A 121,896-nucleotide genomic window follows, 5' to 3' on the forward strand; every position below is an offset into this window, starting at 1 on the left:
GCCGCCCTCATGCCAAAGTCTCATCAGCCAGGAGCCAAGGATGGAAAAAGGGAGCGGGGGAGGCGCAAGCCAGCTGTGCTGTGGAGTCCTGCGTCAGTTCTGATTTGAGATCCCTCTCTGAGATTTTGGTTGATTTTTTAATTTTTTTTTTTTTCCTTCCCCTTTTATTTTCTGCCCCTGCCCCAGCGGAGAGGCTCAGCCAGCATTGATTTCTCTCCTTTCCCTGAAGTGTTTTCTCTGTATTCTTTGTAATTTTTAATTAATGTATGTATTCTTTGTGTCCTATTGTAAATAAATCCGCCATTGTCCTGTTGTCCTGCTTTCCTGGGTTCTCCTCAGCCACCTCTCGGGATTTTCTTTTCATAACACTTGGCCTGTTGGACACCCACGTGGGCTTCGACGTGTGGCTTTGGTCATGAAGCAGAGCTTGGAATACACCGCGCTTTTTCTTTGTAGTATTTTTCTCCTGGTGAAGTTGACTGAGCAGGACCTTTCTCCCAGCGTGGCACGTCCCGCGTGCTGCAAACGCCGCCGGTCGAGGCGTTTGGGTCTGCCCCTCACCGTACCGCTCGCCTGGGCCGCAGGGTAAGAACGCTGAACAGCTCGTCTGTCGTGCGCGGAACACGGTGCGTGACGTGCGTAGGGCTGTCGGTGGCCGAGGGGCTGCGAGCGTTTGGGCGAGCACACGGTGCTTCAGAGCAGCAGAGGTGGGGGGAAACGGGGAAGGGAGCTGCCCTTTCCTTCCTCTGAGTCGTGTTTTGGAGGTTGCTGGTGCCGTGGGAGCCAGACCTCCCCTGTCAGCTTCCCGCCCGACGCCTTCCCCGGCGGTTGTGGGTTTCTGGGGGGGGTGTGCGTTTGTGTGTTTCTGAGGGGGGTGTGCGTGGCAGGAGGGCGACAAGCGGCCGTTGAAGAGGGGAGGGAGGGATGGTGACTTGGCCTCTCCTGGGATGTTTTGCCCAGCAGAGCCGTGGAGGTGCAGAGCCGTGGAGGTGCGCAGCCGGGGCCGGTGACAGATCACGGGGGGGGGGGGGGGGGGTCGGTGTTGGGGGCTGCTGATTGTTGGTGACCCTGATCAGCTGCCGAGGCCGGAGCAGGCAAAGATTTTAATTAAAACTCGGGAATGGTGGGAATAGTCCCTTCTCCCCTTAGAAAAGGCAGAGGGAGGCTTCAGCTCCACCAGCAGACGATCCGTGCTGAACTTGGCGGTTTTGGGCAGAGCAGAGCAGCGGCGCTGCCGCCGTTGGGTCCTGTCGGAGCCCTCGGGGGGGAGGGCACCAAGAAATCAGATCCCACCCAGAAAAGTACCTGAGCACTGGAAAGGGCTGTCGGCTTTCAAAGCCTGTTCTGAAAGGGAATTCCCGGGAGGGCAGGATCCCCTTCGCCCTCTTTGATCCGTCAAAACGCTTCTGCGGCTGCTGTCGGCCGGGTTTGGTTCTGGTCGTGCTGGCGGGGGGAGCGGGCTGCGCTCCTCCGAAATGCTTCCAGGCAGAATGGTGGGGGCAGCGAAACCAAGCGACCAGAACCTTCCCTCTGCCAAACATCATCCTCCTTGAGCAGGGAGAACGGTGTCGGCTGTCGCTACATCCCCAGCAGGGTGCTGGGTCTTTGTCTGGAGGGGGGGTGGGTGTCTAATTCTTTGCTTGAAAGAAACTTAAAAGCCTCTGTAGATTCACGTAGGGAACTGGGTCTTTGACTCGCCTCATGATTCTGTCCTAACCCGAAAAGCCCGTTCCCTTCCCAAAAGACACCTGGGGCAGATAATTCAAATGCTTTTAATACACAACTTCATTATAAAAAAAATGCTTTCAATTTGAACTTCATTTTGCAAGACATTTTGAAAGAGCTAATTTTAGTGAACCTTACCTTTCCTAATGGCACTTAATATCTTTGCAATTTAAAAACCTTGTTTACGGCCCCCCAAATACTCCAGTAAAAGAGGTTATTCACTGTGTGTAAAAGTGCTAGAAAAAGGGGTTTTAGGCAAACGGTTGAGCTTTAACAATGGGAAGCTTCTGGCTTCGGCCGCGGTAGCTGCAGGGCGGAGGTCAGGCCCCGGGCCTGTCGCGATCCAGCGCAAAAAGAGCCGCCGCGTCTCTCCCGCCGGCTCCCGGGGCCGAGAAAGCCCAAACCCCCTCCCTGCAACGGGGCGTTTGCGGGCTCGGGTCGAGCATCACCCCCGGGGCAGACGCGCCCGCGGCCGAGCTCTGCCCGCTCCAGGCTTTGCAGCGCGACTCGGGGGCTGCAGAGGCCCCGCAGCAGCTTTTCCTCCGGCAGCAGTTTCAGAGCTTGGCCGATTCCGGGGGTGAGTCTCCAGGGCTTCGCAGGATCCCCCTGCCAGCCCTCCTGCCACCGCCCCGTTGTCGGAGCACCTTGCAGGCAGGCGCCTCTGCTCAGTAGCCTCGTTTAAGGAAAACGGCGGTACAAATGTTACAAAACCACCTTCCTAAAAATAGCTTCCAGATCTTGGGGATCACTCGTGGGGGGGGGGGGGGTGGAACGCACAAAGCAGGCAAGGCCGAGGCACTCGGTGGGGCGAGGAGAAGTGCTAGACTCAAGGCAGGCTTCTCGCGGGAGTTACGGAATCTGCCGGCTCTCGGCTCCAGCCCGCGGGCTCGCGCGCCGCTTTCACCCGCGTCTCGAAGCCGGGGGGGGCCAGCAAGTGTCGCCGTCCGGTGTGGGGAGCTGAACCGCGGAGGGGAAGGGGCTGCCGGGCCGGGGCCCTGCACTGAGCGGCTGAGGCCGGGCTGCCCCCGGCTGCCTCTGGCCCCCGGCAGCCCCCCGGCTGCCCCCCGGCCCCTGGCTGCCCTCCAGCTGCCCCCCGGCTGCCCCCCAGCCCCTGGCTGCCCCCCGGCTGCCCCCCGGCTGCCCCCGGCCCCCGGCTGCCCCCCGGCAGCCCCCCGGCTGCCCGGCTGCCCCCTGGCTGCCCCCCGGCTGCCCCCGGCTGCCCCCCGGCTGCCCCCCAGCTGCCCCCCGGCTGCCCCCCAGCCCGCTCGGCCAGAGCTGGTCGTCCGCTCACCAAGTCGCTTCAGGGGGAGCCGCCGTACGTGAGCAGGGGTGGGGAGCGGAGGGGAAGGCGGCTGTTGAAGTGAGGGGTGGTTTTCAACCAGATGCTTGAACGTTGAGGATTTTTCCCCGAACTGAAAATGAAAAGCTGACCTACTTAATAGTGATTTTTTAAAAAATGGCTTCTGAATTCCCTGTTATCTTTTGTGGTGCCTCTAACTCCCCTTGTCGCTGCGCCCTCCCGGCACGGAGCAGCCACCTCCACGTCCTCTACGTTCTCCGTGCGTGCCGGTACTCAGGCACTGGTGGAAGCGACGCCCGTGGGCGCAGCTGTGGCTGCGAGCACACAGTGGGGAAGATGCTTCACTCTCTTCCCTCAAGCCTGCCTGTGCGCCTAGGAGAGAAAACGTACTTTTGGTAGGAAAGCGAGGCTGATCTCGTGTAGACTTGTGAGAGGCAGAAGGGGGGCTGTTTGCCGGGGTATGATCGTGCAGTCACCAGCTGGATTTTCGCTCGCCCCGTCCCTGTGGCAGGCTGAAGCGCTTCTTCGCGGCGAGGGTGTGCAACGGCGCGCGGTGGCTCCGGGTGCAGCTCGCGCAGGAGCCTGCGGGGGGACGTGCTCTGGGAGCAAACTCCTTACCCGGGGCCACAGCCCGGCTGCGACGCGCGGGGAGATTCCTCGAGGATCCCGGTTGCAGCCCAGATGGAAGCGAGGACGTCGGGGCCGTGGGGCGAGCGCGGTGCCGGCGGCAGGGCCGGCGCAGCCCCGGAGGAGACGTGCTGGCGGGGGGAGCGGGCGAGGGCTGGGGGCTGCCGGGCTCGTGGCGCGGGTCCCTGGGCAGCTCTCGGCTGCTCCGCAAGGGAAAAGAGAGTCCGGGGTTCCCCAGGTCCTGGCCCAGGTCAGGCTAAACCAAACCCCCTGCTCCAGCCCGGCGGGCAGCAGGCGGGATGGCGTTCCGAGCTTCAGAGGGCAGCTCCCATCTCTGAGAACTGGGAGAAATACAAGAAATAAGTTATGAAAAAGAAGCAGATTTCGGATAAAGATGGAACCCCAGAAAGTTTTAATGAAGTGCTTCTGCTCAAGCCATTCGTCCACTTCACTCTTCGGTGGCAGAGAATCTGCAAGGCTTGGGCAGGCAATTAACTAAAAATAGGCACCCGAGGGAGAATTCAGTGAGCCCAAGTACCCGGGATTAGAGAGGATAAGCAAGAAGGTAGAGCGATGGGGAGAGCATCTTTGAAGATTTCTTTGTAAAAACTGGAATTGTAGGCAGTAGAAAATGCCTCTGCGGGGCTATTCTTCCCAGATAGCAAAGGTGATGCAATGGTGGAGAAAGGAAATGGGGATTTTTCAGTGAACTGCAGGAAATCTTCCAAGCGGCTGCTATTCACCTGTCAGCAAGGAAGGAATTAAAGAACAAAGAGCTGAGCTCCCAACAAAAGTACTGAAATCCTCAATCTACCAGAGGAAAAAAAGGGATTCCCATTGAAGTGACAGCATTTTTCAACAGTGAGGCTAAAGAGCAGGCACTGTTGTGAGACAGCTGAACAGGGTCTGTCAAAATGCCGTACGTGGATATTCTGTCAAGTGAAATCCAGTGGAAGCAAATGCAAGTTAACACGTTGTTCCTTCACACGGATGGGTTTTGAGCGACCCGTAATCCCATGGGGAAAAAGATCTTCAGACTTTCACACAGCTCTGGAAATCCGAGCCTGGGCAGGGCTGGCTAGGTGAGTTAACCCTCTGCTGCCGTGGCAATGGCTCACCTTGTGTATTTTCGAACGAGCGAGCTGGAGTCATTTCTAGTGGGACTTTATGAGAAGTTGGGGTCTGACTGGTGATGGCTGGCGTGTCCATGTCCTGTCCTTCCACAGCTCTGAGCTCTATGATTTTATATCTTTGTTGTTCGCCCTGTTCCGATTGGTCTTGAATGCCCCCCAGATCAGCCACACTTTAAGATATTTCCTTACTTAACTAAACCCTCCTGACCAATTATCTGCTGTAGTTGCTCCTCTCGGGCTCGGTCCGATGCCGCCTTTCTGACACAGCTCTGCCTGGACTAAACGTGTCCTAGCAGGGTGGTTCGCCGGGCTCTGCCGCTGGCGAAGTCCTTCAGTCAGCACTTACAATGCTCTGCAGCTTCGGCGCCTGCCTCGCTCACTGCTCGCGGGACAAGAGGCTGAGATTTCGTCTGGCACAACGTTTGCTACCGGCGTCTTCCATCAGCCCTGCCAGGCTCAGCCTCCCTTGGCGTCTCACATCCCAGCGCCTCTCCGCTGCCCTGCCTCGCTGTGAAGTCCGGCCTTGCCTCCTGTCTCCTGTATTTATTGAGCCGCTGGGAAAACACTGCTTTAAAAAACCCCCTCTCTTCCACCAAAAGCATTTTGTGCCTCCCGAGATGCCCCGGTTTGGTGTTTGCCCTGGCTGACTCGCCGCGGCGTCCCCGTACCCTGAGCCCTGCCCTCGCTGCCCCCGGCGATCGGCCGATGAACGCCCCTGTGCTCACACACACCGATGGCCCGAGCCGCTGTTTCACATTCCCCACCCTCCCCTGCAGGCTCCTATTTCCTGCATTAATAATGAATTTGGGAGAGAAAGTAGCACGTTGACTTAAATATCCCTAAACCTCGATTTAACAAAAAAAAAAAAACCAAAACCCAAACCCCACATCAAAACCAAATCCTTTGTGGGATGACACTCCTTGGGTTTTTTTCTTTATCAATCCCCTAGCTAGCCTCACGGCTGCCGTTCCCCACCCCTCAGGGTCCTGCCCCCCCCTGCCCAGGAGGTTTTCCAGGCTCTGCCGCAGCACCCCCCGCCCCGTGCGGCGAGCTAGCGGGGGGCTTCACCCACAGCCGCGCGAGCAGGAGCTCGTCTCAGCCGACCCCCACCGATTTTCAGACCGGCCTGCTACGTCCTTCCTACTGAACTCAGACTCCCGAGTGGCGTGGCTCAGATGCTCAAATGTTTTCCTTAGGACCAGGGAAAAGTGGTTCGCCAACCGGCCGCAGGAAATAACTGCTCTCGTGAATTGCGTACCCAGCATTTCAAATGGAATCAGCCCCACTAGGTTCAGACTGGCTGACAACCATCCTTGCAGATCAGAAACTCTGCTGTGGAACGGGAACTTGGAGCCCACTTTCCAGGGCAGGCACCCGGCACTGGCTCCAGCGTGCCGCCTCCGAACACGCTCCCTGTGCTGGCTTGGGCTCTCCCTTCACCGACAAACGTTACTGCGATTCTGCTTGTTAGAACAGCTGCGGGAAGCAAATCACACGTGCAAATAATAGCAAAATTCCATTTATTCTTTGACAGACTAGTGGTAGGAAAAAGATGCCTGGCTCTAAGTTTAGCTACCACTGCTAAAGGAATTCCAGTGATGGCATCTGTTCAGAGTACAATGCAGGCAAAAAGCAAGAAAGCTGAATGTTCTGAAACGGAGGAAGGTGTGTGATGGCATTGCATAAATCTGATAATCCTCACTTGCAGTAAGTGGTCAGTTCTGACCATTTATTTCTCAAAAAAAAAAAAAAAAAAAAAATCCTCTCAACTGAAGACAGGGATAAGGCTTGCATAAAATTGGTAACAGTGTGAAACTTTAATTCGCAAAAAGAAAAGCAATAGAAGACAGGCCTGAGGTATTCAGTGACGGTAAACAGAAGACTAGCTGAAATGCCCTATTTACCTTTGCTATGTTAGAGAACAAGAAGGCACTCGTCGAACTTCGAAAGGCAACATTTTACAGTGGAAAAAAGGAAGTACTGCATTTAACTCGGGGAGATCATTGCCACAGGATATTGCTGAGGTAAATAAATCTTATATTACATTTTGATACAAAAGTATTATTTGCAGCATCGCTGGCTAACCTAAAACAACTGATCTATGTTTTGGAGAATCAGTGGATCACTAAACAGTCATTCTGGGAAAAATTACTAAGCTAAATTAAAAATAAAATTCTTGAGTAAAACGGAAGAGGGACAAGCCTATGAACAAATGAGGCGCGGCTAATGTCACGCTGGGGGGGTCAATGGCTCAGCAGAAAGTAAAATGCATGGACTGAACTGGGCGCACTCTGGGGAGAGGCGGGAGGACAGCACCTGGCTTCACTGAAGGAGCTGAGATAAGCGAGTAGAGGTAGATTTTGCATTTTCTAGACTTATGGAGAATGGTATCGACGGGCTTCCTGGCTTACAGTGGCCTACAGCGGTTCCTCCGTGCCGAGGTGCGAAGATCCGCGGGGCTCCCCTGAACGCACACCACCGCAGAGCGGGCCGGAGCTCCACGCGCCAGCACCCGCAGCGCGAGCGCGCGGGGGAACCGGAGCCGAGGCGGCCCCGACGCTCGGGGGGAGCGGGAGCCGGCCGCCCTCGGCGGGGGGGCACTCCAGGGAAGAAATCCAGAGGTGGGGCGGGGAGCAAGGGAAGCAGGACGCAAACTGCAGGAGGCCAGGCTCCGGAAGGAGAGAACGGGAAGGCCAGAGGAACCAAATCCTAAGTGAAAGGGTGACTGCAGACCCAAAACCTCAGCGTTTGTTGGAACTCTTAGTGTTGGGGAAAACACTTCAGATACACCGACAGAGCATACGTGAAGCTGGGACCAATTTTTCCTCCCGATTCCTGGATGTTCTCACCCTCGGGCTGAGGTGAAAATGCCTCTCTTGAGATTGCTTCACGGATAAGCCAAAAGGGTACTGACCTCACTGAGCTGTTGTGGTGAAAACCCCTAGAACCTCGTACTCTGTTCCTCGTCTCCAAGGAATCTCTGGAGCGGGGCCCGTTCCCATCCGCGCCTGCTGCGGCAGCGCTCAGAGCTCCCAGCCCGGCCGCCTCACGCGCTTTGGTTTCCAGAACAGACGCAGGATCTGTTTGCCCGGGGCAGATAATTCAAAGAGCTCTATCCATGCACCACAAAACAAGCTAAGCTGCGCGAGCTGCTCCATCCGTCCCCTTGACCTGTGGAAAGCCAGAGAGAAAACGTGGGAAGCTGCTGCCTACAGTGGCAGAGGCTGAAGTGGTCCAACAAGCAGTGTATTTCCCCATGGGGGAAGAACATGATAAGTGAAGAGAAATCAGTGCAACCTGACTTCATTGTGTAAACAGTGTTCTAGCTACACCAGACATAAACCCAGTGTATTCTGGTGCCTCCTAATTTTTTGTAATGGCGGAAACAGATTTGCGTTGTGTAAACAATGTTCACTGTAATGAGTTTAACCTAACGGTTCCGCAAAGAAGAATGAGGTGACATCTCTGAATTCACTATGTAAACGGTCTTGTTGCTTAACACTGATGTGGAGTAAGCTGTGTTCGGTGGAGTAAGCTGTATTAGGTGAGGGGAGAGGTAGTGGGGAAGGACAGCCTCTTCCCTGTTGGCTTCATACAGAGCGGGTATCCTGACTTCTCCTCCTTCTCCGTGTGGAGGTGTTGGCTGTTCTGCCAGAATTGCAGTGTGATCACATGAAATGGAAGCTGGACTCTTCAAAAGTTTAGCCCAAGATGAAAGAGTCTCAACTCCTTCTCAGGGACAGTCCCTTCCCAAAGAGGAACATAGCTCCGGGATCTCAGGGAAGGTCAGTGCTAAGCGCGGCTCCTGATTCACAGATTAAAAATTAGATAAAATATATCCAGTCTATTAGCTGACATCTTTTCGCTGTACAGGACTGGGACTTGCATGGGGATAGCTGCTGTTCCAGTCTACAAGTGCTCCCTCCAGAGATCAGAAACCTCCTGTCTGAAACGACTTTGCAAAGCTTTCACACCCCAAAGGGAAGTAAGAGTTGTGCGTTTTTAAGGCTCTCCACAAAAGGGTGACTGAAAGATCTGTTCTCCAGTGCTATTTTCAGCTTATTGGAATGCCTGGTGGAAACGTGGCAGCGTGGTTGTGCTCAAGCTGGAGGTGAAGACAGGGGGCAATGAATGAAGGGGCCCAAAGTTCAGCGAGGCCCCAGCTCCAGGAGATTCTTGAGGTTGATGTTGCAAAGTGGTAAGCAGTGGCTGTGTCTCCCCCTGTGAGTAGCCCATGACCAATCCCCCCGATGATACGGGCGGATTGCAAGGAGGAAGATTTAGGGGGAGGAAGCCAAGAAGGTGAGAAAAGTCCATGTTAGCAGCACAGAGAGCCTCTGAAAGGTTAGCAGGGCTCTTGGAAAGCAAAGGCTCATCCAGGGGGGGTGGCTGAGGCGAAGAGGACTGAGGCTCACCAGACGAGAGAGACAGGCTGCCAGGGAAGTCTGACAAAAAGCTGTCCACCTCTACTTTGGGTAGTTTCTCAGGCAAATATGAGGTAGATCCAAGCTGATACTTTGGAGGAGGTTGCGGTGGGGAGGAGATGGGAGAAGAAGACTCCAGAGGATAGCTCATCCCCATTGGAAGAGAATTAGGAACCAAAGAATGGGGCATCCCTGAGCTTGGCATGGTTTGGAGATGCGTGCTGTACATGCCCACAGGCAACATGCCAGGGAAGCTCTTACCACCTATCATGTCTCTGGATGCCATACACAGGACGGGACTCAGCTCTTCTTTCACTGCGACAGACGAGCTGCAGCTTAGGAGACCCAGCATGTCGACTGGCTCCGTCTTAATCTTCAGCAGTTCCTGGGAGTGGCTTTTCTTCATGTGCCTGGTCAGATGATCTTTCCGCCCAAACCTCTGAGCACAGTACTGGCACAAGAAGTCCTTCCGCCCCGTGTGCACCACCAAGTGCCTCCGCACGTCTTTCCGGGTGTAGAAGCGCCTGTCACAGTGGTCACACGGATGCTTCTTCTCCTTCGCTCCGCCAGAAGCCCGCCTGGAATGGGCTTTGAGGTGCTCCAGCAGGACCTGGGTACTTTCAAACGTCTGGAGGCACACCTTGCAGCTGAGATCGCCGCTGGCAGCCGCGTGCATGGCCAGGTGTCGCCTGAAGCCGAGTTTCGTGTTGTAGTTCTTGCCGCACTCGGGGCAGTGGAGGGCCTCCTTGTTGGGATCGTGGGTCTGGAGGTGGTTGCGAAGGTGATCTTTCCGGTGAAACATCTTCTCGCAGTACATGCACTGATGAGGCTTCTGAGCAGAGTGCGTGGCCATATGCCTTTTGGGAGAAAAGCGGGAAAGTTTAGACCAGGCTACAACTCCTAAGAGAACACACGCTACTTTCTCAAAATTTGCCTTGGGTTCTACACTTCCTGCCACAGAAATCCCAGATGGCATTTTACCGCCACTGCAGGACGCGGCCCTGACAGCCCGGGCAGCAGGGCCTCTCCAGGCACAGCACGACACTTCAAGCAACAGCTACGGAGTCTGTCTCAGCAGTGCCCGTCCTGCCTAGAATGCACCACCTCTGCACAGGGGCGCTTTAGTCGTCTACTCAGCTCCTGTCCTCTCTGCTGAGGCTATCAAAGGGGGAAATGGCAAAGGAACCCTTGGTAATTCAGGACAAGCAACGCTCATCTGCTGGGGAGACGGCTTCGTTTCATCAGGAGGCACCAGAGTGTGGCAATGTCTGTTGACAGCCACTGTGGACTCATTTCACCTTGGTCTCTTACACTCTCTGACACTGTGGTTCATCTAGTTTCAAGTTCCCAGTGATCATACAGCTTAATTATTCTATGCTGTGTTTCAGTACGTAACCGGGAACTCTACTTCTTCATGCTAGAAGAATAGCTGCCATGGAAATATTCCTGTGATTAAAGTTAGAGGTAGACCTTATGAAATGTGAATGCTATTCTTGCTTTTCATTTTGTTTTTTAATCTCTGAACTTCACTTTCTGCTTCAATTTCCTCCTTAGTAAAACAGAAAACAGCTTGAGCTCAGGATAAAGCATTATCCGAGGTTGTCTGGAAGGTGCTTAAAGAGATGCCAAGTGTGGTAACGTCTGGGACTCAACTGCTTTGCAAGGTAACAAGGGCATTCCCCCTCCTCCACCTTCTCAGAAATTCAAGCAAAAAAAGAACACGGTGGAGGGGTTTTCCCCTCTCTTCTGGCAGGGGAGCACTGTTCAGCAGAGGCACTCAGCAGTTACCTACCTATACAGCTTGTACTTAGAAGCAAAGGCTTTGCCACAGTGCAGCTGAGGGCAGTTGTACGGTTTCTGCTCAGTATGAGAAAGAGCGTGAGTTCTCAGCTTGTCCACATTAGTGAAGGAAGTCTCTGATATTTCACATTGGCATTTTCCCTGACTTTCGGTCTCTTCACCTCTTGGTCTGGGGACTAATTTCCAGCCTGTCTCTTCCTCCTCCTGCTTTGCATCTTGAATCCAGTTGGGAACACTGGGAAAAAATGCCGTCATGGCAGGTCTAGTAGAACATGGCCATGTCAAGCAGAACTCGAGCCTGCAGGCGCCTTGCCGTGCTGTTGTCCCGGTGCAGTTTTCTGTTGGAGCCCTCTGTGACCAAACTGCTTTAGTAGCAAAACGTCTTCATCTGAAATCACAGAAGGGTTGGCGTTAAGACACTGCGTCTTCCACCCGTGCGCACAAACACGCGTGAGCATCCACCAAGCATTACAAACATGTGAAGAAGCATGTTCACAGGCATGGGAAACTCCCACCTCCAGCTTGCATTTTGTTCTTTTCTCCCTTAGCCCCTGTTACATTAATAAAATGATGTTAAACTTTTTCTGAATTACATTTTTGCAACTATTAAGAGCGAGCGTTACCCGTTACATGCATTTTCTCCTGAAATATTGTAGGTAGGTGTCTCTTTGCAGCTCTAAATACCTCACCTTTCCCCGTGCGTTTTGTGGATCACTTCTCATCCCCTTTTTTGATGTTCTTCACAGCCTATTCTCACTTGCTCTTGATCTTTGCTCACATGGAATTCCCTTCGAGAGCTTCTCAGAGGAACTACGGTTCTCTTGTATTTTTTTTTTTTTTTCATCCACTGCTACCAACCTGGTGCGCTAGCAGGACCAACTCCTAGCAAACCGATTTGAATTACCACACATGGGTCAACAGGGCTGGGGAAGAAAACCTGCTATTATCAGCAACATTATACCTTTTTCAGGAAGGCAACAGATGCTGCGTCTCTTCAGGGTGTGATTAGTCATTGTATTTTCACTTTTCTACTGTAGGGCAGATTCTGCCTCTCTGGATTAGCAAGTTTTCCACAGTAATAAGCAATTTTTTTTTTTTTTTCTCACCCATTGGTAATGGAAGCTCAAACTGTTTCCTGTTCAACAAAATATACCTCCTGTATGCTCTGCTAGCTTTCATATTGATGAAAATCTGCATTAATCTCTCTTAGCAGGTTGTTCACGAGTTGTGTTTGTCCCGGTGGCAAAGCACTGCATTTTCATATGGTTCTACCAACACCTAAACTGGTAAACGGTTAGCTGAAATGTAAACCCCAGAAAAGCTCTCTTTCACTGAATTTAGCTGCCTGAGAAACTCTTCTTAAAATAGCACCAAACCCTCAAGCTCTTTCTTACTCCATGATTGCCTCAGAGGGAGGAACTTCCTGCCTGCACATCAATACCAGTGCCAGTTGTGGGCAGGATGTGCAACTACGAGGGAACTAACCAACCCCCATTAAGAAAGTGCACCACTGAACGTTATGAATAGCTGAAATAACAATAACTGTAACTACACCATCACCCACAATGCCATGAATGGATCTCTCAGGATGGAAAACACTGGGAATAGGACGACTCCAAGAAAATGTGTCACTAGGAGGTTTGGGAATGCCCACTAAGGACAGATTTCAGTTTTGTGCAGGCTAAATCTAGTTGGCCAGAGCAGAACAATAAGGGACTAGAACTGCTGAGGTGCCACTTTGGCACAACCCAGTGCGAGGTGACGGCTGCTCCCAGCCCTCGGGGTGCAGGAGCCCTGGGGCTCAGAGCAGAGCTCCTCTGCAGATGTCTGGGACCGTGATTATTTCACCTCTGCAGGAGATGTGTGCCGGAAAAGAGAAACGTTCTCTACCTCCTGCTTCAGAGCTGTGCAGGCGTTCTGGGAGCCTCTGCCACTTTCACCAGGTAGTTGCTTCTTTCCCTCTGAACAAGCTCAGCCATCTGTACCAGTTTCAAAGCTACCTGAAAGAAAACAAGAGTTTGGATTTTGCTGTCTGAAATAGTAAGGCACATAAACTATCACCTTAGAGCAGAAACCCAAATACAAAGGAGTTAAGATACGGTAATCTCTGAAACTGATTATTGTAAAATTTCATCAACTTTCTTTTAAAATTGGAAGGGTCTAGCAAGAAAAAAGGACTCTACCTATTTGGGTCTGTTCCTAAATCTAAATGCATGTCCTAGGACGCTGATAGCTCTGGAGTAAGAAAGAGAAACCAAGATGAGGGTCCTGCATAGTATCAGTGAAATACAGTAGCCGTGGAAGTTTAACAACATAATTGATGCTTGGCTAGCAAACTGTTTGTGTGACCCAGTTGTTTACATTTCTTTAAAAAACTCAATTAGTTTTCTTAGTAACAGTTCCAGTGTGCTCCCTGTTCACTCTAAGTCTGTAGCCACCAGAGAGAAAGTCACCGCTGTGTGGAAACATTCCACCTACACTTGTACAGAGAACATCTTGTACACCAGTGTTTGTACCAGCACTGGGAAATTTGGTTATCTTAGAAAGTTTTGTATTAGTCCTGGAAAAATATGTCTAGCCTATGCAGCTCCAGAAATCTCAGGGAAGTTGGTTACAGAAAACTCCCCTCAACAGACAAATATTCCTTTGCTTCAGTTCTGCACAGGTTAAGAGACTGGTTAAGAGCTGGAAAAAAATACAATCCACCTGAGAGCTGGATTCCCACTGGCTGCCAACCGAGAGGAAATATTTGATTACTGCAGTCATCAGGTTTGTGCAAATTCAAGCTAGAAGAGCTCATACGCTAGATATAAGATTCCAGCCACTTGTCATTGCGCAGAAAACAATGAGGTTGGTACATGGTACAAAAAAGCTCTCGGGCTTCACAGAAAGTCCCTGGGGTAGAGTCTGCTACCTGCTTTGACAGTTTGTCCCATTATTTAATCCTTCTCAAAATACGGTCCGAAGTACCAATCCAGCATTTCTGCACAGTTTCTGCCCCTCGAAGTCACCCCTGTGACACAGAGCACCATTCCTCGGCTGTGACCTAGGCTGGGAACCAGATCAGGGAACTGCCCAGGTTAAATCTAATCAGGAAAAAAAACAAAAAGGAGCCTGGCCGAGTTCTCTGACCAGATCACCAGCAAAGCTGTGCTGCTCGGGCCTGAGCGGGCGTGCAGCAGGCGCGGGAGGCCGGGACACGGGGCCTGGCAGGCTGCCTGACCAGCCCCTGGATTGTGGAGCTGCAGTTTTTCTTTTCTAAAGGGCATCTCTTGTTCCTGGTTTGTATTTGGCCGTCCTTGGCTTCTACCTGCTGAGTCCCACTGTGAGGAGCTGCTCCTGCACTGCCACTTTTCTTTCTGCAGGGACAGAGAAGTTGGCCCAGGGACTCCTGCGTCCCCACAGGCCGCACCGCTCTGCACTGCACTGGCCTGGCTGTTCTACAGCTGCACAGCGGCGTGGCTGGAGGGACTTACTTAGCCAAAAAGTGATTTCTTCTTAATTTTTTCCCCCCCCCAGACAGATCAGTCCCCCCGCCTCAGGTTTGCTAAGCTATTTTAAGCTGTTACACTTAAACTTGCTCCAGCAGAAGGTGCCAGCTAGGTGGTGGAAAGCAGAGGCCAGAATCCACAGTGGGCGTCGCGCTCCGACCCCCGCTCCTGCCACCATCCCAGCTCAGCCTCAGGCCTGGCACCGGCCCGGCGGGGACACGGCAGCACTCCTGCACTTACTGACTTTCCTACACGACAACCAGCACCCAGAAAACCTCAAACTGCCGCAGCAACGTCCCTCGGAGCAGGTCTGTCAAAGTCCCTCCCTCCCCCAGCATGACAAAATCACACCCTACGTGCCTTTACGGTGTTCTCATCGAGTCCAGCTCTGACCCCTGACTGCAAGACTCTGCTTCTGGACCTCAGATCACTTTGTGACTTTTTGACATCCTCTGCCATTATTCCATATAGGTTTTTTTAAATGTAAGGGAGGAAAAGCGGTACCAGGCCTAGATGCACAGTACCAGCCTTGCCAATGCCACACCTAGATGTAAAAATCATCTCCTGCCTCCCTACACATCTCACATTCACCCTTTTTTTACAGTTTTCCTACAGTCACAAACACCAACTCACACGTCATCATGATTCCCTGCTTCCCCCTATGAAAACCATTATTTTCCTGCAGTGACACTGGCTGTTTCCAGATACGGAGGTTTTTACATCCAAACAGGCTCATTTTTCCAGTTGAGCTGCTCAAGCCTCAGTATCAGTTTCGCCCAGCTGATCACTCACAGGTTTTGGAAAAGCTCTGTGTAAAGTTTGCGTTTGCTTTTAAAGCCCGGGAAGAAGCTGCCGCACCTTCCCCATAGGATGGAACCGGACACGCCACCCCCGCAGGAGGATTTTCCCACCTGACCGAGCTCCTCTTTCACCCTCCGCTCCCCTGACATGACAAGCTGGAGCCGAAAAGCCCGAACCCCTTCCCCGCACTACCAGGAAAGCCCCAAACGCCAACGCGGCTGCGGGGGGTGATTTATTTCTGCTACAAAAACCCGCTTTTTACATTCACTGAACCCCAAAGAGGCTGCAAAGCCCCCAGGACACAGTGCGGCCGTGCTGGCGGCACCCAGCGGGGGGGGGGGCAGGGCCCAATCCGGGGTACCGGGGTAACTCGGGGCCCTCCCCGGCAGCCCCGCCGGGTGCCCCGGGAGGGAAACGGCGCCAGGACCTGGCCCGGTGGTGGCGGCCGGTGCCACACGTGCCGCCCCCGCCCGTTACCATGGCGCAGCCCTGAGGGGCGGGAGGCGGGCCCGGCCTACGCCCCCCCCCTCCCCTGAGGCGACCCCGCCGCCGAGGGGAGGGGGCCGCCGTGACACCGCCCCTCACCCCCCCCCCTCCCCCGGTGCCGCCCCTCTCCCCCCCCCCCCCCGCACTCACCCCGTTCCCCCGGGCCCCGCCGGGCGCGGCTCCGGCCCAGGCCGCGGCGGCCCCATTGTGCGGGGCATTGTGGGAGTGACGTCGCTCTCCCGCTTCCGCCTCGATGGTGTCCGCTTCCCGCTAGAGCGGCCGTTCCGGCGGGCCCCGGGGCATGCCGGGACGGGGCCGCCTCCCGTTGACCTCCGCCGAGCCGCCATGGCGGCGTCGCCGGTCCCGGTTCTCCTCCTCTTCCTCCTCTTCTCGTTGCGGGGAGGCGGCGCGGCCCCCGCCTGGGACGCGGCCGGTTACCTGCTCTACTGTCCCTGCATGGGTGAGGCGTCCCCGCCGCGGCGCGGAGCCCCCGCCGCGGAGCACCCCCCCCCCCGGTGGAGGCCCCGGCTGAGGCCCCGCTCTCGCCCCTCTCGCAGGCCGATTCGGGAACCAGGCCGAGCACTTCCTGGGAGCCCTGGCCTTCGCCCGCGCCCTCAACCGGACCCTGGCCGTGCCGCCGTGGATCGAGTACCGTCACCACCGCCCGCCCTACACCAACGTGAGCCCGGGGAGGGGGCGCGGGCGGCGGGCGGGGCGGGGGGGGCTCTCCCCCGGGGGTGAGGTGCGGGCCCCGGGGCCGCGAGTCAGGCGGTCGCTGTCGTCCCCAGCTGCACGTTCCCTACGCGGAGCACTTCAAGCTGGAGCCGCTCCTGCGCTACCACCGGGTGATCGCCCTAGAGGACTTCATGGAGACGCTGGCGCCCGTTCACTGGCCGCCGGGCGAGCGAGTGGCTTACTGCTTCGAGGCGGCGGCTCAGAGAAGTGCTGACAAAAGCACTTGCCCCATGAAGGTGAGTTCCTGCTCCGTCCCCGTGGGGCGCAGTTTAACTCGGCTGCTGTTCCAGAGGGAATTACAGACTCATTGAGGTCACCACCGAGCGGCAAACTCAGGAGTGACCCACCCCACAGCAGCCTGCGTGGCGTTCCTTTACCCCGTCGGTGGGGCTGGCTGTGCCTTCACACTTTCCTTTGTCAGCAGATGCTTGGGGTTCAGGAGGATGGCGCATGTAAGCAGGTTTTGTCCCTTCAGACTTGATCACAACAGTAAGGAGAGCAGATCTGTTACCAAGCGTAGTGGTCTCAGCCTGGTTTGCAGCTGTGGTACTGTTGTGCCCTTGGTTTTAAAGCAACCTCTTAAATACAAGTTTGAGAGCCGTGCTGTTCTTGTTCTTTTAATACAGCCTTTACCTAAGCTCTCAGGTGACTTTCTTAGATGTGCTTCCCTCTTTCTCTGTGCTTCACTCTGATGTGGAGCTAAATGTGACAAACAGGCTCTTGTACTCCATCTGCATTTCTCCTGTAACAGAAAACCTCTCCAGCTTTGTGCCCCAGGATCTTGCTAGGCGTGCCTTTCAGGCTCTGCGTGTTCACTGAATGAACATATCGCTTTGCTTTGCAGGATGGAAATCCGTTTGGTCCCTTCTGGGATCAGTTCCAAGTGAATTTTGATAAGTCTGAGCTCTTCAAGGGAATCTCCTTCAGTTCTGCTTACAAGGACCATTGGATCCAAAGGTAGCAAGAAGATGGGAAAGTGCTGGCGTGCCACTATAGAATAACAAAACCAGCTGTGCTAGTCACTGTGTAAAGCCTTTGTCTTTTGGGGGAGAGACTGAAGTGGCTAGTTAGCAATGTAATTAAAAATCTTAACGCCTTTTCCATTTAATATTTGTTGAGTGTGCTTTTCCTGTGGGCAGTATTAGGTGTGAACTCTTAGGCTGATTGACTTCTGAGCCAGGAACGTTTAGTTATTTGATTACATATGTAATTATTCTGCAAAAATAGTTTGATTTGCAGTTGCTGATCATGAACTGTATTTAGCTGGCTACCTCGCATCTTCGGAGCCACTTTAGTCATATCAGTAAGTTTGAGTGACAAAATTGCTCTAGTCTGGGGTGAAGATGTAAGCTCTCATTGCTAGGTAGCTCATCGTTCTGCATATGAAATTCTTATCTTTCATCTGTCAGATAATACTGATTCATCTGTTACCAGGTCTAGAGGTGAAACGTGCTACCTGAGTTTTGCTTCAGTCTTCTGTTCACATGGCAAAACACTTAGGATTCATCCTGGGTGAACTTGGAGCAATAGGTGCTGTGTATTGTTGGGTGTTCATAGTTTCCATTCCAGCCTTCACAACATGCATGCACAGTAGCCTTTGCAAGACGATGTCATGTTTCAGTCTGTTGGGTTTTTTTTCTGTAGATTTCCACCCTCTGAGCACCCTGTACTCGCCCTACCTGGAGCTCCGGCCCAGTTTCCAGTCTTAGAGGAGCACCGACCCCTCCATAAATACATCGTGTGGTCTGATGAAATGGTGAAGAAAGGAGAAGCCTATATTCATTCGCTGCTGGTCAGGCCCTATGTAGGAATTCATCTGAGGATCGGCTCAGACTGGGTATGGTTCCTGTGTGAGGCTGGCTGCTCTAGCCCGTGCAGTCGCCCCAGGCTGGTGGCTAACGCTCTGTGGAAGAAGTTGCCCAAAGAGGAGTCAGCCTGGGGTGACAGCCCGAACCTGCTGGCGTTCAGCAGCTCACTGTGTGTTAGCAATGCCGTCGGGATTCCTCTTTCAAATGGGCTGTAATGCTGCTGGTGGAGGTGGGGGCCGTGGTAGTGTTTTCTCCCACTGTTGCCATTCAAACGTGGTATTTTCTCTTTTTTTTTTCCTTCCAATAGAAAAATGCTTGCAATATGTTAAAGGATGGGACGGCCGGGCCACACTTCATGGCTTCACCTCAGTGTGTGGGCTACGACCGAAGCGCTGCGGTCCCTCTTACCATGGACATGTGCCTGCCAGACCTCAAAGAGATCAAGCGTGCTCTCCAGCTCTGGGTGAAAAACACAGAAGCTAAATCTGTTTATATCGCTACTGATTCTGAGCCCTACACGACGGAAATACAGCAGTTCTTCCAAGGAAAGGTGAGTCTTTCAGAAACTCATTCTGACAGGAATGTTTTAATAAAAACCTTCCTTGGATTCTGGCCCGTTGATGCCATGGACAGCAGGCAGGCCGTTGTGTGATATGTTGTTCACAGACAAATATTGGCATCTCAAAGTAAATTTTGCTCATGCCAATAAAAATTACACTGTAAAACTCTTTCTAGACGTTGAAGAGCATTATCCTTCATGGTAGTAAATTCCTCCTTGAAAAATACTTCGATTAAATAAACCTAAAATGATTTTCAAGCTGTTTTGGCATTTATCTATTCATAAATGAGTTTTAAGGTGACTTAAGACAGAATCCACTCCCTTTTTTTTGTATATTCCCATTTCTGATATTATGCCAAGGCATTTGGATTAGAATAACGGATTACTGGGTTTGCTTGTGTTCCTTGTTTCCCTGCAGATCAAGGTTGTCAGCCTGCAGCCAGAAGTGCCTCAGATCGATTTGTACATTCTTGGCCAGTCTGATCATTTTATTGGGAACTGCGTCTCTTCGTTCACTGCCTTTGTGAAAAGGGAGCGCGACGTGCGTGGAAAACCTTCTTCCTTCTTTGGCATGGACCACCCGCCGAGATTACGGGATGAATTCTGACCCAAAGAGGAACAGGCTCCGAAGTTCTCAGGGCTCTGAGCTTGGTCCCCGCCGAGGGACCGCTCGGTGCTGACGGCTCTCCCCGCCTGCAGAGTGCGCTGCCAGGCTGGCGCAGCCCTGCCTCAGCCCTCTGATACTCCTCAGAGCCGCTTCCAGACCGGTCTGTCTGACTTCTCTGGTATTTCCAGTGTGAGGCCAGACAGAAAAGAAACTTTAAATCGTGTAGTTTATAGGAAACTATAAACTGTATGTAGTTTTTAAGCTGTAGTTTATATAGTTCTCCATTCTCACTATTTGGGGTTCACCAGCAATCATGAAGAAGCTGCTCAGATTTCTTCTTCTAATTTTTTTTTTTTTTTTTTTTTTTCCTCGTTTCAATTTAAACTTTACCTGGAGATGTTGTGAAGCTTCTTGTCCAAAACTGACACTAAGTTCTTTTTAGGTGCCAAGTATCATCAGGAATATCACAGTCCCTGGAAAGGGAGTGCAAGATAAAGCTCAGGATTGGAAATCAGCTCTGGGTTTTATCGAGAGCCGCTGTTGCCTTCCTTAGAGCCATGTCACCTCAGTGCCTGGGTTTCCATTGCCCTGCCAAAAGAGATCTCCTGCGCAGCGGTGCCGTGGGGCACCCGGGTCTCTCCAGGGGTGCTAGAGAATTGCGACGGGGCCGTGTCTGAATGTGGCATCTGCCGCTTCAGCCCATCCTTAGACTGGAGAGAAGGCGCGTGCGGGGACCCCGGCGGGAGTTGGAGGTTTAGGGCTTGTAGCTGTTGAGGTCAGGTGGCGATCCGTGGTAGAAATGAAACTGGTTTTGAGGTGAGACTTTTAAAGTAGCTGTAGTACGGGTTGGTTTATGTCGTACCTAGGTCTGTGGTAATGGTTTCTGTTTTCTTGTTTGTTTTTGTACTTTGCAAAATAACCCCTCTGACAGCAGAACCTTTGTCTGGGGAGGAAGTTGCCAGTGGAGGTAACTTCGGGAAGTGTTCACTGATGGTGAAACAGCCCCAAACCCCTTCCTTTGGCCCAGTACATCTTAGTTCTGGGAACACCGATAATCCCGATGTGGTGAGACTCGCCTTGACCACTGCCTTTTGGTAGGTACTCCCGTGACTAATTTTATTTTTTGGTCCAAAGCCTGAGTACAGAACTTTAATGTTGTTTTAAAAATGCCACTGAGGTGATTGTGTGGTACCAGGGCTGGCTGCCTCTAGCGCACTACTGCGGCCTGAACAGCGCTGTCGTGGCATTGACGGGGGTTTAACTCAATGTCTTGATTTTTGGTGGTGGGTTTTTTCTTTCTTGGAAACATTCCTGAGCTTTGAAGGAGTTTGAAGGCTCAAGGGAGTGAGCAGAAAGTACTCTGAGTGTCGGGGTGGCAGAGCCTTTTCTCTTTGTTTCCTCAGGGCTGGATCCTTCCAGCGCTTATGGGATTTGGTGGTTTTGGGGCCCCCGCCTGCTCCCCGGCGTCACACCTGGCTTGGGGATCCCGGCTGATGCCATCAGGGCTGCCTTGCCTCCTTCTTAGGAAGACATTGTATTAAAATATTTTTTTTCTTAAGAGAAAAAAAAAAAAAAAAAAAAGGTATTTTTTGTAATAATAAACTCCTGATTTTGTATTCACTCATGAGGCGCTTTGTTCCTTCCTCCCTCGGGGGTGCCCGGTGCAGCGGGTGCCTTTCCCTGCCCGGGTGCAGCAGCTCCGCGGCCCCTTCCCTGGCTCGGCTTGGGGCAAAAAACGGCCCTTTTGGGTCTTTGTGGAGGGCGAGGCTGCCGGGGGGGAGGGGCGGGGCGGTGGCCCCTTTGTCCCGGCTCCATCCGGGGCCGGTCGCTACGGAAATGGCGGCGTGGGGGCGGGCGCGCGCGTTGCCAAGGAAGTGCGTCAGGGGTGGGGGGGGCGGGGCCACCCCGCCGCTTCCGGGGCCGAGGGAGCTCCATGGTGACCCGCGGGTGCGTGGGCCCCGCCGCCCCTTCGCACGCGTGGGCACGGCCTCGCCGGCCGGGCTGGGGGTGGGTATCCCCCCCGCCAGCCCTTTCCTGCCGCGCGGGGGAACCCGTAACCCAGAGACGAACGCGGGGGTCGCGCACCCGCCGGCTTCCCGCGGGAAGGGGACACGCGTGGGGCGCCGCGCTGCTGCAGAGGGAGGTGGCCGCCGGCGGTAAGTGACCTCGGGGCGCGGCGTGCCCCGGCGGCAGGGGACACGCTGGGGCAGAGGCGAGAGGAGAACGGTGATGGAGGGGGCGGTTGGCTTCGGGAGGAGCAAAGGACACGAGCAGCTAAGCCAAGGCACTGCGAACCCGCAAATATGTGAAAGGTTTACGCTGCAGGAGAGCGATGGAATGTGTTAGGCGGTAGCTGGGGACGTGCGGAGAGATGCAAGGAAAGGGGTTCAGGCGGCACCAAGAAAATCTCCCTGAGGTCTTCAAAGCCAAGGCAGGAGGCGGCGAGGCCTGGGGACCGCGGGCAGTGGGGGCGAGCGTAGCGTTCCCCGGGCTGCCCCGGCGCCGGCACGCTTCTGGGGAGAAGTGGCAACCCCCGCGGACATTCAGGTTGTGGCGTTGCTTATTTTTTTTTCAGGCACAACTTGGCGTCGACCGAAATAAAACCGCGCGGCTCCCTGCCCGCCCTCCCCTCTTGGTTCCTCTGCAGCGCGTTTGCAAACACGTTCCTCTCAACCTTGGCCTTGACTCTCAGGGACCCGACCCAGGTGGCTTTAGGCTCAGCTGATTTCATGGTCGAGGCGTGCTCCCCGTGCCAGGAGAGCGGGTGGCATGGTGGCCTTCCCCGCTCTTCTGGCCATCCCTGCCCAGCTGCTCCCGAAACGGTGCTGGGGAGTTTCTGGGGAAGGCAAACACTGCTAACTTAATTGGGTTTATTTCTCAGTTACACGCCAGGGTAAGTCTGAGAAGAAATATTATTTTTTTATGCTTCCAGTAAACTTCACAGCAGCAGCTAAAGTAATTGGAGATGATTCATGATAGGTTGTTATGAAAATAGCCCAAATCAGGGGTAAAATAAGTTATTCGTGACTATAAAAAGAGACTTGCAAGTGAAATGGGGAAAGGTGTGAAAAGATTATCAAGCTCACATTGATGACATATACCCAGAGGAACAGCAAATATACAACATAATTTATGTTCAGTGTGTACTTCTGCAACGCTGTCACGGAGGGGACATGCTGGATATTTCAATTCTAACTTCCCGGTGAGCATACAGATGGCAATGTCTACTCTTGTAACGAAAACCCGGTCTATGTAAAGATTAGCTTAATTCTGATCATTATTAGTCACAGTTGCTTACAAAAGCGGCGCTTTGGATATTAATGATATAAAATAAACCAAGGCTCTGCTTTTCAGAATTCATGCCTAATTTATTTGCCATTGTGAACATTCGCCGCAATAGTGCAGATAAATGAAGTGGCAGTTGTTATGTGAGCTTGTCTGGAAAAAAAATTGGCTTTTGTGAACTTGAACTATAGGAATATCTCTGGTAGATCTGGAAGGAGAAACGTGTGTTTGTATATACAGCTACTCACGATGAGTAGCGGGAGAGTTGCTTTTCATGATTCTGTAAGACTTGTTCCCATTTCACATGTTCTTTCTCTGTTGGCGTTCTGGAATACATGTTCCTGGTGGGTCAGACAGTAAGGTCGTCTTTATTTGAAGTTGTCAATTAGGAGAGAAATGTTTTTATTCAGTAGCAATCCAAAATTCCCGTAGTAGTTTGAATTCACTGTGCAGGTTGCGAAGTGCTTCTTCTGGATGATTGTCCAGTTTGGTCAATTCAGTGCACGTTCCTCATCTTCCTCCTGGTAGCTACCACGTGCTTTTGTGGGAATAGCGTGGAGCAAGGAGCTTCCCTTCACAAAACCAAGGAAATTCCAAAGGCCATATTGATGTTTCTGTACAATTCTTAAATAAGTTTGTTGCTCTTTTGTTATTCTTTGTAGTGCAGATGGACAGTCTGGATTTTGGGCTAGGAATGTTCTATTTCCTTTCTCAGTCCTCTAGCTCTGCTTCTGAAGTTCTCTGTCACCTTATTTGAGAAGCTCCCCTGAGACATGCAATTACTGAGTGAAAAACAATTACACAAAATCCATGGGCTGCTGCCGATCCAGCTGGTAGTGGAACAGCGAGAACATCCTGAGGAGGCCAGACCGAACACGTGCCAGCGCTACCTGGGGTTTCCAGCATGCGTTAGCTTTACATTTAGTTCCAGCTGGCAAAAGAATTTCAGAGCTCTTCCTGAAAGATGTTTTTGGAGGAAAAAAAAAAAAAAAAAAAAAGCTTGTTAGAAATGAGACAACATTCCCCAAGCTGTGCTGTTTAGATCTTCCGTGTAAGGCTGTCGCTTTAGCAGTGTCTTTCTGTTCTGTTTTAAATGGCAGCTCATTGTGCTGATGGCTGGGGGATGCAACAGCGAGTTTCTTCCTCTCTGCCCAGGGTCATTGAGGACTCGGGTCTGTGAACTGGTTTTGTGCAACCTGAGTTTAGGTTGGTGCTGGATCTTGTAAACCTGATTCACTTGGAACACCAGAGCAGGAGCGTGGAGTGTGTTTCAGCAGGTTAGCGTGCTTGGGCAGAGCTGGCTTATATGGGAAATCCTCGTAAAAGTGTATTGCCAAAAGAAAAAGTAATAGCATAGATTTGTGTGAACAGTTGAGCTTGCAATATCTAGAGAAAGTACGGCTGCCTTCAGTTTCTCTGTAAAAACAGATGCATGAATTCTAGCTGAGGAGGCCACACACTCCTGTTAGTTTGCAGGATCCTTTCACAGAGGGCAATCACATTGCAGAAAGAGGAGGGCGGGCTCGAAGGACTGAGTGCTTTATGAAATTTTTATAAGTGTTGTGGAAGGAGCTTAAACTCACCTTCAAAAGCCTGAGAAGGGCAAATCCTGGCAGGTGTCCACTTCACGCCCTGATGTCCTGTGGTTGCTCGAGCATTAGACAAGGCATAATGTAGATTACTCCACCTTCACAGCTTCCCCCTCCCCTCCGTGCTGAATGCGAGCGGGCAACGCTGCTCTCTAAGTGTGCTGATGATACTTGTGCAAAAAGTACACATGCAAGATCACCATTGAGCGGGCAGCTGGGCAGTGGAACAGAAAGACGAGGAGTTCTGGGGCCGCGGGTGTGCCGAGAGCGGCCGTGCAGCGCCGTGGGGAGCGGCTGTGCTTCGCCTGGGTGCCCCCCCGGGGCGAGCACGGGGCCAGAACTCACTTTCAGTGTTGGGGTGTGAAGGGCCCGAATTCACGGGGCTGCAGCGGTGCCCTCGGTGGGGGCACAGCACAGGCACCCTACGGCAGCACGCACCCTCGCCTCGCTGCAGTCGGGTGGTGGAAGTACTCCCCTTCGTTGCCCTCTGATTTCAGAGCCCACCTCGCTGGGGTAATTCACTCCCCTTACTGGTTTGTTTTACCACATTTGCAAGCGTTGGAAGACTGTGCTGCATGGGGCTGCTTTAATGATTTCCTTTGGAGTGAGCTAGATTGCAAGACTGAGTGCAAACTTTTCCGTAACAATTATTTGCACTTGATTCTTGACAGAAAGGAGAGGTCCCATCATTTTTCCCAAGTGTGGAAATGCAGAATATTCAGCGGATGTGATGCCTGGAAATGGACAGACTACTTAATGATTTTATCTTGAATTCTCGTAGCTGCCATAGCCCAGTTAAAGATGAATTATTCTGTAAGCAAGCTTCTAGAAAGTGCCTCTAACAGTGTAACGCACAAGAGGAAAAAAGCATTTGGGCGGCGTTCCAGGGAACTGCTGTCACTTAAGAAAACACAGGCATAGGTTTTAAACCTTCTGTGGCAGGATGGTCCTGATGACACATCATATCACATCACGTCACGTGTGAGGGAATTGTGATATAAATGTCTCAACTATATGAGAAGTTTTCATCAATGCATAGGAGGCGTAAGAAGAGGCAACTCTGAAAATACTGTGTTTATAATTTACAATCTGTCTTGAATTTTGGTAGGTAGGTGAAGCACTTACTCAAAGCACCTGACAGATTCCCTTTCAAGAGCCTGAGCAATATGCAGAGAGCAAGCCTGGACTGGATTTTTAGAGTATGAGATGTAAAACAAAAAGTCTGACTGCAAAGGGAATCTATGGCGAAGTATTATTTTTATAAATAGTCTGAAATGTATTATGATTATTGTGAAGGGTCAAGAAAAGGATCTCTACCACTGTAAAGATGTGATTTGATGCAGATTTTTTGGAGCAGAGCTTGTAGAAATGATACCGTGCAGTGGAGAGGCTTTGGTAAAATAACACTGCCTCAGTTCAAGCCTTTTTAAAGTTTTCATGTTGTACGTTATTTTTATTCTTCAAAATTCCTTGCATCTTAATGAATGCAAAATGCGGCTTGGATAGATGAGTCGAATCTTTGGCTTTGTGAAAAATTGTCACCTGCAGAGAACTGCCTTCACATATTCCTCCTTTGTTTCTGTTTTAGGTTTCTAGCGCGGGATCATCAATCGGTCAGATCACGCCAGCCACAGAGCTGCTGTCATGTCGAAGTTAAAGAGCTCTGAGTCTGTTAGGGTGGTGGTACGCTGCCGGCCAATGAATAGCAAAGAGAAGACAGCTTCGTATGAAAAAGTTGTTAACGTGGATGTCAAGTTAGGGCAGGTCTCGGTGAAGAATCCGCGGGGAACATCTCATGAGCTGCCTAAAACTTTCACCTTTGATGCTGTGTATGACTGGAATTCCAAACAGGTTGAGCTCTACGACGAGACCTTCAGACCTCTCGTGGACTCTGTTCTGCAGGGGTTTAATGGGACAATCTTTGCATATGGGCAGACTGGGACAGGGAAAACATATACGATGGAAGGGGTGCGTGGTGATCCTGAAAAAAGAGGGGTCATCCCCAACTCGTTCGATCACATCTTCACCCACATCTCTAGATCTCAAAATCAGCAATACCTAGTTAGAGCTTCTTATTTGGAAATATACCAGGAAGAAATCAGAGACTTGTTATCAAAGGATCAGTCCAAGCGGCTGGAGTTAAAGGAGAGACCAGACACTGGTGTATATGTTAAGGATTTGTCCTCCTTTGTCACGAAAAGCGTCAAAGAAATAGAGCACGTCATGAATGTGGGAAACCAGAATCGCTCTGTCGGTGCCACCAACATGAATGAGCACAGCTCTCGATCTCATGCCATTTTTGTGATCACTATCGAATGCAGCGAGTTAGGACTTGATGGAGAGAATCACATCCGTGTTGGGAAACTCAACCTGGTAGACCTTGCAGGCAGCGAGCGGCAGGCTAAGACTGGAGCACAGGGGGAAAGGTTAAAGGAAGCTACTAAAATCAATCTCTCTCTTTCAGCTTTGGGCAATGTTATCTCCGCCCTGGTAGATGGCAAAAGCACACATATTCCATACCGGGACTCAAAGCTGACTAGGTTGCTTCAAGACTCATTAGGTGGCAACGCCAAAACTGTGATGGTGGCCAATATAGGCCCTGCCTCTTACAACGTAGAGGAGACTCTGACAACGCTGAGATACGCCAACCGTGCCAAAAACATCAAGAACAAGCCGCGAGTGAACGAGGATCCTAAGGATGCTCTGCTGCGAGAATTCCAGGAAGAGATCGCTCGACTCAAGGCTCAGTTGGAAAAACGGTCTATTGGCAAAAGAAAGAGGAGGGAAAGGAGGCGAGATGGGGGGGAAGAGGAGGAGGACACTGAAGAGGGTGAGGATGAAGGAGATGACAAAGATGACTATTGGAGGGAGCAACAAGAAAAGCTGGAGATTGAGAAGAAAGCTATAGTTGAGGATCACAGCTTGGTAGCAGAAGAAAAGATGAGACTGCTGAAGGAGAAGGAGAAGAAAATGGAGGACCTGAGGCGAGAGAAGGAAGCAACAGAAATGCTGAGTGCCAAAATCAAGGTAGACTTCTTCCTTGGCATACTTTTTGAAAGCAATTTATTGAGGCTGAGGGGAGAATAGAGAGATTCCCAATTTGGAAAGATATTTCACAAGAAGTTGCCAGGATAGTGGTTTGTGTTTAGATTGGAAGATTTTGAAATAAACTATTTCTAGACAGAAGTTGCAATCTCCACCATTAATTACATATTTCAATATTCATGAGTTGTTGCATTGTTCTTATGTGCTGATCTTGTAGGATCCTAAGCAATCAGCACAATAAAATGGGATGATACATCTTTTCACAAGCTGTAGCACAAAAAACGCTTCATTCTGTCACAGATCATCAACAAGTTTTTTACAGGAGAGCACGAGTCTTGGTTCTTCAGGTTTGCCACACATTGCAGTAATTCTAAACAAATTACTGTTCCATTCATCATACAGTTTTATAGGAATTTTAATAAATAGTAATTCTTGCAGCAGCTGACTTAAAAGAGCACATTAAGTAAGGGAGATGCCCCGAAGTTGTATCGGTACGAAAGAAAGTTACATTCTGTTGTCACCGAGAGAAACTTCTGACCTTGGTTTTTCCTTTCAGGCAATGGAAAGCAAGCTTTTGGTGGGAGGGAAAAATATTGTGGATCACACAAACGAACAGCAGAAAATCCTGGAACAGAAACGACAGGAAATTGCAGAACAGGTACAAGGAAGAACATTTGCTATTTTCTATAAACAGCCTAGCTGCATAACTTTTATAAAACATTGTATCAGGAGAAACTATAAGAAAATTTGTCCAGGGTTCACCCTAAAATCGGTTTAATGGCAACCATTAATCTCAAAAAAAAGGAGGAAGGGCTTGTGTCCTATTTATCGTTCTATGAAATATGTAAAGAAGGTTTATAATAATTTTTACATTAAAGATTTATGTCCTGTCTTGATTGGAGCTGTCTGTAAATGGAGAAGAGACTGTAAGACCGCAGAGAGGGACAGTTCAGCCATTAGCTCAAGGGAGGGATGTTTACTATGTGCTAAAATTTTATTTTCTGTTATGCTTTTTCTGTTGGTAATTCTTTAAATGCAATGACTAGTACAAATTGATAAAAATAAAAAAAATAAATCTAAATGTGACATTTGATTCCTTTTGAGCACTTATCCACGCTATCTGATTTTAATAGCAAAATAAGGACAAAGAAGAGTTAATGCCTCTGGTATTTCTAAGGCAAGAAATAGGAAGAACTAGAAGCTAAAGCAAAAGCCCTGGAACCCAGGGAAGTAAAAACATCCTGAATGTTGGTTTCACGTGTGTCAGCCTGGAGGCGGTAATGTAATTGTGGTCTTTAATATTGTATGTCACCTTCTTCAGAAACGTCGGGAGCGAGAGATCCAGCAACAGATGGAAAGTCGGGATGAGGAAACACTAGAGCTGAAGGAGACCTATAGTTCTCTTCAGCAAGAGGTGGACATAAAGACTAAAAAACTCAAAAAGGTAAAAAGAAAATTATATCCTGTCTAGTGAGTTAGGAATAAAATCAGCTTGCGTGAGGAAGTGAAAAGAACGTTGGCAAGTTACGACTTTGGCTCTCGCTGTCCGTTCCAGTTGTTTTCCAAGCTGCAAGCTGTGAAGGCAGAGATCCATGATCTCCAAGAAGAGCACATCAAGGAGCGCCAGGAACTGGAACAGACCCAGAATGAACTTACCAGGGAACTAAAGCTAAAGTAAGTCCCACCACTTAATGGCCTGCTATTAACTGTAACACAGATGGTTTCTTTGGGTGGGGAGTGGAGGGACTGCATTGCTCACGCTTGTGGAACAAGATTTAAACACGAGAAGACTAAAACAGTCCTCCTTTTCCAGGGCTGCATTAAGTCAGTGCGAGAGGAGCAGTGAAGAAAGTCATCTGCTAATTATATTTCTTCTGTATTTCTCATTTTTGTGGTTGCACATAGGCACCTGATTATTGAAAATTTTATTCCCTTGGAAGAAAAGAATAAGATCATGAACAGATCATTCTTTGATGAAGAGGAAGACCAGTGGAAACTGCATCCCATAACCCGCCTGGAGTGAGTGCACTTCTAATCTTTTCTTGGGATGGAATTATAAGTCACAGAAAACCCTCTAGCTGTCAAGAACAAGGTACCCCAAAAGAGGGATTGAACTAGGGATTTAAACTGACCTTCTAGAGTTTGTAACTTCTTGATGCACAATGAAATAAAAAAAATTATTCCTCTTAATAGGTTGAATAGCATAGGAATATACAGGTAGGGGAATTCTGGGACGATGAAGATTTTTCTTCTAGATGACCACAATATTTATATGTAAAATACATATAATAGTGCATTCACCACTAAAATAGCAGTAAATTTCTATCATATTTCTTTCCTGTTTTAGATAGGAAAGCCCTCAAAAATAATCATCATGATGAGAGCTGCGGCTAGATCTTGGATCTTGCCTCTCTACACAGAAAGTTCTGTACAGCAAATTTAGAAAGTTGTCTGCAGCTGAGTGCAGCTGCGGTCTGTATAGTTAAAGTACGTAGAAATCCTCCCCTTTGTGCGGGGGACAGATGACACAGGATAACTATCTTATCTTGTTGTCTCTGACTGTAGAGAGCTGTTCCTGTGAATGTAGCCTAGGTAGATCCTGCTCTCTCGAAACATATTTCTGTGTGGAAGTTGCAGATGCTTTAGCTCATAAACTCCAAGAGGAGTTTCTGCTTTTGGTTTGTAATAGACCGAGTATCTGGTTTTCTCTAGTAACCAGCAGATGATGAAAAGACCGGTATCTGCTGTAGGATACAAAAGGCCACTGAGCCAGCACGCCAGGACGTCCATGATGATCCGTCCAGAGGCTCGGTACAGGGTAAGCCCAGATGCGGTTACAACCTCCACGTGTTCACCCTCCTGAGCAGGGGAATGCGAATTTCAGAGGATTGATAGTTCTGCTACGGGATGTAAATTTGTACAGTGTCCTGCATACATTTATAAAGTACTTCAGAATAAGCTTCTGGAGAGAAAAGAAACAATTTGTATGAAAATGTGCAGACTTTGATTCTGCTTTTACTGTCTCAGGCAGAGAACATCGTATTGCTGGAACTTGACATGCCCAGCCGGACAACGAGAGACTATGAAGGTCCAGCCATTGCTCCCAAAGTTCAGGCGGCTCTAGAAGCAGCTCTGCAGGATGAAGATGAGATACAAGTGGACGCTTCAAACTTCGAGAGCACTTCAAATAAAAAACCAAAACCAAGGTGAGTTGGACTTTTAGTAAGCAGACTAGCCAACAGTAGAGGTGCAAGTACTGCTGCTATCCGGCAGCACTTCTCGTCAGTGAAGTTAAGGTGAGCTTGGCTGTAAAGCAGAGACAGAGGGAAAGGAAGATAGGACAGAAGAGAAAGCTGAGACTGATTAGAGAATAAATCCAGTAAAAAAAAATCAGCTTTTGGAAGATTAATTTTGACAAGTAACAGGTGACATTGTTGGGGCTTTTTGTTTATTTTTTCATTTTTACTTCTTCAGGCCTAAAACTGGAAGGAAATCAGGGGGATCCTCTTCAGCAGGCACCCATAGTTCTCAGCTCTACCCACAGTCCCGAGGGCTGGTTCCAAAGTAAAACCAGCAGATCCTCTCCAGGGCGCGAACAGCCTTTGCCTTCTGAGAGCAGAGACAAGTAAAAACCTGCAGAGAGAGCTCCCAGCCAGCCTCCAGCCCCTTTCCCCTGGAGATGGCCTCTTTGCTGGTTAACTGACTTGAGCCAGTCCAGGTGCACTGAGCCACAGGAAGATACGTGCTTGCAATTCAGCATTTGGCCTCTGTGGGAAACAGATTTTAGTTAGGAAATCAGAAATGCATGAGGTACGTTAAAGTGTATTAGAAGCAATGGGAAGCATGGGGATCACCTCACAGCATCACCGTCTCTCCTTCTGCACTAGCCCTTTTGCTGCACTGGGCTTTTTTTGCTGTTGGGCAATAAGAAGACAGAGTTGAAAGTCATCTCAACAGAACCACCGCTCCAGACCTCCATAGTGAGAACCAAATGAGGCTAAAAAGCAGAGGATCTGTTCTAATTTGACTAGGTGCATAGTTTTTCCTCTTACTGCCTGAAAGGCTGGCATCATCATTTGGGCTTAAGAAGTTGGTCTGAACAGGCAGGATGGCAGCAGTCAGCATGTACTCACCACCAGATAGCTGTGCCTCCCTGTAGAGCTATAGGACAAAAAAGGGCTCTTGAAAGCAACTTTGTGCTCTCTAGAAAGGAAGCAGTAGAGACTGAAGTCCTTTCCTTGCTTACAGGCCTAAGTAAGAGCTCCTCTAAACTGCCCTCCTACAGACCTCACCCTACCAACAGGAACCACCTTGTCAAAGGATACGTCTGCACACCAGTGCCAGCTCCACAGCTTTCTTCCTCTCTCTTCCCTCCATCTTTACCCCTGGCATTTGAAACCAGTGTCCATGTGAAGTCTTTAAGCTGTGGGGTGGCGTACGGCCGTTTTCTCGTGTCTCCCACTGTTCATGGGAAGTGTAGCCTTGGCTCAGAGCTACCTTCCTGGCGGGCTCACGGGGCTGGCTCTGCTCTCCCCTGTAAGCTGGGCAGAGGGGAAAGCACCGTAACGTGGAGCTGCCTTTGAGCCTGCTCTTCGTGTGCATGTGATCCCTTCACGTGGCATCTGAGGAGGTTCAGCGTTCGGTACCTTTTGTGCCTCACCTGTTCCACGTTAGCAGCTTTCCCTTTGCACCTCCCAGCCCACGCAGGGCCCGCTGGGAGCGAAAGCACATGAAACCGAGTCTGGGTAACGGACTCTGGTGTTAATTCCAGGGGTTTTACTTTGAAAACAAGGGAGGAAGAACTCCTGCTTTTGACAGTCTCTGTGCAAAGCTGCCCTATGACTAAAGCAGGCTCCTGTAACACTGCAGGCTTGTGTGGCAGGTAGCAGGCGGTGGAGCTGCCACACTAAGGACAGAGTAAGGTGTCCCTGTCTAGTGTCTCACAGCTCATTTGTAAGTTTTAGTTCACTGTATATTGAGACTTGGGATGTTACTTTTTCTGGTTGCTGTTGGCTGTCATCCTATGAACATTTTTACCTATTTCCTCTCCCTCACTGACGACTTGCTCCAGACTGACATGTGTGAGTGTATGAGGACTTGCCTGGTTTTAGAAATGCTCTGAGGTGTGGACTCTGCCTTGTGTGCTCGTTAAGTATCCGCTGAGCGACTTCACCCAGGCTGGAGAGCTTCATCCTCTCTGACCCCCATGAGCAGAAGGAACCGAACGCTCAGCACAGCTCACCTCTGCATCTTGCGGGCATGGTGCCTCGGTGAGCCAGCTGCCCAGGCGGGCCCGCTTAAACGCTAACTCGGCTGCTTTGATTCATGGAGTGCTTTTCTGGACCACAAGATTAATATATATATATACACACATACATGCATATATACATGTATATATATTAGTTTTGGTGGAGGAAAGAGGAGTTTGCTTATAACTGAGAGAGCAGGCGTTTGACAAATTTCTTTCAACCTGAACACGGAAACCTGGCATAATCTTCCTTTTTACAAAGCACTGTTTATGTACAGAGAGCCTTTTAATTGGCTCTTGTTGCATAGTATGTCACCTTCTCTTCCCTCTCCTCCTTCTTTCTCTCTAGCACATAATCTTCTGTACTTGGACGTTTTAAAAGATGATTGTATGGTGTAAATGCTCAGAGAATTGAAATGAAACAAGGGGGTGTCTAAAATCTGAAATAGCAATGAAATACATAACCACGTATATGTACATACCTATGTACACGTATGTTTTATGTGAATAATGCATACACAGACCTCTCTGTGTCTGCACATGCGCACACTCTTCCTCAGTCGCTACTATTCCATAGGGAATTCTATATTAAACTCGTATGCTGGAAACTCCCCTTGTGGCAGGCCTGGTATAGTGGAAATCGCCGTGCAAACCCCAACTGTTCTCGTTTTAGTGTTGATAAGCTAGCTGGTTAATATGTCAGAAAGGCTCTGCTTTTAATTCTGTAGACATTCATTAGCAAGGTGAAAGAAATTCAGTAGGGTGGAAAAAGAATAAAACTGCATATTTAGTCATTGTATTTAAATTGGAGCTGTGGTTGGAGATTCAGTTAGTGTATTCATGAGCAATCTCAGATTGTTACAGAAGCTTTTAGAGTCTCATTCTGATGGACTTACCCATGACCAGATACTCAGTGGCACTGATGTTAAGATAAAATACATTGTCTTAAGCTGTACAAAACATACTGAGCTCTGGGTTGAAGTTTTTAAGAAACATTCCTGCCAAGTCTGCCCCTCTCTGGGTGTTATCTGAACCATCTGGGCTTCCTGCAGGTTAACGGCCAAAGACAGGAAATCCAGCCGACTCCTGGAAGAGGCCCTTGGACAGTGCGTGCAGTCACAGTTTCTGCATAGGAATGTTTAACATCCTTCTTGTCTTTGCTCTGATCTGTATAATGCGATCTTTTTTTAAAAAACTGACGTGGAGCAGAAGTCGGCCCTTGGCTCTGGGAGCAAGCACCGCGTGATGCTGAGGCATAGCAATTAAAGCACTTTCTTAAAATCCTTCACATAGATCTAGCGCCTTTTTAAAAATATTTGCATGCTGCTTGAATCTCCTAAAACACATACCTCTGTCATAGCATCTCGAGCTACGCTGATGCATTATACAGATCAGATCAGGCTTGTGTTCAGTATTTGTTTTAGGTGTAGTAAATCTGCCTTCACTGAACTAGAGTGCTTGCCAAGTGCCAGCAAGACACCTGCAAGCCCGGATCTGTCCTCTCCTCTGTCTGTGATGGTTAACGTGCGCCAGGCGTTAAACGGTTCAGCGCGACTCCTGTGGGTCTGTTTCTGCTGTGTTAAAACGCAAATTGGAAAAAGATAACCTGCAAAAGCCATAATTAGGTGTGGAGATGGAACCGGAATGAGAACGCTGGTCCTGTCTGCGCTGCACCACGCAGCCGGGGGGGCTAACCCTCCGTGGTCCAGGCGCTTACTACCTTCTTCGGTCCCCAATTTGGTTGGGAAGCAAAGTGCCCGAGGCTCTTCCCCCGCCGTCCATGTGAGAACTCGCAGCTCCTCGGAGATACACAGATCTCCGCCTTCTCTTAGGTGATCTGTAGACAAAGAACCTGTCAATAGTTCTGTCCATAGTTTTACAGCTTATATTTATTTGTATCATCTCTTTTGTCTAGGAATGTAAAGTGATCCTAAAATACAATGTGTAATAAAGTCAATAAGATTTATTGCATCTATCAAAACGTGCCCATTTTTCATTCTTAACGTGTAAGCAATGGCAGGGTTCAGCGACTTCACGTTTTACGAAGCCTTTTTGTTATTTTTCTTCGAAAAAAATAAAGCCTCTGTGTGAACTGAATTATTATTAAGCGGTAAAACGTAACTGAGGGTAGCACTGCCTGACGTTGTGTTAGCGGCCGGCACATGGCACCCGAGGGACCCGGCCGGTGTCCCCCGCCGCGGCTGCAACCCCCCGGTGCTTCTCGCTAGAGGGAAGCAACGAGGGCAGCGGAGGCGATTAACCAACTCCAGCACCTCCGCCCATGGCGGTCCGGCCCCTCAGGGCATAACGCGGCTCCGGAAAGGCCGGAGCCCTCAGCCGGGGAGCGGCGGGGCCCGACATCTTCCCCGCTCGCCGGAGCCCGCCCTGCCAGGGCCGCTCCACCCCCCCCACCGCCGCGGCCATGAGGCGAGGGCGAAGGCAGGGGCCGCTCCCGGCATGCCGCGCGGCGCGGGCAGCGCCCGCCGGGAGCTGTAGTCCAGCGGCGGCCGAGGGTTCGCGGCGGTGGCGGCGGCGGGGACTACAACTCCCGGCAGCCTTTGCGGTTTGTTTTCCTTCAAACCAGGCGCCCGCCCCTCCGGTCGCGGCGCGCGGGCCCCCCCGTGTCCCGCCGCGGCCACCGTCGCAGAGCCCCGCCCCCTCCCCCCCTGCTCCCGGCCCTTTGACCCCGTTGTTATGTCGGGCCCGAGCCGCCGCCGCCGCCGCCGCCGCCTCCTCCCGTAGCGCCCGGAGCCGCCCCCCCCCCCCTTCCCCCGCCTCGCGCCCCCGCCCGCCCCGCCCCGCCTCCCCGCGCGCCCGCCCGCCCGCCCGCCCGCGCGCTCCTGCCCCGCCCGCCCGCGCGCCCGTCCGCCCGCCCGCCCGCCTAACGGTCCGCGCCCGCCGCGCCGCCGCCCCGCGCGGGAGGAGGAGGAGGAGGAGGAGGATGAAGGAGATGAAGCAGCGGAGGAAGAAGGAGCGCACGTGGGCCGAGGCCGCCCGCCTGGTGAGGCGGCGGCGGGGGGGGGGGGGGGGGGGGGGGGAGCGGCTGGAGTGGGGGGTGGGCGCCGCCCCGCCGCGGAGGGCCTGGGGTGGGCCCCGGGGAGGGGGCGCGGGGGCTCCACCGGGCCCCGAGGGGCCTCCCTCGCCGGGCCCTGGCTCCGGTCCCTGCTCCAGTCCCGGGGCTGGCGGCGCCGCCTGAGGCGGGTGGGCGGGGGGGGGGGGGGGTGAGCTGGGGTGGGGGGGCGGCGTCGCCGGTGCCCCCCGCCCCCGGGCTGCTGCGGCCGGTTCCCCCCCCCTCACCCCCCGGTTGTTTTCCATCTTGAGCCGGGGGGACGGGAGGACGTCGGCCGAGGGAGGGGGGGGCCCTCGGCCCGCTGAGGGGGCTCCGGGACGAGCTGCCCAACTCCCGGGGGCCGCCGCCTGCTCCCGCCGGGCCGCGGTGCGGGGCACCGGCGGGGCCCGGGACAGGCTCCCGGGGAGGTGCCGTCCCGCAGCGGCAGCGGGTCGGTGTTCGCTGCCTCGGTGGTTGCCCGCAGCCTGGCACGGGCAGGGCTGGGGCCGCTCTTGCTGTGGGCACGGTTCGTTTTCTTCCCTTTCAGACGACTTCAGGCTCAGAAGGGGGAACCGGAGCCCCCGGAGAGAGGCCTGGCCTCAAGTCTGGGCAGTAGCTGCAGTCAAAAGTTTCTGGTTGAAATTCCTGAGGCTGCGGGTTTCTTCCATGCACCAGCAGCGCCCAGAGCGCGGGCGGTGTGAGCCTCGGGGCTGGCATCGCTGTGGTCGGATGTTATTGTGTCACTTCGGGTTTTAGGAGACGTAGCTGCAGGCATGTCTTAGGGTTTTTTTGTCTCTGAGAATCTGCTTGTTGAAGGCTTAAACTTCCAAACCCCGGCCTGCTTTAATGGTGTTTGCGTAGGTTTGTTGGGACACTGCTGTCGTTTGACCGTTGCGGTGGGAGAAGGATAATTTCTCCCCATGAAGCGTTGAAGCCTGCCTTGAACCCCATTTATAAACTAGGGAATGTAAAAAGAAAAATAACTTTAGCGTCTTTCAGAACTAGGCAGAAGTTTTATTTAAGGGGTGCGTTTGGAGGTGTTTAGGCTTGTTGCTTTGGCATGGAGTGCTGATGGCCACCGCTCTCTGCTGCTGCAGCTGGCTGGAAGGAGCTTGCTCTCCTTGGCCTCTGCCTGGGAGCTGCTCGCTCTCGGTGACACGGTGACGCAGATGTGTGCAGGTACAGGAGTGCCCCTACACGGAGTAAGGGATGATCCGACTGCCCGCGGCCGGCGTGAGCGGATCTCTGGGGTTTCCTCCCCGTAGCCCTGTCAGCAGTACTCGACTTGTGAGGATATGGGTCTGCTTGCTGTCTAGTGTGTGGACATCTGTAGAAACAGATTTACAAGGCTTGAGGGTGTCTTGTTTCCTTGTTCTTACTGTTGTGTGTGTGTTTATTTTAGTTTTGCCTGGCCAGGCTATGCATCGGAGCACATAAATGTTCAGGAGGAACAGTATGGGTGAGTCCAGCTGAGACTCGTGTCTGCTGTTGAGGATGTTCAGGATAGGTCTTGGTTCTCCTTCTGAGTAAGATTTCTTTGGCTATCAGAGTGTTTTCTTACTGCTTGCCAGGAGGAAACCTAATCAGACAAGCATCTATCTTCCAGCAACTTGCATAATCTTTTGTGTGTAAATTATAATATTTTAGACCCGCATGACTGCGCTTGGAAAACTGGAGAAAGGCATAAGCTGGCCACTGTAGAGCTTCACTGCAGGAATCTGGTGGTGTAGTACTTGCTCATGCGTTTCTGTTTGAGATCCTGGTTCTGTGGGCCAGGCGCGTCGCTGCGGGTGGCGGGGATGCTTTCCTGGTGGGTGACCTCGGGGGCAGAGGCAGTGCTAGGTGACCTTGCACAGAGTCACCTCACTCAAATGCCCTGAGCTCTCACAGGTGAAAAAAATCAGTATTTAGAGCTGCCCAAAGCAGCACATGGAACTGTGACTCTAAAGCAGTGTCCTGTTACACTCCCACATGTGATGGGAAGGGGGTCTCTTCGCGCAGTTCCTCTCACCTGTCTTTTGGTCGGAACCTCAGGCGCGGTGGGTGCAGGAGATGTCTGAGCCTCAACAGCATCTTAGAGCCATTGATGAACCAGAAATAGAACGATCTCATGCTAGATTATCCACTTAGAGAGACCTGCAGTTGCGTAGCTGCACTTCCAGCTTGCAGGACTGATTGTAAATCCACTAAAAATAGATCTTTATTTAACACTAGTCTTACACATGCTCCCTGTCAAAACGCTTTTAATTTTCCTTTCTGACGCGCACTATTGTGTTTTGTATTCCTCCTGATGTTTCTGAGAATCATAGGCAAAAATGCTTTTCAGTGTTGCTGCTCCTACAGAGCTCATACTATACACATTCCATAAAATAAGCCTTTAAAGATTCATTTGAACCATAAGACTATTCAACAAGTGCTATCAGAACTAGATGTCTAGTAAATTAATTGGGGGAGTGATGTAAACTTCCACAATTAGGGACACAGGAACCCTTGACTTTCAGTATTATAAATAGTGGAGGGCCCAAAAAAAAAAAATCTTTTTTAGGGGTAAGGAAGAGCTAATGTTGTTTAATTTGAGCTCCTGGTGGAAGGGTGACGTGGCACCGGCAGTGTCAGGTCGGAGGGGGATGGAGGGCCAGTGCTGGGGACTGGGCTGTGGTGGCTAAAGCTGCAGGATCTGCTCTCCCCCAGTTCTTCCATTAAGCAATCTGTACACTTAATATAGCTGTTGATTGGAAATTGTTCCCCTGAGCGTAGATTCTTTTATCTTTATGTAAATGCTCGTTCATGCTCAGTTTTAGGCTGTGTATTTTGCTTGCTTTGCCTGTCACTTGAGAGAGGTTTTATAAGCTGTGAAGAATTTACTTATTTTTCAGAACAGGCATGTTGTTCCATTTTGTGGCTCTCTCACTTGGCTCAGGAGTGATGTGTTTCCCCTTGTCAGCCGTCTGCTCCCTTTGAGTGACGGGGGGTGACAGTGCATGAGGAGGGCTTGGCAATGTTGTAACCTGTGGAGGGGTTTTGATTAGTGGAGGAAAAAGTGTGATGGAGCTATTTTGACTCCGAATTAAAATTGTTTACCCTCTCTGAATACGACTTCTCACTTTCTTTGATCTTTTCTTTAAACCCTTTGTGTTTTCATTGTCTTTTATCTCAGGTTACATAGTTCTCAAATTTCTGTCCCCTACCAGGTTAACACCACTGATGCTTATGATCTTCAAGCATCTGAAAAATACATGTTGAATGGATATGATTTAAGAAATTCCTTTCATAACAAAATATAGCTGAAGTGCAGAACCACAGTGACGTGTTGGGTTTCTCTTTTCTTGGGGAGGTTGGAGATGGTGTGGAGATACAAATGGTGCCCTGCACAATGTAGGGGTTTTTGTTTGGGTGTTTTTTGTTTGATTTTTTTTTTTTTTTTTTTTTTTTTTGCCAATGTCCTGTTCATGCAACTCCAGAAGGCAGACTGCAGGCTTTGTGCCTTGCCACAGTGCTGCAGTGGCTCTGGTCTGGATGTAGCTGATATAAATAGGGCATTTGGGTTCCTCCACTGGCTTCGCACACAAGTCAAACTGAAAGGCAGCATCGTGTTGCTGGTTCCTCTAAAGCATGGTGACAAATGAAATCAGGATTGTGCATCATCGTGGCCATGACATTAGGGGAATTTAGCCCACGGTCATGATCAAGAAGTTCCCAGGTGAACACCCATTGCTGCTTTTCTTGGATGTTTCCAGCCATGCTCTGGGCCTGTATCGCAGCCTTTTTGCTCGGACTTTCGCATTCCGCGCGCGGCGCTGCCCGCTTCACGGAGGGCGCAGGAGGCGGCGCGTGTTCGGGGGCTGTCGGGGACTCCGCTCCCAAAGAAACGCCGTGGCTTAAATCTACTGCAGCTTATTTTTGTTCACTGTTTCCTGTTTATGTGGGTAATCTTCTTATCCGCAGAAATGTCCAGTCCCCTTTTTGAAGCCTTGAGTTCTTGCTTGTAGACATTTTGGAGCAGTAAGTTCCACAGACAGAAAAACAAAATAAAAATGCAATAGCCTCTTTAGTTCTTCGCACGTAAGTGGCAATTCTATTCTTAATATAATATATGAAAGGATGAGTTGTTATTTATTGTACTGCCTTTTTAATACCTGGTTTTACTGATTTTCTTTCAAAGGCAAGCAGTCCAAATCTTTTTAGTGTCTCAAGCCATAATTTTTTTTCCACATCCTTTGCTGTTACTGTTGTCCTTTTCTGAATTCTGTCCTTCTCTGACAAGAATTCTGACTCTTACCCGTGGTACCCTTCTTGAGATGGAGCGAAGATGAAATGAATGCAGTAATCCAAGGAAGGTACGCTATTGAATTACATAGTTGTACAGTAATACTTTTATTGGCAGAAAAATACTGGATGCTTTATTGAGAGGTAGGAAGGTATATGGCAGGGAGAACATTTTATGCCATTAAAGGTCACTAACCACTTTAGAATTTTGAATGTTGTATGTGGCAGCAGCTTGGCCTAATGTATATTGAAGTCTGTGGTAAAGCTTCCACTGGTTTCATGCCATGGGGTCAGGGCCAAATTCTGCTGCTTTTTCTCTCATCCATGTTTGTATTTCAGTTAATTAGGGACCAGATTAAGGTAAGCCTTTTGTGACGCTTACCATGGTCTAATCTTGAGATAGTCTGAAATTTTTAGCATGTGTCTTTTGCAGATGAACATGAGAGGCATATTATTGGATCTGAACTGCGGCTTATGGAGTAGTTCTGTGAATGCAGAAGCAAATTCTGAAATGACACGTGGTCTTTCTGTCTTTTCAGGTGCTGGAAAATTACTCTGATGCTCCTATGACCCCAAAACAGATTCTGCAGGTCATAGAGGCTGAAGGACTAAAGGAAATGAGGTTAGTATTGATGATCTTGTCTGAAACAGTGTGGAGCGTGGGGGAGGCTGCATAGGAAGGCTTGTGTTCCTTCGTGCAGTTCTGCCTCATCTTCAGCCCACTTTTCTTCTTTTTTTTTTACCTCTTTCCAGCATGGTACTTTCAGGTGACAGCATAGACATTTATATACAGGTTGTAGGGTGTTTTTTTCTTTGACAATAACTGGAAGCTGTTCTTGGATTTTTTGATAGCATACAGAGTCCCCTTCGTCCATCTATTGTAAAATAAATGCCTATTGCAGATCAGACTCCTGCATTGTGTTGTACTTACCACTTACTTGTATGGTGTTCTCATAAGCCGCTCACAGTAGTTTCTGCTATTGTGACTCCAGTTTGAGAACAGGTTAAGTTTTGTTCCTGCTGACGCTTCATTTCTAGAGCGGACATTATTTTTAGGAGACTCAGAAAAGTCTTCCTTATATTACTCTACTGGCTTCTGCTCAGATTTTTGAGCACCGTGATAGTGCAGCTCACAGTGTTGTGGCTCTTGACATTGTACAGAGGAGATGCCCATCTCAGTGTGGGTTTCATATGGAAAAGAACCTGATGTGGAGCCTTGGAAATGACAGGAGTGGGAGACTGTTTTCCTTCGTTAAGTTCCTGTGAACTTCCATCTGTTTCTGTGACAGTAGTAGAATAGAAATACAGAGTGTTGCAGATCAAAATAGGCAACCATGATAGTCCAAATGCCTCAGTTAGTGCTGCGTGGCAAAAAAAGAAAGTTTGACTACCAGAGGCAGAAAAAACTGTCTCTTTTGGCTGCTGCCCATTGATTGACTTCTGGGGAATCCAGATGCATGGACTGTTCCTAGTCTTGCTTGCCCCTCACCTTGGTTCTCTGGACTGTTTTCCACTGTGGTGTTTGCCTTTCCTGAACCTGTACTGTACCTGGCTACAGAAGGTAAGTTGATTTCATCTGGGATCTACAACTCAAGATGGTAGCTTGTTTCTGCTCTTTATTTGTGCCTGAAATCAGGAAGGAGCTGGGATGGTTTGAACAGTGACAGTTGGTGATGGGTACAGAGGTGTCTTGTGTAGGAATTGCCATTGTTTGGAGGGGGACGATGCTGATGCGTGTTGCTGCATCGATACTGGTGCTGTTAGAACACCCACCTGCCACTGGCGATCCTTTCCGAGGAGATCTTCACTGGTTTGGATGTGGGTGGTGGTTTCACAGCTCTGAGTAGAATTCAACAGGCTTTTAACGAGGACCTTCGTTCAGCTTTGTTTTAATCAATACTCTGCACCTTTCTTACATCAGTCCTATTACTTAAGCAGAGATTTGAAGATCTACATGCGTAGGCTGCCCTCTGCTAAAGGTAACAGCAGGTCTCTTTTCACACACCTAAATTACCTGGGTGCTCTCCCAGTTTTGACAAGTGACCTGTCACAGTACCTAACTAAAGACCAGACTTTGGAGCATGTGTCAAGTTAAATCCCACGGAGCTAAATTGTTCCTTTAAAGGTCGGTGTTTTTCCCTTGGGATATCTGTTTTTCCTTCCTCGGTCATTAATTCTCTGCTTTTAGAAAAGACTGTTTTCCTCGGAGCGTGATTGTTCACAGAATAAAGGCAGTGATCCTGCCTAGCTAAATATGCCACGGGCTTGGCCGGTACGTGTATAGAAACCCTTCCTGAAACTCCATTTCCTGAGGGAAATAGCTTGGTGGCTCGAGACGTTTTTCCCTTTGAATCAGTACGGAGCCAGTGTTCCCTGGTTTGGGGTCACGCTGCTCTGCTGGGAGCCCCGTTCCTTACGGGTGCCATTAATGGTCCTGCTGATGCTCAAGCCAGGACACTGGGGCCCAGCACCATTGCCGAGTTCTAGCTTCCAGGAGAGTTTTAATTGTTTGCTTTTTTTCTCAGTTTGGGGAAAACTTTTTATTTTGCCGTTCTAAGAAACCCTGTGGCTGGGTAGCGTGCTTGAGGCGTCTGTTAAACACAGAAGGGAAAACACCAACAGGACAGAAGGGTGGAAATTTTTTCATAGTATCTAAAAGTGACACGGGGTTATTTTGTCTGTTGCCAGTGCTTGTGAAGAAATGTCCAAAAAACAAACTCATTCAGGGTAGAAACAGAAATTGCTTTAAGTTTTCGATTTGAGAATTATTTTCTTTGAAATATTTTGACTTAATCCAATTTTCGGTTTCACTTTTAGTAAGAAGGAAATCGATACTGCTTTAATATCTCTTCCAGGTAACTTTCTGCCTGTGCATGTGTGACTTACTGGAAAATATGAGATTGCGTGGCACAGAAGTTCCGTCAGTGTGAGCGTAGGACGATTGCTTTAACCAGGGAGTTACGTAGGACTTAACAAATTAGTGCAGCAGACCTTTTTTAACTAACTCTGCTAGTACACTTTTGTCTGTGATACATCAGGGAAGACATTCTAGAAACACGTATGTGTACAATTTATGTTGGTTTTGTTTACATCTTTCTGCTGCTGAGTAAATCTGGATTTTTTTTTTGTAAAATCAGTCCAACTCTGAAAGTTTCAAGCAGAGAAAAGGAGGAAACAGGTAATAAAAGCTAGGAACGTCTAAAAATGGCTGAGAGTAACTTCAAAATTGGCACAACATTTCCTGTTTTCTGCTGATTGCTTTGCTGTGGTGTGTTATACAGGTCAGAAAGGAAAAGGGTAATACTGCTCTGACGGAGGTGCCCGTCGCCTGAAGTTAATGAGCATCATCTCTGTTCCCCTCGCTCAGCTAAATGGTGCCCATTTAAACAGACCTTGCAGGCCGTTTTCTTGATAAGGCTATTTCTTAAAACTTACTGTTTCCTTTTTCCCTCTGTTTCAGTGGCACTTCTCCCCTAGCCTGCCTCAACGCCATGCTCCATTCCAATTCAAGGGGAGGTGACGGGCTCTTCTACAAATTGCCTGGACGCATCAGCCTTTTCACACTCAAGGTAAATGCCGAGTTCCCGCTCTGAGCTGAGGGCCGAGGTGCAAGTGCTGCTCGTGAAGCGTAGCTGAGCGTCAGGCTGCCGCCGAGCTGAATGTGCTGCGCGGGAGATCAGCGTCTCACAGAGTGTCTGCAATTCGTTATTTCATTAGAGCTTGTACCTTTCAGCTTTATTCAGCCGCATATGGTCAATTCCTCTTTTAAAAACCCTATTATTTCTTGAGTTGCACAAACAAGATAAATCCTCTTATTCTAGTGCTTGGTGTCCAACCCAGGTGGCTGCTTATCAAGAGTCCCATGCACTCCTTTTCGGCCAGCCACGAGAGAACACAGCCAACTGATAAATGAAACTGGTCCAAGAGCTTGTAGCTACGAGTAAAATCTTGATAGGAAAACGTATATTCATTCCTCTGGTTATTTGTTTTGTGTTCCACTGCATTCTGTGTATATTTAGCATCACCATTTTCCTCTGATCTTGAGGCCTCTCTGGAATGTTTGTCCCAGTAATCTTAAATGTTGAAAATGTTTCTGGTCTTGGGCTTTTCTTTTGCATTGTTCTATACTGTTAGTTTCCCTGATAAATCTCCGCTTGACAGACAACATGCATCTCAGTTATTTCATTTTCATCTTTTTTTCTGCTGTCAGAAAATATTATTGAATTGCCATATTTTGCTGAAAACAGATGAAATTGAAATGGCTTTGATTATACAAATAGTGAATACATCTCCTCAGCTTACTGTGTAAGTAGTTGGCTACTCTGCTGCTGCCTGTTCTTTCACAGTAAGAATCAGATATTTCTCTTTATTAGAAATTGCTGACTTGCAGAAAAATGTGACGAATTATTTACATATTTTGGATATGTTTGAGTTACTTATCTAAGAGGCGTCTAGAAGGTGTGCTAACAGTATAGATGACTTCTGTTCCACTGTGAGCCCAAATATACTTTCAAATATCTTTCTGCTTCAAGGATTGAAATAGGGAAGATGAAAAACATTAAGCTTAAACCCTACATCCACCAAACCATCTGCTCCCATTGGTTGAAGTTGGAGCGGTTGGGAGGGAGGCCTGTAGCCACCCCGGTTCTGTTTGCCTGTTTAGAAGGATGCCTTGCAGTGGTCTCGGAATCTGTCTGTGCCAGAAGGGGAGGAGCTGGAGGATACAGCGGATGCAGAGAGTTGCGAGTCCAATGAAGCAAGCACTGTGAGTGGTGATAATGATGGTAAGTGTCTAGTGACATTAAACTGAAGTTATAGGATCGACTTCTGTGTCTGACTGAGTGCCCGTCCCTTTCAGTGTCTCTTGATGAAACCTCCTCTAATGCCTCGTGTTCCACGGAATCTCAGAGCAAGGGACCCGCTGCTACCCGGGAGAGCTGCAGAACCGCCTCCCAGGTAGGGAGAGGTGGGACTAAGGGGAAGGCTGAGCCCTCCCAAGGGGAGCTGTCGTCACTGCGTGATAGTTGGGTGGCCGTGACAGGGACTAGTTGTGCACAGGTGCCTCGGGGGAGTTGTGGGGCTGACCACTGAGGGTGGGGAGTTTGCAGAACGGGGAGGGATCATGTCGTTTTGAATTGTCTGCAATTCATAAATGTAATGGCGCCTGAAGAGCCACCTAGGAGCTAGGCAGCTCTTTAACTGAGGAACGTGCTGCTTAGAAGATTATTTTGCCCCTCCCTAATGTCTTTGTTCCTTTGTTTTGTTTTCGTTTCTTTCTGGTCTGCAGACAACCAAACAAAAGAAAAAGACTGGTGTAATGCTGCCACGTGTTGTCTTAACACCACTGAAAGTAAATGGGGCACACATGGAGTCTGCCTCTGGTGAGCATCACTTGTGCTGTCGTGGTTTTCCAATGACTGCATAGGTGGCTTTTAATCAGTAGTCCCTAGTTATCTGTAACTTTGCTTGAGGATTTCTTTAACACTTGATGAGCATGCGTGTGACTGTAGAGAGTTGTGTATATGTTCAACTCCAAAATAGTTGGTAACCGGGCAATATCCTGTAATAGTGGATCTGTTATTAGCAGGTAATTCTTGTATGTTAAACTGCTCTCCAAGTTGGGCTTCTGCCGTTCTTTGCCTAATTTTATGAAATTGTTTTGCTTTTAGGCTTCACAGGAAGGCATGCCGATGGGGAGAGCAGTAGCACATCCAGCAGCAGCAGCAGCTCTATGGCCCTGTGCAAAGCCACCTTGCGTAGCAGAACAGAAATAAACAGGGATCCTCCGCAGCTTCTGCGAGGCATCCGAAAGCCCACAGCTGGTAGGTGCTTCTGGTGAAAGTTAGAGGAATAATTGGCCATAAAAGCAGGCGGTGTTGAAGTCTGTGTCTGTCTGAGAAAGGGACACCAAGGTTCTCTTCCTTTGGAAGTCATGTGACAGTCCTGAGGCTTGCAAGCCAGACCTTCCTCCCCAAACATTATTGAGACAATTGTTTAGAAGTTTGCTCACTCTGAAGAGCAGCATCAAGAATTGTACCTGAATGACAGGAATGGGGCCTCCTATCACAATTCCAGATGCACATTTATTATTTAGTGTGTTTGAGAGCCTGTCTTCGTATTTGAATACTGCAGTCTTTTCTCCTGTATCTTCCTCCTTTTGCTGTAGTAGCTTGAGATTAATTCCTTGCCCATAATGAAATATTTTGGTACAACAATGTTTATTTTACTTGCTTGTCCTTAAACTACAGGGCAAATGAAACGAAACAGGGGTGAGGATATTGACTTTGAAACACCCGGTTCCATTCTGGTCAATACAAACCTGCGAGCTCTGATAAACTCCAGAACCTTTAACGCGCTCCCGTCGCACTTCCAGCAGCAGCTTCTTTACCTCCTTCCAGAAGTTGACAGACAGGTACGAGGGTGCAGCACTTGGATGTTCCCCATGCATCTCCTCCTGATTGCAGGCCACCTGAGCAAACGTTTTCTCTTTGTCCGGGGTTTGTCCCGTTAGGTTGGGGCCGACGGGCTGATGCGCCTCAGTGGCAGTGCTCTGAATAACGAATTCTTCACCCACGCCGCGCAGAGCTGGAGGGAGCGGCTGGCTGATGGTGAGTGGGTTTGCTTTCCTAGGTGGCTGGGAGGATAGGTACTCATTTTGTGGGATTTGTTTGTTTTTCTTTGACGGTTAATGAATGGGAATTTAGTCCAGCTTTGCAGTGCATCTGGCTATGTTGCCCCCAAATTCTCTTCTTTTTTTTCTTTTAAATTCAAAGATAAGTATTCCTTTGGTGACCTTCAGAACAAAGTGGTGGAGGTATGAGTAGTACCAGACTTAACTTTCCTTAAATGGCAGCCTGTGTCTGGTAAAACATGGTGGGTTTGTTTTTTTTTTTTTTTTTCAGACTTGCTTGAGCCTGTGTGGCCATTGCCCTTAAGGAGTTGCAGGCAGCCTGTGGATCCATAGTAGGGTGGAGAGCAGGGCAGTAGTAGAAAATCTGTCCTTTGTATATATAGCTACTGTACTGTTAAAACACAACAGGTTTTACTTGCAGAATTGGTTTTGTTTGGAACTGAATTTCAGTCTCTTGTTTTCCTGTAGGTGAATTCACTCATGAGATGCAAGTTCGAATTCGGCAGGAGATGGAAAAGGAAAAGAGAGTGGAGCAATGGAAAGAAAAGTTCTTTGAGGACTACTATGGACAAAAGTGAGAAATTTTACCTCATCTGTCCTGGTTTATCTGTCTCTAGGCAGGTGGCAGAGTGTGTTTCTGCTTGCGGATACCTGAGAAGATGCAGCATAAATTCCTTGAAAAATACAGGTCGTGGGGTGAATCATTCAGTCTGTTGCTCCAGGGAAATCCTGAGTGGAACTGGCTGGGTCACAGCAGAATTTTATAGCTCATCTATTTTGTTTCCAAGTCAAGTTAATATTACTCATTTTCCGTCACAGATCTTTTCTCATTCCCTGTGATAGTAACGTGAGATAGCAGACGTATAGGCTGTCTCGTTGCAGACTGACTTAATGAGGTTTTGAGGAGGCTTTGCTTTGTGATCTGTATGTTACTGTGTAGGGTGGCACGCAGCACAGCTATACGTAAAAGATGAAAAGCTTCAATTAGGATGGGCTTTAGCTTTTAGCTAGTTTTTATGTTTGCCTCATAGGTTGGGCTTGACCCAAGAAGAATCCCAGGAGCAGAATTCGGTGCAAGAAGATGCTGAGAACAGGACGGGACTCTCTGCTAAAGGAGAAGCGAGGCTGCCGCGCGGTCCTTCTACACGGCAGAGAGACGGGCACTTCAAAAAACGCTCCCGGGCCGACCTGCGGTGCAGAGCCAGGAGGAGCCTGTACAAACTGCGTGAACCTGAGCAGACAGAAGCTGCCAAAGAGACTGCTGCTGTGGGAGCAGATTCCTCTCTTCGTAAAGAGACAAAGCCCGAGGCGGACCTGAAGAAAGACGACCCGACCAGCCCGTCGGCTGCGGGACTGAAGCCAGAGAGTTCAGAACTGCACCTCTCTCCAGAGACTTCCAAGCTGCACAGTAAATCGGAAGATCTGTCGCTGGCAGCTGCGGACAGAATTCCCGCTTTGCCCCAGGAGAACTCTGCTCGGGACTCCAAGGACCAGAAGAGGAAATGCTTTGAGGAGGCTGCCTCTGCGTCCTTCCCCGAAAAGAAGCCCCGGCTTGAAGATCGTCAGTCCTTTCGTAACACAATTGAAAGTGTTCACCCAGAAAAGCCACAGCCTACTAAAGAGGAGCCAAAAGTCCCACCCATCCGGGTAGGAAAGAGAATTACAGCTGCTTGGTATCTCGGGGCTGTTATGCTCCCTGGTATCAAAACATTTGTTAAAATGCCCTGTGTTGTCATCTTAAGCGAAGAAGTGGAAGGGTTTCATTGGTAGGGCTGGCTACGCGCCCCTGATTACCACAGTCTACTATCTTATTTAGACAGGCAAAGAATGGAAAATCATTCCAAGGTCCTTGCACAAGAGCGCAGAGTAACCTTGACTTTCTCTGTTAGTTTTCATTTCTGTGGATACAGAAATCGCTTTTCCTGAAACTAGCTGACTTGTTGCAAGAGAGACCTTCACATTGTGTTCTTTATGCTGCATAGTTTCTCAGTTCCTTAACTTTTGGGCAGACTCTTAGCATTCCTTCTGACTTTTCCTGTTTTGACTAGAGGTATCCATCTTGCTAGCTTCAGGGAAGTCATCCTGATGTAAAGGAGACCATTTTGATTTCTGAAATCGCTTATTTTGTATTTATCTGCGGCCTCTGGTAAAACCATATTAACTGAGCTTTACATATCGCATGACAGCACGTGAGCAGAGGCTACGGGGAGCATGCTACTTCTCTGCCAAAATTAGGTTTTAAGTCGGAATTTTAAATCTCTGTTGAATCCTCGTGATAAGAATTGTGATGAACAGGTGCTAGCAAATTGCATTTCACTGTCTGAGAATGGCCAAGTGTTAGAAGTAACTGCTTTTTCCCTCTCTTTCAGATTCAACTTTCACGTATTAAACCACCCTGGGTGGTTAAAGGTCAGCCCGCTTACCAGATATGCCCCAGGATCATCCCCAGCACGGAGCCCTCCAGCCGGGGCAGGACTGGGGCCAGAACACTCGCAGACATTAAGGCCCGTGCTCTGCAAGCCCGAGCCCAGCGAGAAGCTGCTACAGCCGCCATCGGAGGTGGGGGTGGCCCGGGTGGAGGGAGAAGCCCTGACGAAGGAGGTGGTGGAGGAGCAGCCAGCAGCCACGCAGAGCACAGGAGATCAAAGAGAACTCACGGAAAGCGTTCGTCAGATCTACAACGAACACAATTACTGTCGTCTCTCCATCTGAACGGAGCAAGGGCTGACCCTGAGGTGGCTGCTCAGGAGGCTAACGCGAATTCCTTCCTCTCTCCGAGACAAGACCCCTTTTCTTTAAAGCGTGAGGGAAGCGGTGATCTGGAAGGCGCTGCAGGCAGTAGCTCAGGGGAGGCTCAGCCCGGTGATGGTTTGGCTAGAAGGCAATCCTGTGATGCTTTGACTGGGTCGTCCTTAGGCAGTGCAACCTCCGAGAGGCAGGAGGAGAGCCCGGAGCAGCTCCTCCGTGACCCAAGGACCGAAACCCCATCTTGTGTTGCATCACAGGAGAGGCAAAGTGCAAAGCTGAAACGTGTGGTTCCTCCAGTAAACGGTCTGTCGTGTTCTCAGGTGCCGGGAGCTGTGGGAGAGGGGGCTGTGTCAGAACTCAGAGATGTTAGTGCTCCCGCCGTGCAGTTGGATTATCACCCTGAGCTAAAGGAACATTCCTCCAGTTGTCCTGCCCTTCTGCCAGAATTGTCATCGGGTGGTAAGGGATGCCACGAGCCAGAAAGGGTATCTAGATTCAGATTTAATGGCTCTGAAACGTTTGGGGAAAAATGCGTCGCTGGCAGCGATAGCTCCCAAACGGTGACTGCTGGAGCGGAGGAAGCAGCCCCTGCGCTGTATGACGCTGCACACCTGCAGGCACGGAGAGAGAGCGATGGCAAACTAAATAATGAAGAACAGAATCCAGAGTCGCTGGTGAAACCCTCTTCACACAATGACTTCGGTTCCCAGAATAGGCTAGATACCTCTGAACAAGTGCAGCCGAGGGAGAGGTGCCCCAGAACAGAACCAGAAAGTGCACATCAGCCTCTGAGAGAGACGCAAGAGTTCAAGGCAGACGGAGATGATGAAATACAGAGTGTGCACAGTGAAACTACAGATACCGCTTCAGATTTTGAAGCCGACGAGAACGCAGAGATGGATATATGTTTCAGAAGTGTCAGCTGTCGGCAGGTGGCTGGGAAAGATTCCTCCCGTCACAGCAGCAGGGAGAGTCGTGATAGGATTAGATCAGCATCCTCTGTGGAAGCGGATAGTCTGGCCCGCGCTGTGGATTTCCCTGCAGTCGCAGCGACGAGCACCCCGCCTCCATCTCAGAGGTGGGGACCACCCGCCCCATCGCCCCAGAAAGCCGAGCGGCCGGCGGGTTCTGCTCAGCCCGGACCCTCTGCTGAAACCAAGAACCCTTTGGTGATGCAGCTGCTTAAGGGGAACCTTCCGGTGGAGGAAGTTCTCCCGGTGCCTCACACCAACATCAAGCTGGAAATTACTCAGCCGCTGCTGGACACGCAGTCAGAAAGCCTCTCCCTGCAACTGGAGAGAGGTAGCAGTTGCTTTTTTGGCAAAGAATCTTCTCCAGATGTAGGAATGAAGACGAGCGCCCGCAGCAGGGGCGAGGACTTCCACTCAGTGAGATCTTCTGTAGATCCCCAGGAAGAGAAGCGTGGAGCAGGGGCAGCGCTGCCTCGGGCAGAGGCTGTGGAGGATCGACCTATTCCAGAAAAACATTCCAAAGTTGGCTCGGCTTTAAGCTGCCAAGACCAACTGGCAAATGTGGCAAGTGCCTCGCAGAAGCCTGAAGATGCAGGCCCTCGGGAAAGAACATTTTCTTCCTGTAGCTTTGAGGAGCAAAAGGAGTTGTCCAAGGCCCACCGGGTGCCACAGCACAGCCCGTTGGCAAGCGGTGTCACAAATAAAAGTCCAGAGAAGTTGGACGCCGCGACGGAGCCTCAGTTTTTATCTCCCACTGTAACTTCTCTGGGTCCAAACCAGACTGGAGGCGCATCAGTCAATAAAAATTATGTTGGAGTTCAAGGCAAAAAACTCTTTGGTTCTGGTTTTCCTTGCAACCCCAGTGTGAGACTACATCACTCCAGGGCTTTGGATCAAGCTCCGGCCATGGGAACCTTGTCCCCCAGCAAACAGATGCCTCCGAACAAGAGCTGTGCATCAGGAGAAGGAGTGCCGGCTGCAAGGGAAGAATGGACTTCAAAGCAGCACACCGACGCCCTGGGAGGAATCAAAAATGAGAATGTGCTGGCGTGTGGCAGCCCAGCCAAGAGTAACGCGGAGAACCAGAAGGATGCAGCACAAAACCCCGTGGAGCTGACTGAGCACTTGCGAAGTGTTCCGCTGGTTATGGACTTGCCATTTTTTAAGTTTTCAAGGGGACCAGGAAAAGGACAGAGTCACCCTTTGGAGCCTTCTTCCGTACCCTCCCAGCTCAATATCAAGCAGGCATTTTATGGGAAGCTTTCTAAGCTGCAGCTTAATTCCGCCAGCTTTAATTATTCATCCAACACTCCAGCTTTTCCCAGAAGTCTTGCTGGGAGCATGATGCAGCTAACCCACAAAGCGAACTTTGCTGCAAACCGTAACACGTCCCTTTCCGTGCAGATGTTTGCCGACAGCGGCAGTGTTGACGAGATCTCCTTCAAGTGCTCGTGCAGCCTTAAAGCCATGATCATGTGTAAAGGCTGCGGGGCGTTTTGTCACGATGACTGTATAGGACCTTCTAAGCTTTGTGTATTGTGCCTTGTGGTGAGATAATAAATTATGGCCATGGGACAAATTGTATATTCGGTGTGTGTATTTTGATAGCGACTGATCCTAAGACCTGTACACAAAATACTATTCTGTTTATAGTAGAAACGCTCTTACACTTTGTTTTGGTGAGGAAAGCTGACTTCCCTTCCCACTAAAATCTCCAGCGCAAAACCCGTTCTTGCTCACGGTTCCACTCCAGTCTCGGTGGGCTGCGCCCCACGGGAGCCATCCTCCTGCTTCGTGCTGTCGTGGAAATACCGATTGTGCTCTGGTACCCGTGCTGAGGCCGACGCCTGGGCGAGAGGCAGTTCGCTGCGGCGACCCGTGGACCCCCTGTCGAGGAGACCTTTACGTCCAAAGGAACTGGAACAGGGTGTTTTCTATTTCAGGGCTGCGCGAGGTGAGGCCCTACAGTCTTCCACTCTTCCCCTCCCGCCACCTCCGTCCTCGGTTCGCGTGGGAGGCGCCGCTGCACAGCACGTGGGAGCAACGAGCTGCTCTGCCGGGCCGGCTCCGCGCGGGCTTGGGACGCTGCGTGGGGGCTGGTGCCCAGGGACGGGCCCCACGGGCGGCTGCAGAGCTGGATACAGCTCCCCCCCCCTGCCCCATCGCGGGTGGAGCCAACTCGGAGGATGCAAGAAAGAAGAGAGGAAAAAAAAAAAAAAATATAAAGTGGCAGGTGCCAAGAGAACGCCTTCGGCTGGTGCGCAGGAAGATGTGGGGCCCGGGGGCCTGGCTGCTGTGACGTGGGGCCCGGGGGGCCTGGCTGCTGTGACTGCTCGTGGCCGGCTGCCCCCAGCCAGCCCGGGGGACCGGGGATGTGGCCAGCGGCCCCGGCGTCGCAGCCCTGCAGCGGGGACCTTAACGCGGCAGCAGCTGGCCGCTTGCGAGCGTCTGGCTGTGCGTCTGTGTGACCATCACCTAACGTTTAAAGCAGTGGGGTTTTTTTCCTTTTATTTTTATATTTTCATTCTTGGATGTATAAAGTGAATTATTTGACTCCTGTAAGTAGCCTCTATGCATCTGTTTGATCATGTATTTATATGTTGTACACAGTACTGGCCAACTCTGTAAATGGATGTAATGTACATAGAACATAAAGGGTTCTTTTTTTTTTTTTTTTTTCCCCCCTTGGATTTTCAGGCTCTACAGCAGTATTGCATTAAATGGTGTTAGTTATTAATCTGCATCTGTAGTCAGAGCCACTGTATTCTCTCTTGCCTAACGTGAGGCTGGACAGGCAGCAGTGCCCCCCCCTGCCCTGGGGCTGGTGGTTCTCGCTGCTCCCGCCGAGCGAGCGCCAGTTGCGGCCGGAGCTGCGTTGCAGGGTGGCGAACAGCCTTGTGCAGCCAGAGATTGAGGGCAAAAATGGGACTCTTCCTCTTTGGAGCGATGACTTCCCAAGAAAGAATTGCTTCACTGAGGGCGGGGGTTAGCTGTTCTATTTAAGCAGGCACGGGCGAGAGTTGGAGGGGGGTTATTTTTATTTTTTTCTTGTCCCTTTTCTAGCTCTATCCTACCTCCCTTGACCATGCACCTTCGGGGTTTTTTTTAACTGTGCAAGTCCCTGTTTGAGATGCCGGCCTGAGGGCTGCAGCAGGTGTAGTCTCCCAACTGGTTTCTCCTTAAGGCTCGAGTTGTGGGAAGGGGGGAGCCGCCCGCGCACCCCGGGGTGCCCGCCCTGGGCGCTGGCAGAACCTGCTTACCAAAGATGGGGAGCGGAGCTGGGGGGCCCGGCGCTGGGGGGCCCGGCGCTGCCTCCCTCGGGGCCACGGCCGTGTGCGCGGGTGGAAGCGGTCGGGTTCGCAGAGCCCTCCGGGGGGGGCCTGCCCCTGTATGTCCCTTGTGCTGTTGGAAAAATAAACACTCTGTAAAACCTGCATTTGCGGTTTCAATCCTCTTTTTTTTTTTTTTTTTTTTTTTTTTTTTTTCTGAAGTCACCCTCTGTGCTTTCCGAGGCAAGATTGCTTTTCCTTCCCTCTTTTTGAACTGGGAGTGCTCCAGAGCTCTGCGCAGGAGGGGAGGGGGCCGCGTTGCTGCCTCGAGCTCCCTTCAGTCGATTTTTGCAGATAACTGAAGACGGCGCAGCTCCTGCAGCAGCAGCGGGGGGGGGGGGGGGGGGGGGGGGGGGGGGGGGGGGGGGGGGGGGGGGGGGGGGGGGGGGGGGGGGGCCGGGGCAGCCGCTACCCCGGGGCTCCCACAGCAGCTGCCGGGGCAGCTCCTGCTCTGCAGTCACCGCGCAGAGTGTTAATTGTCGGGTGGATGGATCTGAGAGTGTTCTCTAAGAGCGTAAGGATGTGATGCCAATTACACTGTTTATTGACCCTCCCTGTAAACTTCAGTGATGTGCCCTCTCTCTCTTTTTCTAGGTAGTCAGAAAATAACGCGAGTGACTTGTGTTACACCTCCGGTTCTGGGTGTGGATCTTCAGCAAATCAGACGGTGATCTCAGAGCTTGGGCCGCGGGAGCATTTGGATCCGTACGGTGATATAATGTCTAACTCCCCTCTGGTCTCTAGTGCTCCGGCGTGGCAACACCGCCGCGGTGGTGCCCCGCTCCCCCAGTTCCTCCACGCCACCACCGCTGGGGTTCGCTGGGCACGAGCGCAGCCTCCCCCCTCGGCTCCGCTCGCTCCAGAAGCGGGGTGAGAAGGGGGCCAAGGCTGAGGATTCCTGCGCTCGAGTGCGCGGGAAGCGCCGTCCCAAACGCGGGAGGAGGTTTCTGGTTCAAACGCTGCCTTGCGCCCGCTGGGAGTCGAGGTTGACCCGGGTGGGAACAGGGGTCCTGGCTGGAACCCGCCGGCCTCGGCACGCCGGGGGCTGCGGCGGCACCGGGGCAGCGGCTCTTCTGGCCGGGTTCTGTGGGTTCTGGTGGCTCACTGATGGGCTCCTGGCCCTGGCAGGCTTTGCCTGCGAGGCCCGAGTGTGGTTAAGGACGTCCAGATAATGTAAGACACGCTAAGGATGTCTAAGTAATGAAAAAAAGTAAGTAGTTTCTTAGATAAGCTTTAAAATCGCCAAATAACTGACATCAGGTTTTCTGTTGGTGTGGTGGGAGATGTCAGTTCCCTCGAGAATAGGGGAGCTTGGGGGTTTTGAGCATAAAACCCTACCGAGGTCAGAATTTCACACAGGGCAATATAGATAGATAGATATATATATTTTTTTCTCTCCGCGATGTTTCTGAGGGAGAACAGACTCTCTCTCGCAGACCCCCCGCGGCTGGGGCCGTGGCTCAGCGGGTGTTTCCGAAGCTGCTGGCGGTTGGTTTGCAGCCCCGGGGTGCCCGAGCCCCCGCCGCTTCCAATTTGGGAGCAAAGCTGGGCCGGGAGCTTGGAGTCGCTGAACCCGACTGAGGCGCTTGGCCTGCGGGGGGGGAGCCCGGGGAGCCCGGCGTGCTGGGGCACACGGGGGGGGGGGGCTGGTCACCTCGGGGGGGTCCGTCCGGGCATCGCCGGCAGCCAGAGCCGGGCCGGGCACAAAGCCGGGGTTTCCACCAAAGCTGCAGCCGATTTGACTCGTCTGTGCTGGGTTCTCCTGCCTGTCAGCCGCTGATGCACGTCAGGAGGTGGTTATCTACACGGCGCTTTCAGAGCAACATTTCGTGGATGCAAAGGTTTATTATACTTAGTGAATAAAGCTGATAACGAAAAATCAGTATTTTCCATGAGGGAGAGGGAGAACTTTCCACAAACTTCAATGAAAACTCCATTATTCTTTTTTTTTTTTCCTTTTTTTTTTTTTTTCTCACAAAACCAGACACTTCACAAAATTAATTTTGTCAAAATATAAGTTAAGCATAAATCTGTGACTAGCCCCACTTGTGAGTGCTAACGCTGCTCCCTATGGTACCCGCGCTGTCTGTTAAGGAATGGAAAGCACAGCTTACGTCAACATTTTTGAAAGATGTTGTGGGGTTTGTTTTGTTTGGTTTTTTTTTTTTTTTTCTTTTGACACCTAAATTTAGCCCCGCTCTGGTGACCGGCCGCGCTGACCTCTCGCCCGCGTAGGCTGGGGCTGGCGGCGGGCGAGGGGCAGCACCCACCGGTGCTCGACAGTGGAGGAGAAAGCCCTTTTTGTTATACAGTGTTTATTAAGTAGATTCAGTCTTATATATGATATACAGATTCAAAAGAAAAAAAAAAAAAAAAAAAGGATTCCACATACTTATGAAATCAGTGCATTTAGCAAGTAATACCATGGAGATAACAGCTTGATTAACAGCTCATTGGTCTTTGTTAAGTGAGGGGAACAGGGAGTTGGCCTGTGCTAATCATTCCACAAACAGAACAGAATTAAGTTGCATCACATATATAATAGACACACATTCTAAGAATTAAAATATTAAGCCACATTTACTGGAAAAATCCACAGTATATAACACAAATAACTCTTATCAAGCTCGTTGAGGAGGAAGTGCTCATCTGCTTAAGAGCCACATTAAGTTGCATAGGTGCCTATCTGCAAAATATCATTTCAAAATGGGTCAATTGATTAAGCGATAAAGTGTCACCTTCAAAGCTGGATTAAGTGCCATATGCTTCCTATCTGAGCGCTCCACAGAGCCGTCTTCTGCTTGGGTTGGGAGCCCCCCGCCTCCCCAGGGGACCCCCTCCCGCCCTCCCCGCCCGGGAGCCGCGGCCACCTCGGCCCATTTCCCCACGTTCCGTGAAGTGGTTCCAATTTCGCTGACGGGTGGTTCCCCCCCCCCATTTCCCTGCAAGCCCCCTCGGCTCCTGCGCTGAGCCGCCCGCCCGCGCCCTCGCAGGGGCAGCAGGAGGTGCTGAGGCGGCGGCGCGGCTCCGAGGTCTGGTGCTGCAGGTGACCGAGCTCCGGATCGGCTCTGGATTTGAATCGCAGCCAATCCGCAAATCGAGTACTGGGGGGAAAAAAAAAAAAAAAAAAAAAATAAAATAAATAAAAAAAAGCAATAGCTTGTGCAAAACCCAAAATTGCTTAAAGGGCGTTTCAATTTTCGGGGGCTCTTCCTCAGGGTAGGTTCGTGTGTCAGTGGGTGAGTGAAGCTGTGGCTTGGTTAAGCAGACGAACTGGGTGAGGTGCATCTTCCTCTTCAACAGCAGGTCTTGCAGAACAGACAGGGGCCGGGAGATCTGTACATGTAAACAGTACACTTTCACTGAGTCCAAAATTAGGAGCAAAAATACAAAGGTTCACATTGGTCTTAGGTAGATACAGGCGAAGAACTGAGCTGTACAGCTCCGAAACAACCAAACAAAAGTTTCTAAAGCACCACTAAATTATATAAAAATCAGACCATGGACGGATTGTAGTTGGTATTCTGGTGAAATACTATGCTACCTTGTAAAAAGTTTTACAAAAAATTACAAATCAAAAGCATATTAACCCTCTGAGTTCAAAGCAGCATTTTTTTTCATGAACTGGTACGAAATCCGACAGCCACTCGTGGGAGGGAAGTGGCCCTGTGGATCGGGGAGGTACAAGTTACGTCTGCTCGCAATCCCGGGAACGCTCTCCCATGTAGAAACACCGTCATGGGAACCGCACATCCAGGGCAGGATGGTTGTGTTGAAATAAAATAAAATTAAATTAAAAAAAAATATTTTCTCGACCAGTGATTAGCTTTTCTTAAACAAAACCAAGAACATCCAGACCATTTGCTAACCCAGCATTCTCCTTCCACCTCTCGGAATTATCTGCAAAGCCGGTGTATTCTGCTCCTGCTCACGCCTTCTCGTTGGGAACCCGGACTAGCGATTCCTGACCCCGTCCTGCCTAGTGAGAGCGCAGGGATGTGGCTGCGGAACAGTCCCGGAGCACAGAGGAGCCGCAACTGAGCACGGACCAGCTGAAGAGCACTGAGATGTCTGTGGAGCTCGCTCCAAAGAAACGATAAAGCTGCGGCTCACCGAAAAAAAAAAAAAAAAAAAAAAAAAAAAAAAGATCCCTGACAGAAATTCATAGTCAATCCCATTTGTTTCATAACTTGTCACAGATGTGGCTGTCACCGGGGCTTTGGGAATCTGAGTCTGTACCATTCAGCTGCAAGTTCTGAACATCAGTTGCTAGGACAGGGTAGACTGGGGAGACCCTCCGGTGCCACCGCGCGCCTCGGCTGCCTTCCGCAGCAGGTTAACAAAGTGTAAGAGCTACTAAACTTCAACACATGCTAAGACAAGTTCAAAGGTGATCTGGTAACGACAGCTAAAACTTGTATAAATAAAACGCTAACCAAACTGTAGCTGATGGTGATCTGTCCGTAAGCCCCTGGGTAACCTCTTTTTCAGTAAACTGGATGGCAAATTTATGGCTAAATGTTCTCGATGGCCTCTGACGGGGAGGGAGGCACCGACTCGGGTGGGATATCGCAGAGGGAGAATTCCGGGACAGCGATTGTCTCTGCCTCTCCTTCCTTAACGTTAAGACTTTCACAAATGGCTGCGGTTACATATTTTGTCAAAGGTTTTGTTACTTCATGGTATTCACACAAAAATAAATATTTACATAAATTCCAAGTATGGGAGGATGCGGTGGACAAACCAAGCAGGCTTGTGAAGTGCTGGGGAAAGCGTGAGCCTGAGCCCTGGCTGGGGGGGGGCTGGTGTCCCGGGCTGGCCCCCACCCCGCTCTCCGCCTGCCCAGGGCGGGGGGGACGGGGCGCTCGGCCCGGGGACCCGGGGCGGCCGCGATGCTCCCGGCTCCAGCATCGGCCCGGGTCTAACAAGCCACCACCTCATCTCTGCACGGACCCCCCACTGCACCGAACGGCCAGGGGTGAGGTCCCTTCGCTCCAAACGCTGCGGAAAGTTTCAGATTTGGGGAAAACAGTCAATGGAACGGTTTAATCCCTTCTGCTGCCGGGCAGGCGAGCCTGTCCTCAGGAGCCGGTGGCTTTGCCTGTACTAAGAGCAGGGCAGAGGTTTTGAGACTCTTCCAGTGTGTGGGGGAGTATGATCGGGTGTAATTGCTACTGAGTAAACTGCCCGGGTCTGCTCCTGGCCAGGACCAGCCGCTGCCACCGCCAAGAGCTCGAGCCCGTGCCAGCGGCGTCAGCCCCCCGGAGCAGCAGCCCCCGTCCCCCGGCTCAGAGCGGCCGGAAAAGAAGAAAAAAGCTGGCTCCAAAGAGAGAAAGTATCTACCTTTAAAACGAGCGTACAGGGGTTTAACGCTTATCGAATTGGTATCTCGCTGGGGGGCGGGGGGGGGTGTGAGGAGGAGCTGGGGTCCCCGGCAGCTCCGGGGTGCCGGAGCACGGTGCATTGCTTGGCTCGGCTCAGCAGCGCTGGCCTGAGCGCAGTCCCTGGGTTTAGCAGCACTGGTAGTAGGTATTGCACTGAGCAAAACGAAGTGCATTATTGGGGGGGGGGTAGAGGGGTGGGGGGGGTTGGAACGGGGCGTCGGACTACGGCTTCTCCACACTTTGGGAATCGTGGGCTTGTTCCAGGACTGCGAGCAGGGCCGGGGAGGGGGGGGAGGCCCCCGAAAGGCCTTTTGTCAGTTCTGCTGCCGGGGGGTGCCCGGCTCCATCCCCTGCAGCCACCCGGCATCGCCCCCACCACAGCCCGGCGGCTCCTAAAGGGCTTGTCCTGCCCCCCCCCCCCCCCCCCCTCCCCGGGGCCGCTTTCATGGGCGCTGGGGGGGGTGGGGGGCGAGGTGCCGCCGGAGCTGCCGGGTGGGTTCCAGCCTCCTCGGGTGGGTTCCAGCCTCCTCGGGTGGGTTCCAGCTCACCGTGCCCCGGGGCCGGCTCGGCCAGGCCTGGAAGAAGCCCACAATGGAGTGTGAGGTAGAGTACGGGTGGTGACCGCAAGACAGTGTTTCTCAGGTATTTCCTTCCTTCCTTCCTTCTCTTATCTGCAATGACTTAAATGAGCGCGAGACGTCCTTCTAGCCGGAGGTCTGCCGAGCGTGCCGAGGCTCTGCGGGAGGTTTAGACCCCCCTGCTGCTACAGGACCGCTTAGAACGGAGGTCTAAGCAGGACGCTTGCTTGCTCCCTTGTTCGGCTGCCACCTACGCTCACTGGAGGCTGAGCAGCCTCGGCGTTCAGGGCTGGATGGCAAACTTGCTCCCTGCGGGCCAAGGGCTCCCCAGAGAAACAGGCAGAGCTGCCTGGAAATTAGTAGTAGTGTAGTGATATGGAATGTGTTATTTCACAGGAATAAATTCCTTCTGATCAGACAGACAAAAAAACTGGCAATCTGTACAAACTCAAAAGAATCCATTTTCAGAAAAATAAATTACTAAGGGGAAAGGAGGGTCCATTTCTCAATAAATATGTGATTCAGCTCACCTAAGACTTGGAAATTATCTGGGGACGGGAATCTAACATTTGGGTCCACAAAGGTTATTCTAAATACATCTGCAGCCCCAAACCTCCCCAGGCTCCCTTCTGCCCTTGAAAGTCCCACATCCTTCCAAGCCGCAGGTTTGGCTCCTGGTCGGCCGGACGCACGGGTGTTGGTACGGTTCAAAAACGTGTCCTTGTGCCTGAAGTCCCAGGTGCTTGGAGTGTAAAAGAAAACAGGTCTTTTGGATTCCACCTTCTAAAACTACATGTACCCGCCGCTTCACAGGAGGACGATGGTGGTCCTGAGCAGGACACCGCTGGGAGCCTCTTTCTAGCAGGTATAAATTGTCTTCTCGACAGAGGAGCGACGCAGACACAGGGAGTCAGTTCTGCTGTAAAATGAGGTTTTCCAGTTCGTCTGCAGATCGAAGCAGAAACGCCGCCGACTCTCGGTAGCCGGCGATCAGCTGCCGCACCGCGCTGATCTCCGTGGGGCTGAGCTGGGCAGCCTGCATTCCCCTGCTGGTGCTGTTGGAGGGGGCCGTGCTGGAGGCCCCACCTTTCATGCTGAGATCGGTCGGACCTGCCGAGGAAAAGCGAGAGGGAAGCTCAGGCAGAGCAGCTTTGCAGACCGGCAGGACGGCCCCGGCAGAGCGCGCAGCCCCCGACAACGCGGGAAGCCGCAGCTCCCGCAAGGAGAGAGGCTGGAGGGGCCACGGGACGAAACGCCCGTCCTGCAGCCTGGCCCACCCGCTCTGCGACGGGTCGGGGTGTGGCTGCGCCCTGCCAGGAGCAAACGGTGCCTGGGGGCACCTGCCCCAGCAAAACCAGCCGCCAGGGTCCTGTTTGAACTCTGCCCGTGGCGAGGAAGGTCCCGCACGGGGCGTGTGGCCCTGGCTCAGTGCTGGGTAACACCACAGTGCCCGTCTGCGCCCTGCCCTGCCCGGGCTCTCACACCACCGCGGCCACCAGCGCGGGCACGTGCCTCAGGCAGAGCGGGGAGGGGGCTAAATGGTCTTGCTAGGCTGCACGCCCCTGTGGCTTACTGCGTAAATGAAATGAAGTCCTGCAAAATCGATGATCTGCCTGACGGGCAGGGATAATTTTTTTCTCCTAAGTTGGTCTTTGCTCCACCTCCATCACGTGCGATCGGCGTCTGGCCACGTACGTGTGTCTGTGCCCCGCAGAACAGGACACGCGGCTGCCCCAGGTCACAACCCACCCCCCACCCCCCCCCCCCCCGCCCCGGTCGCTACAGATCTTAAAGCTGCAAAAAGTCAGGAAATTATCAAGAGCCAGGAAACAGCACCGGCCGCTGCTCTGGCTGTCTGCAGACACGCGTGCACAACCACGCACACGCGTGGGCAGCCCTGTTGGGGTGGCCGGGCAGGGAAGGCTTGGGGAGCCGCACAGCCAGGGGAAAAACTGGATTTAGCTTTGTGGTGGGCTGAGAGAAGCCAGACAAGGTGCAAGAACCACACGCTCAACCAGAAATGGAGAGAAGATGAAAGACGTGTGCTAGAGATGCGATACTGGTCAGGGAGAGGAGGCAGGCGAGGCTGCAGCCTGGGGCAAGGAGAAAGAGAACACACCAAACTAATTAATCCCGGGGCCGTGGGCCGGAGCGCTGCAGCTGCTGGAGCAGTGGGTGATGCTGGAGAACAGCTCCGGGAGGGCTCAGCTCCTGCCGGGTGGCCTGAGGTGGGACACGCGGGAAGGGGGAGCCGGGAGCGGGTGCCGCAGCGATTTCCAAACTGGGAGAGTTCAGCAGCCTCCCCGCCCCCCCCGAAACCAGGCGGGTCCCACTGGTGACCGGCGGCAGCAGGGGGGAGCACATCGCCCCGGGTGGGGAGGAAAGCGTCCAAGGAAAGCAACGCTGGAGCAGCAAATGCCGTGGGAGGAGAGGCACCAGCAGAGGACTTCCACGGCAGGCTAATCAGCACTGCAAGGGGAGGAGGGGAGGAGGAGGAGGAGGAGGAGGAGGAGGAGGAGGAGGAGGAGGAGGCGGCTGTCATGCAAAAGCAATTTCACTGGACAGAAAGGGCAGCAGTAAACGGAGCCCATTTCCTGGCTCACCAAGGGGGAAGGAGCTGGGAGTGGGGATGTGGGTTTGAGCAAGAATCGCCCGGGGGGGGCGTGGAGGGAGAAGACAGTTCTGGGCAGCAGAGCCCTGCGGGCTTTCTGCTCCCGGAGGGCGGGGAAGGCGCAGCTCCTCGCAGCCCTCCTCGCCAGCGCCACGGCTGAAGGACCGGGCAAGAGCTTGGGCAAACAGGGGAGAATCGTTGTGAAGCAGAGGTTTCAAAATCCATTAGAAAGAAGCAAGGCGCTGCTGCGTGCTGCTGCTGTGCGCTACACCCAGGGCCTGCCTGCTCCTCCCGGGGCATGTGCTGCTCGGGGAGGAACCACAGCGACCTCGGCCGTGGCTGCAAGGATTAGGGCTCAGCAGCTGGAGGCTGGGGTGGGATCTTTATTCAGGGTTAAGAAGCATTAGGAAGGGATGATAAGAGTTAATCCCAGACAGGCATCTCTCATGGCTCTGGAAATCACATCCTTCCAAATCCTCATTCCCCTCGGGGTGGGCAGGGCAGGAGCCCAGAGCGCACTGGGGCAAGTGAAGGCAACCCGGAGGTTGCCAAAGGACTGGCCGAGGGACTGGCTCCAGCCCCTCCTGCCACCGCTGCGGGAGGGCAAAGCCAGAGGGCTGCCCAAGGGGGGGACCCTCTGCCCCATCCCACAGCTCTGCCCCCCCGGCTGCTCCGCTCCCTTCGCCTGCTCCTGCCTCAGCCGTGCCCGCTCTCCCCCCGCCGTCCCGCCCCGCAGCCTCAGCCCTGTTTCCCGGCTGCTTTTCCTGCAGCCCCAGCCCCTCATCGCCCTCCCGAGCTGTGGCAGGAGCTGGCTGTGCCCCGGGTGCTGCTGCGGAGCCCCCGAACCTCACCAGCCCTGTCCCCGTCCCCATCCCTGTCTCCGAGAGCGGCTGACGCAGGGAAAGGAATGGCTCATACCAGTAATGAGATCAGGGCAGCGATAGGCGCCCGCTCCTGTTAATAATTAATAGCTGGTACAGATTCTCCTTTTTTTTTTTTTTTTTTTTTTTGAAGTGACACTCCTTCCCTCCACCTAGACTGTCCTTCCAAGTTCAGTTCAACAATTAACCGCCCACTGATGAGGCAAGCTGAGCAGCTGGGCAGAGGCGTCCGCCGGCTGCAGGGGCTTTGGGCGCAGCGCTGCGCAGGGGCAGAGGTGCTGCCGTGTCCGGGCCTGGCGGGAGCAGCCCGGGCCAGTCCCAGGTCCCAGGTCCCAGGTCCCAGGTCCCAGGTCCAGGTCCCAGGTCCCAGATCCCAGGTCCCAGGTCCCAGGTCCCAGGTCCCAGCTCCAGGTCCCAGGTCCCAGCTCAGGTCCCAGGTCCCAGGTCCCAGGTCTCAGGTCCCAGGTCCCAGGTCCCAGGTCAGGTCCCAGGTCCCAGCTCCAGCTCCAGGTCCCAGGTCCCAGTCCCAGCCCAGCTCCCAGCTCTCAGCTCCCAGCTCCCAGCTCCAAGCTCCCAGCTCCCAGCTCAGCCGCCCTGTGCAGGATGCCAGGGAGTGGGTGGCGATGGCTGCGTGGGCTCCCCGTGCCGCTGCCGGCCCCGGCGCAGCGTGTGGCCACTTACCGTTACTGTGGTTGCCCGTCTGGAGAGAGGCAGGGGGCTGCAGGCTGCCCCCCAGGGACCCGTAGCCACGGTAGCTGTAGTTCAGGCTTCCATTGATGTAGACTGGGTCTTGGGAGTAAGATGAAGCTGGCAGTGAGTAGGAGGAGTGGGTGATGGCTGTGGAGTCTCTGGAGTGCTGCTTGTCGAGAGCGATCGGCTCGTCCTGCGCGGGGGGAAACACAAACTTACCAGGGGACGCCTGGTCTGCCCCGGCCGCAGCGTGGCCAGCCCAAAGCGACGTCCCCGGCCCCGCCGGGCTGAGTCTCAGGACGCACCACGGCACGCCGCCCCCGCGGCCCTCTGACTTTCAGGAAGACTTTGAAAAACGCTTTGCCAAATCGCTCAGGAAGGTCTCTCCTTTTCCCCGCCCCGCCGCAGGGCGCCGTCGGCTCCGTCCCTCGCCCACCTCCGGCCGCGAGCACCGTACCTGGGAGGTCTGGTAGATCTCCAGCCGCATCCTCTTGGCTGCTTTCCGCGTTTCGCTCTCGCAGGCGGCGGCCAGGATGTTCTCCGCCATGGCCGAGGTCAGGTGCGGCGGCGTGGGCCTGGTCTGCGGAGACACAAGCAGAGAAGGCTCTCAGGGACCTGCTGCCCCGGGGCGGCGGCGAGCGGCGGGGCGGCCGCTCACCATCTCCATCCCGTTCTTCTTCATGCGGCGGCAGGACTTGAGGTAGGTGCGGATGCGCTTGCGCGCCCGCTCCTGGAACTCGGGGAACTGCCGGCTGCAGGACTCGATGATGGCCTGGATCTTCTCCTTGGGCTGCTTGGAGATGGGAACCATCCGGTCCAGGTTCTCATCCACGAAAAGGCGCACGAACATCTGCAAAGGAGAAGACGGACGGTGGGAACACCAAGACAGGAGGTGGGTGGGCTCCCCGGCCCCGCGGAGCCCTCCTTACATTGAAGGCCTTTAGCCTCTCCGGGTCCATCCCCTCCGAGTCATTTATCTTATCGTTGTCCTCGTGGTCATCGTGGTCATCATCATCCTCGTCGGCCGTGGGGGCCCTGCCGACGGTCAGGTCCTCGGGGCAGCCGCTCACCTCCGTCTTGATGGAGTCGTAGCTGCCGGAGCTGTACGGCGGGGACTGAGAGGAGACGGGGGTTACCAGGAGCAGCGCCCAGGGCCGCGAGGGAAAAGCCCCTTCCCTTGGCTTGCTGCTGCTGCCCCCGGGCGCCAGCTCCCGCCTGCTCGGGGCAGGGGGGGACGTGGTGGCCTCAGGGAGCCTGCGACGGTGGGGGCCGTGGCCCTGCCTGACCCCGTGGGAAACGCCGCCCCGACCCGGCGGGGATGGATGGATGGATGGATGGATGGATGGATGGATGGATGGATGGATGGATGGATGGGCTCCTCCGCGCACGGCGGCGGCAGCGGCACAGCCGGTCAGGGGCGAGGTGAGCCCACTGCAGAGCCCCAGCTCCGGGGCAGGGCGGGGAGTGGGGGATACCCCCGGCTCTCCCCAACCAGCCCTCCCTCTGCCCACCGCTCACCCGGCGCTCACGCTGACTTCTGCCCAAGGTTGGAGGGCGGTGGCGGGCGCGCGCGGCGCCCGTCCGTCCTTCCCTCCCGACAAGGGGACGGCTCCCCGCCCTGCTGCCCCCCTCTCCCGCCTTCCCGTGCGGGGGCAGGAGCTGTGTCCCTGCCTGGCCTCGGGCACCCCACCCGTGCGGTCACCCCGCCGTGCCCCGTGCCCGGCTCCGGCCAGGGACGCGCGGCCGTCCCGTCTCGCCCAGCCCCGGCAGCCCGGGCCGTACCTCCGCCGTGGTCTTCACCCCGTACTTGACCCTGCTGCGCAGCCCGTCGGCGCTGCAGCTGTCCGACTGGTAGGAAGGGGTGACGTGGGCAGGCGCGAGTTTGTCGCAGAGGTTGATGGGCTGGTCGTCGGCGGAGGCGGTGAAGTCCATGGGGGCCGCGGTGCCATTCCCGTTCATTTCGGGGAAGGCGCTGTCGCCCTGCGTGCTGCTGGAGGTGGAGGGGTTCAGGGTGGAGGAGCCATTCCCGCTGCAGCTCTCTGACGAGGAGTCATCTGCAAGGAAGGATGCGCCGTCACCCCCCCCCCCGCGGTGGCTCTCCCCTCCGCGGTCCCAGCCTCCCCCCGAGCCCACCCAAGGGACCACCGGCACGGGCAACGCGGGTTCGTGCCGCTGCGCCAAAAGCCCCTGCCCGGCCGGGGCCGCTCCGAGCTCACTGGGTGGGTGAGCGGCCGCACGTGCCGCCGGGAGCCGGGCCGGCACAGCCGCGCTTCGGGCGCTGGGATGCAGCAGCTGGAGGTACAGCCACTGGCGCCCGGGGGTTGCCGGGCCATCGTCGCACAGCTCCGCTCCCGCGGCCACCCCCGAGCCCCGCGCCCAGGGCCACCGGTTCCCCTGGGAGGTGGCGGTCCCCACGGCTCCACCCGGGGCCGCAGTGCCTGGGCTTGAATAAGAACTTTGGAATTTGGTCCTTTTCGGTTTCTGTTTGCATTGCAGGGAGGAGAAAGGGGCATTGCCTCTCCCCGCCGCCTCCCGGCGCGGTCCTCCCGGCCCAGTTTGGCGCTGGGTGCGGTGGGAGGTGACGAGCTCCAGCGCCGGCGGCTTGGGGACACGCTGCTCCGTGGAGTGCTGGGGCGTGGGGATGGCACGCGAGGATGGGCTCGCTTGGGTGGGAAAACCCCGAGTTCGTGGGGCCTGGAAGCGGCGTTAGGAGCTCTGTTTGGAGCGGGCACGCTGCTGCGGGGTGGGGGGCAGGAGCCACACCGATGTCCCTCCTGTCCCACTCAAAGCCCAAGCGACCTCCTACACCTTACGTGGACACTCCTGCCTCCCCGTTTCCACGCACCCCGGAGCCATCCCCACAGCAGCCCCACGGCCACCACGTTCCCCCGCCACACGAAGAGGCAAAGCCCGTGGCCCTGCGGGGTGTGGGGGGGTGTCCCAGCCTCGGCGCTGCCACAAACACCCAGCTCCTGCTCGGTTACGTTCACACCCCCAGGTCCTGGCACCGTCCCCCTGCCCGTGCCCAGCTCCGAAGAACCACCCGGCCGTGCCCGGCGCTGCCAGCACCCAGCCCTGCCTGCACCCGGCCGAAGAGCCCAGCCCCGGGGCCAGGCACGACATTTTCAAACCGCTCAGCCCGTTTCCCCTTTCCCTCCCCCTCGCTGCAGTAAATCCTTTATTTCATTAGGTGCCTCCGCGAGAGGGAAAGGGCGAAGCACGTGGGGAGCCGCTTCCTGCGCGAGCGTGCGCCGGGCGGCGAACAAAGAAGCTGCCGGCAGCGACAAGCAGATGGCGATCCCCGCGCCCGGCGCAGGACAATGGGCTGGGGCTGCGGGGTGGCCCCGGCACACGGGTGCCAGGCCCAAAGGTGTGCGGGCGCGGGGCGGCGGGACGGTGCCCGGCTGCTGCCGCCCACCCTCCTCCTCCTCCTCCTCGCCCCCCGCCCCGCCGGCACCCACGGGAAACTTTAAGGAGAGGCTCGGCGAGCGCTCCCGCGACCCTGCAGCAGCGCGGGGCTTTGTATCCCTTCAAATAAACAGATTTGAGGACACTCGGGGCATCCAAGCCGGCCACGGGGGGCTGCTGCCGCGTGTCCCCAGCCACCCTGCCATCGGTGCCAGCGCTCCCTGCCCGGCCTCACGCCTGTGCCAAGGCTGCTCCCGGCCCTGCAAGCCCCTAAATTAAAAGGTCCCCACCCCAGCTCCCCGCTCGGCAGAGCTCCCTCCCCTCCTTTCCCCTGCACTGATCCACTTACTCGTCTGAGCAGTGAGCAGAGCTGACCTAATCCCCGGGGTGGTGTTTATGTGCCGGGTGCCCCAGGCCAGTGGCACAGGCGTCACCGTCCCGGCACGGGGCTGGCTCCAGGCAGCAGCCCGTGGTCCGGCTGGGGCTGAGCGCTGGCTCTGTGTGCCAGGGATTGCGGGGCTCGGGGGGGGGGGTCAGCAGCCAGCGCTACCCTGGGGCACCCCCCGAGCTGCCCCCGGGCACCAGCTCCAGCCTCCCATCCCCGCGCCGCAGCGGTGGGGCTCTGGCAAGCGGCTGCAGCCCAGACCGTGGCACTGCCACCTCCCCACCCGCCCCGTCCCAGGGCACTGGGGGCACTGGATGCTCTGGGGCCCCCCGTGGGTTTTGCTCTCCAGCACTGGCTCAGCTCCCACACCAGCACGTGCTGCTGTGCCCCGGCTCGGCCGCGGCCCCGGGCAGGTGGCTGCGGGCACGGAGGGAGAGGCCTCGGGATGGCGGCCGGCCCTCCCTCCCCCTGCTCTGCTCTCTGCGCCAGGAGAGACGGGGCTCCCAGAGGGAGGCTCCAGCCTCATCCAGCGATGCCTCTCAGCAGGATTAAGGAGAATTATTCCCGAGCGCGGAGGCACGAGCCGCGCGCCCGGGCGCAGCCACAGCAAGAGCGGCGGTGCCGCAGGGGCAGTCGGCGCCCGTCCCTCAGGCCGATGGCAGGGACCCCCTGCCAGCAGCTCGGGGTGGCAGCCACCCCCCGGCATGGCTGCCTGCACAGAGCGGGGGCCGGGGGCCCTCCATGCCACGAAACCCCCGCCAGGCAAGGGGCAGCAGGACGGGCATTACCTGGAGGAGGACTGTGTAGGCGCCTTGAGCATCCCCAATCTGCCCCGGACGTCCCCAACGTGCCCCGGGCACCCCTGCATGGTTCTGAGCATCCCCAACCTGCCCTGAGCAGCCCCAATCTTCATTAAACACCCCCACTCCGCCCTGGGCATCCCGCTCTGCCCTCGCCCATCCACCTCCAGCCCCCCTGCAGCCCCCCCAGCTCCGTCCCCGGTCCCTGCAGCTCCCGTCCCCATCGGCAGTGCCAGTCCCACACTGGCTGCTCACACCGACAAGGCTCCTGGGGGTGAGGTCTGGACCCCCATCCCCAACTTCTCGATGTCTTGGGTTTTCTTTTGTGTTGCACAAAACACACAGAGCAGCTGCAAATTAGGTTTCTACCCGACTCTGCTGCATTTACAAACCTTGGGTTTGCTACTGCCAAAACCCATTGAAAACAAAGAGGAGGATGTCTCGAGGAACCTGTCCAGGTGGCATAAGAAAATGAAATGGGAATCTAACGTAATGGGACCAGAACCTACTTAAAGAACAATTTAGTTTAAACCAAGGATGAACATAAGTAAATAACAAGGTCTGTAGACCCACTAGCTACAGATAATTTTCTAATTTCCACATTTTTACAGGTTATACTTCCCCAGAAGCGCTGCATATAAAGTGGTGGATTCATCTCAGTCTTGTGAACAGAGAAATGGCCACGAATTCAGATTGCCAAGGTCCTCGGGTCTGACCAGGAATGGCCTCAGCCAACTGAAACCCACAGATGGGCTCGGGAGGGAGCGCTGCGTTCTCCCGGCTGGCGTGGACAGGCCGGGGCCAGGGTCCCCCAGGAGCTTCGCTGGGGCATCTCCAGCCCGTGGGCAGCCCCGAGCGGCAACTGGGGTGCCCCACAGCGAAGCGGGACCTGGGCAAGAGGGAGCAGGAGCCCCCCCCCCGGCCTTGGGTGCTGGGATGGAGTTTAGGCTCCTGCTCTGCAGCAGGACCTGGGGAGCGGCGGGGCCGTGTTGGCTGCGCTCCCGGAGAATCACCGTTTTGGTAAAACCCACCAAACTTCTGAGCTTGGAGAGGTTTTCTGCCGACTCCCAGTGTGTGTGAGAGCAGGGCTCCGGCAGCAGCAGGCGAGCAAGGCCAGGCTGTGCCGCCATGAATATATTCATTATCAACCAGCACGAGCCTGGTGCGCTCCCTGCTCGCGGCTGGAGCTTGGCTGCGCGAGGAGCCCCTCTAATGAGGATAATTGGGAGCCCCCTGCTCCACCCCCGCGCCCTAATTGAAGCAGATGGAACTGTAAAAACAATGTCACTTCTAACCGGTTTGATCTTTCGGTTGGAAAACGGAGGATTTCGTGCTCCTGTTTAATCCCCTGGAGTCGGGGTTCCACGGGATGGAGGTGGAGGAGAGCCCGGCACTGTGCGGGGGGACGCCGGGGAGCCCGGCGAGGCTGCCCGGCCCCGAGGCCGCCGGGGCTCTGCCCACTGAGGAAGGAGCCCACGGGGAAGCTGCCTCACGCCTCTGCCGCGGCCTCGGCATCTCCCCGGCGGTGCCCAGCCCCGGAGAGCGAGAGGCAAAATGGCTTCTTGGGCCGCGGTGCTGGGGGAGGAGGGGATCAGTCACTTATTAAATGAATTAATCAGGGCTCAGCGTTTTCATTTTGAAGAGGCTGCTGGATTATCCTTGATTTCTGTGGCGCTGGATTTGCGGAGATCAGGAGGGGAAGGGGCGATTTCCAACACCTGCTCCCCGGGAGATTTTACGGCGGGGAAGTGGTTGGGTTTAACGTCTCTGTCGGCGAAGGCCACCGCACCGCTCTCCAAAGGCAGAGTTAAAGATGAATGGGGCAAATTGTTCCTCCTCCTGTCACATCTCCAGAGCGGAGACAAAACCTCTTTTGACTCAGAAAACAATGAGCTTATGTAAGAGCCAGCGGCCCACGGAAACCTCGCCGCAGCCCCGCACCGCGTGGCAGGCCAGGGGCTGCCCGGCCCTGCCCCATCGCAGCGGGACCCCCGGCCGCTGCCCGCCTGCCTGCGCGGCTCCGGGCGCTGCGGCCACCCCCGTGTCCCACCGGTGACCCTCAGTCCCCCGTGGACTGCCACGGAGCCACCGGACAGGAGGCTGCTGCTCCCACCCGAGCCTCCCCATCGGTACCCGGAGGGGACTGTCCTGGTCCCACCCCGCCGTGGCACTGGCCGTGGCAGGAGGGTGCGGAGCATCCCACCGCCGCCCGCCTGCAACAACAGCCAGGAAGATGAAAAGTGCCATAAATTATTCACTCACAAAAGAGACGAGAAGGGGGAAGAAGGGGAGGAGGAAAGCCTGCGAGGAAGGGATACTTAATACAAATTAGAGAGACCGAGTGGGAACGGGGGGCCCCGTGGGGGGCCACGGCTGGGCGGCAGTGCCGCGTTCATTAGGCACAAGCGCCCGGCGCCCCGGGGCTCCTGCACCCACGGCTGGGTGGTGAGCGGCAGGAGAGGCCCCGGCGCCGCACACGGCCGGGGCACGAAGCCCGTTTTCTCCAGGTCCTGCCCAGCTGATTGCCTCCGAGATGCATAAAGAAGAGAAAAGAAATGTCGCCGGGGACTGCGGCGCGGTGGGGCTGGCCCGTGTCCAGTTAAGGCGCTCTATTTCCTGTCTTCCTTCGTTAATGCAAACCTCGTTATGTCCCAGACAAAGTGTCCACCCTCCGCACCCCCTCCCCGGGTCCCTGCCTTCGACCACAGCCCTTGACGAGCCAGACATCTGGCCCGGCCGGACACAATGCGCGTCCGCAGGCAAGCTCGGCCAGACAAGGCAGCGCTGTGCGGCCGGCTCCCCCTCCCTCGGCATGAAAGGTGCCCGGTGCCGTCTCCCCCCGGCTCTGCTGCCCAGCCCCGGGGAGCAGCTCCCTCCAGCACCGGGGCCTCACCGCGCCGGCCCCACGATGGACGTTTTCCCACGCACCCAAGCTCGGCAGCTGCAGAAAGCTGCCTGGCCACAAACACGCTCTGCCGCTCGGTTCTCTCTTCTCCTCCTGACCCCCCCCCCGCCCCTCCCACCGCAGCTCCTCTGGCCGCCCGGCCGCTCGAAGGGTGCGGGAGCCAGGATCTGGCCCTCGGCAGGGAAGGAGGTGGCACAGACCAAGGTTCTCCTTGTGCCACTGCCGCTGGCAGCCACCCGGATCCCGGCGGAGGGAGGGGACACGCCGCAGCCGCCGCCGGGCACTGCCTCTCCCCACGCCAAACAAACGGGTTTGGTGGCTCCGGGCAGGATTCAGGCTGAGCTGGTGCCTCCAGTGCAGACCTGCCACCGGAGAGACCCTGCTGCCCACCCCCAGTCCTGCGGGCAGGACAGAGGGGGGGACCGTCCCCAAGCCACCGGGCTCCGCACCCCTCCCAGGCAAGGGACGCACCGCGGGGCTCCCCCTGCTCACCCCTTTGGCTGGGGGCGCTCAGTTTGGGGAGGGAGGCGAGGGCAGAGGCAGCGCTGGCCGCCCAGCAGCCTGGTGCTCCGCTCAGCTCCAGACCAAGGGAGGGTGTCTGTGTGTGTGTGTCCCCCCCGCCAAAAAAACTCTGCTCCGTGCACCAGCAGGATGAACCGAGCGACTCGGCCGAGCTCGCGCAGAGATCAGTGCCACAGGCCGGCGAGGCCACCGCGGCCCCACTGCACCGCCGAGCCGGGCAGCAGGGCGGGACAGCTCTTCAAAAGGGGCCGAACGGAGGGGGGTTATCGCTGGCGAGGGCCTTTGCTCGGGAGGAGCTGGCGTGACCGGGAACGGAGCCGCCAGCCCCGACCGCTCAGGCAAAGGCGGGGACGCGCTTGCTGCTTTTTGCCGCAGGGACAGCCCGGTGTGGGGACACCCGGGGGACAGAGAAATATATGCCTAAGAAAAGTAAGATAAGGTCACATCTAGCTGTCGCAAGGCCTGGGTGCTGGTCCTAGTCTCGTTCAAGGCTCCAAGCGAGGGCTTCTGGGAGGGTGAAATCCAACACCGGCGCAAGAAGCCCTGAGAACAGGGAGGATTTTGCAGCCTGGGATAAGGAAGGGGCTTGGGGCTTGCAGACCACCTCTTGCACTGGCCAGTGTCAGACGGGTCTGTGCGTCTGCTCTGGGTGGCAAAAATGCGTCTGTGTTCACCTGGAGCGGGGCCGGGGCTGGCCGAGGGGAACCGGGAACCGCACGACACTCGGTGCTGCCTGCTGTAAGTGACCCTGCCAGGGGAGGCGAGGAGGGTGCCATCGCCCCACGGGCGGGCACCGGCTGCCGGGGAGGTGCAGGTGAGGAGCGGGGTGTCCCGGCTGCCCTGGGGCCGGAGCCCGGGGGGGGTTCCTGCAGGCAGGAGCTGGGCTGGCTGTGCGGGCCCGGGCCTGGCTGCTGCTCTGCACTTGGCAAGAGGGCTGCTCTCTCCCCAGAAAGCGCCCTGCGAGGCCGGTGCATCGGGGAACCCGGTGATGGGCAGCACGTCGTGGGCACCTGGCCAAAGAACGGCGGTGTGACCCGGAGCTGCGGGACGCGTGCCATGCCAGAAGAGAGACTGCTGTGCTGGGGACAGCTCGGTGCTGTCCCTGCCCGGCCCAGGGCTGGGTGGCCAGAGGAGTGACCTGCTCTACCTGCTCCGGGGACGGTGTCCTGAAATAACGACTGCCTGCACGCCCTGAGGACCCTTCTTGGAGCACTCCTGAGGGATGTCCCCAACACCCAGGAGCCTTCCCAGCCAGCCACCTCCAGGGACGCCCCCGTGGAACGTGGGCCTTCGCCATTAAGCAGGTTAAGAAAGTCCTTTCGCCAAGGTCTGGATTAGCCACTGCTGCTCCAGGCAGAAGGGGCTCAGCGGGGACTCTGCCACCCAAGTGAGGACTGCACGCAGGGACCTCAGCTGGAAGGGGATCTGTCCCACCGCAGTGCCACGAAGCAACCCCACAGCCCCCATGCAGGGAAGGTAGATCTTACACCCAAGAGCTCTCCCTGCTCTTCAGAAGGGTCGGGCAGGGCGGGCTGAGGAGCAGCAACCCCTGCCCGTGGGCTGCGCGCTGCTCCCAGGCGATGGAGCAGGATGCGTGGCCAGGGACAAGGCAAAACGTACCCTATTAGCGGGCAAGTCAGAGGTGTCTTCTACATTAGTTCAAGAGTTTTGCCATGTCACACACACCGGGGTTTCGGGGGTTTGCCTCCTGCTTTCTTCTCAAGGGCACAGCCCTCGCCAGCGGGTCACAGCGTCCCCGTGGTGGGACACCCCGCTCGGCCCCACGCACCCGACCAAACTGGGAGGTTTCATGAAGCTGCGCTCGCCTGTGGATGCGGGCGGGCTCTGAAGACAGCCAGACTCCAGCTCAAAGTGCTGCAGCAAGAGAGGGCCGGGCACCGGGACTGTGCTCAGCCGGGTGCGGGCACGGGATGCCAGCAGGGACAGCGACGGGCACAGGGGACAGCGAGACAGCGCAGCACTCGGGGTCCCTTTGCTCCCAACACGTGCCGGCTCCCACAGACGTGTCCCTCCAGGATGTCCTGCACAATAGCTCCGCTTCAGCAGCAAAGAGTTTGTGTTGATCTTGCTGCCGCTTTGGGTAGCCGCCGGCTTCCTGCGGCCACGTACGCTGTGAGCAACATCCGACGGGGAAGGGATGTTGCAGGGAGCCTCACGTTTTCCGTGCTGAGGCCCGCAGGATGAGTAACAAAGGAAAATGGAAGGGGCGAGTGTGTGTGTGCGTCGGCGTCGCCGCTCAGAGCTGGCCGGGGTGTCCCGCGTCCCGCCGTGCGCCCACCGACCCAGCGGGACCCCGGCTCTGCTGCCGATGCTCTCCCCACGGTGCCTTCTCTGCCCCTCACCCCCTGAAGTCATTAAGTCTAATTTGTCCTCCCTGCTGTTCCGAGGGCTGACGCTGGTCGCAGCCTGGCTCTACTGGGCCAAGGTTTCTGGGCACGGAGACAAAAGAAGGTGTTGGCTTTCGCTCTAGCTGCTTTTTAGCTCTCTGAAGATTTAGCAGATACCTGCGTATCAAAGCATGGGGTGAGGGTTCCCCGCTCTCCCATCTCTCTGGGTTTCACACCGCTCTGCTCGTATGCCACAGGAGAGCGTTTGCTCCTCCCAGGCCTCTGAAAGACCTGGACTTGCTGCTTCAGGACTTTAAACGAGACTTTTTTAACAAGCGTGTCAGACGATACTGCTCTCCGACGAGGCAACTCTTCATTAAAACTTTATACTTTAGGAAGCCTTTCATCACAGAAGACACACTCCAAGCATCCCGCCCGTTGGATAGCAGCAGGTGGGAGCAATTTCGTAACTCAGAAGGATTTCCAAAGGGAGGAGAGTACCAAGTCTGAACAAGGTCCCGACCGAAGGAGACGGCGTGTGACCGGACCCCTCTGCAGCACCGGGACACTGGGAGCTGAGCCCAGCCTGGCTGCTGGGGCGGTGCAGGGCTCGCTGTGGCACCGGCTGCATCTCCCACAGCTGATGGAAGGAGGCTGGGACTCTGCGGGGCACGCTGGATGTGGATAAACAGCCCGTTTTGGCGTGGAGTCCCAGGACCAGACCCGGCGCAGGCACCCTGTGCAGGGCACCTCGGCCAGCGAGGCTCCAAGGAGCACGCAGTTCACACGGGCTGGTTACTCACAGTTAAATGATTTCCTTAGGAAAGTCTTGCATGTGCCCAGCCTTAGCAAGCCAGCGTGAACCTGGCAAAACACATTTGCTTCCAAAAAAAAAAAAGAGCTTTCATGGGTCGAGAGAAGAGGAAACTGCAGAGTGCTCGACGCTTTGATTCATGCACATTCCCTTCCCCGCGCCAGCGATTTGCCTTTCCTCCCGCGACGTGCTCCTCTGCTCCGTGCTCCTCTCCTTGAACTGCCCGCTGCCCCCCTGGCTTGCCTGGCTCACTCCATCGTCCCTCTTCCCATCTCAGCCTCGTATGTGCTTCAGTCCTGGGTGGGAGCCTTGGTTTGGCAGAGGGACTGACATGAGGCCTTTCACCCCACCAGCATTAGCCTCTATTTTAGAGCTCCAATACAGGACACGGACATTCACCACAGTGACAAAACCTCTTTTCAGTCCCATAAAATCCCTCCTGAAGTACGACAACCTGGTGGAAATCCCAATCCCCAGCTTCTTCTTGATGGGTCTCGTTAGTAACCGTGGGCTTGGCTTGCTTACCCCTCGACTCCACCACTTCTGATCCGCCAAAGTCTACCTGGTTTAGCCTTCTGCCGACCCCGGGGACAGCCTGGGTCACTTGCATTCCTCACAAAAAGGAAGGGACTATTTGTGCTTTATTGCTCACCACTGAACCTTACAAAAGAAATTAAAGAAGCCAAGAAGGGCCCCAAAGAGGACACCTGCTTCTGAAGTAAAACCACAGGACATGAAAAATCAGACACATTTCCTAAAGAGGGAGAGAGAGAGTGAGGATTTAGCTGTAGTGAGAACATCTTCATTTGCCTAAATACCCGAGTCCCTTATTAAATTACTGTCCTGTTGAATAAGTGTTCAGCAAAGGGATCAAAACCGTGTCATTCTAGATTGTAAATGAGACGTGGGAATTCAGTGGGGCGGGACAAGTCACAAGCCCAAAATGTCCCGACAGGAGAGTGGCCAAGTCGAGGGGGTACGGAGAGACCCGGCCAGGCCACGGGTGTGAGAGGCAGCGCCTGCCCGGGGCGAGGGGCGCAGCCTGGCCCCGAAGAGCCGAATGTGCCTGAGGTGAGCAGCTCTGTTACCACCAAAACGCCCTTCCTCCGGCCAGGGCCCCGCTGCCAGGCCCCGCGCGAGCCCAAGTGTCACTGCCTGTCCCGCCACCGGGACGTGGGGCAGCACAGGCAGGTTTCACACCCTCACCAAGGCTGCCTGACTCCGGGGCTGGTGCTAGTTAGTTAAAACCAGCCGCTTCCCAAGGCTGCAGCTTTGCAATAGAAACTCAAGTGCCACAGCGTGCTGGACTGAAGAGAGCAGTGTCCCTGCTGTCCCTGCTGTCCCTGCCACTGGCCACACAAGCAGCTTAAAGCCACGCCGGGGAGACCTGCCAGCACAAAAGCCCTTTCTTTCCTCCGGGGTGGTTTTCCTGTCCCCTTTTTTAAAGCAGCACCGACGCAGCCCAGGCTGTCCCTCAACTCCTGCGCTCCCTTCCCGCTCTCCCAGCAGCAGCCGGGCTGGGGACAATGAGGGATTCAGGCTCTCGAGCAAAAGCCGGTAACAGTCCAACCACCGAAACCTTCCAAGCATCACCGAGATGAACCCTGACCCCGAACTCGTACTTCTACCATTTATTTACTTGCTCTTTTATTTTAAACCAGCATGTTTCGCAGAAGTAACGCACCACCTCTCTTCACCAAACACTTCCTCCCGCCCAGCCCCTGTGTGCCACCTTCAGCCCCTTCCAACCGCCTGCCCTGAGAGAGGAGACACCCACGGCCACCCCACGCTCCCATCACTGCCGGCTATTGCAGATTACACCTTTCTTGCCTGGGGGGTCCAAGATGCTGTCTAAGGCGCAGCCTTCCAGGCGCGGAAAGCTGCGACCTGCACTGCGAAGCCTTGGCATCCTTCCTGCAGCGGGACAGCGCACAGCCCGCAGGGCAGGGCTCTCCTCGTCACACCCAAGGAACCACAACCTGCTGCCCTAGGACAGGATTTGGTGACCTCTTTCTGGAGGAGCTGGGAGCCAGGTCCCCGCACAAGGACTATCAGCTCTGAGCTGGCGAGGGCCCTGGCTGAGCAGGGACCCAGAGGCTAAATGGGAAGGACTGGGAGTCAGCGCTGCTTCGAAGCCTGCGCTGATACGAAATCCATCCTACAGGTGGGACACCTGATCAGAAAGGACTGGTTAATGTTTAATAAGCCACAAAAACATCCTGCAGCAGAGGCGCAGAGCGCTTCCCGCTCGCTGGGGCACTCACCGTCCTCGTGGCCGTGCAGGTTCTGCGGGCTGCGCATGCTCTCGTCCTGGCTGGGGCTCAGGCTGGAGTTCAGGTGCTGGTCAGCTGAGATCCATGTGGAGTCGTTCATATCAAAGTCCTCGCTGCTCACCGATGTCTCATCCTGGAGGCAAGGAGGAAAGGGTTAACTCGCGGAGCTATTTTCTTCCCTCCTTTCTCTGCCCTTACCATCTCCTCACCACCCTGGGCAGCTCCTGCCCCCCAAGAACGCTTTGCTGGCCCCTCGGCGCTCGCCAAGGCCTCGGCTGGAGCAGCCCTTCCCTTGGCCGGGCTGGGTGCTGCTTCCTGCCTGAAGACGTGCCTGAGCAATGGCACTGTCTCTAATTGAGGACAATTAGAAAGAGCTCGCATCCTGTAGGAGCGGATGGCTGAGCCCTGGAGTTTACCCTTTAATCTCCATCCACCCGGCGTGTTTCTGGCAAGGCAGCGGCGCGCGGGAGCCCAGGACGGGTGCAACTCCATTGAAACGGCCCCGTAAAAACCTCTCAAAGAGTTTTTTTTGACATCAAATCATCTGCTGCGAGAGGCATGGCCCGAGGACTGGCAGGGGCAGGGAGCGGCCGTGGGGCAGATCTGGCTGGCGGCACCCATCCCCACAGACCTGCCCTGCCCTGCCCCACGCTGCAGAGGAGGCTCCTGGAGCACAGCCCCCAGGGACAGCTGCCCCGGCCCCCAAAGGGATACCGGCTCCGTACCCCGATGAAAAATGACAGCACGCACCTTGGGAAGGGGCTGGGGGAGCGAGGTCCCCTGCGAGGCAAGGACACCCCAGCTCGGGCCGGGGAGCCCAGCCAGCCGCCTGCTCCCCGACGGCATAGATGACATTCCTCTCTCCCACTCCTGCAGCTGAAAGGACATTTTCCCTCTCCCTCTCTCTCCCTTCTCGCTAACCTTTGCAGTACTTCGAGACACAGCCCTTGGATCGCTTCCAGCGCCGGAAAGGTCAGCCACAGGATTTCAAAACCATCATCATAAAGGCAGCACTGAGATCCTGAATGAGAGGAGGGGCGGCGGGACCTCCCCGGGCTGAACTCCCCGAACATGCAGCTCGGGAGGAAGCAGATACGTGTTCCCATATGAACGTGGTCCTGCCGGTGATCCCTTTATCTGCCTTCCTCTCCCTGCTCCCCTCCCAACGCGAGGGGCAGAGACCGCATCCAGAGCCCTGGGGTGCAGGGGAACACCAAAAATGTTTCCAGAACCGCTTTCAACTGCGCTTTCCTTTGATTGAAACATTTCAAAGGCTTGTAAACTCTCTGCTCTTCTTTTTTTTTTTTTTTTTTTTTCCTCCCTCCCCCTGGTCCTGAGATAAAATACAATCCCCGCTCCCTTTCCGTGTAAGAAGCAATTGGCAAGCGCCCCTCCAACCTACGCCTGCGCTTCATAAAAACTGCCCTGTCTGGCCGCCGCTGGCTGACAGTTTTTATTGTGAACAAACAAATGTCTTTCAAGACAGGTTTGTGCTTTTCCTCCCTGCTCCTCATCCCTGTAGACACATCTGCTGGCTCGGGGCTCTGCCCGCCCCCAGCCCGCTCCCTCCATGTGCCTCCCGGGGAGTTTCCTGGAATTTACAGCTTGTGAAACCCCGCACGCCCCAACAGACGGACGGACGGACGGGGCTCAGCAGACCCATGCACGCCTGTCAACAAAACGGGGACACCCCCCGACCCCAGAGCCCCCTGTGCAGCCCCCCCCGTGCCCGGGCTGAGCAGAGCAGGAGAGGTGGGAGGGGAGGGGGGGGGGGGGGGGGCACGGCGTCCCCCAGCTCAGCACAGCACCGCTGCCACACCAGCCACGAAGCAATCCTGCCTCTCCAGAAACTCCATCTTGTACGTACAGGAACAGAACTGCAAAGGTCTCCCTGTTGCAAACTATAAATAGTCTCTTTATTGTAAGCGTTTGCAGGGAGGCAGCCACCCTAATATCTGGCCTTCTTCACAAGGCTTACTCAAGATTACTGTCAGAGCTTAAGACACAAACGCAAATGCCAAGGTCCTTGCTGCCCACAGTCTCTCACCTGTGCGGTGAGGAGGAGGAGCCCCGGGAGCAACCCACGATGTTTTCGGAAAGCGTCTGGCGCAGGCACCGTGTCCGCCAGGCTGGGCTGCAGGGGACACCCAGCCTCAGCACCCAAACCACGACCCGGGAGGCCTCAGGCTCTCCCAGCACTCACGCACGGTGGAGAAGCGGCGACATGAAGGGTGCCTCGCATGCACATGCTGTGTAAAGCGCTTTATAAATGTGTACAATTCTCTCGAGGTGCAATAACATTTGCCTATTCTTAGAAATACTCCGGGTATCAAACCAGGAACTGATAAGCTATAAATGACTCGAGTCAAACAAGGCTGCGGGACGTTCACCAGTCCAGGGTCCAGCCACCAGCAGAAAGAGCAGGTTGCTGCTGTGGGACCCTGCCAGGCGGCGCCGTCCCCACTGTCACCCCCGGCTTTCCAGCCAGAGTTTTCTGCTTTCCAGCACTTTCACCCTTGGCAAAAACACCAACGGGACAAGCTTCCCGGCAGCGCACAGCCCACCCCGGGGGAATGCAAAGACGACTGTGCGGGCAGCGTCGGGTGAGCCCTCCACAGCAGCGGGGAATGGCCAAAGCTGGCGGAGGGAACTGCTGAGAGAGCTCTGCCCACGCCACGGTGCCCCCGGGAGCTCCTCACACCTTCGTGCCTCTTCCCTAAAGCAAGAGAAAGGCCGCAACCTCGAGGGTGGCTCTGCATCTCCACCGCCCCTCGGCTGCGCCCCTCGCTGCTCGCTGGGACGCCAGCGGCCACCACCAAGCTCCCTCCCCAGGACACCCCTCGGAGGCCAAAGGCTGAGCGCCGTGACCTCCTCGTGCTGCCCCCTCGGTGCCAGCAGCGGCTGCCGGCGCTGTCCCCCTCACGCCAGGGACAATCCCAGGGCCGGGAGGCCCCGGCAGCAGCGCCCGGAGCACCGGCTGCCCAGCCACGGCCCGGGAGCAGCCCCACTTCGCTCGGCTGGAGCGGAGGGACAGCAGCACAGCACACGTCCCGGCACCAAAACACAGGACAGCAGAGCGGGATCAAAATTCGTGGCTGGGTGGGCAGCTCTGAATCTGCCCCCCGATGCCAGTAACCTGGCTGAAGGCTGAGCCTCGAAGCGGGCTCCACTGTCCAGCCAAACAAGGAAGCGTTTCTCAACAGCAGCGACAGCTACGACTCGGAGCAATACGGTAAATCTAATCTACCCTTCCACCCTCTTTTGGCTTGCAAGTCAGGCAGCTCATTCTTTTTCCTCTCTGGGTTCTCAGGAGAATTCTCTCTGCTAATTTCTTCTTTCCTGTAAACAAACTTCAAATGAAACTTTCATTAGAAAACAGAACGCAATCCATTACCAGCGCCTGTCTCAGGACCAGCCGCCTTTTCCCCAGTCCCACGCCACTCGTGGCACAGATGGAAGTGACAGTGGCTGCCCCAACCAGCCAGCCCAGAGCTGAACCCCGAACCCCAGCGCTGCCCCTGCCGCCCTCCTCCTTCCTGCCTTTCCCAGCTCTCCGGAGAGATCTCCTCACCCCGCGGTAAAGTCCCATCGCTTTGTTTCCAACGTTCAAGGGATTGAGCGATCAAGGGTCAGGCAACGTGCGTGCAGCTCCTCTTCTGCAAGGGGAAGTCGGATCCTGCTGGTGCATTCACAGGCCACACCCAAACATCGGAGCTGGGCTCCCGGCACCGCGCAGGGTTTGGAAAACAACATCCTTGCTCCTCTCCTTATCTACAGTCCAACATTCACAGCTGCTCTGCAGACGCTCGCAGCCAGTATTTTCTAACCGGCAAAGGCAGACACTCACATGTGCAAGACTCACACTCCGCATTTCTGTCCCACTTTCCATTGACCAATCTTCGAGCACCGCACGTGCACGCATCCGCTGAGCCTCTCAACTTCCCTCTGAGTTAGAAAAGTATTCTTCCTATTACAGAGCTGGAAACCCGGGTACTGACAGCCCCCGGGCTGGTCGAAGCACACAGCGAGTCCCTGGCAGATCCAGGAACACAATCAGGACCTCCGGACTGCGAGGCTTTAACTGCTAGACAATGTTTCTTCACTGGCGGCTCTCCTTCCTGGAGAACAGCCTCCCATAGCGCGGGCTGGAGCAGGGCAGGGGGGGAAGCTACTCTTATAACCGTATCTCGTAAATATATGCAAGGCTATCAGTAACCTGCTTATTTTACAGCCAGGCTCAGTTTCTCAGGGACTGCCTTGCAAGCCTCTCTCCAGTCATTTACATGCTGTGCCTCATGCTTAATATTCCAGGCTCCGAGTCTCAGGACGGTTTATTTTCTCTCTGTGAGTCCTTTTCTTTTAAAACGTGTCCTTTCACGCCACAGCCTACTGCCCCGATGGGATTTCCTTTCCGCGGAGCAGGAACCGAGGCTGTGTGCCATGCAACCTCCCCAGCACACAGCCACGCTCAGCTTCCCACCAGAAGCAGCCGTGTTTTTAGAGTCAACAAAAGGCAACGCGTGACTGCCAGCCCCCGGAGCTGCTCCACCGCCGTGCCAGCCGCGACCTGCCCGGCACGGGCAGCCCCCGGACCTGCCAAACCTGGCCGGGGCAGAGCCCAGCTCTCGGGAAGGCAGCCTCACCTCCGTCTCAGCCACTGTTTAAACCCGGCCCTCTGAGCATGCCAAGAAGGTATTGAACCAGATTTGACCCTAACTTAACCAGTTCAGCGCAGAGAAAGGCTTACTAATGGCAGATAAAACACTCCAGGTCAAAGATTGATACTGCAGCCACAAATATTGTGGTGGTCATTGCTTCAAAGAGCCCGAGAAGCCTTGAAGCACACGGGTGTACGCTGGCTGCGGTGGCAGCGAGCTGTGACTGCGCTGCCTACTCGTGTGTGCAATTCACACACCAAACAGAACATCCCCAGCGCTCTTTGTCAGGTCACTTACGTCCTTATTTACTGCAATTTCTGCTGATTTCCACGGGACGCGGCAAAAACGAGTATTTGCTAGTTCCCCAAAACCAGGCAGAAGAGTTCATTTAAAAGGCGAACGGCAAATGGAAGAGGAAAGGAAGCTCATCACCTCTGCCCCCTCCCCCTTCTCTCGGAGCTCCCATCCAGGGCCCCCCCGGAGCGGTCCCACCGCCCCAAAGCCGAGGGATGCTGCGCAGGGGTGGCCCCGCAGCCCCCGCATCCCGGCTGCTCGGCGGGGACGGACAGACAGACAGACAGACAGACAGACACCCGCGTGTCCCCCCCCCCGCCCCAGGGCCCCGCACGCGCCTCCCCAGCACCTCAACTTGCTCCCAGCCGGGCAGGCGTTTGCTTTTCCACGCGAGGTGGGGGACGGGCTCTGGATATCCAGAAACCGCGCGGTGTGAACGGGCACTTTGCTCTTCCACGAGCACCGGGAAGCGGGTGTTGGAGGGGGGCGTGTCGGGGCCCCCCCCCCGGCTTGGAGGAGTGTAGCGGGCGGGGGGGCAGCGCTGCGGGCTGAGCGGCCGGGGGTCCCCCCCGCCCCCGGTGGGACGCGGTTCCCACGCGTGTCTCCCCGCAGCAGCGAGAAACCGGGAGCCGGGCGTGCGCGCCCACCCCCCCACCCCCCCCCCCCCAACGCCCGCAGGTAAATAAATACACCCGCGATGGAGACCGTGCGTGGAGCCGGGGCTCAGCGTGCGGCGGGGATTGACACGTAAGTAGGGCTTTACCTCCAGGGAGGCGGCTATTTCCAGCGCAATCCCCGCCCGGGGCCGGGGCCGGGGCCGGGGCGGGCGGCGATGGCGGCGGCGCGGGGCCGGTGCCCGGGAATTGATGGGGCCGGAGCGCTCCCGCCGCCTCCTCCTCCTCCTCCTCCTCCCACTTTCTTCTGCGCTTTTGTGCTCTTCCGGGGAAGGGGGGAGCCGCGCCGGGCGCGGGGAAGGACGCACCAACCTGCCCCCCCCTTCCCCCCTTCTCCTCCCGCCGCCGGCTAACCGAGCGGGCGACCCGCAACTTCCCGGGGAAGCGGGGCGGGGCGGCCGCTCCCCCCCGGCTCCGGGAGTTGGGGCAGGGCCCCGCGGCCGCCCCCCCCCCGCCCCGCCCCGCCCCGCCCGCCAGCCCCCCCCCCCCCCCCCCTTCCCCGCAGCGCCGCGACCGCGTGGAGCCCCCACGCCCCGCGCATCCCCCCCCCCCCCCCTCCGCGTTCCCCCGCTTCTCGCCCCGCGGGCGGGCGCCTACCTGGAGCGGGGCCTGGGGCCTGCCGGCCTGCGCCAGCCCAGCGGCGCGGCGGGGAGCGCGGGGCGGAGGGACGGAGGGACGGAGGGAGGGGGCCCGGGCTGGCGGCGCTCCGGAGAGGCTGACAACCAGCTGCTGCCCGGGGAGAGGGGCCGGCGCTGCGGAGCGCGTCACTCCCGGCTCCCGGGGGGGGCCGGGCAGGCGGAGGGGGGCGAGCGGGGCCCGGCCGCGGGAGGAGGGAGGCGGGGGAAGGGGAGCGGGGCCGCGGGGGGCGGGCGCACCGGGCCGGGCGCGGCGGGGGGCGCGGGGAGCCGCGCCTGGAAGAGCACATTGTGGAGGGGCCGGGGAGGGCCCTTCCTCCGGGAGGAAGAGACAATGTCCAGGGCCGGGCGCCTGCTGGAGAGCTGCGGGAATGCACGGCTGGGCTCGGCTCGGCTGGGCTCGGCTCGGCTGGGCTCGGCTCGGCTGGGCTCGGTTCGGCACGGCACGGCTCGGCTCGGCACGGCTTGGCACGGCTCGGCTCGGCTGGGCTCGGCTCGGCTGGGCTCGGCTCGGCTGGGCTCGGTTCGGCACGGCACGGCTCGGCTCGGCTCGGCACGGCTTGGCACGGCTCGGCTCGGCTGGGCTCGGCTCGGCTGGGCTGGGCTCGGCTCGGCTCGGCTCGGCTGGGCTGGGCTCGGCTCGGCTCGGCTGGGCTCGGCACGGCACGGCTGGGCTCGGCTCGGCTGGGCTCGGCTCGGCTGGGCTCGGCTCGGCTGGGCTCGGCTCGGCACGGCTCGGCTCGGCTCGGCTCGGCTCGGCTGGGCTCGGCTCGGCTCGGCTGGGCTGGGCTCGGCACGGCACGGCTGGGCTCGGCTCGGCTCGGCTCGGCGCGGGGGGTGCAGCCCGCCCGGGGACACCCGGCTCGGCACGGCCCGGTGACCCGCAGCCCGGCCGGCTCCTCAGCCCGGCCCCGGGAGCTCCGGCCCGGGCAGCGCCCGGGGTTCGGCCGGGCCGCGGGGCACAAGTCCCGGCGGACGCCCCGCGGCTCCCCCTGCCCCGCGCTCCGGGGGCGCAGCGGTGCCCAGGCCCCGCGCTGCCGCCTCTGCTGAATCCTTTTGTTTCCGACGATTCTCCCTATCGCACCCTGGGAGCAGAAGAAGGACCCTGCTCTGCCAGCAGCAGCATCGCCCGACGCCGCGGCCTCTGCCTGTGCCTCGGATCTCGGCTGTTGTTAAATCAGCGGCTCTTCAGGGCAGCTCCTTGGCAGCGAGGCCGCCCGCCGAGCTCGGCCGTGCCCCCCAGCACAGCCCTGCGCTGGGCACCGGGTCACGGGGGGGCTGGGGATGCTGCGCCCCGGCTGCGGGCGGGCAAGGCGGCGTGTCCTGGCATCCCCGGGCCGGTACCCGAGGGCAGCGGGTCGGTGACCTCCCGCCGGGTGGGGATCACCGCGCTGGGCACCAGCGCCTCGGCATCCCCCTCCCCAGCCCACCCCGCGTCTCTCGCCGTTTAATGGTTACGAAGGAAATTTTTACAAAATAAACCAAGTGTAACGCATTCGGCGTCGGAGCCTGCGGTAGGCCGGTGCCAGAGCCGGGGATGGGAACGGCCACATTCATGTTTATGGCTTGTTAGTGCGGATGTCCAATTATGATGTTTTCTACTCCAGCCTTAACCACTTCGCTGCCAGGGAGAGCGAGCACGGGAGGAGGGGCGGCGCGGGAAGACCCGAGGCGGGAGGTGAAAACCGGTGTCGCCCGGTATTGGCTTTTCCACCTTCTCCAGGCTGATCGGTGGAGCCAGAGGCTGAAGGGCGAGAGCGGAGCCCCCGGCCGGGAGGGCAGCGGGCTGCGAGCCCCCCGGTCGGCCGCGGGGCCTGCTCTGCGCTCACTTCCAGCTCAATGGCTGCTGCTCCTCCCTGAAGCTAAAATAAAATCCTGACCATTTAAGGTGAACGGGAGACTTGCCGTGGACCTCAGTGGAGCGGGCTTTTAACCCCTTCCCATTGCTGGGCTTTGTTTACTCCTTGCTCTCCCTTCGGCTTCGAGCTAGACCAGCTCAAAGCCATTCAGGAGAGCACATCCCCCGGGAGCGAGGCGCCTGCCCTCCGCCTGGAGAGCTCGCAGCAGACACGAACTGGCCAGGGTGCGAGTTTTTGAAGCACAGCCATACTCTGTGCTGCCTCACCATGTGGACGCTCTTATTTTGTACTAAGTGCCTTTGTGTGGGTTAGGTTAATCCACTTTGGAAACGGATTAACCTAAATTTCACATCAGCAAACTTAAGTGTGGAACGGCCGCGTCCACACAGGGAGCGAGGGAGGAACAGCAATAGCTGCTGGGCAGGAGCTCTACCCCGCGCAGGGGAGGGGTCCTGACCCAAGGGGGGTCACCGCCGTTACAAGTGGGGTCATGAGCCCAACAGAAATGCAATTGTTTGTGCCAGCGCTCGGGGTCACGAGGCTGGCAGAAGTGGGGCTCACCGGCGGAAGAGGGGCTCCCTCCAGAAACAGCTAGGGAGGCTTTGGGAAACGGCACGCCAAGCTCCTTTCTAGCGGGTGTTTTTCGGATTCAAATTATCTAGGGGGAAATAACTAGCAATTAGATAGAGAATTGGTAATAATAATTTATCAAGTTGTCAGGAACAGGGGTGCCTTATGAGATTACATGTTAAAAAAACCCACACCATAATAAACCAGTACTACTGTTATTATATATATAAAATACACATCAAATATATTATTTATAAGCCGCTTCCTGCCCTCTCTCCTCGCAGCGTGTTCACTACTTCTGGTCCCTGCAAACCCCTTCGCACGGACGCAGCTCTGCCCATGCAGAAGACCCGGGGCTGGCTGGCAGGCTGCGCTTGCGGGGCCAGGGTCCCGCCAGGTGCCCCCGCAGCCCGAGCTGCAGGGCCCGAGAAGAGCCGTGCCCCGGCTGTGAGGGCCCCGCGCCGCCCAGCCTGCCCGCGTACCAGGCCGTGACGCTTCCAAGGGCATCGCCAACGGTGCCCTGACCTCATCTGTCGTCATTTCCTAAGGCGAGGCTCCGCAAGAACACCAGAGCTGCTGTCAAACCCAGGAATAAACTACATTTAAGGCACCGTAGGAGCTTAATTGAATAGTTGTGTTGTTGAGGAGTGTGGGCATGGTGATCTAGCGGTGAGAGCAGGGGACTGTAGGATGGCAGGATCCAGCCATCATGCCAGAGGAGTCCCTGACTCATGGGCGACCTTGTGCCAGTCACTTGATGTTCTTGTGCCTCTGAAAAGTAGGTTAAATAACAAATGGGACCTCCTGCATTGGGTCCTCCGTCACCATCAAACCCTGCTGGGTAATAAGCATTAAAATGCGAATCACTCAGGGGCAAGGCCAGGTGGGGGGGGGGGGGGGGGGAAGGGGGCAGGCAGGGCAGCGCTGCGCAAGGGCTGCTGAAGGAGGGCCCCAGTCACACAGCTTTTATCTACAACGTATTTCAACTTATCTGCCATCCAGATCGGAGTCAGGAGGAAAAGGAGAGTAAAGATTTGGGAAACTATTACAGACCAGATTTGTTGTGGGCTGAGGGCTCTATTCCCACTGCATCTCGGTCGCTCCTTCTGTAAAAGTAGCAGTTGTTAGCATCATGAATAAAAGCGGTTTTTTCCCCAGGAGCCAAGACCAAGAGATGGAAAGGAAATACAGCTCCGTACTTCTCGGGGTACACCAGTCACTGCCAAGTGAAGGAGCAAGAAGGGAGTTGCTCCTGTGGATGGAATTTGCCTTCCTCTGGAGCAGAGGGAACGGGTGTTTGAAGGGACGGGTCAATCACCGTCAAATATCCCCTAGCATTTCTTGCCAAAGCCTAAGCCCAGAGCACCGGCCGGAACGTCTGCATTGTGTTACACGTTGTGGATGACCCTTACAGCTTATCTCTTGGCCACCCAAATCAGAATCGAGCCCACTTAAACCGAACCACCACTAAACCCTTCTTTGGCCATTCTGAAGCCATCCGGCGTGTTTCAGAATCCATCTTTGTGAGTAAAACCGGCTCCTCAGAGATACGCACGCCCGTTTTGCGCACAGAAGGCTCACGAGGTGGGTCTGAGGAGTCTGTGCAACCAGGCAAGGTGCAAGCCTGCCTGCGCAGGTTTAACAGCAGCGGAAACAAAAGCAAGTACACGACTCAAGGTTAAAAAGCTGAACCACACAGCTTCATCTTCTATAATAACGGAAATCATTAATAATAGTTCGCGCTCTCAAAGTAGTTGCCATCCAAGCTTGAAGAGCTTTATTAGTGAGTGAGACCTCAGAAGTCTCTCTAAGGTATTATCCCCTTTTTAAAGGGAGAAGGCAATTAAGAAACAGCGATTTGTGTGACTTGATCAAAGTCAACATAGAGCACATCAGCACTCGAGCTTGGGAGACGATGCAGAAAACCTCACCATGCGAAGCTTTCCACAGCACAGGATAAATTTAACTGGATCCATAAGACTATTCCATGAATGTTAAACTCTTTCATCAACGGGCGGTACAGGTCTTTACACTTCCCCCTGGGAATATTTCCTGGCCCCACGTTACAGGACCTAAACCAAAACTCTGTTTCCAGTTCTACTGGGAACAGCTGCCTTTGATGCTGGTTACTGCTCGGGGAATGGGCAGCATCTCCCCTCACCAAATCCGGGAGTTATTTGGAAGAGATGATGAATTAAAGACAGATAATGTGGCTTCTGGCCCCATGAGCTCAGTGGTCCCAGAAACAGGGTAAAGCAGCTGGGCTCCAGAAGGCTGCTCGGGCGGCAGCGCGGGAGACCGCCCACCCCGGGTAGGTGTGTGCGGCGGAGGGCCCCGCGCCACCGAGTGTGAGATAAACTTCTAACCATCCCCCAGACACCTCTCCAGGACCCTGGTTAAGCTCCACAACATCACAGGGAAGGGAACAGGGAGTGGGAAAGGGACCGGGTTCCCCCCACCAGTGCACAGCTACCAGTGAGGAAAACGGACCGGACCAGTTGCACGTGGCAACTAAATATACCCGAGCAGTTCAGGAGCACGAATTGTGCCTAGCATCACTGGCATCAGGCAGTGCCACTTGATTCAAACTAACACTTCCTTTCTCACAGAAAATAATGTGATTTTCATCGAAACTGCAAAGAGTCAGGGCCTTGGCATCACACCTCATTTGAAGACGAAAGCTGCAGTGGCAGGATTTATCCCAGCCGGCCCGAGGCGGGGTCTCAAATTGTTTGTCTGCATTGAGCGTGGCATTGAACAAAGCTCACCTGTAATGCAGCTACGCTGGGAAAATACTGAAAGATCTACACAATGGGAAATAAAAGCTCTTAAGTCTTTACTAGCTGGGAACGTCAGAGTTAATGCCAATAACAAAAATGAGTTGACCTTCACTGAAAGCAAGCCATTCACACGAGTTTGAAACCAGGCTAAATGGTTTGATCATCTGACCTCCTGCATCTCATGAGCCATTACAGCCAAGGATGAAAGTTTTGCTAAACTCTCTTTGCCAGTAAAGAACGCTGTTATGATGGCTGGACCTGCCTTGACGGCTTTTGCCTGGACAAAGTCTCTCATTTAGGGCGGAATTTCAATTTACCAGGCAAAGCCCACTCCTTCCAGCAGAGGCTGCAGCTCTGCTAGACACGGCTTTGCCAATGGATCCACAAGACAGCCCTGATCCCACAGATCAGATCTGTATCTCAAACAGCCATGGTCACGGTGCCTCACTCTGTACAGCCAATAATCCCCTTTCTTCTGTGTGTAAGGGTGCATTTAGGGATCTTCTCTAGTGCTCCAAAATGTCTTAAAAATTAACATCAGGGAACAAAGACCTTCCTAAGCCAAGGAAAGGCTTCTCGAATGAGGGTTATCTCATCAAGCTGATTTAGAGCTATTCATTCCTGGAGATGTTTAACACCCTCTTTAATGGACTGGGAAGTACCTTATCATTCTCATGTGATGCAAACGCATCATCCCACTTCCTTCCAAATACTGACTGGATGCTTCTGTCTTCTCTGCACATCTATGGACATACAGGGTTTCTTTGGGATCCCTTCCCTAAGCACTCGAACGGATAAATCCAGGTCGCGGATCTCTCACAGCAGCTGCCAGCTCTGCCAGATTTGGTTCTCATCTCTGAACTACGTGAAATGAGATGTCTGCAATTCTGACAAGTGAACTTAAAGACCGAAAATGAGAATCTAGCGTGCCCCTTCTGCAGCCGCTCGCTCCCCGCCCTGCCTCTGCTGCCTCCCCTGTGCCAGTTCTGCACCCCCAGGATTAGCCTGGAGATGGTTCTGAAGCAGAAGGAAGCAAGTGAGCAGCCAGGGGAAGATGCATCTTGGCTGTTCTGGTAATACCGGAGCCTTCTGAGACACTTAAGTGAGCAAACACAATAACGTGTGGACCAGGGAGAAGGCAGAGTGGAAGGAGGAGAACTTAACATTGCAAACCAGCCTCTGGTCGCCCAAAGCCTGCAGAGGAGGCTCGATCCTCACCAGCATTAGAGGAAGCCAACTCCCTGGACACCCGTGGGATTTAAGCCCCCGTGTCTCCCCTTCCAGGATTACCCTGCTGTTTGGGTTAAAACATTGCCTGAACCCGGGTTTTGAAAACCACTTCACATCCACGCACCGTCACGCGCTCCAGGTTTACAGGGAATTTACTGGATGGGTGGAGCGTGGATGGTGCAGGACAAGGCTCTGTCCCTCTCAAACACAAGGCAGTGTAGCAAAGCCATGGCAACAAGAAAAACACTCGGGTTATTTCCCATCCAAGAGCAGCTCCTGCCATTCACTGATTGCATGACCTTCTGTCAGCAGTCATTGAAGCAACCTTTGAAAATATTTCTGTACCGTTTAAACCTGGTTACTCGGCCCTGGACCATGTCTGCCAACGTAGCAGCAACATCTCCAGAGCAGGAAAAGTGAGCCTGGCATTTTAGTGCTGGGATTTGTTCTTTTAAAATCTTCATATTCTACCAGCCACCAGTGGAAATCATGCCCAACAGTGTGGCATGAAAAATAAATCCAAGGCTGAGTTTGAATAAGACAGAAAAGATTGTCTGGAAAATGACTGCAATAAACTTGAATAACCAATCATTTAAAAATGCTAATATTTAGTATTTGAAAATGAGGTGGAAGGATCATTATAGATAAATATCTTCTTTTCATTCCTTTTTGCTGCTAGATTGGGAAGGTCAGAAGTTCAGAGACGCTTTAATGCCTCAGTTGATATCCTGAAATGTGGCTAATTTGGCACTCTCTGGAAAGGGTAAGGGGCCTGATTTTTCTCAGAGATGTGAGAATTGGTATAAAATGGGAATGAAGGAAGAGTCACACCCCTGAAGCTCCTGCATGTTCTAGTGAACCCAATTTAAGCAACATGGGTCACAGTTGTTCTCCGTCATGCCAGAATAAATGTACTGACTCCAAGAAATATATTGAAATATATTCTGCAGGAACTTTTCATTTTGTGAGCAACCATGTAAAGAGCTCCTCTCCTGACTGTTTTGTCCCTAAGCAGAGATAAAATGCTTTCTCTAAGGTTCTTCTGACTGTGCTTCCTTCTGGAGACACTGTTGCCCTAATACCGATGTGCTTAGCAGCACTAATAAATTACAGTTACATGCACACTTTTTTTTTCCTGAATAATTAAGTTAAAAGGCCACTTTGGCATAAATTCATTCATTGTTACCTCAAGTGAAGCAAGTTCCTCCTGGTGCTCCTGCATACAAATAATTGCTTTTGGCAAAAGCCAAGTCAAACACAAGTCCGTTGCTTAATTTATTCCTATTATCCCCATCAAATGTTAGTGAGTGCGAGGCAGTAAGGTGGCATGGCAGCACAGCTGAGCTAAAGAGGAACCAGTATCGTTTTGTAAATGGTGTTATATAAAAACCATGCAGTTTATATTTCTGTAGTGCAAACTTTATAAGCACGTTGTATTTTATTCGTTTTGCATTTGTAGCAGAGTCAGAATTTTTTCTATCATCACCTTTAGAGGACCTTTCCAGTTTGTACACACCTGGAATCCCATGAGCTGCAAGTCCCTAACCCTAAAATTCCCTCCCCGGGGTGAGGGAGAGCAGCAGCCCATGTTTCACAGCCCATGCTCCACAAAGACTGCTAGGATCCTCCAGGAAAAAAGGCTGGTACTGTCGTGACTCCAGTGCGAACTATGAAGAAGGAAAAAAAGTAGCAGGGGAATGCTTGATGGAGGGAACTGAAGCCTGCTATTGATATTATTACACACATTTTCTTCACATAGACTTCAGCGTCAGCAGCTCCAGGTTCAGCCACAGCTGCCTGAGGAGCGTGGCACTTGTCTCCCCAGGGGAAGCCAGGGACTGTCCCGTATCTTGGAACGGACGGCACCCAAGTCCCACTGGATTTTCTCCACTGGGTCCGACTACCTGCGTCCTCTCCAGACTGTCGTTACCTCCAGATCTCACAGAAAGCTTTAATGCTTCAGCAGCCTGAGCAATAAGACTGATCTTTTGTTATTTTGCTCTCAGGAATCAGTTTCAGTAACAAGCTGAATGGCAAATCTTACTTCTTCCAAATATTTTTTTCCCTTGGCTGCTACAGCTTGAAAATCTTAGAAAGCTGCTCTGTAACATACTGATGAGAGCTCAGGAAAAGAAAAACTTTAGAGGCAGGGAATAACATCAAGCCGTTTGATTTATGATCTAAACCAACAACCGCTGGTTGCCTCAGCTGGTCCCTTCTTTGTTCCCATATGACATATGCTTCTATTCTGATCTCAGCGAGCTTCAAGAGTATTGGTGTCAGCAGCACGTTACATCTATCTATCTAGTGATAGCTCCAGTGCAAACTGATAAACCAAAATTCAGGGTATAAACTTCTCAAATCTAAATTACCAACCAAAGTCCTCAAAACAAGCATCCCTAAGCATGCAGCTTCAAAACTCAAGATTCAGTACTAAAGACTACCAGCTTCTGGTGTGTTTTTCATCATGGAAATAAGATCAAACTGCAAGTCCAGTATTCTACCTGTAGAACCTGGATGCAGAAGGTTAATGAAGCTTCATAGCACACTTCGCTTGAGCAGGGCTTTGGAGCCAAGAGGAATTGGTGGAAAATGCATAAATGGTAACTAGACAAACCTCTCAGATCGTCCTTTTGTATACATCAAACTTAACTTGAAAGAACCACTGACAGTGCTGAAAATCACAGTCAGCCTTCATGGTCCACTGAGTCCTCAGCCTTGGTGAAGAGCAGGTTGGCAGTCAACGGTAGGGACGACGGTGGGCTCTGCAGTCTTAGTGCCTCTCTGCTAGGAGCTGCACTGAGACCCAGCAAACATTTTGCACGAGCCAAAGGCAGCTGGAATATGTCAGCTTTCGATCCAAAATACCCAAAAGTGGCACCGAAGCAGCCATCAGATGCCACGAAGCGGCGCATCCATCCATTCCACAGCCCCAGCCCAACCCAGCTGAGCCCAGCCCAGCCCAGCCCGGAACTGTCCATAGTTCTACCACCCGACAGCCCGAGCGCAAAACCTGGCACAACCTTTCATGTTTCAAAAGCTAGAACATAAGCCATTGCAAACAAAACCTTAAACCCACTCAAGCGTCCACCACGCACAAAGGAAAAAAGCTCCGGAACACAGAAGTGCTTCCTGTCAGATGCCATTTTGTCCCCCACCAAGAAGGTTTCACGGCTGAAGCGACTGAGGAGCTCGGTATTGCTCCACCTCCTGACAGCAAACCCACGTCTGGGATTTTACACCCTGGCAATGGATGCTCTATCCAATGTCCCTTTAGGGTGCTGCTAGACAAAAGTACCCACTGGGCCCAACTGCACAGTTCAAGCTCTCAGCAATGTTTTCCAGCACTGCACAATGCTTCTTCACTTCTTGCAACTGGCAGGAACATACGAGACCAGATTCAGGTTTCAGTGTGCCGGAAAGAAAATCCAGCACTGGCTTCCAGTGTAGATTGTGGGGAGCAAGTAAAACATACTTTTCTTTTTATAGACTGTTTCCATGGTGCACAGAGGTTCCCATAGCTAATTCTGCAGCTGCAGAACTTCAGAAAATTGCACAGCCTGGGTATAATCCTGTGGCAGTCTGCCCCATCCGTTCCCAAATCAAAATCCAGTGGCTTAACACTCTCGTCAAACAGCTGAGCCTTCTCCCACTTCGACACGAGAGCAGAGCGGCTGTGGTTGAACTTCCTCGAGTTGCTGACCGGTTTAAGAGAGCACCAGAGCAACCGAATCAAGCTCTGGGTTCCAGAGCCTGTCTGCTAAAGCTCCCAGGCAATTAGGAGGAGGTAAAGAAATAAATTCCTATTTGCCATATTTATTTTTGAGACAATTTCTTTGAAGGACTGTATGTCTAAAGGACAAGCAGACCGTTATAAGCAATAACTGCATCAGCCCCATCTCTGCTCCTCTCCACTGACACGACCCTGAAGCAGCCCCGTTTGCTTTCTCTGAGCCAGAAGACCGGAGGCACACTGCCCTCCCAACTTCCATGCACCAGCACTCGGTGCTCTTGGTCACAGCCTGACCTGCCTGGACAAACCGACCATTTCCAAAAGCATCCGCCAAAAATCACTGTGCCAAGAACCAGTCACTCCCCTCACCCTTCAGCACGGGCACAAACCCGCTCTGCACCTCGCACTGCCCGGCGCCCGGAGCGCGACTCACCTGCTCCTGTGAATTCATTACCCGCAGCTTCATTTGCTTCAGGTAAGTAGAGGTGAGGGGCATGTTGTAGTCAATGATCCCAGAAACCAAAGAGGAAGGTGGTTCACTCTCTGAAGAACAGAGGAAAAACTTTATTTAGATACAGGGATGTGGAAGCACAAACCTACAATGTGTTCTCATAATCATTAAACATATGTATTTAGAAGCACTTCAAATCCCTAGCGAGAGCTGGTGCCCGCTGAGTTAAGGTTCCTATAAGAACACGACCCCACCAAGAACATAATTACAGAACAGATGTTGTTTTGAGAGAAAAAAAAAAAAAAAAAACATTGCTGTCACCTGCAGAAAAGACTACACAATGTATAATTTTTCAGTCTACCAAACTAGAATGCAGCAGAGGAAGCACTTCCACGCCGATGGGATTTATGCAGAGGTTGATGAACAAGAATATATTTGCAGCTTGCTTTAGCATTGCAAAGTCTTGCCAATTTTGCTGGGATTCCCTCAGGTAGGAGTTAGCATTAAGGCAACTTATTAGGTATCTCTATCTGGTGATGAAGATTATTTTTAACACCCTCATTAAAACACAAACTTAATTTTAAAGATCTTTAATTTAAATTGTTCCTGTTGATTCCTCTGGCTGCATCATATTGAGCTCTGGAGATCACTCCAGATTCAGAGCGCTCCTGCAGATTGTTTTGTCTAGCCAGACTGGAAGAGTCCCCATAAAGCAAATTCTCAATGATTTTTCTGAATTCTCGAAGACTTGTCAGCTCTTGCATCATCACTGTGGAGCTTGCGAGCTCTCCCGCGTAGGGCATGAGGACTGCTGGAATCATCTATTCTAAAACTGAATTTACAGCCTCATGCAACAGGTTTGTTCAAGAGGAAAGCTGCCGTTTCCCACAGGGGTGGCTGCTGGCTGAAAGGAAGGTCTCCTTGCCCTCCGTACAAGCAGGTTAAGTGTGGAGAATTAATCCAGCCTTCCAGCACACTCTGGGGGACGCGTGGTGTCCACTGGAGAGGGAGTTTAGGCAGCAACGGATGGGGAAGGAGGATTCCCAGGAGCTGAAGGCGAACCGATGGCGGGAAGTTTCCATTCCTGCCTCTGAATCTCCCTGGCTGGCTTGCATTCTCTGGGGTCACTGGTTTCACAGACACCTCTGACACAGGCCCTTGAAAAAGAGCCTTCACAAAATGTTTTACAGCACCTTAGAAAACCCATCAAACATAATGGGCCTCCTTTTCAGAAATGCTGAATATCAAAAAATCCCAGTGAAACTGAGCAGACCTGAAGATGTTTCACACCTCCGGCAATACTAAATCTACCGTGTCTGATTAAGAAATGACCCGACCCAAAAACTGTCTGTAAGTGACTTAAACATCACAACGGGTTTTTGCAGATCTTCTGTATCAAGACAATAACAGGGTCCATGGAAATACAGTGCTTTTTTCCCCAGGCCTGTCTAATCCATCCCTGGGCAGCTGAAGCATTCCTGCCTGTGGATGCAGGGGAGGGTGGCCAGGGCTGCTCAGGCCTTCAGCTCGCTCAAATATGAAGGTGCAAAGCTTTTAGGAACCTTGTAAACTAATTCTTCCTTGCTTTTCTCATGGCTGTATGTCAGTGTCCGTCATGCTTTGACCTACAGATTAAGAGCGCTTCTACATCTCTATATATTAAGCACCAAAATAGCCCATTATTCTACCGTGCAAGGATGATACTTTGTGAGGAAAAGACGCTAAAATCCCAGTGCCAGGGGTGCTTCTTGCAGTCTGGTTCTGCCGTCAAAGGGGAAACAGCTCCCGGGAACAAAACCTGTCACCTGCCCAGGCTGGTGGGAGTCATCGGTATCTGAGTCTCTAAGAACAGTTTAGGAAAACATTTGCTAACAAAAGAGCTGCTCTTTCCTTGGAGCACTGGCGTGGATGAGGTGAGTCTTTCAGACCTGGGAGGATGATGTGTTGCTCTCCTGCCATCCCCCACTTAATAGTTCAGGGTGGCAGAAATGAATGAGGCTCTACAGAAGCAGCATCCTCACATGGGGAGGAAGAGGGAGGTAGAAGATCTTTGGTGCTTAGATTCTGCCTGAAACCATCCTGATGTAAATCTGGAATAATCTCATTAGCAGCCACAAATTTACTGTGAATTTGTGCAACTGCAAGAGATAAGAGACTGAGCCTAAGAAACCAAAACCTTTTTTTTTTTAAGCTAACTGGAAAAGAAAGAAAACCTTTGTTTTGAAAGGCCTGGGGGACTCCACAGGAACAATCTTCATATCCTACGTCACAAGAGGGGGCTACTGGAATCCTTTAGCTCAGTTTTCAAAAAGTTATCTATATCACATGCCCCATGAGTTGGACATACAGATGGAACAGGAAGAGTGGTTTAAAGTAAAATGGTTTCGATCCTAATTCCACACTTGTATTACTCCACTGGAATTAGTCTTAATAACAGTGTAAAGAGATTACAGCGAAGTCCAGTGATGTTCAAAGTTTCCCATGAGCAAGACAATTTGCTTTTATGAATTCTGTGGGTGCCCTGAAGGGTTTGATGTCAGATATGTTTAATTAGGGATTTTTGTGATCACAAATGAAATGCGCTGAGATTTATTCAATGGACAAGAGAAGTAGGAAGAGATGGGAATGACTCAAATTTTTTTCATCTTACTGAGTTAAACTTTACCTATATATGCTTGTATGTGTGTACATGTAGGTAATTCTTCTCTGACCCCAATGTTTTTTTAGGTGGCTTGTTCCCCATAAATTCCTGAATGTGTATTAGTGAAATCAGAGGCTCCTCCCCAGTAAAAGTTACCTTATCTAATCTACTCTACGCATTTTCACAGGTACTTAGTCACTATTTAGGTACTATTCAGAGCAGGAAGGCACTTCTGTCCTTCCACTCCTGCTGGGTAAGGAGCAGGACTTCTTACACGTGGGATCCTTTGTTTTCCTGTTTGATTTAAGAGAACTGCTAAGGGGGAAGCTTTACTAAAATAACTGATAATTGGTATTAATTTATAAATTTGCTCAGGAGAGGCGGGGATGGTGGGTGGGCCGGAGGGGAGTCCCTGAAGGAACAATGACCCTTTTCATCAGCTGCCTCCTGAAAAGGGGTCCCGCGCTGCGGGGCGGCCCCCTCGGCTAGTGCCAGGTGGTCACTGGAGTGTCCTGGTTTGGGTCAGGCCCGCAGGCGACATCCCTGTTGGCCTGACTCATCCCATCGCCCTTCCCGTCCACCCAGCCGCCTGCTGCAGCCCCAGTACTCGGAACGTCACGGGCGATGGATGCGGCGTGATCGGTGTAGAGGTCAGGTTTGCTCCCAGTGAGGCCAAAGGCCAAAACTTCCCTTGACCTAATTGGAAAGAGGGATCGGGCCCTTAGCCGGCAGAGTGGGGAGTGCTGTGGTAATGGAGCTTAGGCTAATAAATGTCACATAGGATTATTTGGGAGAGTTTCTAAAAAAAATGTAACGAGTACAAAGCATTTCAGTCACTAGCTTTGGATAGCTGGCACACATAATCCACTTAAACGGAACCTCTGGGCTGTCCGTAGCTCTGCTGCTAGCAGTAAACTGTTGGAAATCAGTATTTAATACTAGAAATTTTCTATTGTTGGGTCCTTTGTTCATTTAATTCTGCTTCTCTGCTTGATAAGAGATGCCAAATGAGCCTGTTTGCCTTAACAGTTTTGAAAGAGTCTAACTCTTTGCAATTTGCTCACATTCTTTTCAAGAAGTCATTTTGTTGGGTGAAACCTCTCCGAGTCAGTTTGATGCTTTGCACTTGATCATGAGAACAAGTTTGTAATTCAGGAAAAAACCCACACAGATATCAACTTTAATCATTTACTCTGGAAGTAACCTGGTCCCATCTTACACACCACTTATAACTTTTAGGCCTCAGAGCTGCAGATTGGTTTCGTTTACAAAAGAACCATAATGAGCCAACCACCACAATGGCCACGCTAATTGGTTGTATACACAGGCATAATATAACTTTGATTACTAAAACACTTTGTTATCAAAAATAGGATCATGACGTGCATATCTATTAATGACTGCAAATTACTTCTTTATCAGAAACTTTAGTTATCCAGATCTATTCAGCATCTTTCATTAGAAAATTAATAGTTTAAAGGAAAAACTTCAGGTCACATTTTTTCAGGAATCAAAGTTTCCACCCACAGCAGATTATGGTTGATCGCAGATATATCTGAAAAATTTTTGACCCAAGCTTTGTACAGTGGCACTGGGGAAGCTCGGAAAGAAGGCTAGACTGCTCCTGCTCTCTAAGCTGAAAACTGTGACAGACAAACCAGATTTAAGCAGCTCTTTCAGCTTGGCTATGAAAGTGCACGGAAAATAACACAGGTTAGGGAAACCATTAGGTTAAGAAGTAGCTCATCGATGGGGCAGTATCCTGACAGCTCTCAGTGACACCGTGCGGGTACGAAATGCTGTGTCAGCTCTGCTGGCAGAATTCATTTGCTTTACCTTTGGGCTCCAGTCCGTTGGAGTTGAAATGCATCCTCTTCTGGCACTCGGTGCAACTCATCAGGAACCTGGTCACGGCTTCTCTCGGGAGGAAAGCATAGGTCTCCGCAATCTGGGAAAACAACGAGACGGCTGTACGTCCTGGGGAGGGAGAATGCCTAACGGAGAGCGGGGCGGAGGGCGCGGGCACCCTCCCACCTCGCCTGCTCAGCCCAGCCAAGATCATCAGCGCCTCACAGCAACACAACGTTCCCTTCAGCCCCGTCCTGGGATCCCTGAGACGCTCCCTCCGGAGCGACTGTTGATGGAGGCACATTTTGGGAGTGTAACTGGTGTGTCAGAGAGGCACCGAGGCACAAACAAACAGACCTTTGGACTCCCTGCGGAGCCACTCCTTCCCAGAAACTCCTTTCCGTTCCCCCTTGGAGGCTGGGAAGAGCGAGGCTACAAATGTGTAAGAAACAAATGAAAAAGTAAGGTCTCGTCAGCTCTGTTTGCATTGTTAATTACCATCACACCAGTAACCTGAAGAATCCATTAATCTTTTGTAAGGGCAGGTCACTTTTTCCCACAATGACAATCAATAATAGTTAATAATACTTTGCACTTCTGTGACATATTTTATCTAGGGAATTGAAAACATTTTTTAAAACAGTAATGAATTAAGTCTCCTGAACCTTTGTGGGATAGTTGCATTTTACAGATCAGGTAAAGCTAAGGATAAATATTCAAAACTAAGATGCTTGAAGTTAAACACTATATCCAGCCCTAAACATCCACAGAAGGTGCCTGGCTATCACAGGGTCCTATTATTCCAATTAATCCCCGCCAGCAGCAATTTCACAGTATTTCTAAAGATCAAGACCAGGTTATTTGGAGGAGGAATGAGGCAATTGCAGTGTAGGTTTCCTTCAGGCCAAGAGACCATCAAATCATGGAGTCTGACCTACCATATAGCCCAAGTCAGGAAACTTCACCCAGGTTCTCTCGCAGCCCAGTAGCCTGTGGTTTGCCTAAAACATCTTCCAGGAAGACATCTGGTCTTAATTGGAAGGCATTAAGAGGTAGAGAGCCCACCTCTTACTTTGGGGTTGGTTCCTACGGTTAATCACCCATCCTGTTTGGTCTAAGTGACTTGTCCTAGCACGGTGGTTCCCAAACCAGGGGCCGTGACCCCAGCAGGGGTCACAGCACTTACAAGTGGGGTCATAAAGCAGACAGAAATTCAATTGTTTGTGCCAGTCCTCAGGGCTCCGCGCCCGGCAGAAGTGGGGCTCGGAACGGGAAGCGGGGCTGCAACCAGACACCTCGCGAGCTGCGGCTGGTGACGGGGGCCGAGCTGGGAGGGCAGCCCAGGACGTCCTGATCCCCTCCTCTGGCCAGCGGGCATCACCCTCCCGCGCCTTATTTTGTTAACAAAAATCAAAAATACCTACATTCCAAGCATTTTTCTACCCAGCAGGAAGAGGTGATGCTTAAGCTTGGAATAAAATAACGTCGTAGAAGCAGCGGGATGGGGCAGAGGGCAGCGGGTTTGCTCGCTCATGGCTGAAGCAGCCCCGTGACCCGACGTTGCGGTGGGAGGGAGAGGCTTTGGTCTCCACTGAGCGGCAGCAGAGCCCGAGGTTTTACACACATGCTGATGCCAGATGGGTGGAAAGTTCAGGCAGGGACCTTGTCCCAGCCGCTCAAATGGAGGATGCAGTGCCTGGTCCTCCTGGGATCCTCCTCCTACAGCCTCAGCGAGCTCTGCCGTGACTGAGCAGAGGCCCAGCTCAGCCTTTGCCTCTGTGCCATATTAATCAGAGCACAAGCACGAGGGACTCCCACAGAAACACTGAAATTAGGGGTCTGAAGATTGCCGGTGGCAAACGTGGTCTTGTGGGGCAGGCAGGGAGCTGCCCGTCCGCGCTGCCCGTGGAGCTGAGCCCGTTTCCCTGCCGCTTTTGCTCCAGCAATCCCCGTAGTCTCTGCTGCAAATGCTCAGCTAATTTTAGTGATACAGTTGTTATTTCTCAGCTGATTTGATGCTCTGCAGAGCAGACAGCTTCCTTGATGAGTTATCTCCCATCCAAACTCCCTTTCTGATTGCCTCCCTCCGGAGGTCACGGACAAGGGCAAACTCTCCAGTGCTTCTAATCAGAAACGGTGGGGAAAGGGAGAGGGAGAGAAACAGCAGGGGACATCGAAGCCTCCCGAGCTGCCTGCCCAGCAGCGTCCCTTTGTGCCCCCGAGCCACGGCGCGGGGTCCGCTGTGCAGCATTTCACCTTCCAGACCCGGCTGCAAAGGCGCTCCAGGGAGAACAGGGCATGAGCGAGGGCAGCCAGCCCAGGCAGCAGCGTCCTGCCAGGTCAGGAGGGGATACACACGGCTAATGTGATGATCTCAGCTCAAGAGGGAGACGGAGGGGTGGAGCGTGAAGCTCTCTGACTGCTGCGAGCAGGCCTGGGAAAACAGACGGATCCAGCCTGCTCCCCCGGGGCTGTGCAGGGCACAGATTAGTCCTCCAGAGAGCTGAATTGAAGGAATTAGGGGAGGGTCAGAGTGGTCTGCTGGGGAAATGAGCAGCAAGTTTTTGAATTGTGGTGGTGCTGGTGAGGCTGCCCCCCAGACCATAGTGAGGTCACCCACCCCCGGGCAGGAGGGTCAGCGTGTGCCCCGGCCCCGCGCTCTGCTGCGGGGGCACGAGTTGAGCGCCCAGGGCACCCGGGCGATGCCACCAGCTCTGTGTTCAGAGCCCTGGGGGCTCCCACCCGCGGGCAGGGGGGCGGCAGCGTGGATGGACCCAGGGACATTGCAGGCAGGACAGGCAGGACAGGCTCCACCCCTGAGCCGGCTCTGGCAGCACACCCAGCCCTGCATAATCTCAGGCATCATCGCAGAGCCCAGGGCAGCCTGCACAGACCTCTCCAAGATGATGTATACACCAGAGACGCGAGCTGCCAGCCAGCCACTTCTGTCTCTAAGCGACCTGGTCCTTAGGGTTGTGGGATTCAAGGGAGTAGCTCGGTTTTGGACAGTAAATTCAGCTCTTCTTGTAAAAGGAGAGCCCAAACGTTTGCATTGAAGGGCTGTGCAGAGTCAGGAGAAACAGCAAGCTCCCTGGAGAAGCACACTTCAAGCTAAATTATTCCTGACCTAACTAGAGTGGTTTCAGGATGGCTGGAGCTGGTTCTCAGCATCCATGGAGCACCTGAGGAGAGCGAGCTCGGTGCCTGCCTCCATTTTGTAAGGGAGGAAGCCCCGCCACGGGCTGATGAGAGCATCCACCCAGCCGGGGCAGCAGGTCCAGCTCTGGCTGTGCCCCAGTCCCCTTTCTGGCTGCTCCTGCCCTTCAGGGCCCACATGAAACATTTTCCTCTGGCTGAGGGAGCCAGGGAGGCAGATGGCATGGAGCAGAGCGTGCAGGGGACTGGGCAAACATCCCCTCGCCCATCAGTAGCACCAAGCATTTCTCTTTTTCCTTCCTTCCCCGCAGACATGTGCAGTTTGCCTTTGTATGATTCACTTGGTCTCTCCCCCCCCCCCGAGCAGCCGTGCCGCTGTGCTGCCACTGCGGCCCGGTTTCCCGGCTCCTGAGCGCAGCTGCTCTGCCTTTAAACGGCTCCTTTCTCACGCCTCCCCGCACCGGCAAACGGGACGGTCCTTCGCCTCCGCCTCAGCTCTGCTTCTACCTACCCTCTCTCTCGCCCCCGTCCCCGCGGGCTGCCCGTCCCCACGGCCCCTCTGCCCCTTCGCTCCCGTCCCCTCGCTGCCCAGGGCACGCGAAGGGGGAGTCTCACCGCTCGGTAGGTTTTCTTCTGCCCGGCATGTTTGGGTGCTTTGCCTGGCTCCGACGAGCTCTCCACATGCATCGAGTATATGATGTCAAAGAAATCTTCCACCACAGCCACACGTTTCAGAGAGATGCCCTCGGGCTCCGACAGTCCATCTGCCCCCTACAACAGTGCAGGCAAGTTGAGTTAGTGTCAGGGATGGGTGACAGGGGTGACGAGATTGGCCCGGGGCTAATGCGGTTGGAGGGGGCAGAGTCGCGGTGCTCCAGCCGCGGGCTGCCTTGGGCACGGGGGATGTGGGGGATAAATTAAACAGTGCTCCAGGGAGGATCCTGCTGTAGCCAGGGCAGTGGCGGCTGCTGCTGTTGTGCTGCTAAAGCTGCCAGTGAAACTGGGCCAGGAACAAAAAACAAGGGAAGAGTCCAGAGTGGAGTCACAACCAATCAAGAAATTAAAATTTTCATAATTTGGGATGATTTTGCTAGGTGGGGAACAGGCAGGGGAAGCTCTCTGGACCTGCACATGGTACTAAACCATCCTGGGAAGCCCTACGATGTGGGGCACCCTCGCTGGCCGCAGTCCCTGCGGACACGGATCAGCTGGCAGGACAAGGTTTCACTGCGATGCCAGGATACGGCCCCTAAAGGAAGGAGACAGAATCGCCCTCCTTCCCTGCACTGACCTTTCCAAGGCACCCTCCCTCTCCCGCATACGCAGAGCAGCTGAGCGCTGGCAGCAGCAGCGCAGCTCTTTGTGTGTTAGGATGTGCTGGAGAGCAGGAGGCAGTAATTCTGCCACACGGCAGTGGTGACAGACTGGTGGGAGTGGGAAGTGTGGGGAGCAGTGCTCCTCCGAGCTGACTGGCACCGACGGTGTCAGCTCACACTGCCAGGGTGTGCCGCGGGAAGGGGAGGCAGCCTCCGGTCCCGGCAGCTGCCGACGGCGCTCCGGCACAAAGCACCAGAGCGGGGAGAGCTAATGGGAGGTAGCTGGTGGCTGCTGTAATAGCAGGGGGTACCGAGAAAGGGCCAGGCTTCGGGAGGTCGCTTAGCTTGCTCCTTGAAAAAATGCCATTGTCGCACCGACAGCTGTACGCATAGAAAAAAAATACGTATTATACACATACATGTACATACACACCATGTCCCTTTGAGGTCTGCTTTCCAAAAGGTATACATGGATGCCGTCCAGCTGGTACACACCCAGCTGGGGAGCAGCAACCTGCACATCTAAATGGCCTGCAAACTACCTTTTCCACAGCGAGGGAGGGCGGCAGAGGTCTGCATGCAAAGGAAACACCCAATCTCCTAACCTTTTGTTGTTGTTGTTATAGGTGCTTGGGCTCTGTGTATATTATATGGTCTATAGATTGAATAAATGCTGTTCTTAAAACACCAGTGAAGGGACTCTCAAAAATCAATCATTTTAGAGGGACTGCCTTCTGCTAAAGACTACCCAACATCTCGGGGAAGCAGTCTTCTAATGTGAAGCACTGCCTAGTCGAGTTGCCTCCTCAGCCCAATTTCGGAGCAGAGGCTGTCTGTCCTGGGTAAGGACTGCAGTGGGCTGGGTCGGTGTGCTCACCCCGGACATGGGCACGAGGATTTTCCAACACAAACCACCTCTGCCTTCCCCGGGGAGCCCACAGCCGTGTATAAAGGTGGCTGTAACAAAGAGAATATTGAGAATGAACACAAGGGGCAGGGTGGCAGTGCTGCCGTGGTGGGGGTCGGGAAACTTCGCCCGAGGGAGTGTCTTTGAGGAATATAGATCTAATTTCTTCTGTCACCGTTTGGAGAGTTTCACTTTAATTGAGGGCATGGGTATTCCCCTGCCAAGGAGGAGTGGGCATTAGGAGGCTTCCTACTGACCAATAATCCTCAGAGCAGGGTTGAAATGAGGATAATTACAGAAACAGGACAAAGGAAAATGCATCAGGAGAAACGCAGTCAGATGCAACAAGCAGAGCCCTCAAAATCAGGGTTGTAACCAACCCCCTTCGCAAATCACGATTTCCAGGGCCATCCCAACCAACGAATACGCTCTTCCCTGCATGGCCAGCGGTTCCCTATTTCCTCCTCGGTTTCAGAATGACTGCAGTGAAGGTAACCTCAGGGTCTGGGCATCGCTACAGCCTCTGCTCAGCCAGCGCTGCCTTCCTCTCCGCCCCGGCTGGCTGCCAGATGCTGGAGCTGCCTCCTCGACATCCCATTCCCTGCAGTGACCCTCCCCAGACTCCTCGCGTCTCTCCAGCCCCTCGTCAGCCTTGTCACTTCTCTCCCCATGATTATTTAGCTCTGGGAAGCAGGTGAGATGCAAGCGGTATCACAGCCACTGGATACAAGAAGCTGTATCAAGTCAGTGCTTCTAGGATTACAGAGGTTTATATCCGACAATATAACCAAATGCTGACCTAGGATTTAAGAGGACAGACGTGCTATAGACTACCTCTCGGAGGGGCCCACACCCCTCTGGTTCCTCCTTGCCCACCCTGCATTGCTCACGAGTATTCAAGGCATGAGTCAGAGCCCACAGTATCTCAGAACGGCTTAAGAACCCTTAGGTTTAAAAAGCAATAAAAATTCAGTTGGGAAAAAGGATGGGAATAAGGGATGCTTTTACCCTCTCCTGGTGTTGGGGCTTTATTGGAAGTCACCTGCCCCCAGAATGGGTAAAAGATTTCAGGAGCAAAGCTCAGCCTTGACAGAAACGCTTGGAAGCAGGCGGCATTTCAGGTGCTGAGGAGAGAAAGTCCCTTTGCCACCTTACAGGCATCCTCCTTCCCAGCACTAGTTGGCCTCTCCTCCTTCCCGGTTTCTCCTCCCTTTCCATCCCTGCGTACCCCGTTCGCATGCCTCGCCCCCCCTTTCTCCCGCCTCCTCCCCACCTTCCCAGCCATCACTAACACTCTCCCTCCTCTCCCTCAGGTCTCCCATCAGGTCTCTTTCCTCCCCAGTGCCCTTTGTTTTCCCCCATCTCCTCTAGCCCCACGTTTCCTTGCTTGCCTCCTCCTCACCAGCGCCGGTAGCCCCACATCCCCCTGCCCCTCACGTCGCCCCTCCAGCCTCGCACATGGCCTCCGTGCCTGCTACATCTCCACACCCTCTCCTGCTCCAGCTCGCCGACCTCGGCCACCCCCTGAACCCTCGGCCACCCCCAGCACCCTCTGCCACCCCCAGCACCCTCGGCCACCCCCGGCACCCTCGGCCACCCCCAGCACCCTCGGCCACCCCCGGCACCCTCAGCCACCCCCTGAACCCTCGGCCACCCCCGGCACCCTCAGCCACCCCCAGCACCCTCGGCCACCCCCGGCACCCTCGGCCACCCCCGGCACCCTCTGCCACCCCCAGCACCCTCGGCCACCCCCGGCACCCTCGGCCACCCCCAGCACCCTCGGCCACCCCCGGCACCCTCAGCCACCCCCTGAACCCTCGGCCACCCCCGGCACCCTCAGCCACCCCCAGCACCCTCGGCCACCCCCGGCACCCTCGGCCACCCCCAGAGCCCTCGGCCACCCCCAGCACCCTCGGCCACCCCCGGCCACCCCCGGCACCCTCGGCCACCCCCGGCACCCTCGGCCACCCCCTGAACCCTCGGCCACCCCTGGCACCCTCGGCCACCCCCGGCACCCTCGGCCACCCCCGGCACCCTCGGCCACCCCCAGCACCCTCGGCCACCCCCGGCACCCTCGGCCACCCCCGGCACCCTCAGCCACCCCGGCACCCTCGGCCACCCCCAGCACCCTCGGCCACCCCCGGCACCCTCGGCCACCCCCTGAACCCTCGGCCACCCCCAGCACCCTCGGCCACCCCCGGCACCCTCAGCTCCCCCGCTTCCCGCTCTCCCGCCCCTCAACCACCTCCTGCTCTCGGGCGAGCAGCCCCTATTTAGAGCCCAGAGCGGTGCCAGGACCCGGCTGGTTTGGGCCGGGGTCTCCTCGCCACCCCATGAGCAATGCCCACCAGCACCCAGCCCGGCGTGCCGGGCGAGGAGCGCCGGGAGGCGACAGCCATGTCAGGCGGGGGAAGATGCCCCGGCGTGAGGCACGAGGACGGGCCACGCCACCACAGGCGCGGGGCCCGGCCATGGCGCTGGCAGCGCTCGCCCTGCCCCGGCATCTTTGTTCTCGGCAGCCGCTCTCCCTCCCTCCCTCCCTCCCTCCCTCCCTCCCTCCCTCCGGCTCGCTCGACCCCCGGGGCCTGCTCGCACCGCCGCCGGCTCCCCCGCTCCGCAGGCCGCGGCTGGGCGGGAGGGGACGGGGAGGGCGCCCAGCGCCGCCCGCAGCCCCCGGAGCCGGGCGCGGCCGTGACATCTGCCGCGGCGGCGGGGAGGGAGGGAGGAGCGGCGGGAGGGGAGGGAAGGGGAAGGGAAGAAGGAGGGGAAGGGAAGGGAAGGGAAGGGCGGGCAGGCCCCCCCCGCCGCCCGGCCCGGGCTGAGGCCCGCCGGCAGGTAGCGGGGTAACCATGGCAACCGGCGGGGCCGAGCGCTCCCGGCGCTAAATCCGCTCCCCCGGGCCGGGCCGCGGCCGCCGCCGGCTCCTCCTCACGCTGCCCCCCCCCCCCCCCGGCCCGGCCCCGGGCAGAGCCCCCGCCCCGGGGCTCCGGGCTGCGGGGGGCCGGCCCGCGGGGACGGGGCGCTGCCCGCTGCTCCCCTCACCGCCGGCCTCCTCCACCCGGGTCCCCGCAGCCATTCCCCAGCCGCTCGCCCTGCGTGCGAGAGCCGTCATCAACCGGCGGGGCTGGCGAGCCAAAAAAGAAAAAAAAAAAAAAAAAAAAGAAAAAAACGGAGCGCCGACGGGCAAAGTGGGCTCCCCGCGGGTGCAGCGGGCCGGAGGCCGGCTGCTGCCACCCGATCCCCGCCGCGCTGCCCCGCCGTGACCTCCACCCCGCGCCCCTGCGAGCTGCCAGCGCCCCGCGCGAAACCAGACTCCCAGCCCGGGGCAGCTCCGCGGAGAGGGGAGCCGCGGGAGGAGCCGCGGGCTCCGCGCGAAGGGCTCCCTGCCCCTGGCGAGCCCTTCCCCGCCCCCGGCTCCTGATTTGGGAGGATTTCATCTGAGCTGCGAGCCGGCGCTGAGTGCTCCTCGCCTCAACCCAGACCCACCGGAGCACCCGGTACCTGCCCGGGCTGGGCTCGACAGCCTGGAGGGTCCTGGCTTTGCCCTGGCGCGGGCAACCTCTGGCAGCTCCCCCGCGGCCTGGGGAGCTGCCCCCTCTTCGCTGCTCCACGGGGACACGTCCCTTTTCGGAGGGGGGGACGCTGGAGGGCCATGGGGCAGGGGGTGCCGGAGCAGCAGCGGGATGGGAGGGAGCGCCGATTGCTTCCCCTTCTGCTCTGTTCAACGGCAGATAAAACGCTGCCCCGGCCTTCGCGCCAGGGGCTGATACCAGACAAATTCAGCTTCCTGTGAGTCAAAAGCTGCTTCCTGCCGGCAGAGCCCTGCCTGATAATGGCTGCGCTCTGCTCTCCGCCCGGGGAGCGGGCCCTCTGCCCTCGCACTTCCCACGCGCAAGCATCCGTCCTTGGATCTCCCACCCACCGCATCTCCCTCCGCGCAGCCTCTGGGCACCTTCAACTCTTAATGTCCTGCTGCTGCCCGGAAGGGCTCTCACCCTCATCCCCAGGACACCCGAGAGGGAGGTTTGGGGCTCCCTAAATCGAGCTGCCCCTCAACACAGAGGCCGCTCTGCCCGCCTTCCTGCTGCCCGCCGCCGTCCCCGGGGCACGGCCGCCGTCCCCAGCCGCGTCAGGCTCAGGGTTCCCAGGCCCCGCAGCGTGGCCGTGGGTTCCCCAGCCCACGCCCGGCAGCGCTCTCCCTGCGGCAATCGGCCGTCCCTCGCCCTTACTGTAAGCCCTTGGTGATTCCTTCTGCTGCACGCGCAAAGCTGCCATCACGTACCTGTTCTAGAGATTGGCAAACTTGGGTTTGTGTTTTATCTCAGCTGCTCTTTTCTCTTTAAGGTGCCTTTCTAATTTCCTACGCGCTGTGTTTTGTTCTAAGGAAATTTTTGTTCTTCTGAAAAAAAAAAAAAAAATTACCAGCTGCAACGGAGAGCGGACGCGCACAGGGAAAAGCAGTTGGACTGAAACTGCGACATACAGCGAGGGACGAAATCCTGCAGTGCCATCAGAGACATCCCCGTCAGGTGCTTCAGAGATGGGACCTCGAGCCCACCTCCCCGGGCAGCCCACCGCCTCCCCGGCTGCCTCCGGCGCCGCGGGTACCACTGGCAGACGGAGCGGCGAGCGCGCGGAGCACAGCCCACCTCTGCAATTACTCCTTCTGCACAGGCTTCAGCACCGAAACAGACGTTTTATTTCAATATGCACTCTTACAACTTTTGATCAAGAAACTGTTCTTGGTACTTCTCATCTCTGGGAAGTCAGCCCTTGATTGGCTTCTATATTTAGACTTCTCCAGGGCTTTAGGAAGTTCACTCCTCATGGTATTTAGGTGTAGGATGAAAGCAGCTTTTGCGGGGGATATGTTAAACCACAGCAGGCTCCCTCTGCTAATGCTGCGAGGAGAAAGAAGAGCTCGATTCCTCGAACTTCCCTCTTCCTCTTGTCCCTCATGCCATGGGCACAGCGCGTGCCTTAGAAATAGGCACTGGGGAGATGCTAGGCTGAGAACAATGTCAGCTGGATTGCTCATAATAAAAAGAACCCATCAGAAGAATATGGGAAGTGCTCTCACTTACAGATTTTGCTCTTTTTTTCTCTGGGAAATATTTTGCTGGGAAATTTTTGTGATCATTTCTTGTTGAAAAAGGGGGGGAAAAGCGGTTGCTAAAATGCCGATGCTGATTCTCTGCACTAAGCATTTATATGCCATTTTGCACGAACCACCAAGCAAACACGAAGCCCCATCCTGCACTTACAGCTACAGTCCTACTTACTGCAGTGAAAACAGCCACGGCTCTGCTGATGAGCTGAGCGACGCTCCAGCCCAGGAGAATTCATTTCTCCAGGGGAAACCAAGGCACAAAGAACAAGTCATTTTCCCGAAGCTACACGCTGACCCAGGCCAGGAGCCGGCGGGCTGGTGTGCCCGAGGCCCCGGCCACCAGCCTGCGCTGGGTGCATTCGCATTGTTTCTCTACCCAGAACCATACACAATACTTTTTTTTTTTTTTTTTTTTTTTTTTCAAAGTAAATACTTCCTTGTGAGGGGGAGCCGGGCGCATTATTTTTAGACGGCAAACAAAGCTGAGGTGTATGTCTTTCAGCGGGGGACGGGTGCCTCTTACGAGCGAGCTGCTCTTTCAGCAGCCGCAGCTGAGCCGTCGAGATGGGTCCAGGCCTTTGCTCTGACCTTGGCTTATTTCTCTCCTGGCTCCCAGGCCTGGGAATGAAAACACGGCGGCCTGGGAGGGGCGAGCCTGGAAATGGCAGCCCTGCCTCCAGCCACCGAGGGGGCCCAGGTGGGCTGCGGGCTCGGCTGCGGGGCGCCTTGCCGGCGGGTGCCGAGGGGAGGTGGGTGGGCGCGGGGGCTGCGGGGCTGCCCTCCATCCCGGGGCTGCCCGGAGGCGGGAGGAGAAGCCCGGCGGGCAGCGAGCCTTCCTCGGCTGCCTGCTCTGCCCGGGGAGGCAGAGGACATTTTGCACGGCGCAGGAGAGCAGAGCGGGCTCCCCGCGAGCACGGGGCTGCGCGGCGGCAGGGGAAGCCGGAGGAGCCGCTGGATCCAGCACGCAGAGGTAAGCCCAGCTTATCTCCCCGGTAAACGGGAGCCGGGGCTGAGCTGGGAGCCAGCGCTGCCCTGCCTGCAGCGTGCCGCTGCGGGCAGGGCGACAGGGCAGGCGAGCAGGCGGTTCCAGAGGTAACAAATATATGCATGTATGGAGATATATATATATATATATATACACACCAGGTGCCGGGGAGCCGCCTAAGCTGCCGTGGGAGCACAGTTTCTCCTGGGTTTGGTGAGAAAGGCTGCTGCGACCCCGTGAGCAGAGCACCTGCCTGGCCTGCCCGGGACATCGCCCGCCCGGGGCCGTGGTCTTCGCACCCCTCAACCGGGACCGTCGCACCGCCCGGCTCTGCGGCGTGCCGTGGCCCGTGCGGGAGGTGTCACACCGTGCCTCGCTCGCAGGGAACGTATCACGGACATTACTGTTTGAGGGTTATTATAATGTTGCAGTATTTCTTACTGTTTTGAAATAGGCAGAGTTAAAATGTGATCTTGTTTTTGGTTTTTTTTTTCCAATAAATCTACAAAGATGGATAGGAATTTCTTAATGTCATTCGGATCTTGTTTTAAATGATTTGGGGGGGGCATGCTACCAGCATGGAAAAAAGTGGGGGGAAACAGTAAACTGCATTTATAATTAGAAGAGCTTTTACATTCCATAGCACCCTGAAAGAAATCTAAAACTAGAAATCTAAAAAATATTGAAAATATATAGCTGTAGCACAAACTCAGAGCATGTTTAGAGCTGGCTCTTCCTTGAAGTAACTTATCGCTGTGAGCAATCTCCACAGCACCGAGGCACTAATCTAAAAAGGATCACCACCAAAGCAAAATCTTTCAAGTTGGAAGGGGACATGCCACTGTAAGAAGTGCTGAGGTTACCTGTCACAGCAAGGTGACCCCGCTCTTCCTGGGAATAGACCCAGCAGCGTTAGGGCAGCCGGGCGACATCATCATACCTACAGCGAGGACACGGTGATGTCAAAATGAAACCGTGGAGGAGGAGGCACAGAGCAGCAGCAGCGGTTCAGCTCGTCAGCAGCAAGCAAAATTATGTAAAATAAGTTACAAATGATGCCAAAGTGAATCAAGGTCAGGCCGGGCTGAGAGGCTGAGCCCTGGATGCGTGGCATCCTGGTGTCAGCTCCCTGTTCCCCTGCAATCCAGAGCATGTGGGCCACCATCGGAGACTCCCCCAGGAACAGCAAGATGAGCCTCTAGAAAATGCTGACAGCTCGGCAGCCGTCCGAGAGGGGCGAACTGCCTGCACGCCCTGCCTGCCCCAAAGCCAGCCTCCTCGCCAGGTAAGGGCACTGCAGGACTCGAGCCGTGCCGTGCCACAGCGGCTTCAGCACAGCCCGGCCCCGGAGCCTGGAAACGCCGATCTCCCGCTTTACACCCCAGCACCATCACATCGCTCGCTGCCGCTCCCCGCGAGCGCACGCTGGGTTCAAGAACGCTGAGCCTGAAACGCGGACGGTGCCCAGCCATGACGGTCATGCTGGACTCCATCACCCTCCTTCCCAGCACAGGAACCCGGCGAAACACACGGCAGCTACCCTCGATGAGAGCAGGCGCTCGGATTTGTTCTGGGCTGCACACACGGTGCCGCAAGGCGGGGGGGGCACAGGGGAGAGACGCGGATGGAAATCTCTTGGGTCTCTCCCCACATTCGGGTAAACCCGCTCTGTATTCTGGCTTGTTTCCATTGGAACCACACTAGGTGGATCCCAACTCTTCCAAAAGCCGAGCTTGGACTTGTAAATAATGCCCAGGAAGGATTCCCCATTAACCTGGGACGGCCGAGTGGGTTTTCTTGAGCTCCTGACTGAAACTACACATAGCGGGGAGCAGAAGTCAAGCACGTCGTTTAACGCCCCGCCACGGTAATCCATCCACAGAGACCCCTCTCCCAGGTCTGACACAGGCCAGCAACGTCCCGTCACATCTGCTCCAACTGCCGCATCACCGCGGGTTGGACACACGGGTCACACGGAGCTGCCTCGCATCTGGGTCCTCCCGGCTTTCTGAGAGCCTGTGTCACCAAACAGGGATGCTACTGGGAGCAGAAAAAAGGGAGGGTGAACCAAACGGGGCAGGGAAGCCAGACAATTAATATAACCTGCCCTCTGTGTGAGGAATAAATTGGCAGCTGACAGGTTATAATCTGTGCAAGCAGAATCTTCACAGGAGAGGTGAAGGCTCCATTGGGGGCCAATTGGATGGTTAATTAGGAGGACAAAGCAGAGGATTTGTGCAAATGTTTATGAAACAGTGCTTGGCATGGGAGCCTCTGAGAAACGCTCACCAGAGAGGGGTTGCTTTTGGTTTGGAGGAGGAAACACGAGGGTGAAACAGCAGAACCGAGCACCGAGAGAGAAAATAGCAATGCAAATGTCTGTAAGAGGGACAGGGGATTCCCAAGCGCTGTGGCAGAGGAGTTCAGGGAAGGACCCTATGACATCTAATTTTTCTAGAAATACATGGGCCGTGTCCTCCCTCTTCCTCCTCCCTCCCCGGTCCCCACCCCTGTGACCAAAAAAGCCGGGGCAGTGCGGAGCAGCCTCTCGAGGTAGCTGGCAGGCAGCCGCCGCAGCCAGCCAATCCGCGCTGCGCTCCCCGTGCAGAGAAGGGCACGAGGAAAGCAATTAAACCGAAGCTTTGATTAGGACTCACAGATGACTGCTTGTGTTAGAAATGCCTGAGCTTCTTTAAGCGTCTTGGCGGTGGCTGGAGCCGGCCTGATCCCCCATCCCCTCCTCGGCGCGTTGCTGCTGCAGCAGGAGCGTGACTGATGCTCTCTGTCCCACACACGGCTCCGAGAGCTCAGAGGTAGGAACCAGTTGCTAAGAGACAGGACTGTACTTTCCAGCCCACATCCAGACCTTTGTCACCAGCTCAAGGGCTTTCTGCCAGATCAAAACACCCAGCGCAGGTGAGCGGAGGCAGGCAGGCCTCCTCCCAGCCCGGCACCGACGCCCGGCCGCGGCGCGGGGAGCTGACGATGGGAACGACAAACCCGAAAGCGTCCCCGGGGGACCAGCTCCCCTGGGCTGGCTGCTTGTCCCAGTGCTGCGAGACTGCAAACTGGAACGCCCTGTCGGTACCTGGGCACCAACGCGGACGGTCCTTGCAGCACCGAAACCCAGAGGGTTCTGGATGTCTCGGCAGCACGGATGACCCAGGGTTTGCTTTGAGGCCCCTTCTCCAAATGCAAGCCAAGCCAGGAGTCCCAAACCTTATTCCCCTTTTTTCTCGGGGGGGGGCGGGGTCTGATGAGTCTGAATTAATTTCTGAATTCGTTTTTAGCTCAGAGGCTCCCATAACACAGACCCATCTCTCTATCTGGCAAGCGGAAAGCCCAGACTCTGGGCCACAGAGGCTGAGTTACCCCGTCTTCGCCAGGACACCCCGTCCCTCTCGGCGAGCAGCGGGCCGGTCCGAGCCGCCGGCACGCCTCTGCCTGTGTGTCGGAAGGGAAACGCGTCCTTCTGGGCTGCCGAGCCGAAGCAGAGCAAGGACAGAGAGAAACCATCCACGCGGCGTCTCGGCTTCCCGACTGTGGTTCTGTGACAGGCCCTGTGCCGCGCCGGTCACACAACCACCAGCCTCCGCTCAACCCCCAGCGGCCGCTGCCTTCGTCTCAGACACGCGGGAAAGAAGCCGTTACGCCAAACCTCTGCTCTTACGGCCTGCTCCCCTCTACACGCACATACAGTCTGCAGGTATTTCTCCTCCAATAAACTGCTACTCTTTCGCACCAGCCATAAAAGTGGGAATCAGCAGCGTTCCGACAAAGATGACGATTTTGGCCAACAGGTACCTGCCCTCGCTGCAATCAGCTAATTAAACCAGGCGCTGAAACTCAGTGGTGGCTTGGGCCCATCTTGATGCAATTCTTTAGAGGTAGGCACAGCTAATATAAGACCAGGGAAAGGTAATTGCTAATTTGCACTAAAGAAAGAGATATGAATATGCATTCCTCTGTCACGGCAATGCAGACAAGGTTTTGTGAAGCCAGAGCATCCACACGGGCCGGGTGAACGGCCACCCCATCGATGCTCCTCCACGCCTCTGTGGTTTCTCTGTCATTTGTTTGTCCACAGCGTAAGTTCCTTCACAGACTGCTCATATCGGGCCTAACGTAATGGCAAAAACAAAACTGAAGAAATTATACTAGCAGGCGATTATTGCTGAGAATGGTTCGGACAAAGAGATTCTTGAGAAAGTTCTCGCTGAAGGGAGCGTGGCCACCTCTGCGGGGCTCTGCCGCTGGCCTTCGTCAGCACCCCAATTCCCTGCAGAGCAAGCCCCTCCGCGTGCCGGCCCGCAGGAGAGGGGAGCAAAGCCTTGTCCTCCCAGCTCCTCGTTACTTCAGGCCCCTCTTTTCCTTCGCAGAGGTGGGATGCAACCTGAAGAGCCGCAACAACGGCACCTCATCAGACCCGCGTTTCTTTCCTTCCCATTTTAGCTTCATTTAACAAGGCCTTGCAGAGCTGCGCTTCGTTTGCCTGCTTTTCTACCTTCTTCGGAGCAACACCCACCAAGACCCACAAATCTGAATGCAATTGTGGGGCGAGGGAGATACCTTTCAGGTGAAAGTTATCCCAATAATGCTGTTCCTCTCTGATCAGCAATGCCATTGATGTTTCTGGAATCAGGTAGGATGGACAGTGTAGATGGTAGAGAGATTATTCTTTTAGACACTGTTCAGTCAGACGTGTACTGGGGCCGGGAGGAGCGGTGGGATGCGGCACCTCTGCTGATGTGACTCCAGGTCTCACGAGCGCCGGTGACCAAAGCCAGTCCCTGAGGCTGGGGCTGGCTGGGGCTGGTGGCATCTCCGGCTGAGCTGCGCCACGTGTGCCGTGCCACAATACTAACGACCACGCTGGGGCTGCCTTATGATCAGGCTTGTAATCTTGGCAGAAGTAAAGCAAGGACTGAATTAGATGCTGGCTTCTCCCCCCCCTCCCCAATCCATCGAAGCGGCTTCAGCAGGCTGTCCCGAAGGGGTGGGAGTGGGCAGGAGCTGGGAACGGGCTCTGCTGCCAGATCTCCTGCTCCTGGCTCAGCAAGGATCTTCATTCTGCCAGTCTGTGTAACTGCAGATCGTCAGAGCTCTTTAAATTCACCTTGCAAAGGTACTGGAGGTTCTTGCTGCTGCCTGGTGAGCTTAAGCCAGCTCTCAGGCCCGGAGGACTGGGTGTCGCGACTCCTACCCCGAGCAGCTTCAGAAGTAAAAGCTGCGACTGATGTTGTGCGAACTTGGAGCTGAATCTGGAAGAGATGTTGATGAAGGACACTTTCTCTAGACTGGGTTGGATGGGACCACATAGCTGGGCCAGCATCGTGCCAGTCTCCTAAACACACATTTAAATGTAAACGTGCCACGGGTTCAGCTCCTCGGAGGAGCCAGCACTGCCCCGTGTGCTCGGGGGTTGGCTATTTCATAGCAGGTGAAGGCTCTGTATGCTCTAAGTAAGGCTAGTGCTATAGAAGTAATAGACAATTTCTCAGATAATACCCTCAGGCCCATTTGCCCTGTCTAAGGCTCTTCTGAATGGTCTTGATTTATTTTTTTTTTATCACTTGAAGTCCACAGAAAGTCTAAGTGGTTATTCACAGAGTGAAAACCTTCTGTTGACTAATGTTCTTAGAGGTTATAGATGTGCAGCTTTTTGGGGCACTGAATATGGGCATTGAAGGGTACTTGTACCAGGAAAAATGTGGCCTCTATTAGCTGTTGGAGCAGCATCCTTCCGACATGCCCGGCGCCTCAGCTCGAGCGTTCTGCCACTGCGCTGTGCTGTCCCGAGGCTTCACATCACAGCACGCCCTGTCTCTGGAGCTAAACCGGACTGAGGGGTAGGCTGCATTGCGAGATTTATCCCGTGTCTCATGTGGTGCTTCTCCTGCCCTCGGTGAAAGGCCTCCATCCATTTTGCTTTTTGGTCTCACCAATTCTCTTTCTAGCGCTCCCCCGCTACAGCACCTTTCCTCAGGTGAGTTCCACCCGGCACAATTGTGAAATAATTTCGAGCATCTGGGTGAGCCAGCGCAGGTGAATCGCACTCACACAACAACAGCAACCCCCCCCCCCCCCCCCCCCCCCGGCCCCCGCACAGATGTCCTCCGCCTTCCAGTAACGCCTCCAAGGGCCCCGGAACCTCGTGCCAGCTCTGCGGGGGACAGCGCACCAGCGGGAAAGCCAACTCCAACGCGGGCAGCACGGCAGAGCCCCCCGAGCCCCCGAGGGGCCGGCCCGACGCTGGGTTTCCCAGCCCCCCCCCCCCCCCCCCCAGCCCACGCCACGGGCTGCCGCGATGCCCCCGTCCCGCGAGGCCGGCGGCCACTCCAGTTGTGACAGGCTCCCACCGCGCACGCCGATTTCGAGAAGCGTGCGTAACCGCTCCCGCACATCGTGCCCGAACCGAAGTCTGAGGCCGACCCCCCCCCCCCCACACCCCACCCCGCACACCCCCCGCGCCAGCCAAAGCCATCCGCAGCCCCCCTTGCCACCAAAGCCCCGTCCGTTTCCCTGCGCCGTGTCTCCATCTCACTCTACATTCATATGAGAAAAACTGTCTAAATGATGCTAAATGCTTAGGACAAGAGGGACACGAGATTCTAATGAACTGCGTCTTAGCACCTTGTCATGAGCAAATTCTCCCACAGTTCTCAGCAAACCTGGGGAGAAGGGGGGAGCGCTGCGCATCCAGCACTGGGGTTCGCTCCAGTCCGCACCTAACGAGGCGGTTTACACCTTGGTGCGCATTGGCCACATGAAAAAGGGCAGATCTGGGCACTTTGGGCTGTATCCATTGTCTGTGCTGCGGCAGCACACAAAGATACCCTCCTCCTCCTCCTCAGTACAGCCCTAAACGCGTTTTTTTTTTCCAACTCCCTGACCTAAAGGATGCAGCATCCAGCCCGTACGTGAACAGGGCTGTCAGACAACAGTGTCCTACACTGCCAAACCTCGCGTGGTTATCCGCGTAGGGTTTTTTTAATTGTATGTGTTAAATGTCCAGCATCTTTGGGACGTTCATCTGGGAAAAAGAAATCTGAACAGTCTCTGTGCCAGACATCCGTCCGCACTGCTGTTCCTATTCCCAGTGCATTCTTTGAGAAGACCACCATCTGCTCTGACCACCACCTAAGGCAGATGCCCCCTTCTCAGCGCACAGTCCCAGCTCTCAAGCCACCCAAATCTGATTAGGCCTGTTCTGATGAGAGGCCTGGAGGAGGGCAAGGGAAAGTTACTCGGGAGAGAAAATAATAACCACATCCTAATTATGTTTTTCACTACAGATGTGCAAAAAAATACATAAACCAGCTCAGGATGAGTAAGACAAAAGGAACAGCTCTACCGGGGGGTTATTATTTTTTGGGGTTGGGATTATCTGGTTGTTGGGGTTTGGTTTTTGTTTTTTTTTTTTTTTTTTCCAGAGGAGGAGTGGCCCCAGACCTGTCAGGGGAAGGAAAGATCTTATCCCCACTGCTGCCCTCTACGCTCTCTTTACCACCTCTCTTCTAGCTTTCACTCCCAGTACCTCGGATTTCCTGTAGCGACCTGCAGATACAGCAGAGCGGCGCGCACCCCCCCGCCTCCCCCTCCGCCGCAGCCCGGCTGCGGGCGCTTTGCCTGTCTCTTCAGCCGTGGGACAGTCCCGAGCACGCTGCTCCTCCGGCAGATGTGCTCCGAGAAGGACGGGCGGACAGGACGAGCCGTATCGGGTTGCTGAGGAGCACAGCCGGGAGAAAGCAACCGAAACGCCGCTCCAGAAGTATTTGGGAAAAGCAGCTGAACAGGCATTAAACCAGAATACACGTTTTACTGTCGAGCAAAAGGCTCGTATCAGCTTTGTGAATTATTTGACTGCATGCATGAGAGAAATGAAATACACCCACAAACCCAGCCCAAACCACCGAGGACGAGGAGAGCGCTGAATTATCAGGAGCTGAAGAAAATCCCTGTCAAGTTATCTCTAAATTTGAGAGCCACTTCAGGCAAAACCAAAAGGCAGCAACTGCCTCCGTCTGAAACGGCCCCCGGGATTCCGGGCAGAGCGGCACGGTGGGGCTGGGAGGGCCGGGCCGGAGGGGCCAGGGGGGCAACAACTTCCACAGCCCCAGCGCCGGAGGATTTTGGGGCGCGCGATGACTGACCTTCCCTACAGCTCTGCAAAGCGCCGCCAGCCCCAGCGTCCGGCAGGCACCGCGGGCGCTGGGAAATAAGCCCTATTGCCCCTCGGAAAATTCAGTTGTTCCCCCGAGGGCATGCCTGCTTTTTGTTTGTTGGTTTACCGGAGCCTGGGTGTATCTCCTATCTGTAGCCTGCAGGGACTCTGCCACAGAAGATGCGGGGGGCCTAGACAGGCTCCTGGCTGAAACTTCATCTGTGCAGAAGCCCTTTGGGAATACAGGGGCTTGCGCCGGCCTCGTTGAGCTGCTGACCCTAGGGACTCCCTCCCGGACAAAGGGGAGGGGGCGTCTAGCTAGCAGCAGGGTCGAGGGAGTCTGGCTCGGCCTCTCTGGGGTACCATGACTCTGCAGCATTTGGAAGATCTGGGATAGAGTCGCCGGCTAGATGGAGAGGACCCGGGGGAAGTGCTGTATCTGCGGAAGGGGGTACCACTCCTAATCCGCCCTCGGCAGGAGCTCTCGGGGAGGGGGGGGGGGAAAGCAGGAGAGGAGGGCTGCAAAGAGGTCTCAAAAAAAAATTGCAAAGAATTTTTTTGGGGCATGGCATGGGGGAGGGGGGCTGCAAGGGGAGAAAGAAAGGAGCCTCTGAGCACCACGAAGGGAAAGGGAGAAATAATGACCCTTCCCCCTCCCCCCAATAATAAGGCAGACCAGATGGGAGGTAAATAGTGCGTTTAGAAGCATTTGCCACAGATGGGCTGCCCTCAATGGAAGCATCCTCCAGCCACATCAATGCTGGAGTCTGTGTGTGCACAGAAAACACTGCACCCTTTAGAGCAGCGGCAGCAGCAGCAGCAGCAGCGGGGAGAGGAGGGGAGGGACGGGGGGGGGGGGGAAGGAAAAAAAAAAAAAAAAAAAGAAAAAAAAAAAATGTCCCTCCCGGAGCCCTTCGGTGGCCGCCGGCCCGGAGCGGTCCCCGGCGGGGCGGCCCCCCCCGGGCCGCGGCGGCAGCGGGGCCGGGGCAGCGCCGGGCGCACCCCTGCGCGCAGGGCCGGGGGCCGCGAAAGTTGCGCGTTTCCCTCCGCGCCGGGGAGCGGGGCGCGCTCGGGACGGGAACAATGGGGCGGCGGGGCAGCCCGGGGCGGCGGCGGGGCGGGCAGGGAGGCGGCCGGTGCTCCCCGCGCCGCCGGCCCGGCGGGGCGCCGAACAATGAGGCTCCGGCGGGGGAGTTTCCCGGGACGGCGGCCCGCGGGGGCGGCGGGGGGGGGGCTGCCCTAATCCGGGCTCTGCCGCTGCCCGCACCCCCCCGGGGCACCGGCTGCAGCGGCCGCGGCGGGGCGGGCAGCGCGGCGGGACGCGGGGGCCGGGCCGGGCCGGGCTGGCTCGGCTCCGCTCGGCTCCGCTCGGCTCCGCTCGGCTCCGCTCGGCGCGGCGCGGCGGCCGGGCGGGCAGGGCGCGGCGGCGGGGGCGGGGGGTGCCGGCGCCCCCTCCCCGCCGCTCTCTGCCCTTGACTGCAGACCTGTCCCCGGCCGTGGGGCGGATGGGAAATGCCGGGCGAACGTGATCGGACGGGGCGGGGGGGGGGGAACGGGGGGGGGGGGCAGCGGGACTAGCACCGGGCAGCGGCGCGGGCCACCCCCCCCCCCCCCTCCACGCCCCCCCCCCCCCGCGGGGGCAGGTGCACGGCGTGGGGCGCGGGGCACCGCCGCCCCCCTCCCCCCCCCGCCGGCAGCACCCGGGGACGGCGGCCGCACCGGATGGGACGGGGACGGGGGTGTGGGGGGGGGGGGGGGTGGTGCGGGGGGGGGGGGGGGGGGTCAGCGGAAAGGTGCGAGGCTCCGGGCGGGCGCCTCTCCCCCATCCGCATCCCGGGCGGGTCGGGGCGGCGGGGGCGCGGCGGGTGCCCCGGGAGCGGCGGGGGCTGCGGGAGCGGCCGGGCCCCGCGTCGCGCCCCGCATGGGGCATGCGCGCTCCCGGCGGCCGGCGGCGCGGCGGGGCTGGGCCGCCCGGTGCTGACGGGACAGGGCCGGCGCGGCAGTGGCGGTGGCGGGGGACAGGGGGCCCCGGGGGATGCCCGCCCCCGCCCCGGGCAACCGTCCCCCCCACCCCCCCCCCATCCCACCCCCCCCCGCCCGCACCCCCGGGGAGGACAGACAGACACGGACAGGCAGGCAGACAGACAGACACAGAGCCCCCGGGGCACGGAGCGCACTAACCGTTCCCGTTTTCACCGGCACATATACCACCACTTGACCCATCTTCGTCGCCTCCCTGGTGCCGTTTCCCAGGCGGAAGCCCTTGGACCGGACCCAGAACTGGAACTTGCCTTTCTCCCCCCCGCCGGAGCCGCCGCCGGAGCCGGATCCCCCCTGCAGCACCTCGGCGATGCGCTGGTACTTGCTCCGGGTCACCGTCTTGGTTTTGGCCGAGTCCCCGTAGGTGCGCAGGCACCAGTCCCGGAACTGCCGCCCCAGCTCGCTGTCCCCGGGGCGGCTCCCCCGCAGCAGCAGCGGCGGCTTCGGCATCGCCCGGCCGGCGGCGGCGGCGGCGGCGGCGGCGGCGGCAGCGGCGGCGGCGGCGGCGCCCGGCCCCGCGCCCTGTCCCGGAGCGGGCGGAGGGGGCAGCCGGGGCGGCGCGGCGAGCTGGCGCGGCCCGGGACGGGCTGCGGGGGCGACCACCGGGATGGAGCGGGGAGGGAAACGGGGAAGGCAAGGGGGGGGGAAAGGGGAGGGGGGGGGGAGCGAAGGGGGTGGGTAACCGCGGCAAGTCGGGGTGGGGAGAGGAGGGGGGGGGGGTCGCGCCGGGGCTCGGACAGCGACCCGGCGAGCCGGGCGGAGGGAGGCACCGGCGGCGCCAGCAGCAGCAGCAGCCGCTCCTGTCACAGGATCACAGGCGGCTCCGGCTCGTCCCCCCTCCCTCCCTCCGCCCGCCCGCCCGCCCGTCCCTGCCTCCTCCGCCCCCTCCGGCCGCCTCCTCCTCTCAGCGGGATCCCACCTGTTAGAGCGGCCGCTGCCGCTGCCGGGCCCCCCCCCCCAACATCCCCCGACCGGCCCGCCCCGGGGCCGCCGCTCCCCCCGCTCCGCGCCCACCGCTCCCCGCAGCGCTGCCGGTGGGATGCGCTCGGCCGGCCCCCCCCCCTCCCCTTTCCTTCCTCCTCCTCACCCCCCCTCCCTCCCCGCTCCCCGGCCCGTACGGGAGTACCCGCGGGGGGGTGAGGGGAGGGTGGATGAGCTGCGGGAGGGGGGGGGTTTTGGGGGGCGCGGGTCCAGGTGCCGGTCCCAGACAAAGGGCCGGCGGGGCGCGGGCGCACGTGTGCGGCGGGACGGGCCGGCGGGGGCGGGGGCGGGCACCTGCCGAGCCGCCGCAGAGCCGGGGAGGAGCCGAGGGGGAAAAAAAAAAATAAAAAAATAAAAAAAAGAAAAAAGGAGGGGGGGGTGGGGGTGGTGTAACGGCGGGGTCCGGCCGCCCCAGCGGAACGGTGCTGAAACGAACGGGACGGAGCCGGGAAAGGGGTCGGGATCGCCCCGCAGCGTCCCTCGGTTGCGGGTTGCCCAGAGGCTGCGGTTTGTCCCGCCGGCCCGGGAGAACCGCCCCCCCCCCCCCCGCCCCCCTCCCCGCTCCGGGCCCGGCCCCGGGGCAGCCGCGATCCTGCCAGCCCCGGAGC

The 121,896-nt window shown here is 55.0% G+C and overlaps 5 protein-coding genes and 1 long non-coding RNA gene across 14 annotated transcripts; 4 read left to right on the forward strand and 2 right to left on the reverse strand.

The window, feature by feature from the left end:
* Positions 1–6,288: 6,288 nt before the first annotated feature.
* PLAGL2 (PLAG1 like zinc finger 2) lies at positions 6,289–16,048 on the reverse strand. Its single transcript, XM_042800974.1, has 4 exons — positions 15,938–16,048; positions 12,900–13,009; positions 11,002–11,397; positions 6,289–10,066 (listed from the first exon to the last, which is right to left on the reverse strand). Exons 3-4 carry the CDS (start codon positions 11,262–11,264, stop codon positions 8,845–8,847), a joined length of 1,485 nt encoding a protein of 494 aa, XP_042656908.1. The 5' UTR covers positions 11,265–11,397; positions 12,900–13,009; positions 15,938–16,048; the 3' UTR covers positions 6,289–8,844.
* Positions 16,044–21,088, forward strand: POFUT1 (protein O-fucosyltransferase 1). Its single transcript, XM_042800975.1, has 8 exons — positions 16,044–16,247; positions 16,345–16,466; positions 16,576–16,758; positions 17,367–17,479; positions 18,167–18,359; positions 18,638–18,880; positions 19,308–20,590; positions 20,900–21,088. The coding sequence occupies exons 1-7, from the start codon at positions 16,133–16,135 to the stop codon at positions 19,494–19,496; spliced, it is 1,158 nt and encodes a 385-aa protein (XP_042656909.1). The 5' UTR covers positions 16,044–16,132; the 3' UTR covers positions 19,497–20,590; positions 20,900–21,088.
* Positions 21,089–21,395: 307 nt separating this feature from the next.
* On the forward strand, positions 21,396–34,766 carry KIF3B (kinesin family member 3B). Of its 3 annotated transcripts, none has more exons than XM_042800959.1 (9): positions 21,396–21,652; positions 25,959–27,397; positions 27,972–28,073; positions 28,737–28,859; positions 28,971–29,089; positions 29,321–29,434; positions 30,128–30,233; positions 30,443–30,621; positions 30,890–34,766. In XM_042800959.1, the coding sequence occupies exons 2-9, from the start codon at positions 26,015–26,017 to the stop codon at positions 30,981–30,983; spliced, it is 2,220 nt and encodes a 739-aa protein (XP_042656893.1). In that variant the 5' UTR covers positions 21,396–21,652; positions 25,959–26,014; the 3' UTR covers positions 30,984–34,766. The 3 variants fall into 3 exon arrangements, with proteins under 3 accessions (XP_042656893.1, XP_042656894.1, XP_032858074.1); XM_042800960.1 differs by having other exon boundaries at positions 31,664–34,766; XM_033002183.2 differs by lacking the exon at positions 21,396–21,652 and adding an exon at positions 22,140–22,389.
* A 770-nt stretch (positions 34,767–35,536) lies between these two features.
* Positions 35,537–53,764, forward strand: ASXL1 (ASXL transcriptional regulator 1). Of its 4 annotated transcripts, none has more exons than XM_042800950.1 (12): positions 35,538–35,664; positions 40,518–40,600; positions 43,439–43,547; positions 44,642–44,762; positions 44,837–44,934; positions 45,266–45,359; positions 45,648–45,800; positions 46,227–46,390; positions 46,490–46,586; positions 47,078–47,183; positions 47,641–48,256; positions 48,979–53,764. In XM_042800950.1, exons 1-12 carry the CDS (start codon positions 35,605–35,607, stop codon positions 51,883–51,885), a joined length of 4,608 nt encoding a protein of 1,535 aa, XP_042656884.1. In that variant the 5' UTR covers positions 35,538–35,604; the 3' UTR covers positions 51,886–53,764. The 4 variants fall into 4 exon arrangements, with proteins under 4 accessions (XP_042656885.1, XP_042656886.1, XP_042656884.1 ...); XM_033002141.2 differs by lacking the exon at positions 35,538–35,664 and adding an exon at positions 35,965–40,049; XM_042800951.1 differs by lacking the exons at positions 45,266–45,359; positions 45,648–45,800; positions 46,227–46,390; ... (2 more) ...; positions 47,641–48,256; positions 48,979–53,764 and adding an exon at positions 44,189–44,283 and having other exon boundaries at positions 35,537–35,664.
* Positions 53,765–55,994: 2,230 nt separating this feature from the next.
* Positions 55,995–120,771, reverse strand: NOL4L (nucleolar protein 4 like). 4 transcript variants are annotated; one of them, XM_042800962.1, is made up of 11 exons: positions 120,449–120,771; positions 102,401–102,556; positions 98,618–98,729; positions 94,123–94,232; positions 77,248–77,389; positions 65,584–65,855; positions 64,731–64,916; positions 64,460–64,651; positions 64,259–64,381; positions 63,793–63,994; positions 55,995–60,729 (listed from the first exon to the last, which is right to left on the reverse strand). In XM_042800962.1, exons 1-11 carry the CDS (start codon positions 120,755–120,757, stop codon positions 60,530–60,532), a joined length of 2,004 nt encoding a protein of 667 aa, XP_042656896.1. In that variant the 5' UTR covers positions 120,758–120,771; the 3' UTR covers positions 55,995–60,529. The 4 variants fall into 4 exon arrangements, with proteins under 4 accessions (XP_042656896.1, XP_042656895.1, XP_042656898.1 ...); XM_042800961.1 differs by lacking the exon at positions 120,449–120,771 and adding an exon at positions 107,495–107,782; XM_042800964.1 differs by lacking the exons at positions 94,123–94,232; positions 98,618–98,729; positions 102,401–102,556; positions 120,449–120,771 and adding an exon at positions 83,480–83,720.
* On the forward strand, positions 84,291–86,561 carry LOC116963968. Its single transcript, XR_004408486.2, has 2 exons — positions 84,291–85,600; positions 86,231–86,561. It is a non-coding gene; the product is annotated as an uncharacterized LOC116963968 (long non-coding RNA).
* Positions 120,772–121,896: the final 1,125 nt, after the last annotated feature.

Source organism: Tyto alba, unplaced genomic scaffold, assembly GCF_018691265.1.
Source record: "Tyto alba isolate M040663 unplaced genomic scaffold, T.alba_DEE_v4.0 Super-Scaffold_33, whole genome shotgun sequence".
In the NCBI taxonomy this organism is placed as follows: domain Eukaryota; kingdom Metazoa; phylum Chordata; class Aves; order Strigiformes; family Tytonidae; genus Tyto; species Tyto alba.

Excerpts from the sequence above, each read along its gene's own strand:
- KIF3B (XM_042800959.1), top strand. The coding sequence starts at position 26,015 with ATGTCGAAGTTAAAGAGCTCTGAGTCTGTTAGGGTGGTGGTACGCTGC. Across the intron at positions 27,398-27,971 it reads TGCTGAGTGCCAAAATCAAG|GCAATGGAAAGCAAGCTTTT; the intron begins GTAGACTTCTTC and ends TTTTCCTTTCAG. Across the intron at positions 29,090-29,320 it reads ACCAGGGAACTAAAGCTAAA|GCACCTGATTATTGAAAATT; the intron begins GTAAGTCCCACC and ends GGTTGCACATAG.
- ASXL1 (XM_042800950.1), top strand. The coding sequence starts at position 35,605 with ATGAAGGAGATGAAGCAGCGGAGGAAGAAGGAGCGCACGTGGGCCGAG. Across the intron at positions 45,801-46,226 it reads CATCCGAAAGCCCACAGCTG|GGCAAATGAAACGAAACAGG; the intron begins GTAGGTGCTTCT and ends CTTAAACTACAG. Across the intron at positions 46,587-47,077 it reads GAGGGAGCGGCTGGCTGATG|GTGAATTCACTCATGAGATG; the intron begins GTGAGTGGGTTT and ends GTTTTCCTGTAG.
- POFUT1 (XM_042800975.1), top strand. The coding sequence starts at position 16,133 with ATGGCGGCGTCGCCGGTCCCGGTTCTCCTCCTCTTCCTCCTCTTCTCG. Across the intron at positions 18,360-18,637 it reads TGAGGATCGGCTCAGACTGG|AAAAATGCTTGCAATATGTT; the intron begins GTATGGTTCCTG and ends TCCTTCCAATAG. Across the intron at positions 18,881-19,307 it reads AGCAGTTCTTCCAAGGAAAG|ATCAAGGTTGTCAGCCTGCA; the intron begins GTGAGTCTTTCA and ends GTTTCCCTGCAG.
- NOL4L (XM_042800962.1), bottom strand. The coding sequence starts at position 120,757 with ATGCCGAAGCCGCCGCTGCTGCTGCGGGGGAGCCGCCCCGGGGACAGC. Across the intron at positions 98,730-102,400 it reads AGAAGAAAACCTACCGAGCG|ATTGCGGAGACCTATGCTTT; the intron begins GTGAGACTCCCC and ends TTGTTTTCCCAG. Across the intron at positions 64,917-65,583 it reads GGGTGAAGACCACGGCGGAG|TCCCCGCCGTACAGCTCCGG; the intron begins GTACGGCCCGGG and ends GTCTCCTCTCAG.
- PLAGL2 (XM_042800974.1), bottom strand. The coding sequence starts at position 11,264 with ATGACGGCATTTTTTCCCAGTGTTCCCAACTGGATTCAAGATGCAAAG. Across the intron at positions 10,067-11,001 it reads TCTAAGTACAAGCTGTATAG|GCATATGGCCACGCACTCTG; the intron begins GTAGGTAACTGC and ends TTCTCCCAAAAG.